A 121,896-nucleotide genomic window follows, 5' to 3' on the forward strand; every position below is an offset into this window, starting at 1 on the left:
GCATTGCTAAAGCTATGGTTGGGGCCATAGCCCTTAGAAGACATGCCTGGCTTCAGTCAGCGGGGTTAACTCCAGAAGCACAATCCCGGAGAGAGCACCTTCCATTTGATGGGGAAGGTCTCTTTAATGCTAATACTGATGAGGCTATGGATGCCATACAGAAGTAAAAAAAATACAGCAAAGAAGATGGGGATATCACAACAGAGTCAATACACTCTGTATCGACACAGAAGATGGTATTGACAGCAACCTTTTTACTAGCAGCATCAATATCAAGATCGACCTCCTCAATTTCAGACACAGAGATGACAGCAGTAGACAAATCGCTTTGGCCCCTCTCACCCTAAAGGGGACACCTCTTCTAAATGGAGGCTTTGATGTGGACTTACAATTAATTCATTACAGTCCCATGCATCCAATGTTTGGTTCAATCTTCTCATGCTACCTACCTGCTTGGTTAACAATAACATCCGATGCACGAGTCCTCGTCAATGTCCAGTTCGGATACCGCATAGAGTTCGAGGTCCTCCCTCCTCTCGTTATTGTGAACGTTACCACACCATCAAAGTTCCTATTGGAGGAGACAGAAACCCTTCTTGGAAAGGGTGCTATTCGAAGGGTTGTTCCATTCAGGACAACAGATGGGTTTTTTCCCCCGCATCTTCACAATGCTGAAGAGAGATGGAGGACTTCGACCCCTTTTGGATCTTTGAAATCTCAATCTATTCATCCTCACCACAAAGTCTGGAATGACCACGTTAGCCATAATAATGCCTGTTATGACTCAAGGCATCTGGTTCATGGTGGTGAATCTCAGAGACGCGTATTTCCATACTGCCATATGGAAAGATTACCAAAAATACCTCTATTTCATTATCGGGACAGAGATGTTCCAGTTCTCCCTTTCAGTGCTCCCTTTCAGTTTGGCAACGGCTCTGAGAGTTTTTACCAAAAGTGTGGCTGTCGTATGCGCTTATCTCCACCCCCTAGAGATAGAACTACCTGGATGATTGGCTAGTAGTGGCGTTATCTCAGAACCTTCTTTGTCGGGCTGTCTCCATGATCAGAAATCTGAATTCCCTGGGTCTCTTACTCAACAAAGACAAGTCGCACCTTGAACCCACTCAGAGAATCCCATTCATCAGGGAAATTTTAGACTCTATGACAGCAAGGGCTTGTCTTCCTCCCGACAGGCTGCATACCCTTGTAAACCTTGCCAAGAGGCTTTTTCGAGAGCATTTGACAGCAGCCTTCAATATTCAGAGGCTCCTTGGTCTGATGGCATCAACAGTGTATGTAGTTGCCTACACGAGGCTTCGGATGAGATGCCTACAGGGATGATTTCTAGGGGCGTTCAATCCAACTTGCAATTAGGGATGGCGGAGAATTCCGCCACGGATTCCAGTGAGGCCGAATGCACTGGCATTCGGCCCCCCGGAATCCATGGTGGAAAGGCCTCCTGCCCACCCCGCAGAACCCCACGGAACCCCACGGGACGGCACTTACCTGGGGCGGATGCACGGATGGGGTGGTGGCTTTGGCAGCATGTGCGGCGGCGGCGCTGGAAGGTGCACCAGCGGCGGGGGCAGCGGAAGGTGAGGCGGCGGAAGGTGAGGCAGGGGCGGCGGAAGGCACGGTGGAAGGCGCGGCGGCGGAAGGTGTGGCAGGGGCGGCAGCAGCAGGGGCGGCAGTGGCGGCAGTGGCAGGGGCGGCGGAAGGCGCGGTGGAAGGCGCGGTGGCGGAAGGTGTGGCAGGGGCGGCGGCAGCAGGTGTGGCAGTGGCGGCAGTGGCAGGGGTGGCGACAGTTGGTCTCCTGGCTGGGTGCAGCGTACGCAAATGGCGGCGGCTACAGCGGCCGCCATTTGCGTTTGCTATTTTTAGCCGTTCTAGCCTATGTAAATATTTCACTAGAACGGCGAAAAATAGCAAATGCAAATGGCGGCCGCTGTAGCCGCCGCCATTTGCATACGCATTTTTTTTTTTACTTTGTCATGATAGGCTACGTAAATATTTACGTAGCCTATCACGGTTAAGTACAGGGACGCAAACGGCAGCAGCTACGGCCACCACCATTTGCGTCCCTGCTGCCCAGCGGCTGGATGTCCGGCTGCAGGTGGAGCCGGCTGGCGGCTCTGCGGAATCCCTGCGGAGCGGAGCCGGCCAGGCAGGATTCCGGGGGGAGAGACGGAGTGCTTCCCCCCCCATCGAGGATTCTGGGGGGAGGGACGGAGCGCCTCCCCCCCACTGCGAAGCAGATCCGCGAAACGGTAAGTGACTTTCGTACATCCCTACTTGCAATGCTCGTCAGGTCAGAGTGAGAATCCCAAGAACGATGGCAGACAGTTTGTTGTGCTGGATGGACCTGCTCAATCTGATTCAAGAAATGCCTTTTTCACCACTGATACTTACACAGGTTTTGTTGACCAATGCCTCTCTCTTAGGGTGGGGTGCTCATTGCGGCCCTGTACAAACTCTGGGAGTTTGGCTCGATACTGAAAGATGTTTACACATCAGTGCCTTAGAGTTACTGGCTGTAAAGACAGCACTCCCATCGTTCAAGACACAACTCGTACACAGACATGTTCAAGTGCTAACAGACAATACGGCAGTCCTCTGGCACCTGAACAAGCAAGGTGGCACCTGATCGAGCACACTGGTGAGAATGACAGTAGAATTGTTAGACTGGATTCTTGCAAGGAACATCACCCTCACGGCCCTCCATATACCAGGCAGGGACAATCTCCTAGCAGACTGTCTAAGCTGAATTCCTCAAGTATTCCATGAGTGGCAGTTGGCAAGATCGTCCCTCAGGAGCATCTTTTGCAAACGGGGCACACCAGTTATAGACCTGTTTGCTACAGATTAAAATGCTATTTGTCGCAGATACTGCTCAAAAGTAGGACTGGGAAAGGATTCACTCGGGGACACCTTGCAACTTCAGTGGTTGAGGGGTCTGCTTTACTTATTCCCACCATTTCCTCTGATACCGTGTATCACCCCTGCAGTGGGCATTGAACTCTTAGGTTAGAAATGCCAAGATAGTGATAAATCAGGCTCAAAGGTTTACTTACAAGGAGTACTTTATTGGGTAACTTACAGCACACAGGCGTACCCAATGGCTGGACCAGACAGCTTCTCGGAACCCCGAACCACTGGGTACAATGGGTCTTATACTCTACAGGTCAGCAATAAGCAGCGTTCCAGCAGCACGCGCCCCTAGCGTTCATTCTCAGCATAAACTAACAGCACTTGGTTCTCAAGCACGGCTACCTGCAGCTTTAAGGTAAACAAACTCTGCTTCTCAGGCACATCAGTGATAAGACATTCTCATTAGCAAGAAATGTTATGAGAAGGCTGTTATCGGCCCTTTGAATCATCTTCACATGCTCAGAGGCTTACTAGCAAGGGAATCGCACCAATAATAAACTTAAGCAAGCATTATGGATCTCTAGGCCCCTCTAATACTACAAATGACTTGACTACACTCCTGGGGCCAATACACAGCAAGAGTTTTACAAGATCTGAAGGATCGCCTCCTCCCATATGTGTCTGCCCGGACCTTAAGATCATCTTCAGAGGCCCTTCTCCGTGAGCCCCTGCCAAAGGAAGTGAGGCGGGTGGCTACTAGGAGGAGGGCTTTTTCTGCTGTGGCACCCCGGCTGTGGAATGAGCTCCCTGGTGAGGTTCGCCTGGCACCTACACTGTATTCTTTCCAGCGCCAGGTGAAGACCTTTTTATTTTCCCAGGCATTTTAGCATTTTAGCTCTTTAGACTTTTAGCTTTGCTGTTTTAAATCTGTATTTTAAATTCCTGCACTGCTGCTAGGATTTATTCTGGTTTTATTCTGGTTGTATTGTTTACTGTGGTTTTAATGTTTTATATATTTTGTATTGTTTTATTGTGTGCTCTTTGGTTTTAATTTTTGTGAACCACCCAGAGAGCTTCGGCTACTGGGCAGCAGTGTAGAAATGAAATAAATACAATAAAATAAATGTTATATGTAGATTAAATACACAAAATAACAAAACAATGATAATAAAATAGCACATAATAAAACCAGCAGCAAGGGGTGAAAATAGTGCTGCATACAATAAAACCAAAGTAAAACCACATAGAGTGCAAACGTAATACAGTGCAAAGATCTAAAAGCAATAAAACAATTCTTAAAATGACAGGGAGAATATAAAGGTCTTCATCTGCCACCAAAAATATCCTAATGCAGGTACTAAGCAAGCGTCTCGGGGGACAGGGCATTCCATAGATAGGGCACCACCACTGAAAAGGCCCTCTCTCTTGTGGCCAACTGCCTTGCCTCATTTGGCAGGGGCACCTCAAGAAGAATTGCTTTCCAGATCTACTTCTTTGGTTCTGAGAATCAGGCTTTGGAGCTCCTCCTGGCTGAGAATGTCAATCACTACAAAATGGGGTGTGTGTGTGTGTGTGTGTGTGTGTGTGAGAGAGAGAGAGAGAGAGAGAGAGAGAGAGAGAAAGTGAAAGTGAATGTGAAGAGAGAATAGGGTGCGGGTGTATTCAATAAATGAGATAATCGGTTTACTTCTTTGAATGATTTCCTTTGTGTGGCTTTTGGCTTGGAATGGATACCCTGGTTGTCCTGCGACTGGACTTACCTGTCTGAATTATGCACTTTTAAAGTTCTTGCTTTATGAGGTACAACTGGAATTTGGATTGTGTTAGGTTGATCTGAAATTGCGTATCTTTTGGTCAGAGTGTTTATCACTGGTCTCTGCTCCTTTACTTGATTGTTTGCAGGCAGCAGTAGCACATAAGGAATCTCCAAGTGAGGATCTCTGGCCTTGGTCAAAAGGAAACTGACTGGAGTTAAACACCTACAAATTTTAACTTGTCATCCACTTACATTGACGTTTTTATCCATTTGTCAGGACTAGAGCCTGCAAAGATGCTTAAACTAGTGACTGCAGTCTAGGGTTGCCACTGAAAGAGCCCCCACATAAGAAGCACTTTGCGAGACCAAAAGAAAATGATTGTGTTACCTGTGTATGCAGTAGTTTATTGCAACCTTCCTCAACCCGGCACTCTCCAGGTGTTTTGGACTGCACCCCCAGCCAACATGGCCAATGATCAGGGATGTGTTGTAGTCCAAAACATCTCTCGGGTGCCATGTTGGGGAACACTGCTTGATTAGAAGAATACACTGTCCTTGTAATATATTAACTTGAAGACACTGCATTTTAATACCAAATAGGAACTGTTCCTTGAAATATGGAACAAGTGGCAAGCCTATCTCAGGCATTCAATCTGCATGTGTGTGCGCGCATACACGCACACAGATGCACACACACACACCTCTTGCCAGAAGGAGGCAAGTACAAAAGGAGGCAAATACAAAAGGAGGCTAGTCAACATCAGCCAAGAAAGCCTCTTTGCACCAGTAGGACAATAGGTCTGGTCATAGACCCTGAACCATATAAAAGATTCCAGGCCTGAGCAACCAGGAACCCTGTTTTCACTTCTTCCTTCCCTCTCATGGGCTTGATATGATCAAACAGTATATTTTAGTGCAAAAACTCTTGGCAGCAATGTGTCATTTATTGCTTTGTGATAACAGTTGTGGAAACAATTGGGGCACTCCCACAAACCAGCACAAAGGTCGAATCCGCAACAGTCATGTGTTTTTGGCAGGCCATATAAAATAAATCAGTGTTGTATTGTGCTGCTCAAGGTTCTCTGAGACGCAGTCCGTGGCCAGCCGGAACCATGAGGTTTTTGAAACTCTTTGGCTTGCTGTTCATCTTGATTCTCTGCCTTGGGGTCTTTTCAGCTGAAAGTTCAGGTAAGCGATCAGCTCCACAAGGCATACTTGCCAAAGCTTAATTTTCATTAAAGGCTGCCTTCCTGGATTGGATCAAAGGCCGGCCTGACCCAGCATTCTGTTTCCAACAGCGGACAGCCAACTGCCCCTGGGAAGCTCCCAAAGGTGGAATGTCACCCCAGCAACGTCTCTCGCATGCATGGGGATGCCATTTTAGGTTTCGGCAGGGAAGGGGGCTAGATTCATAACAGGGTTTTAAAGCCTGCTCTTTTGAGATACTCAAGATTTTAAAAAGCCTTTTTGTTGTTGCCATGAAGACTTTGATCAGTTTATGTGTGTTTTTATATGGCTGCTTTAGTTGTATTGAGATTTATTGATACTGTTATTAATATTTGTAATTTTTATACTATATTTTGAATCATTATATTTATGGGCAGGGCTGGCGTCAAGGGTAGGCATGGTTGGGCACTTGCCAAGGGCCCACACCTCATCAGGGGCCCACTGAAAAGTGTCCCCTGGAGTTGCTCTTCCTCTTCACCATTGTTCACTTGACTCTCATTCTAGCCCTGACAACAATGGTGGTGAGAAGGAGGAGCAGTAGATGCCACCCTCTGTTTGCTCGCTGTCTCTCTGCCTGTCAAGCAAGCAATGATGAGAAAAAGGATGAGGAACGATAGCAGCTAGTGACAGTGGTGATGAGAAGGTAGACACACTGCGGGAGGGGCAGCTTGCTTGAGGGCCCTCCAAAACCTGGACGTGTGTTGTTCATTTGATATATTGCAAGCCACTCGGGGCACAATCTTGTGGAAAAACAGCAAATGAATGTACCAATGAGTGAAATGAAATGGCAAAAAGCCGTGTATTTTAAGAGCATTTATCATGGACACTGTTGTATACCTCATAATAACTAGAGATATGAGAAGAATACTTGCACTCTAAAATATGAGGCAAAGGACCCCCCCCCCCCCAAGATAGAATCCCTGCTCAAGCTGCCAGTGGTGAATTCCATCAATGAATGTGTTAGAAAAACACAGGTCATAAATCAAAACTTGGTGGACTTCCTTTTAGCAGCCTTCAGAATGTGAACCCTTGCCTAGAACTTGAACTCTACCTCATCAACTTCTATTTGTTGGCTATCTGAATTCCACAAACAGGGCATGCAACAAAACATTATAATCTAACCTCACATCCTGCTCAGGGTTACAGCCAGCCAGCCAGCCAGCCATGCTGTCTTGCAGGAGACTCCATTCCACCCCCAACCCAGGTGCCTATTTCAACAGAAACCCAAAATTCCATGGCTACTGAGCAAGCTTATCCTCATTTGGCCGTTTGAGAGTTTGCCACCTTAGATTATTATTTAATTTTTCAGGTTTATTATACTTCTACAAACTGCAGTGTTACCCCAAGTGGTCCAACCCTGTTGGCACTCACTACTTCAGTTTGCTATTAGAGTGAGTGATGTTATGCTATTACTTTGACATCATTGATTAACCCCCTGTGTACATTATACAGTTTCATTATTCTTATCCATGGTGGTTTTATCCCTCTGTCCCTTGGTTCTTTGGGGCGAACCTCCTTTGCACCTGTGCATCTTTTTCATAGTTGGCTCGATGTTGCTGTTGTTTTTAAGTTTTCTTTCTGTGTTTATTGGCAGCCTTTTGTTTACTATTCCCTAGGTAAAAAATCTAGACGAATTTGCTGCTGCAAAATGAAGACGTCAAGCTTATCTATGGTGAAGAGAAGTATGGTTGCCTACTATTCTGATTATGATGAATGAATTGTTATCACTGCAGATGCGTGGCAGCCAGCTTTATAGCCAAGGGGGGATTTGAACTCAGGCCTCCCCAGTCCTAATCCGCCACTCTGACCCAGATTTCCCCAACCGGGTGACCCCAAGATGTTTCAAACTACAACTCCCAGCATCCCTGACCATTGGTCATACTGGCTAGAGCTGATAGGAATTGGAGTCCAAAAGACCTGGAGGGCACACCACTGGGTTGGGGAAGGCTGTCTGAAAGCGAATCATGTCACATGCCTATTGACAGGAACCAGAACTGAAACAATGGGCGCTTTTCGAAGGAGTGTTTTTGTGGGTGATTCGTGCCTTGAACTGGATAAATGGTCGTGCACAACCCACATGTCCCTATGCTTCTCTGTTGCTTGCCAGTCCATACAGCACAGGTGCACAACCCCCAGCCTGCAGGCCTAACCTGGCCTGGTGAGCTCCATGGTGCAGCCCGTGGAGCCTGCTTGGGTTCCTCCAGGGCTGGGGCTTGGAGGAATCCCTCCCGGGCATCCCTGCTGTTATCTCCCGCATGGGTGGCAGGGGCTCTGCTGTGGCGGGAGGAGCAGTTGCCGTCCCTGGCACCGGTGGTGTAGCTTTGCGAGGGGCCCAGCGGCCATGGCTGTGCAGCGCCAAGCCAGGGACCTGGCCCATGCTGGGAAGAGCAGCTGCTGCTCCTGATGCAGGCCGAGTCACTTTGTGCAGTGCTGGCTGGCCCTGTGTCCTCTTTTACAGAGGGTAGTCCTGCATTTGAAGGGCTGCCAGAGGACTGTCCTCCGTTATGAAGGTGACCTCTGTTCAAAGGGCTGTACAGTCCAAATCCAATTTAAAGGTAAAGAACCATAAGAAGGGAGAGTCCGGAGGCCTTGAAGTTGCCCATCCACAGCACCTAGACAGCAGACTGAGCAGGCAGGCACACAGGTCACCAGGTCACAGTCTTCCCCTCTAGGGTGAGATGTACTGTGTTTCTGTTTACATTGTTTTTTTTATTTATTAAATTTATTAATAAAATAATTTATTAATAAATTTAATACATAAATAAAAATGTTTACATTATAACAATTATTTCTACATTTGTATCTATACATCTAAATAAGAATAGGCACATTTTATGCAAATTTGTTTCCCCTTTTGTTCTCCTTCTTGGTGATGCATGTCCTCTCTTTTGGAGATTCACAAGTGGCCACCCTAGTGGCCCACAAAGTCCATGAGGTGCCACGCGCTGTGCAAAGCCAGGGCCTCAGCCAGTGGTGGAAAGGGTGGTTGCTCCACCTGGCACCGGCCAAGTCCACGTCTCCATGCCTCTCGCAGCATGGAGAGGTGGGGGGAGCAAAAGTGGGGTGATGACATCAGTTGGCGTGGCCATGCCGACTGATATCATCACCTGGGCCTGGTGGCTGGATTCCACACACACACACGCACGCACGCGCCTTTAAAAGGTTCTGCACCCCTGCCATATGTCCTAGTAGCATCAGGACGAATGGCACAGATAATATGCCAAAACCGTGATGGTAGCTGTAAATCTCTGTGATCACACGACATCATTTTTGAGGAACTTCCTGTCCCAGGAAATATTAGGGATGTACGAAAGTCACTTACCTTTCCGCGGATTATGTTGATGGGGGGGAGGCGTTCCGTTCCTCCCCCTGGAATCCTCGACGGGGGGGAGGCGATCCGTTCCTCCCCCCCCCCGGAATCCTCCACGGCCGGCTGTTCTCTGCGGCAGCTCCGCGGAGCAGCCAGCCAGGCCCAGCCAGGTCAGAGCCATCCACAGCCGGATTTCCGGCCGCAGAGGGCCCGGGGGGGGGGCAACCATGTACACAAATGGCAGCACCTACAGCCGCCGCCATTTGCGTTCCTTATTTTTGGCTTTCTTAATCTACTTGAATATTTACGTAGACTATGACGGCGAAAATAAAGGGGAACGCAAATAGCGTTGTTTTTTTAACCCAGCCATGATAGGCTACGTAAATCTTTACGTAGCCTATCACGTCAGTTTTTTTGTTTTGTTTTGTTTTGTTTTTACAAGACTGCAAATGGCGGCGGCAGCCGGTCGGAAGACCAGCCGCCGCTGCCCAGAAGATCCGCCCCAGGTAAGACTCATCCCAGGGGGGATCCGCGGGGGGGCGGGGGGGCAGGCTCTTCCGCCACAGAGTTCGGGGGGCCGAATGCACTGGCATTCGGCCTCACCGAGATCCATGGTGGAATTCTCTGCCATCCCTAGGAAATATTGTCCCTCAAAATTGATGTTTGAAAATGCCATCTGCCTGCAACTGTACAGATAATTACTTAGGAATAAATCCCTCTAGCAGTGGAACCTAACTGCAACCTGTGCTGATATTTCTGTGGATCCCAGAGTCAATTTGTTATTTATTTATTGAATAGATTTATATACTGCTGACCAGACATTTCAAACTATTTCTAAGCGGTTTACATGAAAGTTAAATACGTTAAAATACATTATGATGTCCATTAAAAATGCAATTAAAATATGTAATAAATTGCTAAAACATTGATATATAACATTAATAAAAGCATTAAAATCAATACAACACCGTCATTAATAAACTGGGCAGCACATTCACTCAGGGAAGGCCTGGGTGAAGAGATGGAGTTTTAGCAGGCGCCTCAACCATGTTACAGTTGGCACCTCCCAAACTGTGTGGAAATGACACCACTGCCAGAAGCCTTAGAAATTTCACCTGCTGTAGCTAAGCTTGTTACTTTCCTCAAAATTCCTTGGATATTTTGGCCAAGCAGAAACCTCACAACTTTGCTTTCAGTGAATTCACTGCGAATACTAGATGAGAGGGCTGTACGCAAGAGGGAATATGCAGGAATGTGTATTTTCAGAACCAGAGGGTTATATCTTAGGGTTGTGCAGGGGCTCCCCTATCCAACTCAGAAGCCGCCTCATGGCTTCAGAGGTGGGCCTGATTTGGCTCAGGTTGATTTGGGGGGGGGGGCGACTCATCCCCAACTCGTTCCCAAACCTGAAGCAGGATTCGGCCACCCGAATCTCACCTTAGCCCCCCTCTGGCACTCCTGCACAATCCCCCAGCTCCTTACCTGGGCCGCCGCATCCTCTGCTGCCGCCACCACTATAGCCTCGGCCATTGCCGCCGCCAGCTCCTGAGCCCTGGAGTGCGCTAGCTCTTGTTGCAGGGAGTTGCCATTTTAAAAATGGCGACTCCTGCCACAAAGAGCCGCCACGTGTCCAGGGCTCAGGAGCTGGCGGCGGCGAGTAGCAATAGCAAAGGTGGTGATCAGCAGTGATGGAGGCGAGATGGAAATAGCGATGGTGGCAACGGAGACGGCAGTGGCGGTGGTGGCAGTGACTCCTGTGAGTCACCATAGGTAAGGAGCTGGAGGCACCAGCATGGCTGGGCTGGGGTGCCGAAGCTCTGAAGCGCACCAGGCACTTCAGAGAGCCCTTGACCTGCTCCAGGTCACTTCATGCCCCCTCTGCTTCACCTCGGAAGGGGCCCGAAATGGCCCAGAGCAGCCTGCTTTGACTCGGGGTTCAGGCCTCGGGCCAAAGCAGTGCACAGCCCTATTATATGTTAATAGCCAAAATTGACAAGAAGAATGGAACACCAGTAAGAGTGGGGGTGGGGGTGGAATCAGGCTTTGAAAATAAAATTTTGAATCGACACAACATAGGAAACATGATAATTGGGTTTGCCAGGCCCAGACCTTCTTTCCAGATCCTAGGAGCTGAGGAAGGTGCACCCTGGCAGGCAATTTGCAGTGATACCTGCAGACACTTTTTCACCATGTCAGTTGTGGCTGCAGGCCCCCAAAAGTTTCCTACCTCTGCTCTAAGAGCATCCTTGAGAGGTACCAGTTGGTAAAATTGTATGTATGCTAAATTCTTTCAATTAAAGGTTCTCTCTCTTTTTCCCATTCACAGACATGACCAAACATTTAAACAGGAACTGCTGTAGGCCTTGTAACAGAAAAGGAAACAAGCCTCCACGTTATGAATTCCTTACTGGACCACTGCCTCAATACTAAAGAAAAAGATTCCAAGGCTCAGACAAATCTATTTCCCAAGTGCATGTGGTTTGGAGTGTCTCCTCCTGCCCCCAGACAATCTTCATTCCGTAATCCGTGTTCATTCATGATATATTCCTGATCTATATTGTCATTTGGCTTTCTAACAAGGGTTGCAAAATCTCCATTTCAACTGGTTGCTTGTTGGCATTAGCTTTCCACAGACATCCGTGGAACGCATATCCTCCCCTGTGGAGCTCTGCTACCCCATGTGCTGCACAACATAGCAAGTTGGGGATGGAAGGGTAGAGGGCAGGAGTCCCACGGTCCTGCAGCCTCACTAAATTTAAAGAGGGCTAGCCTACTGAAAGTGGAAACACTTTCTCACCTTGGATGTTTTGAGGTACCAAGTCTTGCCCAAGAAGATAGTGTGTGGGGGAGGGGGCGCAAAATCCTGGAAGAATTCCAGATAACTGCTTCTTGGCTTGGTACAATTATGTGCTCTCACATCATGCAATTGGCAAAGATGGTTTGACTTTCCATCAGTCCAGAGGAGCTCTTCTTAAGGGTCTAATCCCAAACATGTTTGCAGGAGATGCCAATATTTTACTGGTCAAACTAATAAAAATGTGTTCTAGATAAAAAATGCCAATACATATATGATTAAGAGTTCAGAGGGTTCCAGTCATGACGTGTTTTAAATGGAATGCGAGGGAGAATGAAAGTTCAGGGCAAACTGCAAACCTTACACACAAGTGACAATAATCTAATAAGTAAATTTATAAAATATGACAAAATGTGGCTTAAACTTGCATAACAAAAGGTGCAAGTAAAAAGTTGTAATGCAATCCATAAAACACTATAAAATATTTATAAGAAATTTAAAATGCCACTAAAATTATACAGCAAAAGGTGCAGATAAAAGTGAATTTTTGAACCAACTAAAAAAATATACAAGAGTTATAAGGTCAGACAAAACATCTCTCTATCCTATTACAAGTGTTACAGTGTCAAATTGCAAAAGCAATCTGTAGAGTTCAATGTTCTTATATGACAAAAGCGTTTCGCCTGGATATTCTTCTTCAGTGGCAGATTAAAGAAACTTCAAAAGTCTGCCGCAACATGGCTCCAAAGCATCCAATTTCAAAAATGATATCACTCAGGACATACGCTTTTTTTGTGGGGTAAAATAAGGAAATAATATTGGTTTTGTACCCCTGGTTGTGTACCCCTGTGGTAGAATGTCTTCCCCTACTTGTATCATAGCTTTGCCAGTTACCAAGTGGCTGCGGGTATAACCAAATGATAAACTATCTGCCTGTCTCATCCAATTAGCCCTAGTTGGATTGATGTGAGTGGGTGCAATCTAGAGACAGAATAAGCCCCATTCATATCACTGGGACTTAAGAAATTGGAGATGGTTGATATTTCCATTGGGTCTTTACAATCTCTCACAGACAGGGCTTTTACTGTGTTACAGCAGGTGCATCAGGTGAGGTATCCAGAGCAAAGCCTTGTCCAGTTTTCTCGGATGAGTTTCTTTTAGTACAGCTCAAGGACACTGACAAGATGCTTGGACAGGTTCATCCAACCACTCTCATACTGGATCCTTGTCCCCCTTGGGTTATAAAAACCAGCAGGGAAGGAACAGCCGGCTGGGCCAGGGAGGTGAATAACGCCTCCTTGTGAGAGGGAGTGGCCCTGGGCTGCCTGAAAGATGAGATGGTGAGACCACTTCTGAAGAAACCCTCCCTGGACCTGGAAAATCTTAATAATTTTGGGCTGGTGGCAAATGTTCCTTCCCTGTGTTCTTGAGTGGGTGGTTGTCAACTAGTTCCAGACACTCTGGGATACATCAATTATCTGGATCTATTTCAGTCAGGGTTCAGGCCAGGTTCTGCCACAGAAAGAGCCTTGGCCACCCTGTATGATGACCTATGTCAGGAGAGTCAGGGGGAGTATGACCTTGTTGATTCCCCTTGATCTCTCATCCGCTTTCGATACCATTGACCATGGTATCCTTTTGGGATGATTGTCTGAGTTGGGAGTGGGAGGCACTGCATTGCAGTGGTTCCATTCCTACTTGGATGGATGGCTCCAGAAGGTGGTGCTTGGGGAATATTGCTCAGCCCCCTGAATTCTCCAGTATGGAGTTCCAAATGTGTTGATTTTATCCCCCATGCTATTTAACATCTATATGAAACCATTGAGTGTAGTCATCCTACGTTTTGGAGTGTGTTGTCATCAGTATGCTGAGAACACACAGCTCTAATTCTCCTTAAACTGAAACTCAATCCAGACAAGACCAAGATGCTGTTAGTGGGTGGTTCTTCTGACTGGATGGAGGGTGCTCAACCTGATCTGGATGGGATTGCACCCCCCTTGAAGGAGCAGATTTGTAGCTTGGGGGTTCTCCTGGAGCTATCTTTGTCACTCAAGGGCACCAAGTGCCTTCTACCAACTTCAGTTGGTGGCCCAGCCATGCCCCTATCTGGATTGGGAAAACCTAGCTTCTGTTGTCCATGCTCTGATAACCTCCAGTTAGATTACTGCAATGCACTCTATGTGGGGCTGCCTTTGAAGACAGTTCAGAAGCTGCAGCTCGTGCAAAATGTGGCAGCCAGATTGATAACAGGGACAAGAATGTCTGAACACCAATTCTGGCCTGCTTGTACTGGCTGCCTGTATGTTTCCGAGCCTGATTTATGGTGCTGGTTTTGACCTATAAAGCCTTACAGGGCTCGGGACTGCAATACCTGATGGAAAACCTCTCCTGACATGGACCTACCTGTTTACTATGCTCATCATTTAAGGCCCTCCTCTGGCTGGCTGGGGAATGCTGGCTGTTACAGGACTTTTTTTCTGGCTGGCTGGAGAATGTTGGGAGTTGTAGGACTTTTTTCTGTCTAAACATGCATAGGATTGCACCCTCAATGACTTGGCATCATCTGTCTGGGTGCTTGTTACCTGCACACACACGCACACGCGCGCACACACACACACACCTGCTCTTGCTCAAAATGTATCTTTCTGACTTAACAGGGATGATAAAAAAATGCCCTAAGGCTGCAATCTGATGCCCCATACTTGGGAGTAAGTACCACTGAAGTCAGAGAGGTTTACTTCTGAGACGACAATGCATTAGAAAGGGCCCACACATTCCTACAGCTCTCTCCTTGCAAGGAAATAGGTGCTGTATACTGCCTTTAGAGGGAAGTGGAGGACGCATGCATGAAATGATTTTGCAATCGAACCACAGAGGTCTGTGTGACAAGGCTTATGCAGTTTCTCATGGGTTTTTAATACACTGGCAGATTTTTGAAAAGTCTTTAATAGACAGTCAGGTTTTTCAAAAATCTGGTCTTCAAATGGGTATATCCAGTCTGGAATTCAGCATGGCACTTGTGACTTACCACCTGGGAGTAAAGCTAAAACCTCTGTTATTACTGAGTCATACTGTGAACGTTGTGCCTTTCACATGCATGTGTGATAACATTTCCTGTCAATATATTCAGGTGTTGAAGATTTAGCATTCACAATTTCCATTTGAGTCATCTTCTGGCTGGAAGTGGATAAGAGCCTGGATTTGCTGGGTGATAATCCTCTCATAAGCATAATGCCATCTGTCCACCTCACTGAAGTGTAAATAGAGAAACCAGGTCACCCTGTGCCAGTACAAGCAAGCAGATCACACGAGCATTTAGACATTTTGATATCTCCGGTTGCAACAGACTGACTCAGAATCGCGCGCGCATGCATGTACGTACATGTGAACACCACTTCCTATGTTCCATCCCATCATACTCTGATGACCAGGCAGAGTATGGAACTTAGGCTTTAGGATAGGGTTGGGAGGAAATGGAGTCCTCCAGATGTTGGGCTCTAATTCACATCAGCCCCAGCCAGCATGGCTAATTCTCTGGAGTGATGGGAGTTGTAATCCAACAACATCAGGAGGGACAGAGGTTTCCTCACCTCTGCTTTAGGAGGCAGAAGCTGGATGATTTCTCAATAGCCCCCATTCAGTTCTACAGGGCAAATTTTCCCATATACATGAATAGCTGCCACTCATTCTTATGAGGAAAAGAAAAACACCACACTTAGGAACAACGTTGCAGAGGGGAAAAAACTTTTTCCACCAAGCCTAGTGGTGTCTAGGATGGCCACTTATGTGCCACCAAAAAAGAGGAAACCAATTTGCAGAACATTTGCGTGTGCAAATGTATATGTATAGGTGCAAATTTAGACATAATAATGATAATTTCTATAGGAATACCATATGTTGGAGAAGATTGACTGTGTGTGCCAGTCTGCTCTCCAGGCGCTACCTGTTGATGGGCAACTTCAAGGCCCAGAACGCTCTTCCTCCTCGAGGTTCTTGATCTGTATACTGCACTTGCATGGGACACCTCTTCAAATAGAGGAAGCATTCAAATAGAGGTTTGCCCTCTGTCAGCTTTGCAAAATAGAAGATGGTCATCTGCAAAGTAGGATATCCTAGTGGTGTCCCTATTGGTGGTCCAGTCATCCTCAACAAGGGCCCTTTCTTTCTTTTCTTTCTTTCTTGCATTATTTCTGAGTCACCTTTTGGACCAAAAAGGGCCCCCAAGGCAACTTACAATTTTAAACTTTACAAGCAGTTTAGGGCACAATCCTAGGCATGTTTAGACAGAAAAAGTCCTGTCTTTTAGTCTTGTCTTCTGTCGTTTAGACAGAAAAAGTCCCATAGCTGGCTGGGGAAAGCTGGGAGATTTAGGACTTTTTTTTCTGTCTAAACATGCACAGGATTGCACTCTTAGGATGCAATCCTATGGGGCTAGGCGGCCACCTCTGAACGCAGTGGCAACTTCCTATCCAGTGCAGGGCAGGAGAAGCACGGAGGGGATCATTCCCTCTGCACTTCTCTTGCCCTGCATTTGTAGCTAGACATCCAATTTCACCTGTCTAGCCACGGGAGGGCGGAGTGGGGGAGAAGGCTGCTGGATGACACATAGGATGTGTCATACCAGCATTTCGTCCTTCCCTGCCCCGGAACGCCCTGTTTTGGTTGCTCTGCACTCCTCTTCCAAGCACGGAGTGCAGGGCTGTGAGGCAGCATGGAACGGGGGGAAGGTAGGGATGGCGGAGAATTTCTGAGAATTTCTCCACGAATCTCGGTGAAGCCGAATGCCAACGCATTCGGCCCCCCGAAATTGGCTTTGAAATTCTCCGCCACCCCCCCCGCCACCCCCCCCGGGATGGGACTTACCTCCTGCGAATGTCCCTCTCGGCGGCGGGTCCCAGCTGCGGTTCGGCGGGGGCAGGGGCAGCGGCCGGTCTTCCGACCGGCTGCCGCCACCACCATTACAAAATAAAGTTAAAAAAAAAAAAAGTGATAGGCTACGTAACGATTAACGTAGCCTATCATGGCTAGATTTCCAAAGTCAGCCGTGATAGGCTACGTTAATCGTCATGTAGCCTATCACGGGTGACTTTGGGGGGGGGAAAGCGCATACGCAAATGGCAGCGGCCCATGGGTGCCGCCATTTGCGTTGCTTATTTTGGCACGTCTAGTCTATGTAAATATTTACATAGACTACGGCGAAAATAAGGGCAACGATATTTGCGTTGCCCTTATTTTCGCCCTAGTCTACGTAAATCTTTACGTAGACTACACGGGCCCAAATAAGGAACGCAAATGGCGGCACCCATGGGCCGCCGCCATTTGCGTACGCGCTTTTTCTTTTTTTTTCCCAAAGTCACCCATGATAGGCTATGTGACGATTAACGTAGCCTATCACAGCTGACTTTGGAAATCTAGCCGTGATAGGCTACGTTAATCATTACATAGCCTATCACGGGGTTTGGGGTTTTTTTTTTCACTTTTTGTTTCGCGGCCGGGGGGACGGGGTGCTTCTCCCTGGCCTGAATTTCGGCCAGGCAAGGCGGGACACCTCCCCCCCCTCGCCTGAACTTCGGGGGGAGAAGTGAATCGCCTCCCCCCCACCGCGAAAAAAGCTGCGGGACAAGGTAAGTCCCTTTCATACATCCCTAGAAGGTGGCTTCTCCAAGGAACCAACTTCAGAGCGCAGGCTCCAAGGTCAGTTCCCAGAAAACCACATATCCTATGGCCATCAAGCCACTGATTAGTGGCCACAGGATTGCTCCCTTAGAAATTTTAGTGAGGAAATTAGGCAATATATAGGTCTCACCTCCACACACTTCCTTCCCCCCACAGTGACACCCAATAATGATGATGATGATACCCACTAATTCTCTGCTTTGGACTAAAGGAAGGATAATGTGCAGCTAAGTCACACACCCTTTCCTATGGCCTGTTCGTCTCAGGGACAACCTATACAATCAGGAGGATCAAGTGGTAATAATGCTTATTCATAATGGAAAGTTCCACTATCAAGCCAGGGAGAGGTCTAGGCTGAAGCTTTCTCCCTGACATCTGAGTTTTATCTGTTAGGGAAGCATTTTCAAAGCCTTTAATGAAGATGCAGGCAGATGATGCTTGCTGTGAATGAGTGCTTGGAATATGTTCAGAGCACCTTTCTGTAATTTCCAAGAGTCCATAAATGTTTACTTCATTCATTCATTCATTCATTCACCTCACCTCTCCAGCAGCTCAAAGTAGGTTATAGCATTTTAAGGCTGACGGTTGTTTGTTTTTTCAATCCATTAAAATTAAGCCAATACCATTGTTATGAAACGGTGGTTCTAAAGCCCCTTAATCAAATGACAATAGATCTATAATCAGAAAGAGGGCATTATGAAAACTGCAATGTTCAAAGTGTCAGCCTGGTATCATATCCTTCTGAACACTTGTGTACCCAAATGGGTGTGGTAGTGACACAATTGCACACCAGTGTTTGCATATGTTGTTTTTAAGGAACACTTTACTTCCTAGGCTTGATATGTTTGTCCAGTTTTTGCTATGGCTGATAAAACTCATTAAAAAAAAAGGAATAAATGTGTTTTATGAGCAACAAGTATATAGAGACAGAGGAACAGGAATTAGAGCAATAAAGGAAGTGGGACCATTGCTGAGTGCCAATAGTTCACTGAGACGCTTACAGTACAATGTCTATTTAGAAGTAAGCCTCCCTGAGTTCAATGGGATTTACTCCCAGGTAAGTGTGTATAGGATTGCAGCCTACCAATGTAATGTTTACTCAGCAGTACCTCCCCACTGCATCTTCCAGAGTGTATTTGAAGTTGCATTCTGTGGCTCTTGTTACAACTACAGCCACCACAGATTGCTAGAACTGCTAGAATTCAAAACCTCCGCATTTCTTTTGCATCTGCCATGTAGGGTGGCCATGTGTCCTACTTTGGAGAGAACAGTTCTTTGAAGGTCTTATCTGCTCAAAGGGCTGTCCAGTTCAAATCTTGTTTAAAGATAAAGAACTATAAGAAGGCCTTAAAGCAGAGGTGGGCAACTTCGGGAGGTCCAGAGGCTATTTTCACCCCCCGGATACCCCCTATGGGCTGCAGTCTGCTGAGTGATCTGAAAACAAAGTTTAAAGAATAATGACAAAGAATGGTGTCCTGAGCACTACGGAGCACCAAAAAGGTCAAATTTTGCTTGTTTGCAATAATTGTTACAGAGCCCTTTTGGGCACTCCGTAGTGCTCCGGAGACCACCTTTTTCCAGAGATTTTTAAAAAACTTTTCTTCTGGCCTGGGAGGGGCAACAGAGGTGCATGCAGTCTGCAGGTCACATGTTGCCCGCCTTAAAGTTTCCCATCAACAGTTAGGACCTGGACAGCAAACTGAGCAGGCACACGCGTCACCTGGTCGTAGTCTTCTCCACTATGGGAACTTGTACTCTATTTCTATTTTTTTAGTGACAGAAATTCTTTCTAAATTTGCATCCATATATATACATTACCACATGCAATCTTACAGAAATCTATCCTCTTTTCTTCTCTATTTTTGGCATTATGTAAGTGGCCACTTACTACCGTGGGACCAAACCTGTCTGCCTGCAATGAGGCTTACTGGTCATTCTTTCCTATGTATTAATCCATTTCCCTTCCAGCCTCACTGGACAGCTGCTTATATAATGTGTTTTTATGGCTGACAGGGCAAGTAAATTAGGCTAGTGCTGACCCCCTCCATGCTCCATTCACTCCGCCATAGACTTAGCCAAGTGGACATCCATCATCTACTGGCAGAGCCCAAAGGCATCATAATTTTGAGCATGGAGACCCAAGTCATGCACTCCTGAGCCCAGATGTCACAGCCCAAGAGCCAAGAGGATCACTGTACACTGGCCATTGTAAGCATTTGCTTACCCCTTACAGAATGACAGATGAGGATCCAGAGGAAACTGAAAGGCAGAAATAAAAAAAATACAGTAAAATGGATGACACACAGGAAAGCATCCAGAGAAAGACCATAATCCAACTCTACTTTTTATGCTCTCTGATTTTCCTGCCAGTTAAAGCTGAATAGTGTGTGTGCACGTGTGCATGAGTGCATGTGTGTACCATTTAATGCACATGTTGCTTTAAAAGTGAGTGAACAAAGGATTACAATTCCAAGAGAAAAGACCTGGTGCAGTAATATCCTAACCCTCCCCACAACCTCCCCCTCAAATATTTTGCTATTCTATTCCATCCCATATTTGCAAAATTAATGTTCATGTGCGTGTGTGTGTGTGTGTGTATGTGTGTATACATACATACATACATACAAACATACAAAAGAGCTGTGCTGGAACAGACCAAAGGCCTGCCTAGTCCAGTATTCTGCTCTCACACTGGGCAATCAGATGGTTGTGGGAAGCCTACAAACCAGACATGAGCACAATAAATAACACCCCCCATCCTTCCCTCCGTCATGTTCCCTGTAACTGGCATACAGAGGCACACTGTATGTGATCCTGGAGTTAATATGTAGCCATCGTGACTAGTAACCATTGATAGCTTTATCTTCCATGAATTTGTCTTGTCCCAGGTTCAGAATTCAGGTTTCCTTCCACTGGTAGAATTTGTAATGATTTCAGTGAAGAGAGATGGGAAGGCAGGGTGAGCACAACATGTCACTCATTGCCCAGGTGCTTGATTCTCTATCTGTGTCCCTGTTGTTGTTGTTGTTGTTCAGTCATTCAGTCGTGTCCGACTCTTCGTGACCCCATGGACCATAGCACGCCAGGCCTTCCTGTCCTGCGCTCTCTCCCGGAGCGTGCTCAAGTTCATATTCATTGCATCCGTGATGCTATCTAGCCATCTCATCCTCTGCCGTCCCCTTCTCCTTTTGCCTTCAGTCTTTCCCAGCATCAGGGTCTTTTCCAGGGAGTTTTCTCTTCGCATTAGGTGGCCAAAATATTGGAGCTTCAGCTTCATTATCTGTCCTTCCAATGAGCACTCAGGGTTGATTTCCTTTAGGATGGACTGATTGGACCTCCTTGCAGTCCAGGGGACTCGTAAGAGTCTTCTCCAGCACCACAGTTCGAAAGCATCAATTCTTCGGCGCTCAGCCTTCCTTATAGTCCAGCTCTCACAGCCATACATTACTACTGGGAAAACCATAGCTTTGATTAGACGGACCTTTGTCGGCAAGGTGATGTCTCTGCTTCTTACTATGCTGTCTAGGTTGGCCATAGCTTTCCTCCCAAGGAGCAAGCGTCTTTTAATTTCATGGCTACAGTCACCGTCTGCGGTGATCTTGGAGCCCAAGAAAGTAAAATCTGTCACTGCTTCCATTTCTTCCCCTTCTATATGCCAGGAAGTGATGGGGCCAGATGCCATGATCTTAGTTTTTTTAATGTTGAGTTTCAAACCAGCTTTTGCACTCTCCTCTTTCACCCTCAACAAGAGGCTCTTGAGATCCTCTTCGCTTTCTGCCATTAGGGTGGTATCGTCTGCATATCGGAGGTTGTTGATAATTCTCCCAGCAATCTTAATTCCGACCTCTGATTCATCCAACCCGGCATTTCTCATGATGTACTCTGCATATAAGTTAAATAAGCAGGGTGACAATATGCAGCCTTGTCATACTCCTTTCCCAATTTTGAACCAATCGGTTGTTCCATGTCTGGTTCTTACTGTTGCTTCTTGACCCTCGTACAGGTTTCTCAGGAGACAGGTAAGGTGGTCTGGTACTCCCATCACTTTCAGAATTTGCCACAGTTTGTTGTGATCCACACAATCAAAGGCTTTAGCGTAGTCAATGAAGCAGAAATAGACGTTTTTCTGGAATTCTCTTGCTTTCTCCATGATGCAGCGAATGTTGGCGATTTGATCTCTAGTTCCTCTGCCTCTTCGAAACCCAGCTTGTACTTCCGGTAGTTCTCGGTTCGCATACTGCTGAAGCCTAGCTTGTAGGATTTTGAGCATCACCTTGCTGGCATGTGAAATGAGCTCAATTGTGCGGTAGTTTGAACACTCTTTGGCATTGCCCTTCTTTGGAATTGGAATGTAAACTGACCTTTTCCAGTCTTGCGGCCACTGTTGAGTGTTCCAGATTTGTTGGCATATTGAATGCAGCACTTTAACAGCATCATCTTTTAGGATTTTAAATAGCTCGGCTGGAATACTGTCATCTCCGCTAGCTTTGTTGTTACTAATGCTTCCTAAGGCCCACTTGACTTCACTCTCTAGGATGTCCAGCTCAAGTTCAGTGACCGCACTGTCATGGCTATCAGGGACATTCAGATCTTTCCTGTATAGTTCTTCTGTGTATTCTTGCCACCTCTTCTTAATCTCATCTGCTTCTGTTAGGTCCCTGCCTTCTTTGTCCTTTATCATGCCCGTCTTTGCACAAAACGTTCCCTTGAGATCTCCAATTTTCTTGAAGAGATCTCTAGTCTTTCCCATTCTGTTGTTTTCCTCGATTTCTCTGCATTGTTCATTTAAGAAGGCCTTCTTGTCTCTCCTTGCTATTCTCTGGAACTCTGCATTCAGTTGGGTATATCTTCCCCTTTCTCCCTTGCTTTTCGCTTCCCTTCTTTCGTGAGCTACTTGTAAAGCCTCATCAGACAGCCACTTTGCTTTCTTGCATTTCTTTTTCTTTGGGATGGATTTCGTTGCTGCCTCCTGAACAATGTTACGGACCTCCGTCCATAGTTCCTCAGGCACTCTGTCTATCAGGTCTAATCCCTTCAATCTATTCCTCACCTCCACTGTATATTCATCAGGGATATGATTTCGGTCATACCTGAACGGTTTAGTGGTTTTCCCGACGTTCTTCAATTTAAGCCGAAATTTTGCAAGAAGCAGCTCATGATCTGAGCCACAGTCAGCTCCAGGTCTTGTTTTTACTGACTGTATGGAGCTTCTCCATCTTTGGCTGCAAAGGAGATAATCAATCTGATTTCGATATTGACCATCTGGTGACGTCCATGTGTAGAGTCGCCTCTTGTGCTGTTGGAAAAGAGTGTTTGCTATGATCAGCATGTTCTCTTGGCAAAACTCTATTAGCTTTTGTCCTGCTTCATTTTGTACACCAAGGCCATGCCTGCCTGTTATCCCGGTGATTTCTTGACTTCCTACTTTAGCATTCCAATCCCCTATGATGAAGAGGACATCTTTTTTTGGTGTTAGTTCTAGAAGGTGTTGTAGGTCTTCATAGAACCGATCAACCTCAGCTTCTTCGGCCTCAGTGGTTGGGGCATAGACTTGAATTACTGTGATGTTGAATGGTTTGCCTTGGATTCGTACTGAGATCATTCTATCATTTTTAAGATTGTACCCCAGTACTGCTTTTCCCACCCTTTTGTTGACTATGAGTGCTACTCCATTTCTTCTAAGGGATTCTTGCCCACAATAGTAGATATGATGGTCACCTGAATTAAATTCGCCCACGCCTGTCCATTTGAGTTCGCTGATTCCCAAGATGTCGATGTTCAATCTTGCCATCTCATGTTTGACCACCTCCAGCTTACCTTGATTCATTGATCTTACATTCCAGGTTCCTAAACAATATTGTTCTTTACAGCATCGGATTTTCTTTTCACCACCAGACACATCCACAGCTGAGTGTCCTTTCGGGTTTGGCCCAGCCGCTTCACTCTTTCTGGCGCTACTTGGAAATACCCTCTGCTCTTCCCCAGTAGCATATTGGACACCTTCCGACCTGAGGGGCTCATCTTCCGGCGTCATATCTTTTAGCCTTGTGATACGTTCCATGGGGTTTTCTTGGCAAGAATACTGGAGTGGGTTGCCATTTCCTTCTCCAGTGGACCACATTTTGTCAGAACTCTCTGCCATGACCTGTCCGTCTTGGGTGGCCCTGCACGGCATAGCTTATGGCTTCACTGAGTTACGCAAGCCCCTTCGCCACAACAAGGCAGTGATCCATGAAGGGGATCTGTGTCCCTACATAGCAGCAAATTCTGGTTTTGCAACAAAATGTATTTGACAGGGAGCTTTGGCCATCTCTGGCTCACTCACAAGTGTACCAGCACAATACATGTTTTGGAAACAGTTGTTCCTCATTAAAATTTACGTCGGTCCTGACAGAGAGAGCCTAAGAATAGGATTGTGAGGAAGTGTGTTGGGAGTATGGAATCCCATTAGAAAGATGCCAAATTCTGCAGAGGAGGCATGTTTTTGAGCACTCCTTAATTTGAAAGCTTTATAATGGATGTACAATATGGAAGGGGGGGGTGCACAATATGGAATTTCATTTTATTTTTTTCACATACTGGAGAACAAAGATGAGGACCCATCATTTGGATGATGCCAGGTACGTAGAGGTAGATGTCCCAGTCCTGCTAGGAGGAGCTATATACATCTGAAAGCATCAGGACAGAATATCCCAAGCCACATGGGGAGTTGGGAATGCAAAGAGGTGCTGTGTATATGATTTCCCAGCCTGATTGGCAGCTGGGGCTGCAACTGTGTAGCACCGCAAGAGAGTAGTTGATAGTATGAGAGAGGCATCATTGCCTGCATTGACCAAAGTTTGTCCCCACTCATCCGTGATCAAACAGGTTTTGTATGTTCTTGCAATGCTTCAAAAACCTGTCAAACCTGTTTAACAAGAAATGACAGTGGGACAGAAGAAAAAAAAGCATGCAAACCATGAGTAATGATGGTTGCATCACACCACACCATCAGCTCAACTGATTGTTTAACTCATTATTAGCCCATTATTCAATATACAAACAATTGAACTGGGCTTGGATTGAGGGTTCACAATTGGGGGTTCACAATTGAACTTGTCAGTGCAGCTTGCCATGTCATGCGAACCTGGCTAGGGTGGCTTGTTGCCGTGGCTAACAAGCCACCCCAGAACCCTAAAACAGCCTGTAGGTTCTGGTTGGTTTGTTAACCATGGCAACAAGCCACCTTGCTGGATTTGTACAACACGGCAAGCTGCACAGTGAGGGTAATTATGCAAATCCCCCTGGCATATGACCGGTATGCACGGCAGGATATCAGCCACCGTGGCTTATTTCCTCCTCCATGATAGTGCGAACTGGGTTAATGGTTTGCTTCCTACCCAAGAGACTTGGCCATCCTTGTGTATGAATGCCTAAGGAATTGGTACAAGAAAGGGAAACACTGGAAATATATGGGGCGGGGGGGGGGAGAGAGAGAGAGAGTACAAGCACATGCACATGCACAAGCACCAGAGGGTGCTTCCAGACCTGGCTTTTATGGTGCAATTACCCTGCCTCTTTCATGGAATTTTACAGGGATGGGGGTCCATATTATGACATCTTCTAGTCATAACCATCCCATGTTTTCCCACCACTTTCCCCATCTTTTCTCTTACTGCAGAAAATCCATTAAGGAGAAAAAGATGGAGGAAAGGCACAATGCCTTTTAACTAGTAACGCAAGGAGCCCTCCATCTGGAAGCACCCCAAATGCCTTTAATACAGCTTTTCACATGGCTTCCTTCTGCTTTTTAAAAGTTTGGGAAGCTCCAGCACACTGTGTATATCCCTGGACCATGCCTAAGGTTTAACATTTTTACACACTACAAGTCAATTCAGTATTTTTTTTTTTTAAGCTAGAGAAGTTTAAAAAAATCAGACTGTGCTAGAAAATTTCCAAATTATCTGAAATAGTAGTAGGTGGGTCTTTGTTTGTTTGAGCACATTGGCTGTGCCTGTGACTGAGTGATGATTCGTTCTGGTGCTATGTGAATAGCATATGTTTTTACCTTTGTATCACTTTCTGTCAATAATTCCCAGTCCTATTTAAATCCATGGTGGTGTTAGCAGGTGATACGTTGTAAAATGGAGTTCACATCTCAGTATGGTGAGATGTTATGCTTCCTTCCTGTGCTTTTGCACCTTTTTCTGCAGGTGCAGAAACATTTGCATGCAGACTATTCTCTTTGAGTTGGTTGCTAGTCAGGTGCAGTACACAGTATTTCTGATTAAACAAAGTTCTTGTAAAGGAGACCAAATTCAGATGTTTTCTCCTGCATTTTTTTTCACTCTTGGCATTGATATGAAGGGCAAAGCAAATTTCTTCTCACTGTCAGTGATATTCATGTACCACGTCCTGTGTCACAATAACCACTTAAAAGTTTGTGCGTGTGCACAACCTAGCTTCACTGTGGAAGATCTGATCTACTTATGTGGCAGACTCATCCATGTGATTTTTCTACCTCTGTTGTTTGATTGGGAAAGTTTCATGCCTTTCTGCTGCAGGGAGCAGGGGAGTTATTAGTGTTGCTACTTCTCTTTGGGAACCTATAGGAACGTAGGAAGCTGCCTTCTACTGAGTCAGAGCATTGGTCCATCTAACCCAGTATTGTCGACACTGACTGGCAGCAGCTCTCCAGGGCTTCAGGCAGGGATTTTTCCAGCCCTACCTGGGGTGCGTCTATATGGCGCCGACTTGGTGCATCACTTCGTCGGAGCTGCGCAGTACCAGCGCTGCAGATCCCCAGATACCTGGATATACGGGGGTGAGTTACTGCGCAGGGGCGACTGCGTGAGGGGTTTCTTTGAAAAGCAAAGGCACGTCAGTTTCGGGGCGCAGGAGAGCGCTCCACCGGTGCGCGGGCTGCATCAGGGGAAGCTCTTCACCTATTCAGAGGAGTCGTGTGTGGGCACTGGGGGCAGGGGGCTTTCCTGAGAGTCTGTGCACTTTGGCGGCAGCAGCAGTATTTCCACCACCTTGCAGAACTGAGGGAAGAGATGGGGGGTGGGGGCGGGAAGGGGGGAATCCTCTTTTTCTCCTGAGGCGCTGGCTACATTCTGCATCAGGTCTGTGGGGAAGGAGAGCTGAGTGTGTAATAAAGTGTGTGAGACTGGCTGGCTCTAGGGAAGGGGAGAGAAAGCTGCGAGTTCAGTGGAGAAAATCAGCCCAAGAGTAGTGGGAGGCAGCAGCAGCAATTCACTTAGCTTTTTATGTCCTAATAAAATCAATTCCTTCCTTAGTTCTGTAGTGAATTCTTTCTCTTTCTGATCCCCCCCCCTTTCCTCCTTTTTGCGTTTGAAGAGAAAAGCAGTCTAGGGTTGCTGCCTTCTCTTTCTGCCCCTCCCGCACCCCTTTCAAAAGACCTCTTAGTTTTTCTTCGTGCCTCCGTAACTGCGCAGCTGCAAGGAAATAGGAAGGAGCAGGGAAGGGAAGGGAGGAGCGAGAAGGCATCACACATGATACCTGTAACACCGCCCACCTCACGCCCAACGCAAACTGTGGTGTCAGCCTGAGGCAGGGATATACAGCATGCAAACCCGCCCTGAACCTGCAGCAGCAGAAAACATCGGAGCAAAACACCTCCTCTGAAATCTGCATCTTCCGGGAGAAAGCCACGGATGGCTGCGAAGTCGCAACTATGTCATCTATCATGAGAGACCTCGACTCGCACCCGCCCCGGAGTAAAAGCCCGGTATAGATGGGGCCCTGGAGATGCAAGGGATCAGACCTGGGGCCTTCTGCATACAAAGCATGCGCTCCTACCACTGAGCCATGGCTCTTCCCCAAGCAGTTTTCACATCCCACTTGCACTACTCCCTCCCTTGTCCTCCTGCCACTGTACCTAACTGGGATTCAAGCTATAGCTCCACCCTTACAATTTTTGGATTGTCTTTTCCTTCTTTTCTCCCCCATTCAGCTTCAGTCATGCTGGCATCAATAATGTAGGGATGTTGGAGAATTCCGCCACGGATTCCAGGGAGGCCGAATTCCAGTGAATTCGGCCCCCCGGAATCCATGGCAGAACGAAGCAACCCCCCCTGCCACCCAGCAAAATGGGCCCAGAACGGAGCCTACCTGGTGTCAGCCGTCCGGTGCTCCGCAAATGGCGGCCGCGTCTGTGGCCGCCATTCGCCTTCCTTCGAATGGCCATGATAGGCTACGTAAGTATTTACGTAGCCTATCACAGCTAATGCAGGGACGCCATGTGCGTCCCTGCGGAGGCTGTGATAGGCTATGTAAATACTTACGTAGCCTATCATGGCAAAAGGCAGGGACACAAATGGCGGCCAGTACGCCATTTGCGTCTCCTGCTTTTTCTTTTGCTGTGATAGGCTACATATATATTTACGTAGCCTATCACGGCAAAAGACAGGGACACAAATGGCGTAGCCAAAGCAGAACGAAGCAACCCCCCCTGCCACCCCGCGAAATGGGCCCGGAACAGAGCCTACCTGGTGTCGGCCGTCCGGTGCTCCACGAATGGATGCAAATTTACGTAGCCTATCACAGCTCAGCGAAGGGACGCAAATGGCGGCCCCTATGCCAGCCGCCATTTGCAGCCACACACCTGCCGCAGCTGGATGCCTGGCTGTGGATGCACCTGGCCAAAGGCTCCGCGGAGTCGCCGCGGAGCGGAGCTGGCTGGGGAGGATTTTGGGGGGAGGGATGGAGCGCCTCCCCCCCCCCACAGATGACACTTACGAAACAGGTAAGTGGTTTCGTACATTCCTACAATAATGCTGGCTGCAAACATTGTGTAAAGCAGGGATGGGACAAGGATAGAACCTCTTTCTAGGTGAAAGAAAAAGTTGTGAGATTGAAGGGGTTTAACTAGGGATCCAATCCATTTTTGATACACTGCAGAAGGTGGTGGGGATGGAAGGGTACAGAGGTGGGTCAACTCTTATTCAAGTTGGGGTGTGGGATAGCTCCAGCTCCAGGAATTGCCAGTGAGGGGAGCATGATTGCAATAAGGGTACAGTTGGGGGGAGAAATGAATGTGGTCACCTAATTAATTTGGTTACCTAATTTCACACTTTCCAAACCAATATGCAAACTGAAACTCACTGATCCTTCAAAATTCACATGTCTCCGAATTTTGTGATGGAATTCTCCAATTGGAAAAAAGCATACAAACATATGTATATTAGGGGCATACACCCACAAAAAGCTGTATATTGGTGAAAATAACATTCAAAATGCATTACGTTAGGAAATTTGTTTGAAAAAAGTGTATTAGGCAAAATTGCAAATAAACATGTGTATATTAGAGAAATACATGCAAAAATATGAACCAATTTTTGGTGTGATTTTTTTTTAAAAAAATCAAAGTTTGGGGCAAACCAACTTAATACTGAAAAAAATGAGAAACACAGAGAAAATGAAAGTAACAGATTTGTCTATTCCTAAATAAGAGCTGACTTTCTTGGGCAAACCATGAGGGATTCTGTTCTGTAGATTTCAATAGATGCATCTTTGTTTTGCTGTGGGTCTTTCATATGTGTTTTACCTTGAGTACCTGAAAGATAAGAAATTATAATTCCAGCTCTTACATTCACTGGGAGCCAGCTTGGCAATATCATGGTGGGAGAGCACCCAAACCCCTTCCCTGCCACCACCACACAGATAATTTCCTGTGCAACCAAGGCAGGACTGCTGTGTGACTGGTCATTCAAGAAGAGGCCCTGGCTCTCACAGGATGTTGTTGGTGAAGTGGCCATTTAGCTACAGCTAATAGCCATTGATAATCCTCCATATAACAGAGTGATAAGTATTGCAGAGAAAATAGAGTCCAATGTAGCTGCTTTATGAAAGGCCAAAGGAACTGGGTAAATCCTTAGTAGGCAGCTTGAGTGGATGAAATCAAAGGTTGAAGATATGTGTAGGGATGGATGGATTTCCAGTCCATGTTAGTTTCTCATGTGTTAAATCATAAGTCTGTCCAGTCCCATTTCTGCATCAGTCTTTGGTTTTAGGAAGAAAACACACACACACCCCAATGCATTTATTTTCATATGCAATTTCCTCTAAAATATACATTATTGTATGCAATTTCCCCTAAAATACACATTATTTTGTGCAATTTTCCCTAAAATATTTTGTGTATGCATTTCTCCCAATACATAGATTGTTTGTGCATATCTGCTGAGAACTGCATCACAACATTTGGAGAAGTGCACAGTCCAAAAGATAACTGCATTCTGAACTGCTTATTAGTCCAGGGAACGTGCATTAGGTTGGTTTACTTTGAAATGTGGACCAAAGGGAATTCTCCTCTATGTGTGTGACTGAAACCTCTCTGAAAGGAAGTTTTGGATGGGTGGGTTTATTCTTCATGATGGAACAGTACTTTCTCTGTTCAGCCATACATCCTAGGAGTAATGCCACTTGCTGCAGACTGTGATGATGGTTCTAATAATGGGGCTTCTGACTCCAGTAGTTTGGAATGAGATCACCAGTTGCATCACTTCTCATCCTGGTTCTGATCCAATGTAAAATATCTGTCTTAGAAAACACACACAGAGAGAAATCAAGAAATATTCCTTTAGTCGTTGGTACATATGTTGCTGATTTAAGCGTTCTAGATAAATAGGTAAGGAGGCTTATCACAAATTCTCCTAAATGCATTTTGAAATTAATGCATTGTTGGGTTATCCTATTTTTCAAAATCTGGGGAAACCCATTTAGGCTGCGGTCGCCCCTTGAACTCAGTAGGACATACTTCCAAGCAAAAATTCACAGCGATAAGACTTATTCAATCATTTATACGGAACATTTTTATTTCAACCTTTAGGTACAAATTCTGATGGCAAGTGCTTTCTTGATCATTTTATCCCCTGATTTAGTAAATTATGTTATTCTAATTATTTCTATAAAAACATACATTAAAAAACCCAGTTTTAATTCTATAAAACCAAAACTGAAATGAGAAATAAAAGCCCCATTTAATTACTTGAGGGAGGGTTTTAGGTTTTTTGTTTTGTTTTTAATCAGCTACCTGTGCTGGTTATAAAACACGTTGACTTTTCAATGAAGCATTTTAAACTTCACGGAGAGTCAGTCTTGAAAGCATAATGAAACAGTCCTCTAGAATCTAGAGTCAATATGAACACTTGACTCTTCATTACATTTACTTCTAGATTTCCTGCACTGATTTCATGACTATAAAAATGTTACATCCTGCTGCTTATTCGGTAACTCGGCATGAAGTTGATTTAGTTTTGAGAATTTTCCGGGGAAGATAAAACTGAAAACAGTGACTTAGTAGTTACTAGCCCCTTCTTTTATTTCTGGGTTGAGGGTGCAGGAGAGAAAAGAGGAATTAGAAAAAGAAAAATGTTTTTCAAAATCCCTGATTTACCTTGCTTTTTTCCGGATCTGGAGAACATTTCGTGAGGCGATGTTAGTCTAGCACAAACAATAACAGCCCCAGCAGAGAGTGATGCTGGTTGCTGCAAAGTCTGTCTCGGAAATGAGTCCCCCAGCTCCTTGCAAAGTAATTGGTCTAATTAGGTGGAAGGAAGGAGCGCCTTTAAATTCCTCAGAAATTAAGTCGTGTGTCATCCACTTAACATCTTAACATCTGTTCCTGCCTCTCATGTAGCTTCCCACTGCACAGGTCCGAACGACGCTTATTGCTGGAGCTTTGGGGCCATATTCCACCCACTCACCCAACTAAGAAGAGACTGACCTTCACTTTGGTGAGATGAAGCAAGCATGGCACTTCCCCCCATCTTTATTTCTCAATTTGATATATGTTTGTCTGGGTAAGTACAGCAAACCCCTCAGCTGCTTCAGGAAGATTGAGACAGCAGCCTGTGTTGAAGCTTTGTAGTAATCCTCGTAATGTGGCCTTGCACCTGTTTCTCAAGAACTGTGCAAATATTGCCTCCCCCCCCCCCGCCGCCTGCTTTTCTCCCCTCCCTCTGGTTGCATATTTGTAGGTTCAAATGGGCTGTGTGTGGCTTTTTAAAAAATTCTTGATCTGTGATTAGAATGATAACTAATTTTATTTTATTTTTATTTTCTTTGACCTTTGCTGTTCTCTTGCAGCAAGTAAGTAATGATTTCCTCACAGCTTCTTGGTAGGCATCCCTGAAAATAAGCACTGTTTAGAATATTGTTTAGATTATTAGGGATTGCCTGGAGGTCAGAGATGTTCATCAAAACATACTGTGGTTGTGTACAGTCAGGGGACATTTTGTGAAGGTTAATTCAACAGGCAGAATACTTTGGAACCTAGAGTGGGTTCCTACCTAATTGCTTTCCTGTGCTTTATCTATGTGTATATATAATATTATGTTAACTCATTCATAGCCATTTGTATAGTTAATTGCAACATAGTACAGGATCTCTTTAACATACCCATAAACTTTCTGAAAAGGTAGATGAGATGCATTAGCATAATTGGATATGTTATGAACTGCAATTATTCCTATGGAGATGGATCTTTGCTTTGTACTCAGAAGCAGGGTAGGCAATTAATCTGGCTGCGATTTACAGAAGGCTTTTCTTCTGGTTTCTGGTTTCTTTTTTGGTTTGCAGCTCAAGCAAATTATGCTCCCTATTTCTTTGACAATGGAGCCAGCAGCACTAATGGGAACATGGCTCTCCTCAGCCTTTCTGAAGACACCGCTGTGGGTCAGTATTACAATATAGTGCATGCTTGTTTATTTATTTTAAAAGATGCTGACATTTGCTGCTATTTTTGTATTATAGGGATGGGTGAACATGCAATGTTCAAGTTTGCTGAGGTCCTCCGAATTCTTCCTCAGAGCTCGTTTCACCTCATTTGCATTCCTGAACGCGAGCATTATTTTTTCTGATGGTGAAAAATGTGCATTTTTAAAATTGCACAATTTTTCCCAATAGGCTAAAACATGAAAATGCAAATGGGGAGGGGGTGGTTGCCAAATGCACACATGTTCAAAATGAACACCTGTGCAAATGTGCATTTTTGGAAATGTGCCTAGGTGCAAGTGCACACTTCTGAACGCAAACACAACTTCAGGATAATTGTGAACGTTCCCTGAGAATTGCGTTCCTGCTCATATTCACAGTTGGGGTTGTGAATGGGACATGTTTGCATAATGGGGTTGTGTTCTCCAAATGTCATCTTGGCTCTGAATTCGATGCAGGGTTGTTGTTTTTAATAAACTAAATTTAATTAAATTGATTGTTTGTGTAATAATTATTTGTGGGAGGTGTAGCTGTGCTCAGCAAATGGTGCCACCCATCCAATTCAATGGGACCTGGCTAGATGTGCATTGCAATCAGTAAGCATCCTGTTGTGTGTTTGCATCTTCATTGGTTCTGCATGCATAAGCTTGTGTCTGGATCTTCCCTGCCAAAATGGGTCATCTATCTATCTATCTATCTATCTATCTATCTATCTATCTATCATCTGTCTGTCTGTCTGTCTGTCTGTCTGTCTTTTTATCCATGTATCTATCTGTCTGTCCTATCTCACACATATCACACACACAGCATGTACTATAGAGCAGGGATATCAAACTTAATTGGGTTGAAGGGTGAAACTCCCAGATGTCCAGAGGTCATACCTAGGATGGGAGAGAAATTTGTTCACATTTTAATGGAAACTTAACTAATGTCACACTTTCAAACCACTATGTGAACCTAAACTCAGTTATCCTTTGAAATTTGCACTTTTCCAAATGTTGCAATGGAGTTCTCCAATAAAAAAAATGTGAACAAAAATGCATATTTTAGCGAAAATAGTGTTCAAGTATGAATTATATATAGAAAACTGCTTGCAAAAAATGTGTATATTAGGCAAAAATGGATCTATTAAGAGAAATGAAAACAAAAATACCTATACCAAATAAGGAACTGAGAACTAGAAACTGTTCTAGAAATTGTTTTGGGCAGGCAGGATGTGTGTGGAAGGATAGGACATTGGGACTGAATGGCGAGGGAAATTTTTACAAATTAACCACAGATTCTCTGTAAAACTGGCAATGTTTGGTAAACAAAAACAGTTGGGTGTGGCTAGGGTTGGACAAATCTGTTCATTTTGATTTCTTATTTTTCCAGTCTAATTTGGGTCATCTTGAACTTTGAGGATTTAAAAAAAACTTTTAAAAGATCCTCAACAGTATTCTGTTTGAGGTGATAATAGGAAATTCAAAAGCTCTATCTGTGGTAGTGTTTGAAGTATGGTAGCTCATTCACACATGCAAGCCAGCTGGACAAAATGTGGCAGCTGGTTCAGATGTAAAGGCCTTCAAACTAGAGCTGAGCCAAAACATCCCCCCCACACACACACACTAACACAGCAGCTTTGTTCCTGGGCTATGAAGTGCAACTCCCCTTTCATTGATGCTTGAAAGGGGGGTACAGAAATGGGCCAAATGTTCACCCATTCCATGGGATCAGGGAGCACATCTCTGCATTGCTTAGGTAACTGAACAACTCCCCTCTTAGTCTCTTCCTGCACTATGCTGTGCCACTGTAGCACAGTACAAAAAACTAGGGAGAGTTTCCTGGCTGCGAGTGGAACACAAAGTCGATCATCCCATGCCAACTCGCAACTGAAGTGAGCACAATGTGTATTCCCAATTATTGTCTACATACCATCATCACTGGGAACACACAGTGTGCTCATTTCAATTGCAGGGTAGGTTGGGACAATCAAGGATCACATAGTGAGCAAGATGGTGTCACATTGTTACTGAGTGGCTACATACCATCATTACTGAGAAACAAACATTGCACTCACTTCAGTAGGGGGTGGGTTGGATGTAGGGATGGCGGAGAATTCCGCCACGGACTCCAATGAGGTCGGATTCTAAAGAATCTGGCCCCCCAGAGTCTGTGGTAGAACGGAGCACCCACTTCCACCTCCCCCCAGAATCCGTCTGGGTCGGATCCGTCTCAGTGTCGATCCTGCGGAGCTGACCGCCTGCTCCACATCTCTGCCGAATGTCGATACGGCCGGCAGCCATTGCCGTGCTGTGTCGCTGTAAGTAAGTCTCCGGATGCAAATGGCATAGCAGGCACCATTTGCATCCCTGTTCAGCCAATAGGCTATGCAAATATTTGTGTAGCCTATCACGTCAAAAAACAGGGACACAAATGGTGTAGTGGACACCATTTGCAGCTGTAAAGCTGGTAGATTAATCTAAATGCAGCCGTAAATGGCTGCATTTAGGCTAATCTACCAGCTTTACAGCCGCAAATGGCGCCCACTACACCATTTGCATCCAGAGACTGACTTACAGCGATACGGCACGGCAATGGCTGCTGGCCATATCCACATTCGGCAGTGATGCAGAGCAGGCGGCCAGCTCCGCAGGATCAACACGGAGTGGAGCCGGCCTGGACGTGGAATGACAAGTAGGGAATCCGCACATCCCTAATTGGATGATAGTCCTTGTGTAGCCAATCACCCTATGAAGATTGGCTACATAATAGTGTGACACCATCTTGCTCACTATGTGATCCTTGATCGGCTAGGATCATGCAGTGAGAGAGAGAATACAAAACGTTGCAGGGGGAGCAGCGAGGTGGATCATCATGGTTGTGAACAGCCACAGGAAAAGTGAAAAAAGTTATAATGGCGGCTTGGGGGTATTTTGTACCCCACAATACCCTTCTAGTTTGCCCCATACTTTTTGTGGGTAGTACATGGATCCATGCTAAACTCTGTCTTAGCAGAGACCTGCTGCATCTGATGATGTAGATGAGTACTTTAGCACATTGCCTTCTACAGTTGGGACCATTACTGGTTGTAATTCTGCTGTAGCTAGGGATGTCGGAGAAATCTGCAACAGAACCAAATGAGTTTGGATTTTTATGAATCTGACCCATGGATTCTGCAGCGGACTGGCTTTTCCTGTCAGTAGGATTCCACAGACTTGCAGACTGTTCTTCTAACCTTCCGGAATTTTGCGCAAATTTTGTCATAGAAAAATATGTAACATTAAAAAAAAACAGCCAAAAATGCACAGTTCCCCCATAGGCTAAAGCATGAATATGTGCATTTGGGGGGGATTTTCACATTTTGTGAGAATTTGCACATTTTTGCACATGTGAATTTGTGCACATTTGCATTTGCACAAATTCAGAAACTAAAAAAAACCCAAATCTGTCAATGGGCAGACGATGAAATGAAATGCGCCTGACAATGTGCGAAACACAGATGGAATGGATTTTACACAATTCCTACACCCGTTACTGCAGCAAAATATGCTTTCTTTTCAACACTACCAGTTTATACATCTCTTAAAAGCAGTGTTTGAGAAAGAGTAATAAATGAATGTTATATTTTATGGGGGAAGGGCTAGTAACATAATATCGCTATATTAGGGGGAGATTTACTCTTAGAATGTTGACTCTTAAACACAGTAATTCCCCAGTGCTTGATTCCTGAAGATAGTTATTGGGTTTTATTTCCTTTGGGATTAACACTAGACATACATTTCACTTTTATACCTTATATATATTTTCACTCAGTCAGCTCCTGGAGCAAATAGCAGGCACCATTCTTGCAACTGTGGGATTGCCCAGTTAATGTTGGTTCCTGGCATCCTGCACTCTCCTTTGCCATTATAAGCCTGGCCAAAATGGTCCCCCCAAATTTTTTTTGAGAGGGAGTGAAATTTGGAGGTACAAAATACCAGTGAAAGGAGCACTGCTTGCCCCAGCAAACAGTGGCTGATGGCCACAATACCCCCTCCCCCATACACAATATTCCCTCACAACATAACAATACATTATGATGTATCTATTTACTTATTTTATGTACAATACTTATTCTGCCTTTCTGCCTGACAACTGGCCCCCAAGGCAGCTGACAATAAATTGAGAATAAAAACCTTATGATACATCATAGGATTCTTTAAAAGGCTCTTGGGGCAGAGGGAAGATGGTGGAAAATGTCCACTGTCCAGGCCTTAGACGTAGCAATGCTCTGCAGGGGAATTGTGGGAAGAAAATTTCAGACTACGCCAAAATAAACACTGCTCCTGCTTCTGTCAGTAGGAAGAAGCGCAGCCACCACTACCACCGGATCAAAATACAGGTGGTGGCAAGAAAAATATGAAAGGGGAAAAGACTTTCAGCCCACTTTAGCCCCCCCCAAAGTGCCCCAAACTTTGGCCCAAACTTCTTATTGGTGGACCTTTGGACCAGCCCTACTTTTCAGGACTCAGGGATGCTCATTTGGTTTTACAGGCACTGTGGCGATGCTTCTGTGATTGCCCCTATGCCTATCAGCTGTAGAGCAGGCTGTGTCAGAGAATCCTATTGATTCTTTGGGGATGATACCACCACTGCTTGTATGAGAGTGGAGACCTATGCTGCAAAAGATCTTCTGCTCTGAAGGGCAGGGCTGACATCAAAGGTAGGCATAGTTGGACATCTGCCGAGGGCCCACAGACCAGCAGGGACCCACTAACAAAAGCCCCCTGGACTTTGTCCTCCTCCTCACCATTGCAACCTGCTTGCTCACCTGCCTCTCGCTCTGGCCCAGTGGTGGCAAGAAGGAGCAGCAGCAGATGCCGCTGCCTCCTTGCTCTCTGCCTATCTGCCTGTCAAGCAAGCAAGTGGGAGCAATGATGAGAAAGAGGAAGAGGAGCAATAGCAGTGAGAAAGTAGACATGCTGAGGGAGGGGCATCTTCCTCAAGGGCCCTCCAGAACCCAGAACCGGCACTGCTGAATAGCATAGAGTGGTGGATAGATCCAAGTGGGTAGATTACTTTTTCAAGGCACACTTCAGTCCCCTCACAACACCTGCAAATCACTGCTTTATCGTAGGCTCATCACAGGCTGGGAATCACCGTTTTAATCTCACTGGAAAATGCAGAGGACAGTGTATATAGACGGTATGTATTTTCTAAAAGCTCTCTGTGAACCGCCCAGAGAGCTTTGGTTATTGGGTGGTATAGAAATGGAATGAGAGAGAGAGAGAGAGAGAGAGAGAGAGAACGAACTGTGGTGAAACTGACACATGCCTGCAACTCCATACGCCCAAGAATTGTTGTGGTGACTCTGTAGTGAAGGAAAGGCAGCCTGTGCAGGCCTAGAAGACTTTTCTACTTTAGCCAACCAGCATATATTGACACCTCTCCTGAGCCTTTGGGACAGAATGGACTAACGTTTAAATTTGAATAAGTGTGTGCTGGGGATTAACACTTTTCATTAAAGCAAACTACATGCTAGTTAATAAGTAGGATTGCCTATGTGCTCCCCCCCCCCTCATTTTCTCTGCCTTCAACAGCTGCATAGTGTAGAGAGCTGGTGTGGTGGAATGACTATCAGTCTGAGCTAGATGTGGCATGGGAGGTCCAGGAACAGGAGGCACTGCTGTGGGGGTTTTAAATGTTAATAGCGGTCCTTGCTGTGTGCTGTCTTCCCAATTGAAATTGTCCACCCTAAAGCTGCTATTTGCCCTGGAATCACATCTAATTTGGCCCTTAAGCAAACACTCACACTTAGCCTTAGACCCCTGCACCCCCCCACCCCATTTGCAATATGGTTATAATAATGCTGGCCTGTTTTGCAGGTTTGTTGTAAGGCTTGTGACTAGATAATGTATGTGAAGTTCTTTGATTTATAAATCAGGAAGTCCCTGGGTTCAAATCTTGCCTCTGCCATAAATTTGTTAGCAGGGCCGGCCCTACCCTTAGGCAGTGAAATGCCGTCACCTCAGGCGGTAGATGCTGGGTGGTGTGGAGGGGCCAAGGTGGCAACCTTCTGTCCATTCCCCTCAGCTGCAGGTCAGAGCTGCATGTGCTAAACAGCCTGCCCTGCACCCCCTAAGTTAGCCTGCTGCTCTTATGTGCAGTGGAGGATTCTGTCCCATTAGTAGTGACAAAGTAAGACCCAACTGCCAGTCCAGTCAGTTTTTATAGATGGAATTGGGCTGGGGGGGGGGGGTGCCATCTTGTCCTTCACCTTGGGCAGAAAACTGTCTCAAGTGGCCCTGTTATTTATTTATTTATTTATTTACAATATTTATATGCCGCTCCACATCAAAAGATTTTGGAGTGGTGAACATAGCCTTAGGGTATATAGCCAAACTAGGTATATGAATTATATAGCCTTAGCTATATAGCCAAACTAGGTATATGAATTATATATCCTTAGGTATATAGCCAAACTAGATGTAGCATGGGACATCCATGAACTGGTGCTCCTGTGGGTTTTAAAAATGTTAATAGCAGTCACAGCAGATGGGGGGGGGGAGTTCTTGCCCTGTGCTGTTTTCCCCCCTCTGAAATGCCCCCTTTGAAGCTGCTATTTGCCCCTGGAATCACATATAATTTGGTCCTTAAGCAAGTCATACCCTCTAAACTGCAGACCCTTCATCTGCAATATTATAATAATGCTAGCCTACTTTGCAGGGTTGTTGTACGACAATGCATGTGAAATGCTTTCCGCACTCTAAAATAAGAATGGGAGATCTCCCCTCGCCGCATCCAGTTTGGTTCTCTCCTCAATTCTCAGCCCAAAACACAGGCAAATGGCTCTTTGAGCTTCCTTCTTTTCATGTCTATATGAACTCCAGGAAAGGCTTCATCAGAAATCTCTCCTCATGGACCTTGGCTCTTCCTCACTCCACTTTGCCTGTGGCTTGGCTCACACACAGGACTGAACAACTGAAATGCATAGTATTGGGATCTATCGGGCCAAACCGGGAGTCCCTGGGGCCAGCTTGAGCCCCCTATCCCTAATGTACTGCTTGGTTACCTTTCCCACCTGCCCCCAGTTTCTATCCTTTTCTTATGCATTTCCCCACAAAGCTTTACTGCTCCCAATGTAACTCTGAGACATTGAATGTGTAGGTGGATTGATGCCAGGGTTAAGTCTCAGCACAATTACACACTCGCTCATGGACCAGGGTTGGGGTGAGTGAATGTCAGAATGTCACAGCAGACAAAAATCACAGAATTTTGTCTGCTGTGTTTGCTTTTGTCTGCATTTGCTTGTGCCCATAAAGATAAGACTTTATTTTAATTCACTTCTCTTTTCAGCAAGAGGAGGCAGAAATGCCAAGGATAGATTTTTAATTGGTGTTAATTCTGTGCTAGGAAGTGTTCCCAGGGTGTTAATGATATGGAGAGTTTGTGCTGAGAAGGGTGTAAAAATTATCAGCCAGACATCGGAGCCCGATCTGGAAAAGAAGCCATAAAGCCTTCCAGTTTTAATGCTCTGTTAGCATTCTGACATTCACACAACCAGTGAAGTTGATATTCAGGATATCTGTTTGGCAGAAAGTAGGCAGGAAAGATCAGTAGATGCCATTGTTGCATGACTAGATTATGCCCTTGCTGTCCAAAAGGCCAGGAGGATTAATATTTCATGTTGTTCTTGCCCATTAGTCTCACTGCGTTGCTAAGAGAGTCCCTTGAATGTGATGATGGTAAGATCTTTCTTTTTCCATGGAAGACTTGTATGGAATTTGCAAATAAACTGCTGGAGTCTATATTATAGATATAATGACTTCCTAAGAAGGAGTTAAACAAATTAACTAGAGGCAGATTTGATTCCTAATCAGTCATATAGGGCACCTCTACACCAGCCTAAAAACCTGCATTTAAAATGGGGCTTTTTGCTTCTGTTTTAAATACAGGATCACAACCACTCCCTTTTTCACATGCTTTCTTTTCCCCCACCCCCTTCCCCCTCCTTCTCCCCGTATCTGAGTCTTCCATTATCTTTCATTGATCTCGCTCCTCTTCTTGCCGCTTTTCCTCTTTTCACGGAGGAAACTGAAGCGGAACACAAGGGGGTAATTTGATAGCTCATTATCTGCAATCTATTTTAAAATGGAACAAAGGGCATTCAGTGCAGGAGACTCCTTGAATGATCACAGTATCATGTAAAGAGCCCACAAACTTTTGTGAAGGAGCAATCTCAATCGCAGGATAAAAGCTCAGTGTGAAGGAACCCACCATGTATCCACATTCTTTCTTGATTGCCCCCCTAAAAGCTGGGACTGGGACTCACCAGTGTAACTGTCATAGGAAATCCTGCAAGCTCCTGGGAACTGTAGAGGGTACTGAGAATAATCAGTTCGAGAGCCTTAGTTCCACTCACAGCTACAGTTCCCACAGTTCTATGGGGGTAGGGAATGACTAATAAACCAGTTTAAGGCTTCACCAATCTTATGCACGTACTTGGGAGTACATGTTATTGAAGAGAGACTTACTTCCAAGTACACACTAATAGGATTGGGCTGTAAATGTGGTAGATATATTCCTTACACACACACACACACACACACACACACACCCTGTTGTATATTTCCAGGGACAGCAAAAGAGTTTGTCTGAACCTGGCTTGCATTTGAACCCAGGGGGTTCGGACGAGTCCAACCAGATGCGAGCCTTCCAACCTCTGAACTTTTTTTCTTCAGTGCTTAAAATCTGAGTGTTCGGGAAGGGAAATTCTACAGTGTTTTCCTTCCCCTCTAAAAGCCCAACCCCTGCTGAGAACCATGGGGGGGGGCTTCCTCCACCCCCAATTTTGCCCCTGAACTGGTTTTTCCTGCCTGGAGAAAGGAAACAGATGCTGGGGGGTGAAATCAGGAGAGGAGTCACAGCTGACCCCCCCCCATGAATTATCCGTTGGGGAATGGCTCCCCTGCCCCATTTTGCCTGTTTTCCCACCACCACTATAGGAATTATTGTCTGCATTAGTTCCTATGGATGAAGGAAACAGATGCTGTGGTGGCGAAATCCTGGGGGTAGTCTAAAAGCCACACCCCTTGGATAACCCCCAGGATTTGACTTTTGGCATCCACCCCTCCCCCCCCCCCATTTTTCTTCTGCAGCATTCTTCTCCACCCCCATAGCAAAAAATGGTCCCATTATTTCCTTTGGCAGCAGGGAAAGGGGCTCCTCGGGTAAGTGGGTTAGCTCAAAACAATTGCTCAGGTTCTTCCAATTTCTTCCCCAGAAGAGCCTGGGGTAAAGTCCAAGTTAATATGAGGAGAGCATTTGGAAGCTCATCCATCTCTATAGATTTCCCCTGATCTGAGTCTGGCTCAGTGTCTGGGCTTGTATAGTGCTCTGGATGCGTTCCCCTGGATGGGTCACTTCCCAAATTCTTCCCAAACTGGCATATTAGCTGTAAGTCTGAGAAAGAGGAAGCACTTTACACTTCCCTTCTCAGTGTTTTTTTGTCCTCAATTGGATAACAACGCTCGCATCTTTTTTTTCTACAGTATCTGGAACACATTTTCCAGCTGCTGTCTTCCATGTACAGCAAAGAGAACAAGAATCTCCTTTACATGGGGGAAGCTCTGTTTTAAGTATACATAGTGGTCTGGTCTACACATACAACAAAATGAGGTGGTAGAGTAGACCATACCACTTCAGACTGCAGGTGAGGGGTGCCATTTTCTTTTTTTAATGCTCACACGTATATAAAAAAAAATTTACAAATTAAAAAACAGACTTTACACCAGAGAGAAAGGTTCCAGCCCAGGCTCCTCCCTATTGTGCTAGTTTGTTACTCACAGGATTTTATTTTATTTTTATGAAGAGCATACAAATGTGATCCCTAACCTGTATACTGACATGAGACAGTCCATTCTACCGCCTGAGGACTCAGCCTCATTACTGCCTCTTTCTTCTGGCTGTGTAGATCAGGCCAATGAGATTATGAATCAGGTGGTTTTGGACCAACCAAAAGCATTTTGACTAGGGATAGACAAACCAGCCCATTTCTGGTCCATGTCAATTTTGTCCAATTTCCATGTCAATTTTTGTCCGTTCCTTCTAATTTCCGTAACAGTCTGTCAATTTTTTTAAAAAATGCACTTAAACTTACATTGATTTTCATATGCATCTCTCCCTACTATACACATTTTGAATGCAGCATTCCGCCTAATAACCATATTTTAATGCAATTTTTGAGCTGAGAATTGCATTGTGCAATCTGAAGGTTAACTGTGTTCTGATCCTCATATTAGTCCAGGAAGAACTTGGCCTAGTCAGCTGAAAACTGTGGACCAAACAAATTTTTCCCGCATCCCTACCAATTCAAATGGACCAAAATGTATTTTCTTTATTATTTATTAATAATATTTATTAAGGCTGCGCAGAGACCCCCCAATCCGACTTGGAAGCTGCTTTGCAGCTTCAGAGGCGGGCCCAATTCGGCTCAAGCTGATTCAGTGGGGCCCTGACCCGACTCGGCCCCGAACCCGAAGCAGGATTCGGATGCTGAACCCCGCTTCGGATCCCCCCTTCCCCCCCAACCCCCCAGCTCCTTACCTTGCCGCTGCCTTCTCCTCCTCTGATGCCTCCTCCTCCTCCACCATCACCTTCTCCGCCGCCGCCGCCTTCTCCTCGCCACTGCCGTCTCTGCTGCCACCACCACCACCACTGCCAGGTCCTGAGGCCTGGACCCGTATTGAGTCTTATTGCAGGGAGTCACCATTTTTAAAATGGCACCCTCCTGGAAGTTCCTGAAAGTTGCCATTTTTAAAATGGCAATTCCCTGAAATAAGAGTCAGCGCGTGTCCAGGCCTCAGGACCTGGCAGCAGTGGTGGCGATGATGGTGGTGGTGGTGGCGGAGGAGAAGGCAGTGGTGATGGAGGTGGCAGCGGAGGTGGAGGCAGTGGAGGCGGCGGCAGAGGTGGCAGCAGAGCAGGTGGGCGGCTCAGGTAAGGACCTGGAGGAGCCAGCGCAGCTGGGCCAGGGGTGCCAAACCTCTGAAGTGCACTGAGTGCTTCAGAGAGCTCCCGACCTGCTCCGGGTCACTTCGTGCCCCCTCTGCTTCACCTTGGAAGTGGCTCAAAGTGACCCAAAGCAGCCCGCTTTGACTCAGGGTTTGTGCCTTGGGCCAAAGCGGTACACAGCCCTAATATACCACCTTCCCACAAACGTCACCAAGGTAGTGTTTGTCACCCAAGTGTCACCAAAAAGCCTGTTGTCATGTTAGCTCAGTGACATAGGAGCCAGCTCCCCCATGATTACTTCCCACCCTACTCCAGTAATTCAAAAATGTCCTGGACCAGCCCTATTGAAACCCAGCACATTTTAGGAAAGTACAGTGATGATGGGTACTCATCATCATTGTACATGGGGGTCAGAGGGGAGCGATGTGGTGGATCCACTGCCACATACAAAGCCTTGCTAGCTTGCACTGACCAATGTAGAAGGGGTGGGATGGCTTTGCTAGGGTTTTCAGCCTGACAAATCTTTTATTTTTAATTCTTTCCCCTCCCCTCACTGAAAGCTTCGGTGGCTTGGATAAGGCCCCTCTTGGGGAATAGAGTGGCTTTTGATCCTCTAGAGCCAAAGCTGGTTCTTCCCCTAACCCCAGAACACCCTGTTCAGGGTCCTCAGGTTGCTACCACTGGCAGGAACTCCACCAGCCAGCTCCATCCTGGAGCTCTTCACAGGCACAGTGGGGGCCTCCCCAGCAGCGAAGCCCTCCCCTGCCTGCGGAAGCTAGCCAAGAGGCCCCTCTGCCAAATCCTAACCCACTCCAGCAGGCAACATCATCAGCCTAGGGTTGCTCTCTTAATTATCTGACTGCTACCTTCATACAAATATAGTGCCTATACTTACATTACCTACAATATGCTGATTTACAAATGAAGAATATAGTATTGCAAATTAATGGAGGCTTCCTCACAAATGATTCAGTAGTAAGGAGGCTCACTTGTTTTTAAAAAACGAATTGATATTAATATAACAACATCATATCAACTCTTAACATAACTCTATGACAAGGGAAATCTTCCAGAAATTTCTATGAGAAGGTGTCCACATTTCTCTCTTTCAGGCACACATGTATACACACTAAATGGAACTGATCCAGAAGGAGATCCGGTAACCTACGGCATGGCCTTTGAAGCTGGGTCAAGAAACTACTTTGCTATTGATGAGAATTACGGAAATGTTACACTGATTGAGGAGCTTGACCGAGAGGTACGGTGCAATAAAGTAGAACCTGTTTGTACCACAAGGTCCAATTTAAAAATTGCCTTCATGTGGAAGCTGTCTGTGGCCACCTACTGCTCATTGAGGTAGTAACTCCCTGTTTGGGCTGCACCACTCAAAACTTCAAGGGGATTCTCACATGACTGAATGTTACTCTCTCTATATATATATTCCTCTACATAGAAAACTAGGGAGAGGTCTGAGTTAGAACCATTCTCCTTGTGCAGGAATTATTATTATTGCCTTGTATGGAGGAACAGTCAATCATGTGATTTCCCCCAAGCTGTAGACTCGGTACAGCCCATGCATGGGTTTTATTGTCTCCCTCAGGCCATCTCTGTCAGTCATAAGATTACCGGTTATACTGACAATCCATGTAGTGGACAAAATGAGTTCATGGCAGTACATCCAGTATAAGAAGATTGTTTGTAGGTATGATAAACAGCTGTATCTTTTACCAATTGCTTTAGTTTTAGTTTATTTTTTGTGCAATTTGATTGATTGGTTTATTGCAAGCTGCCTAATATTTATAGAGAATAGTTGGGATTTAACACTCCACATAAATAAGGATACTAAAGTAAAATATTAGTAACCATAACCATGCCCATAAACATAAAACAATACAGAAACAGATGTTCTGAACAGTCCATGTACAGTCCTGTGCATGTGTATTCAGAAGTGACTACTGAATTCAAAGAGCTTTACCTCCAGGTAAGTGTGCACAGGCTGCAGTCCTATACACATGTACCTGAGAGTAAGCCCCATTGAACTCAAAAGGGCTTATTTTTGAGTAGACATCCATAGGATTGTGCTATTAATCTGTTTCCTGGAAAAGTGTTCTTCTGACAGAATTATCTGATTTTTTTTTAGCCACCTAAACTATATTCAATATAAAGCAAGCAAAAGTTTCAGAATGCACTATTTGTATGTTTTTTAAAAAGGTGAGCCTTAGGTTTCAACAGCCCAGCTACAACTAGTTCTTTTACTTTTTTTTAGAGAGAAGATGAGATTGAAGTTGTCATCAGCATTTCAGATGGCTTAAGCACCGTAAGTATTTCAACAGAAAAGACGCATTATGGTTTTCTACACAAGCCGTTTATCATGTGCTCCTCATTCCCTACTCACAGTTGTGTATGGGTTCTTTAGACATCATGACCTTCCAGTTTGGCTTCTGTGTCTAACAAGCACTTTCAGTGAGTTTTTTTAGAACAGGAAAAATGCAGCATTTAATTCTGAAAGCAAAAGAAACCACTTTTTTCACTTGTGTACTTGTGCTATTCCGCTCTACCACAGTGCCACCTAGAGGTTATGAAGCAGAAAAGCAGGAAACACTCTTCATGTAGTGCTCAGATCTCAATTCTGAGACAAAACCAAAAGTAGATACAGCAGATTAACAGTTGATTAACAGCCTCATCTAGAAAAGTTCTTTGTTATCAATGCCCATTCATATATATATATATATATATATATATACATATACATATACACACACACACACACACACATACACACACACAGGGGGGGGGGGTGTCAGATCCAGTCCTAGGAAAACATTTCCCTGAACATGAGCCCAGTGTTCTTCACTGCCCTCCATACCTGCCTCATCCAGGTCTTTGCAATTCATTCACTTGCTCACCCACTCAGACGTGGGAATGACGAATCCAAGAGTTTTTTGGCACATCTACAGTGACCAGATGCAAAACAGGACAGGTTTCCTACATATTAAATGTTCGTTTAGGAGAGGATATTTCAGCAGTGTAGCTTGTCATGCAAGCCACCCTACACCACTGTTTTGACTCATGAGTAGATATGGGTATTTATATTATTTTCTCATTAAGATTTTCTTAATGGGAATTACTCATAGAGATGGGAGAGTGGCTGATTTTCCCTTCCCATAGCAGCTGCTCAGGCTGAGGGGTTGGAGGGCCATGGGGATGGAGGACTGCTACTCGGAGGGAGATCTCTCAAAAGCTCCTCTGCTTGTGGTGCCTTGGATTCCAGCCTATACATTATCTGGGGAGAGACAGAGGACAGTGAGATATTTTCTTCCTCTCTTCTAACACTGGAAGTGCAGACCTCTCAGTGAAACCGAGGGACTGTAAATAAGGGCAAAAGAAAGCATTTCTCCATACAACAAATGATTTAGTTATTTATTATTTATTTATTACATTTCTGTACTGCCCAATAACCAAAGCTCTCTGGGGCGTTCACAAAAATTAAAACCCCAAGTACAGCATAAACAATATAAAATATAAAAGCATTAAAACTACAGTATAAAAGTGCAGCCACCATAAAACATAGCACCATTGCAGAGATTTAAAATACAGTAACAAATGTAAAACAGCAGAGCTAAAAGAGTAGAATGCTAAAATGCTAAAATTCCTGGGAAAACAAAAAGGTCTTTACCCGGTGCGGAAGGATGTGCATCATGGCTGCCAGGAGAACCTCTCCAGGGAGCTCCTTCTACAGCTGGGGTGCCACAGCAGAAAAGGCTCTCTTCCTGGTACTTTAAGACTTTAAGAATTCTCTTCCCCAGAGGTAGTGATGATGATCAGCCTAGATGCCTTAAAAAAACCCAGACAAATTCATGGAGGATATCATAGTCTATCAATGTTGGTAAGCCATAAAGCTTCCCCATTGAGAGGCAGTATATCTCTGAATCCCAGATGCTGGGGTACAAATAGGGAGGCCTATTGCCTTTGTGCCCCATGTATTTGTTTACTGGTGGCAGCTGGTTGGCTTCTTTTAGTAACAGGATGCTGGACCTTGTTCTCATCCAGCTCGTCTCTTCTTCCTTATGATCACCTTTGAACAAAAAGGACACTGTAAGAACAGCCTTGTGGTTTCAGCTACATAGGGAAATCGGAAGCTGCCTTATACTGAATCAGATCGTCAGTCCATCTTGTTCAGCCTTGTCTATCTTGCCTTTCAGCAACACTGACAATATAGGCAGGAATCTTTCCCTGAGAGATGGCAAGGAGTGACCAAGGGATGCCACGGGTTGAACCTTGGACCTTCTGCATGCACAAGTACAGCCCTTAGTATTGCCCTCTTGTCCTTTGAAAACACATTTTCAAAAATTAGAGCATAGTATTCATAGGTATTTCCCCATCTATTTCAGATCATATTTCATATTCTCTAATCAGGGTGTTAATATAGACCCAATGGCACTTTCAGAAAAGGTGCTCAGCTCTCCACCCTTGTTGCTTAGCTCTCCATAGTATTTTCTATTTTTATGGTTCTTAAAATTATTTCCCTTAGGCTATGATGCTACCGATAAGATGCAAGCAAGGAAGCCTGCATATGATCACCCCAAGGTTTTAATTCACTTTGCCTTGCTAAACTTTAATTATGTTCAACTTCAGGTGGCTGAGAAAGTCAGAATCCTTGTAACAGATGCGAACGACGAGAGCCCAGAATTTATCAACATACCTTACATAGTCCAAGTCCTGGAGGTTGGTGAAGCTTATTGAGTCTCCTGATTAACTGTGAATGGAAAGCAGATTGGGCAGGGATCCTCCATGATGGGTTTCAAGTAGGGTAACCAATTCCACTCCAAATATGGGTTTTGGTCCAACCAGAGCCCAAAATGGTTAAACCACCCATTGGAACTGGAAAATTTCCAGCAAAAATTGGCCTCCATCCCTGGGCTCAAACCTAGTCCCAAAAGCTTTGGAACAAGCTCCTCAGTCTTGGGGGACAGCCCCTCTTCCACAAGGCTGGGCAGCTTCCTGCAGTCATGCCTTTTTGGACTAGCTTTAGGAATGGTGCAGTCCCCTTGAGGCCAATGCAATCCCTCAGAAGCCATAAATTCCTTCTGAGTTACCACAGAAATCTGGCCCTGATGCTTGTGTGCATCATTCCACAGAACTCATTTTTTTTTAGTTATTATTTCTTTTATTTATAATATTTATATACCACTCCATATCTAGAACACATTTCAGAGTGGTGAACACAACAGGTAAAACAGTAAAAGGATAAAAAGATTAAAACACCAGATTAAAATTATGCTATTTTTAAAAACAGAATACCAATAACAACCGTGACTGGTCAATTAAGGAATGCCTCCTGGAACACTGCTGTTCTCAGGAGGCACGAGAAACAGCACACTGTTGGTGCCTCCCTGACCTCCAGGGGCAGGGAATTCCAAAGAAAGGGGGCCACCACACTGAAGGCTCTTCTCCTGGTGGACTCCAATTGGGCCATAAGTCCCTGTGAAACCACCAGGAGCTAGGCTTCCAATGACCTCAGTGACCGGGTAGGTTGGTAAGCAAGAAGGCGCTCTCTCAGGTATCCTGGTCCCAAGTTGTTTAGGGCTTTGCACACTAGTACTAAAACCTTAAAGCTGGCCCAGTAGTGATTGGGCAGCCTGTGCTGTTCCCTCAGCAAAGGAGTTACATGCTGAAAAGAGGCAGCTCCCGACAAGAACTGAGCTGCTGCATTCTGCACTAGCTCCAGCTTCCAGAGCAGCCTTAAGGGCAGCCCCACATAGAGTGCATTGCAGTAATCCAGTCTTGAGGTTACCAGCACTTGTACCACTGTGGCCAAGCTATACCTGTCCAGGAGAGGCCATAGTTGGTGAACCAGCCAAAGCTGGTAAAAGGCACTCCAAACTGCAGCGGCTACTTGGGCTTCCAGCGACAGTGATGGATCTAGGAGTACCCACAAACTACAGACCTGATCTTTCAGAGGGAGTGCAACCCCATCCAGAACAAGCTATGAGCCTATCTTCCAGACTCAGGAACCACTCACCCACAGGGCTTCCATTTTGCCAGGATTCAGCTTCAGATTACTGGCCCTCATCCAGCCCATTACTACATCTAGGCACTTATCCAGGACTTGCACAGCCTCTCCTGATTAAGATAGGGCTGTGTGTCATCATCCTAAAAGGATGGCACTTGGCTCCAAATCCCCTAATGACCACTCCCAGTCGCTTCATATAGACGTAAAATAACATTGGGGACAAGATGGTACCCTGCGAAACACCATAGCTCAATTGCCAAGGCGCTGAGGAATGGTCACCCAACGTAATTCTCTGAAATCTATCCCGCAAGTAGACCAGAACCACTGTAACACAGTGCCTCCAATACCCATCCCATGGAGTCGATCCAGGAGGATACCATGGTCGATGGTATCAAAAGCCGATGAGAGATTGAGCAGAATTAACAGGGTTGCACTCCCCCTGTCCCTCTCTCGATAAAGGTCATCCATCAGGGCGACCAAGGCTGATTCAGTCCCATAACCAGGATGAAACCCAGATTGAAAAGGGTCTAGATATCCTCCAAGAGTACCTGCAGTTGTTCTGCCACTACCCTCTTCAGAACCTTTCCTAGGAAAGGGGTATTTGCAACTGGGCGGTAGTTGTCTAATATCATTGGATCCAGAGTGGGCATCTTCTGGAGTGGTCACCCTACTGCCTCCTTAAGGGCAGCAGGGACCACCCCTTCCTAAAAGGAAGCATTCACCATACCCTGGACCCACCCAGTCATACCCCCGGGCTAGCTTTTATTAGGATTGAGAGGGCACATGGTCAGTCACATTGCTGCCAGTACCCTGTCTATGTCATCAGGCCGCAACAACTGAAACTGATATCACAAAATCGGGCAGATGGTGGTGTTTTTGTTTGATTGGCCTCTGGCTTCAAGGTAGACCAGGGAGAAAGGTATCTGATGGTAGATGTAATATTTAAAGAGAAATCACAGGAGGTTCTTCATCTGCATTTGAGCCCAGCTTCACAGTTTTCATGATAGTATGTAATCATCCTTTGACTTTTAAAAACAAAAACATTGGTTAAAAAAACCAAGCACAACTGAAAAACTGTAGTTGGGGTTGGGAGACAGCATTTTGGTAATATCATGGGCACTAGCCAATCCGCTACAGTTGCCCACAGTCAGCTTCTCCTGGAAACTGGCAAAAACATTTTTTCAGAGCTTAAAAAAGAAAGTGTAATTTTCTTTGGTATTTTGTAGGGCTTAGATAGATACTGTGAAAGGGAATCTAAGCTCTACAGATGTCACATCTATCAAATGTTATATCAGACTTTATCCTTGGGGGTGTCTCCATGACAATGGAAAGAGAAGTGAATGGTGACTTACCCAGATTTTTCAAGGAACTGGCTTGAGTGCACCTCACCATTCTAAGTTGCTTCACAGGAACATATTTCGGGGGGGGGGGGTTGGAGTGAACATCATCAGACTGGCAGGGGCTGCTCAACCAGTAAGAGAGGCTCCCCCTCCTCCAGGCTCTACCCCCTGTCTCCTTCCCCTGAAGCTCCTGTAATGCGAAGGTTTGAAGCTTCGCATTAATTACTTCCTTACAGCAACAAAGCAGACAGTAAAGAAACACAGCATTGATATTTTAGGGAACAAGCCTCATTGACCACAATGGGTGTTACTTCTGAGGAGATACCTGCTTCCCAACCTATGCCCAATTCTGCCAATTTTGTTTTTATTTCTTTCCCTCTCCTTTCTCACTATCACGCATTTGCCAGCAAGCCCTATAGCCCCTATCTCACCAACATGCAATTGTGCAATAGTGAGATAGGGGCTATAGGGCTTGCTGGCAAATGCAGGATAGTGAGATAGGGGGTGGGGGCACTGCAGACAAAATCGCTATTTCATTTTAATCTATTACTTTTTAAAAGAGGGTAGAGGCTGCTTGGAGCACACCTATACTTTGTGGGGGATGGCCACCAGAGTTTAGTGGTAGGCAAGGTGAGGTAAATGCCATGAGGTGGCTCAGAACTCTGACGGCCAGCCCTGAAATTGTGGAAACATCAGGGAAACAGAGGCAGGGAAAACATTGGGGAAACACCCCTTGACCAGGGTCAGTGAGGTCACAGCCAGTTGAAAGACACACCCCTGGGCAAGGCTGTCATGCCGGAGTAAATGCGGAGGGTGGCACACACCAAAACAGAAGTGTAGACAAGCCAAATTAAGGAAAACGATCAAACTAAAAGTAGTCGCAGAAGAAGTGAGGTTTTGGCGCAAAACTCTGGGGTGGCTTCAAGAAGGCCATGATGTCATGTGCCCCAAATGTAGCAACCTCGCAGTAAATTGCTCATGGAGACACCCCTCTGACCTGTCCTGGGACAGTTGGTAAGCTTTATATTGCACGCTTCCTTGCTCAATTAAGGGCAAATGCAGCAAAAATCTGGATATGTTCGTAGTCATTCTGTGTCTCTTGTTGTCATTTGGGGGGGGGGGTAAACTGTCTGCTCTTTCCCTTTCCATCTCTCACTCTTTCCCCCTCTCTCTTTTCACTCTAATGTTACCTTCCCATTGTAGTGTGTGTCACCTTACTCTTCCATCCCATCTCTCATCCTACATTGCCACTGTCATTTTTCCCCCTCTCAACCCTGATTCTACTCTCTGTTTGGATTCACAGAACACACCCTCAGGGAGCAGCATCTTCAAAATTGAAGCAGTTGACAGAGACACAGGTTCAGGGGGAAGCATTACTTACTTTCTACTGGTAAGCATTGACTGAAGGGCCCAAGTACCCGAGGAAAAAGAGAAAGGCCTGAGGCAGAGGGTGGACTCATAGGACTGGGAGGCACTTAAAATCTACCCTGTGATGCCTGCAGGTTTGTGGGAGTACCCATGCAGTTAAGCCCAAGATCACTAGAACTTCCATAATGATCTAAGGAGATGACCTAATTCAGGTATAGCATGAGCTAAACTGTACATTTTCTGAAATGATACTATTGTGACCTAGTGGCTAGATGGTTGGACTCCCCCAGTTTTCATGTTAGCTCACTGCTGCTCCTTGCCTCAATTTCTAATCCAGAAAATGAAAGCATTATTGGTCGACCTCAGTAATCATTGTAAGGATGGGTAAGGAAAGATAGTTACATGTCTTGAGCTGCCAGGATAAGTATTATTTATTATTATTTATGTATTATTAGATACTTCATAAATGAGTTCCCTAGATGCTATACAAATTGAAAATATGACCATAGTACAGTAAAAATAAAAAATGAAAACCCCAACAATAAGTTGGGTAAAACCCAAATATACACATCCCCGACACAATAAAATACAATACAAACCACAAGACCAAAAAACAGCCAGATAATACAGCAGCTAAAACTACAATTAATGCCACAGAAGTTAAAATAGGAATGCTTACGACAGCCTTCCCCAACCTGGTGCCCTCCAGATATTTCGGACTTCAATTCCCATCAGCCCTAGCCAACATGGCTAATGGTTAGGAATTCTGGGAGTTGCCCAAAATATCTGGCGGGTACCAAGTTGGGAAAGGCAGTCCTAGGAGAACAGAAAGGTCTTAGCCTGGTGCCACAATGTGGGTGCCAGGTGAGCTTCCCTAGGAAGTATGGTGCCATGATTATCTTGGCTCTGCTTCCTACAGTACCATAGAACCATAGAATAGTAGGGTTGGAAGGGGCCTACAAGGCCATCAAGTCCAACCTCCTGCTCAATGCAGGAATCCAAGTCAGAGCATCCCTGACAGATGGCTGTCCAGACTCGTCTTGAAGGCCTCCAGTGTGGGAGAGCCCACCACCTCCCTAGGTAATATTTATGTAAACCCATGTTTACTGTGGAGGACAGACGCATTCTGGGAAGGAGGCAAGCAGGCCTTACCTTAGGATAACTATATCACTTGCTAGCTAGCTATAACCAAGTCATGATTTGTTTAGGAATATGAACCTGCAATTGTGTAGCAGCAGTGAATGCAGGAAGAGGGCCAATATTTGAGTGGGAGCAGTTCAAGTTCTTTTAATACATGCTTTTCCTTATGAAGATAAAACTTCAATGCAAGAAAGTTGCCTGTTACCTGAACTAATAGAGCTTGCTATATATGTATAAAAAAAAACGCACAGCTGAGTAATTTTGATTTCCACCCAACTAGAGGGAAAAGAATCCATGTAAACCCATTTTTTTTGGTGTTTCCTTAGACGCAGGAGAGCTCACTAATCAAATAGCTGCTTTTGAAAGCACAAATATTTAAGGATAATTAAATCTAATCTTCTTAACAGGGGAAAAATGTGGAAAGGAAAGAAACCTTACACCAAACACTGTGAATAGCCAAGGAAGACAGAAAGGCAACCTTCCTTCTTTACTAAAATGAGACTTTTGCTCTTCTCTTGCCAAGCTGATTCAGATGTTTGGGGGGGGGGGTGTAGAAAAATACAGCCTCTCCAGAGAGTTGCATTACCGCAGGATGCACACAGGAAATTGCGAGTTTGAAGGCCTCCCTTTTAAGCTTTAGATGAGCTGCTATGACCCTTTTATTTCACCCAGCTTTTCATTTTATCCAGGTCCCTCTTTTTTGTCTCAGACTCTTAGTCCCGCTGATTGTGTTTGGGTTCATTTAAAAAACTCTGTTTTATTGTGTTTTGCTTTGTATGGTGAGCTGTTTAGGCAGCCCTTTTTAAGGCTGAAAAGCAGGATAGAAAAGCTTTTACAAGTAAGGGCGCAATCCTGTGCACGTTTAGACAGAAAGAAGTCCTACAACTCCCAGCGTGCATAGGATTGCATCCCAAATAAATGCAATAAAGCAGTGCCATGTCAAAAATTCCTTACATATGGAAAGCTACCTATGAGAGAGAGTGGGGTGGGAGCTTCTAACCAGCCTTCTCCCTGAAATGAGATTCTCCATCAGGGCTGAGCTGCAGTCCTATGCTACATTGGGTTGAAGCCAGACTTAAAGTTGCTCTAGATCTGCTAATGCTGGAGAAAGGTAGAGGAGATTTTGCTGATCCGTCCTTCCTACTGCAGCCCACTGTTCCCACTGAAAATCTGCTCTGAAAAATTGGGCGATCCTCCAGAACAACATGGGAGGTAGCACGGGAGACTGCAGGCGGATGGGGGAATAAATGAAAATTGTCTCCTTCTCCCTTCCTCCAGCAGGGAACATCCGCTGGATCTCAGTCTATTCCATTAACGGGAGGACCCCTTCTGTTTTCAGAATGGCTAGTCTGGATCCAACCCACTGTTGTGGAGATGGCCAGAGATTCAAAGGAAAATATGATTTGTCGTGTCAACACCATTCTTTCCCCTTCATAGAGTCTACTGCCCTCTGTTCCAGCTGTGCACATAGCTGAGAGATTACAATGGACTGAGCATTGGGAGCCCTTGTGGCTTGCAGTAAAATGTATGAGTGGGAGTCTCACATAAAAACAGCCAGTGTGGATGTATTCTGTGCTTGCTACGTTTTGTTTCATTCAGCTGACCTCATGGTGATAACCCTTGAAAAACGATTTGTGCATGGGAAAATCTCAATGTGCAGTGTGTACTTCATTTGCAGCCATTAGGGCTCCGTTTTGCTACATGTCTTGTTCTTTCAAAGCAAATAATATATAGTTGTAACAATTTACATATGGAACGTGTGAAATATAATTTCTAACCTATTTCTTAAAATCATACATAATCTCACCTTATTTCCCTGTTTTCGTTTTCTTTTCTTCCTTCTAGAATATCCGTACAAATAAGTTTACTATAGATCGTCACAGTGGTGTTCTTTGCATCAAAACAGGGATCACTCTTGACTATGAAAAATCAAGAACGTATTTTGTTACTGTGGTGGCAAAGGTATTATATATTCTCCTGACTACTTTCCCCAGATAAAGGAAAAATGGTACAAAGGCAAGATAGGGCATAGTTGCAGTTCTAACAGACCCAGAATAGCTTGTGTCATCTAATCTTTCCTCATCCCTGGATCTACAGTACTTCTGACAGTATATCAAAACAATTCTCAAGACATCTTGTGATTTCTCCTGGGGTTTACAGTGAAGGACTTGGCTTGAGTATCCTTCAGTGTTTGTTTGTTTGTTTGTTTGATTACATTTCTGTACCAGCCATTAGCTGATGTTCTCTGGGCAGTTTTCAAGACAAAGCTTAAAACCATAAAATATAACATAGTAAAACAGAATATAAAACTATAAGCTTCGAACGGAATAAAACCAAAGATAAAAGTCAGTGGCAGTGCAAAGATTTAAAAATGCACTAACAGCACTTTTAAAACTGAAGCCTGGGAAAATTACAAGGTCTTGGTGCTGGTGCTGAAAAGACTACAATGTAGGTGCCAAGCGAGCCTCTCTGGGAAGGTCATTCCACAACTGAGGTGCCACCACTGAAAATGCCCTCTTCTTAGTAGCCACCTGCCTCACCGCATTTGGAGGAGACACCCGGAGAAGGACCTCTGAGGATGTTCTTAGGGTCCATCCTAGGCAGGTATTTTTGCCAAAAAGTGCTGGTGAAATAGTTTGTGACAGCCAAATATAGTTAGCTTTTCCATAATAGAGTGATTTTTTTGTGGGGTGTGTCAATGTTTGTGTGCATTTTGAAAGAAGTAGTGATAATAAGTGTATTATTACTAGAGCAGGGGAGGGCGAAAGGCAGATCTCCAGATGTTTTGGATGTCAGCTCCCAGAATTCCTCATCATTGGCCATGCTGGCAGGGGCTTCTGGGAGCTGAAGTCCAAGCCATCTGGAGATCTACTTTCTGCCCACCTTTGACTAGAGTATAGATGACCAACTTCTGTTCATGTGAATATATGAAGCTGCCTTATACTGATTGAAACCAAATGGTCCATTTAGCCCAGTAATGTCTTCTCTGACTGGCAATAATTCTCTAAGATCTCAGGCAGACAACTTTCCCAGCCTTACTACTTCAGACCCTTTTAACTGGAGCTGCCAGGGATTAAACTGGGGGCCTTTTTCTGCATGCAAAGCATGTGCTTTACCACTGAGTGATGGGTTCTCCCTGCGCCTGAATATTTCGCCACACAGCTTGAACCCTTCGTGACGTTAGTGTGGCTCTACAAAGTTAGCAGCACCACTTAGCAGTAAATTCTGTCATTATGCATTTAGGCATGGATGGGGTATATATTGCACACAACCCCCACCCACCCAAAGAAAGATAACAATAGATAGATAGATAGATAGATAGATAGATAGATAGATAGATAGATAATTAAGATCCAAGATCAGCACAAAGAGGCAACATTCGCATATAGAACACCTCCATCCTTCACCACCTGTGAAAACACTTCTCTTTTCCCTGCAAGTGAAATTGTATGCAAAAGGTTTGAACCATGCCTTCATTAAAATTTGGCAAAGCTGCCCAGGACCAGGTTAAATTGCTCTTCAGGCTACCTTTGGCCTGCAGGCCACCAGTTGGTTCTCACTGCAGTAGGAATCCCAGTCCAGAAATCAAATGCATACCCGATGGGCTTGCAGAACTTACACTGTGCCATTTAGCTGGCATCCATCCATTCCACTACAGTCACAGATTTGATAAGCATGGTGCAGTCCCTTGTCTGTGTAATGTTGCAGGAGCAGAATCAGTGATGGCCTGCCCTGAAACACATAGGGTTGGATCCAGAGCTAGCCATACTTAGAGCAGACCCATTGAAATCAAGACTAAATTAAGTCCCATTGATTTCACTGAGTCTACTTTAAGTATGCTAAGTCTGGATCCAACTCATTGTTTCTGTTGAAGCCAAAGAGAACAATTCACCCAGCACCAAAGCATAGATTTGTATTGGCATGTGCACCGCTATCACTGAACATAAGCTCATTGCTTCTGTTAAAAACAGCCAGGCGTTTCTTTATTGTCAAAGCAAAAAGGCAGGACAGTTTTAACAATATGGTACAAATAAGAGCAGGCATTTGATTTACTGGTTAAATTTATACCTCGCTTTTCAGTCAGGATTATCTCCCAAAGTGGTTTATGATTAAAATCCATTGCAGAATACAATACGGGGTCCCAACCTTTTTGAGTAAGTGGGCACATTTGGAATTTTGAGAAAGTGTCATGGGTGCTCTCACAAAATGGCTGTCATGGCGGCCATGGCCAGTCACAAAGCACCCATTTTCCAGGAGATAAACTGGTGAGAGTGGAAGAAAAGTAACTTGCCCAAAACCCTAATTACAAGGCAGAGGTGGGATCTGAGCTCCAAAGCACAAAACCGTTCTTTTGAATGCAAGTAAAGATGGCACTGGGAGACAGCACTTTGTTTTGCAGCATATCAGCCCACAGTTTTTTTAAAAGTTTTAAAAAAACCTTAAGAAATAAAATAAAAATTAGAAGGGGCAGGAAGCCAGGTGGACTCCAAGAGAGGTGTCGAAAGGAAAATTGATGCCCATGGGCACCACACTGGGGACCCCAGCAAATATACATACTTGGATATGCAGGGAGAGTAGAAGAGGTGATGTTGGCAGTTCACTGTTCTAGTTGTACTATTTCTCCATCTTCTGTGGGTTGCAGGGGGTGGAGTATTGACTCAAGCTTCCATGCCGCAGTAAGTTCTGCTCTCAGGTCAGCACTTAGTAGAGATAGGCAGGTTGATAAACACCTTCCTTTTATTAGGAGCAACACATAGCTATCTTTCTGTTTTGCAGGAAGGCAGAGCAGCTCATACAGTTGTACCCTCCCTTGAACATGCACCAGGTAGCACAAATGGGAGACTAACCCAGTGGGCCTCAGGGTCAAACTATACTATACTAATTACATAGCATGCAGCTGACCCCTCTGTGTTAGTTACTACTATTCCCCACATACACATGGGAGTTTAAAAAGGGGGGGAGTCCCCCTTTTTTAATCCCTGCATGCACAGGGAAGGGGGTGGATTTCAGGAAGCAAATGGCTAATGGGGAAAGTATGGTGGTCTCAATTCAGATTGGGGCCACACATGCTTACTCTAGAGTAAAGTAACTCAGAGAGGGGTCAGCTGCTACATAATTAATGTAACACGCAGTTAGATCCTAAACCACACCAGCCAAGTATCAGAAGAGAAAGTGGTCTGTTCCATTACAGGCCCCTTAAAGATACTTTCAGTATATCACCCTAGCATTATGCATGTTTTTTTCTTTCTCACTTCCATTTTGAGTTTCTCGTGCTACAGTTTGCTTTGTTACTGTGTATTTTAAATTAATTAAATTAAATCCATTTGCTGAACCCTAAAAGACACACAGAGGGACACCAACAACCCCCAATAAGTATTCTGAGAGAGAGGGAGAGCACTCTATTTCTTCTACACCAAATATTGTTAGGACCTGGTGGAAAGTGAGAAGCTGGGGCTGCCAGTTGTTGTTGCAGATCAGGAAAAGCCTTTCTACATGAAGCTTTTATTGTGTGCTCATGAATCCTCACTCACAATAGTTTGTGGGTCCTTGACATGATGTCGTCATCCTCCAGAGCCTCTCCCATGCTTTGCAACCATTATCACGTGTGTGTTTTTTCCATAATGAGAAAATTCTGGTATTTTTCTGCTATAGAATCCTCATGTATTTGTGCAATTCCTCTATACCACAGCACCACCTAGTGCTTATGTAATGGAACATATAAAAAGGCAGAGAAAGACCACCACCACCCATGAAAAAAAAAAAAAAACACTTGTAAAGGAGCTGATCTTAATCTCGCAAAACATTTGGAAGCAGAAGCCTCGGTAAAGGTGTGGGTTAAAAGCCTCATGTAGAAAAGCCCTAAATCTTAGATGTTAGTAGTGGATTAACATCTAAGATTTAAGGCTTTTCTACATGAGGCTTTTAACCCACACCTCACCCCAACCTGCTGTTGGTTGCTAACTACTGGGCCTTATTGTGTTCCTGCCCAGTGATAAGGTCTTCCTTCCCAGGTGTGCTCTATCAAACAAACCACGCAGTGCAGATGACCTTGCTAGAGAGGGATCCAGTAGCTGTTAGGCTTGGCAGAACATTAAGAAGTGGGCATGGTAGCCCTATTCAGAATTCAACCTGAACATGTGCAGAGGAGGATGCTTATCTTCTTTGATCTGATGCAAAAAGAAAATGCATGAACCAAGCCTTCTGTGTAGATTTGTAATGCAGTTACTTTGTACATTCTAGCAGTGGCTACAGTATACATCACACAGATTTCCTGGCTCAGTGTACATTGTAACTGTAAGAACTGTAAGAGTCAATTCTCTTATGGTCCCAAGAGGCTGTTTGCATATGCTGCTGACTACTGCGCTTTTTGTTGCTATGTCTTTGGTTACATCATCACAAGGGAATCTCAGACTCTCGTTATGTGATTTTCCCTTAGAAACAACACTGCCAAAAGTTGAAGTCTGTATTTAAGGTTTCTGGGAAAATTGGACTCGGCTTCTAAGCTATAATCCTGTCTGAGAGCAGAACTTTCAAACTGAGTTGTTATTTGGCCAATGGACACTCAAATGTTTCAAACCTTTTAAAGCTTAAAAAAAAGGACTTCTGATTGATTTACATCTGGCTGCTTATTTCAAGCAGGGACAAAACAACTAGAAATAAAGGGGATATGCTAAATGTCAGAGCATTTTCCATCTTGCATGGCTTCCCTGCTTCTCCATTTTCCTAATGGGGAAAGAGACATTTAATCCTGTTAAGACTAAAATCTCTCTGCCTATTTGCCTTCTAGAAAAAGCATCTCTGGGGAGCTGTAAATCCATCATGTGACAGAACGACAGATATCAGTCCTCAGGCAGGCATATATAGGGAGAGGCGCTCCCTCAAATAGCGAGGTCCCAAGCCACTTAGGGCTTTAAATGTCATCACCAAAACCTTGAATTCTGACCGGAAGTGTATTGGCAGCCAGTGCAATTCCTTTAAAACTGGTGTTATATGATTTTTATGAAATGTTCCAGTCAGCAGTCTAGCTACTGCATTTTGCACTTGCTGCAACTTCCGAGTTGTCTTCAAGGGCAGCACAACGTAAAGTGCATTGTAGTAGTCTAATCGAGAAGTTACCAGCGCATGTACTACTGTGGCTAGGTTATCCCTGTCCAGGAAAGGCCATAGCTGGTGGATCAGCCAAAGCTGGCCCCAAGTATTCCAGGCCACAGAGTCCACCTGGGGCTCCAGTGACAGGGCTGGATCTAGGAGTACTCCCAAGCTACACACCTGCTCCTTCAGGGGAGTGCAACCCCATCCAGGACAGGTCACTTATCCAATTCCCAGACTCAGGAACCACCAATCCACAGAGCTTCTGTCTTGTCAGGATTTAGCTTCAGTTCATTGGCCCTCATCCAGCCCATTATAGCCTTGACAAACAGGTGGAGGCAAAAGTCACTTCATCAGTGTAGCTCAGGAAAAGAGGTGAGCTTGTCCGGTCAGCTCTGAGAAGCTGGGTTCCTACCCAAAGTTAGAATGACCCAGTGGACAAAGGTTTTCCCATGATCAAGTTACAGTACCAGTGGCTACCTTTGGGTGGTCTCTATGGAAATTGAGGCAATCTCTTTAGAGGCTTGGGAATGTTGGCCAGATGAGTCACAGCTCTTCAGAAATAGTCAGCAGAACAAAAATAAGACTAAGGCTTCCCTATTGTTCAATATGGAAATTCTAGCTATCTGTGCCAGCTAGATAGCACAGCTATCCTATTGCTGTCCATCCTAGTGCATGCATAATTTGTGTTAATGTGTAAAGTTTAATAATAAACCTTATACATTCCAAAATCCAGAGTCAGGCAATACTGTTATTAGGACCAACCAAAGATGCACAAAATGGTAGGCAAGCTTTTGAGATCTCCAGGTCTCTTCACTGGGTAAGGTGTTACTCAAAAAGGATGGGGCGAGATGGAAGAAGAGGGGGAAAGGCTGCTTGTTGCTGCAGTCATGAAGTCTGCATTGTCAGAGTCTTAAGATGGAGTGGAGGAGGACGTGCAGATGTACATGGATTAGTCTCTGCTAGGTGTCATGCAAGTTTGAGGTTATACCTAAGGCTGTTCGGACAGACAAACATGTAATGGCCCATCCCCCTTTTGGGAAATATAAAATCCAGCTGTTAGATTTGTTTCCGACCTTAGATGAAATACAGGTTCCTTGGTAGGCAGAGAACAAAAGTGCAGAGAAAAATAGCAGTTTTTATACTAGCAAAGATGGAGATCAATTCTGGGTAGTGCTTTAGGTAAAAAAAAAAAATGTCAATAGAAGGTGATTTGGGTAGTGTTGTGTAGTGGTTATAGGGAAGACAATCCTCAAAGAGTGAAATCCCATCTTGAGGTGGTAGATATTTATTTTCCTTCAGTAATTTATTTTCCTGCAGCCATGCTCCTGAACAGTTAAATAAGACATTTTCCAAGTTACACATAAAACAAAATAAGCCATGTTGGTCCAAAACAAAACTGGATCCGCAGTTGCGTCCGAAATTTTCCAACTTAATCCTGGGTGGCAAAATTGGGGAGGGCAGCTGAAATTTGCCAAATAGTCTTGAGGGAAGATGAGGTTGTTCAACAGAGGGAGTTCAAAATAAAACAGTTCAATGTCTCAGAAAATTGTTTTCTGTGGATTTTGGGCCCAGCTCAATTTCTACATAATGGTCTTGGAACTGTTCTGCGTCCTAGGATGGCGGTGGAAAGCTTCGTGGTAACAACAAGGTGTTTTCAGCCACAACCACTGTCACTATCAATGTGGAAGATGTTCAGGACACACCTCCGATGTTTGTTGGCACTCCCTACTATGGATATGTCTACGAGGACACTCTGGCGGTGAGTATTCCCAGGGTCATGTGTACCTAGTCAAGGGACTCAAAGTAGGTGCAAAGTGGTTTTGCGCATGTACAAGTGGTTGCTGATTTCTAGGGATGGATGGGTGTGCTATGTGCAATTCTGCAGACCTCTACCATTTTTTCACCATTGATTCGGTGATCTGCCAGTTTTTGTGTGGATTCTTCTTCTTTTTTTACATAAATCCATATGGACATTTTTGGCATACCTTTTAAGAAGTGTGCATTTTTGTGTGCATTTCTCAAATTGTACACATTTTTTGTATGTACCCACCCATTGGCTAAAGCATATTTAGGTGCATTTTGTGCATAATACATAAGAATATATGCATTTTTCTTTGTGCGTTTTTCAGAAGTGTGCATGTCATCAGGTGCATTCTTTTTGGTCCAGAGAATGCATCGCAAGTCCTTAAATATATGGATTTTCAGATGCAAAATGCTAGTTTCCAGGGGTTATAGATTGTAGAAATTTGTTAAATAAATAAATAAATCAGACCACCTTCCTCACACTTTCCTACAGGTTCCTTTTTCTGGCAGTCATAGAATCATAAAATAGTAGGGTTGGAAGGAGCCTATAAGACCATGCCTCACCCACTTTAACTATTGAGCTTGAGAGTGGAGACATTCAGCTACAAAGAAACACAGCTGCGGAACGCTGGATGCCTGTGGATTCGCAGCTGTGCAGTTGAGAAAGGGTCGGTGCCAGGGCGGATGGTTTTCATAAACATGTGCTCAGAAGCACTTCACTGAGCCTGTGTTTGTGTGGAGGGCGGGGCTGTTGATTGGACAGTTAAAAGACTACGTGCTGCTCGCTCTGTCCTCCTTCACAGCTCTGCACTCTCTGCTCTCAGCACTGGCTCAGTCTCCGGAGGCAGGGGCTGCCTGCTGGCTGCCAGCCGCAGAAATGCGTATGCAGAGTTTGTTATGAACATCTACTCACAAGCAAGTCCTACATGCTAATCGCGCACCCTCCTCCCAGTTCTGTGCTCTCTGCTTCTCCCACCTTGGGAAGCCCACTTTAACACTCCCATTTACCGCCCCAGTTGTTAATTCACAGCACTAATATTGCGCAGCTCCAATGGTATGAACAATGAAATGGGCGCCATGTAGATGCGGCCCAAGTCAAAGCATCCCTGACAGATGGCTGTCCAGCCTCATCTTGAATGCCTATGGTGTGGGAGACCCCACCACCTCCCTAGCTAATTTGCTCCATTGTCATATTGCTCTAACAATCAGGAAACTTTTCCTGATGTTCATCCGGAATCTGGCTTCCTGTAACTTGAGCCCATTATTCCAGGTCCTGCACTCTGGGATGGTGGAGAAGAGATCCTGGCCTTCCTCTCTGTGGCAACCTTTCAAGTACTTGAAGAGCGCTATCCTATCTCCCCTCAGTCTTCTCTTCTCAAGGCTAAACATGCCCAGTTCTTTCAGTCTCTCCTCATAGGGCTTTGTTTTCAGTCCCCTGATCATCTTTGTTGCCTGCATCTGAACCCTCTCCAGCATGTCTGCATCCTTCTTAAAGTGCAGTGCCCAGAACTGGACACAGTACTCAAGATGAGGCTAACCAGTGCTGAGTAGAGGGGAACTAGTACTTCACAGGATTTGGAAGCTATACTTCTATAAATGCAGCCCAAAATAGCATTTGCCTTTTTTTGCAGCCACATCACATTGTTGGCTCATATTCAGCTTGTGATCGACAACAATTCCAAGACCCTTTTCGCTTGTAGTATTGTTGAGCCAAATATCCCCCATCTTGTAACCGTGCATTTGGTTTCTTTTTCCTAGGTGCAGAACTTGGCATTTATCCCTATTACATTTCATTCTGTTGTTTTCTGCCCAGCACTCCAGTCTATCCAGGTCACTTTGAATTTTGTTTCTGTCTTCCAGGGTATTAGCTATCCTGCCCAATTTAGTGTCATCTGCAAATTTGATCAGTATTCCGTGCACCTCCTCCTCCAAGACATTAATAAAAATGTTGAAGAGCACTGGGCCCAGTACTGAGCCTTGCGGTACCCCTCTCGTTACCTCTCCCCAGTTTGAGAAGATCCCATTCATAAGCACTCTTTGAGTCCGATTCTGTAGCCAACTGTGGATCCATCTGATAGTTGTTTCATCTAGCCCACTTTGAGCTAGTTTGCTGATCAGGATTTCATGGGGCACTTTGTCGAAAGTTTTGCTGAAGTCAAGGTATATTATGTCCACAGCATTCCCACAGTCCACAAGGGAGGTTACCTGATCCAAAAATGAGATCAGATTAGTCTGGCAGGATTTGTTCTTGACAAATCCATGTCAGCTTCAAGTAATCACTGCATTGTTTTCAAGGTGCTTACAGACTGATTACTTTATAATCTGCTCCAGAATTTCCCAGGGATTGATGTCAGACTGACTCGTCTATAGTTCCCAGGTTCCTCCTTTTTACCCTTTTTGAAGATAGAGACAACGTTAGCCCTCCTCCAGTCATCTGGCACTTTACCCGTCCTCCATGATTTCTCAAATATAATAGACAGTGGTTCTGAGAGTTCTTCTGCCAGTTCCTTTATTACTCTAGGATGCAGTTCACCTGGCCCTGGAAATCTGAACTCATTCAAAGTAATTAGGCGTTCCTTGATCATATGCCTATCAATCTCAAACTGCAGTTCTGCCCCTTCAGCCTGTATTTCACCTTTGCCAGGGGGGTCATAGACCCTCTTTTGGGAGAAGACTGAGCCAAAGTAGGAATTGAGCACTTCTGCCTTTTCTTTGTCATCTGTTATCATTTTGCCATCCTTATTTAATAGCTGAGCCACTATTTCTTTCCTCTGTCTTTTACTATGCACGTAGCTGAAGAAAGCCTTTTTGTTGCTTTTAGCATCCCTTGCTAACCTCAGCTCGTTCTCAGCTTTAGCCTTCCTGATGCCATCCCTGCAATTCTGTGCTACCTGCCTGTACTCTTCCTTTGTAGCTTGGCCTTCCTTCCATTTCCTATATATGTGCTTTTTTGTTCTCAGGTCATCCCTAAGCTTTTTGTGAAGCCACATTGGTGTCTTCTGTTGTTGTCCACCCTTTTGTTGTTGTTGTTGGAATTGTTTGTAATTGTGCCTTTAGAATTTCCTTTTAAAAAAACTCCCACCCATCTTGGACTCCTTTTCTCATTGGAGTCACTTGCCATGGGACCTTACTTATCATTGTTCTGAGTTTATTAAAACTGGCTTTCCTAAAATCCAATCCAGGGTATGTGTTTGGCTACACTCAGCTTTTGCTTCCTTTAGAACCAAGAACTCAAGTATAATATGGTCACTTTCCCCCAGAATTCCTGTAATTGCTACTTTATCCACTAAGTCATCTCTTTTGGTTAGGATCAAGTCAAGGACAGCTGATACTCTAATTCCTTCCTCCACTTTCTGTAGGAGGATGTTATCAGAAACACAAGTCAGGAATTTCTTGGAGGGGCCATGTTTTGCAGAATTTGTCTCCCAACAAATATCAGGGAAATTGAAGACCCCCATTACTACTACGTTATGCTTCCTTGAAACATTGGCAATTTGCTTTTCAAAAGTTTAATACTCATCTTCTCCTTGATTTGGTGGCCAGTTCCTATTGACCACCATGTTCCTATTATTCTTTGCTCCATTTATTTTAACCCAGATGCTCTCAATGGGGCTACCAAGCTCATCCTCCTGTATTTTTGTGCAGAGATATGTATTTTTCACATACAGTGCAACCCCACCTCCCTTTCTGCTCCTCCTGTTCTTTTTGAGCAAGTTATATCCTTCAATTGCTGTATTCCAGTCATGGGAGTCATCCCACCAAGTTTCAGTTACACCTATCAAGTCATAATTTCCCTCCCGTATTTAGAGTTCAAGTTCGTTCTGTTTGTTTCCCATACTCTGGGCATTAGTATATAGACATCGAAGACCATGTGCTTCATAGTCTGGCTTTCTTCCTACATGTTTTTGAAGACTATTATTGGGCGCTATTAGAGCTGTTCTCTCTGTTGTGGTGCATGAGCCTTCATCCATTGTTACCCCCAACTTTATGTCTCCCTCCCCATAGGATTCAGTTTAAAGCCCTCCTGATGAAGTTCTTCATGCTGAGGCCAAACACATTCATGCTGTGGCCTCCTTGCTCCTCATATAATTCTGTCCTGAGGAAGGGGGTCTCCTGACCTTTAGGGGCAGCTTTACAGGGGGGCATGGGGATTGGGGAGCTTCTGCTAGAAGAGGAGACTGAAAAGTGCCCCACCCCCATTTTGATGCTCAAAATGAATCATGCTGAGTTAATTAAGACCTGATTATACTTCTACTGCATTAATATGAAATTCTCCAAGAATTTTGGAAGCATGGTAGGAGATATGTTGGGGAAGTGGAAAAACAAGAAAGGATGAGAAGACATCTGAAAGATGGTGTACAAAGGGGCAGGGAACAGGAACCATGAACAGCTGAATAGAAATATTACTCCAGAAGCCCTTGTCCCTCCACAATGAATGTATGGTACTCAAGTAGGAAATAGAGTTGTAGTAGCATGATTGTTATGCACGCACGTTCTCCAAAGCTCTTTCATTCTGCCAAATGGAAAGGCAAGCCAGCCTTGCTTAATATCCTAATCCAACTGCACAGTGCAGGTTTTAACCATGGCAGAGATCTGAGATCAACCTGCAGCAATGTATAAGGTTAATCCTGACTGAAGTTGTAGAGCTACAAATGGATATAAAATTGTCCAGAGATTAGGCCATCGCCATGGTTTAGCTCTGTGGCTCCAGAGCTTGCTTTTTAGCCCTTGTTTGCAGAGGCTTCCTCCTCCCACCCTTTTTGTCCTGTTTTGCAGTTACTGCAATATCCTGAGCTGGTGCCATATTTCACAGCATACATTGTTGTCGCCTGTCCAGTCTCAGAGGGCAGGAGAGAATGATTTCTGGGAACACTGGAGGCATGTTTCATGCACTTTGTAAACCCTGGCAATAAAAGGCTCTATAAAATTGTGAAACATAATAATTTACTGTGTGCTGCTATTAGCCAGTGATCTGGAAAACCACATAATTATTTTTTAAAAATTTATGGAACCCACTGAGGAAATCAGGGGTAGTTAAGCATTAATTGCCTCAACTCTGAGCCCTCTTATCAGAAATATTATCATATTATAATGATGGAAACATTCATATCTTTCCTAGTTTAAGCATTTCAGGAAACATCATGCAGTAAAATGCACTTTCCGGGTTTAGTATTATTTACAGATCCAGCGGGGTGTTTCCACAGATGATTTGCTGTGAGCTGGTTGCATTTGGAGGTTGTTCAGGGTGCATACAGGCTGCCATCCCACAACCACCCCAGAGCTTTTTGCAGAAAACCCAGATTTCCTGAGACTGCTTAAAGTCCACTTCTTTTCCTTAAGTCGGGTTCTTCCCAGCACAATCATATGTGTGTCTACTCAGAAGTAATTCCCACTGTGGTCAATGAGGCTTGTTCCTGAAATGTGCACTCCCAAAGTCACTGGGATTCCCATGAATCGAAATAATGCATTTAGGAGCCCTAAAGCTATGTCGAAACTGCATGCTTCACATGGTGAAGACAGAAAATTAATTGAGCAGTACTGCATTGATTTGGATGCAATATCTCCCTGTCCACCAAACGGGCCCTGGAATGAATGAGAGTTTTTAGCAAGGTGGTCTGTGGTTTTGCTGATCACTTCTGACACTGGTTTGTTCCTTTCTTTGGCTTTGGCATCTCTCCCACTGTCAAAGTTTGAATGGTAAGTTCCTCAGAAGAAGTGACCCACAGCCACCCACTGTTTTATTTTTTGCTCTGTGAAGTACCACGTACGTTGATGGCACTGTATAAATAACAATACTCCAAAAGGGGAGGTATACACTCTGGGAAAGGAAGTGCATGCACTTTCAGAAACTTCATACTGGGTTGAGCGTTCTCCTTCAAACAAGCCCAAACAAACTCAGTTCACCTTTTTCTCAGTCTCTCTAAATCAACTAAATGTTCCCTTCAGTCAGGAGGTAGGGGTGGTGGGGCCATTTCTCCTTGTTCAAATCAGATAATCATGCTTATGTCTATGGCTGGCTCTGGGAAGTAATTTGGGATGGTCAGCCTCCACCCCAAGCCAGCACTTGCAAAGCTGTTGCCATTCCTTACTCCCTCCAGCACTAATTTCTGAGTTCCTTGTCTTGTTTGCATCTAATTCAGCTCGGTCTTGTCCTGTTCTCCAATAAAGTATCTTTTTTTTTTTTTACAGAAAACTTATTCTGTGCATAGAACCACAGATTTATTACAGGACATTTAGAAAGCTTATTCATCCCTCTTCAACCATTCACCTTATCCATTCTAAGCTGAACCATTGTACTTAGGCTTGGTTAGCGACTTTTATACTTACGCTTTGTTGTGACTTTAACTGCTGTTGTGACTTTCACCAGCTGAAATGTAGCAGGTGAACATATTACTTCAGAAAAACTCTACCTACTAAATTTCTGCCTGTTGTGCAACTGTCAAAATTACGGAAACCTGACATGAATAAATTACAGAAACCTGACATGGTAGCAGCCATAGTAATACGATGCATAGGGATATCACTGGATACCAGAATGACAGGCAGAATTTGTGCTAGGTTGATAGGCTCCGGTTCAGGTGAAATTGACCCCAGAATGGGACCGGGGCTTACCAGAATCCATTGGCAGGTCCAGGAGGTTCTAGCAAGACCTGGAGCCACATGTACCGAGACCTCCAGTATGTCACATGATATAGAACTGTCATTCACTGTACCATCAAAAGTAAAAGGAACCATGTTGGCCCATAAGAAAAATGCCAAAATCCACATTCAGGCAATATTAGGACCAAGCAAAATGTCACAAAATTAATGAGCAAGCTTTTGAATTCTCCAAAGCAGTTCATCAGGCTAGCTATTCAGCAAAACAGAGGGTAGGAAAGAGAGAAAAATGCTGGATTGGTGTTGTAGCCACAATGTCTGTGCCAGAAGTACCTACATCACAGGTGGGAAACCTTTGGCCCTTCAGATATTGTCAGACTAAAACTCCATTGGTCATCCTTGCTGGGGCTGATGGAAGTAGGAGTCTAACAATGTCTGGAAGGCCACAGGTTGCCCACCCTTGATCTACACGATCATCCAAGCCATGGTCACCTCTGTTCCCATTTCCCTTCCCCACTCCACAGGCGGAGTTCACTTGAGTGCTGGGCTTTGTTTCACAGATGCAGGGTCCTCTTTGGGGGAGACAGTGATACTACCTGCTAAGTAAGGGAGATTTGTTAAGCTATGACCCAGTTCTTCCATATTCCTGGAATAGGATGCCCACATATACATGTCTCTGTCCTGGAATGGCTTAATGGATGGACTGGGAATTTGGGCTCTTATGGGATGTGTTGAGGGCTGTGTTCCCTGGCAAATAATCTCTTGGGTGTCACATGCTGGAGGTGGGTTGAAGCAAAAAGTGGTTGGAGCTAGTGGGCAAGACCATCCCATTTCCTCTCTTTCTACCATCCCTTTTTCTCTCCTCCTCCTCTCTGTCCTCTCTCCCCTTCTCTCTCTCTCTCCTCCCCTTTCTCCCTTTCTCTCTCCCAGCTGTGACCCACTCTCCAAAATCCTCCCTGCACAGGAATTTGGCTTAGAAAAAAGCTCCCATTGGTGCCAATGGATCCCCCCCCCCGCAAGCCTTATTGCTGCATTGCGGGGGAGGGGACAAGGCTGAGGAAGGGAGTCTGCAAGTAAAATCCAACTTGCAGAGTTGCAGATCAGTTCCTCATCCCTGCTATACAGTTTCCATGATTTAACCTGGCAAACTATAGATGGTCCACCCTTTCGTTCATGCCAGTGGGCAAAATTAGGAGATTAACAACATATTCTCACCACACTTTCTCAACGTGTCCCAAATCACATGCCACAAGAGAAAAGGGTGCTCTGCACAGACCGAAAGGTAATTTGCTTGAGCCTCCAGAATGTAGGTAAACAATATTGAGTGTCCCTATTAAAAAGTAGCATCTTGAAGACAAATGATCAAATACATTCCTTTGCAAAAGGCTGGCAAGAATTTTACTCTTTTCCTTCCACTGGTGTGGTGCCCATCTTATCCCTGGCTGTCTGGCTACATGTGAGGAAGTTACTGCATTAGGTTGGCTTGGATTAACATTCTGAAGCAGTTTTACCCCACTGTGTTCCCTGTACAGAGACTTTTTCCCCCTTTTCTCTCCAGGATTCTGAGGTAATAACAGTCGTTGCTATTGATGGAGACCGAGGGAAACCTAATGACATTCATTACTGTCTTATGAATGGTAAGTGGATGGGGTTGGTGTGAAATCCTAAAGCAATAGTCAGACACTGAATTAACAGATAGTTTGGTTATGGTATAATATATCTAAGGGACCTGGTTAGGTATAAAAGAGGTACTTCACATTGTTTTGCTCTGCTGTATAGCTTATCTATGGTCAGTGTGAGGTAGGCAGTGTGAGACACAAGCTTCTCCCTTACTACTAGTTAGTGTGTGTCTGTGTCTGTGTGGGTGTGTGTATGCTGACTAGATCAGGAGGACTGCCTGCCTGCTCCTTCCCTTTCAATGCACTATAATTGGCTATGAAGATCATCTTGGCTGAATCCATGCCTCTGAGCTAGGTCATCAAGTCTCCTAGGCCCAGACTCTGACATGCAGGGGTGAAGCTTGAGACCTGAGAGGTGAAGCCTGATAAATCAGGGGGTGGAGCCTGGTGGGATCCAGCAGTGTCTGGTGGGCAAGGCCAGTATCAAGGGTAGGCATGGTCGGGCTCCTACTGAGGGCCCAAACCTCAGCAGGGGGTCCACTGACATTACTGCCCTGGGGTGGCTCCCCCTCTTCACCACTGCTACCTGCTTCTTCACCCACCTCTCACTCTGGCCCAGACAATGGTGTGGTGAGAAGGAGCAGCAACAGATGCTGCTGCCTTCTTGCTCACTGCTCTCTGCCTATCAAGCAAACTAGTGGGAGCAATGATGAGAAAGAGGAGGAGGAGCCATCGCAGCTGGTGACAGTGGTGGTAAGAAGAACTTACTGAGGGAGGGGCCCATTGAGGGTGTCTTGCCCAAGGGCCCACAAAAAACTGGAGCCACCACTGCTGGTGAGGCAGGGGGAAGAAGATGGTCCACGGCCAGACACGAGAATTGCCTGGCGCCTCAGAGTGGAGCCTGATGGACATTGTGGGGGTAGGGTGAAGTGGGGTGTGGAGTGAATGGCAGAAGCTTTCAAGCCCCAAAGAACTAGCCTGGAGATGTCTGAAAAACAGCAGAGGTACAAAGGAGGGGAATTCTAGTCTCTCAAGCCTTCTCTGGCTCACATTGAACTTAGAAAGCTGTGAGAGATCATGCTGCTCAGAGGGAGGAAGCCCCCTCTCTGAAAAGCAGCCCAACCTCTTGCTGCTTTCAAAGATCCACAGCCTGAGATGACTCTGGAGAAAGTGTGCGTCTCTGTGTTGTGGGGAGCCTCAGTTCTGAACCTCTCGGTGCTGTTCTCCAAACCTCTCCGACTGAGTGCAGCAGGAAGCCCCAGTGCTTGTTTTGAAGCAACAAAGAAATTACTGCTTTCAATGGCAATTTTCCCCCTGTGGTACCAGAAATGGGCAGGAAGAAAGCTGCAGTTCAAAGCAGCTGAACACAACAAGGTAAGGAGGAAGGGGCCACCATAAAAAGTAGAAGCATCCTTACTTTACAGACATTATTTGTTTTAAAAAAATAAAACAGTAGAGTCACTCTGATCAAGACCCTGCAAGTGCACTAGGGAGGAGGAAGAGTTGGAGTTCTTTCCCTGCCTGCACAGCTATGTCCCATTCCACTGGCATGAACGGAATGTAGCAGGATGTATGCATTAAAAAGTGCCATGGCCCTCAGTGTGGGGAAAGTCCATTGCCATTCTGCTTGTAGCTTACAGAAGAAAAGCAGTAGCATGAGGAGCACTCTCAGGCTCAAATTAAAAGTGATGGCAGCAGCCTGCTTGTTTAAACTTAGGTCTGTTCCAATTGTGTACACATTTTTAAAGGGGGGGGGTCAAAGATAAAAGGAGCATACAGGTGAGGGGAGCTGAACTTTATCCATTTCCATGGTTTACATCTTCCCTGCTGTTCCCCCAAGCAGTTTTCTACCCTGATATATTTATTTCCACTATCAGAACCCAGCTGTGGGGAAAGGGAGGTGTGCAATAGCAGCAGGAGGGTTCTGTTTCTTTCATCTCCATCCCCATTGCTCTTACCCCCCCCCTTTATATCAGATTGCGCCGTATCCAATTTAAACCAATGGATTTTCTACTGTCCCATGCAATTTGACCTTAAGTGGCTTCCTAACATATCTACCAAAGCCCTCCCTGCCCCAAATCATGCCTCCTGAGTCCTGTGACACATTAGGATATGGAGAGCGTCATCCAGCCAAAGTTAATCAATTTTCTGTCCCATTGAATTCAATGGAAGAGATTTAAACCCATGCTAAACTCTTCTACTGCAATCAATGGTGCTGAAGTGAAATGATTAATATTGACTATATCATGTCCTATATACATTTTTAGATGAATTTCTGCCTCACATTACAAATATGTATCATTTATTTGATGATGGTATAATTATCATCGTCAACAGCAGCAGCTATTACTACCCTGCATTTCAATATAAATCTTCCCATGCTCACAACATTCTTTAAAAGAACTAACATAAGACAACCATAAATGCAATATATACAAGAGAACCATTGATTATTGTTTAGTCATTTGTTATTGCAACAGAGATTGCAAGACATGATGGGGGGGTTGCCCCCCACCCACCCACCCAGTTTAAAAAGTGAGCACCGTACTTGTTCTTCCTTGAGCTTTTTGTACCATCTCCATTTGATGTGATGTTTCATGTGTGTTAGCTAGTGGTGCTCTAGAAAGGTGGTTTTTAAAAAATATTATTTAAAGGAATTATATCCTAAGCACAGGCAAATCCTCCAAAAAGTGCTTTGTTATAAAAACAAGCACACGATGGACCACGTTCTGAATTACCAACTTCTACATACCAATTAGGCAATATCATGATGTATGAGCACTTGAAACTGCTATTGACTTCATTTCCGTTGTAGTCAAGATTTACTTTTCTGGCCTATGAATCTTGATAATGCTCCTCCACATAAGTCAATATGTGTTCAATGTGGAGTCTAATGCCCCCTAATGAAGTCACAGTTATTGCAGATATTAGCAAAATTGGACATTATTGGATAGGTTTGTTTTTGTTTTTTAAAGGGCATTGCCTTCAAATTAGAAAGAGGGAAACAGAGAGAGAATAATGACTATGCTGTTTCCTTGAACTGACTTTCCTTCACTTATAGTTTCAAACAAGGCTTGGGCAGAGCCCCAGAACCTGTTTCAGCCCTGGTGTATGGAAACGCCTCCTGAAGCACATGCACCCTTATTACACTGGATATGCTGTGTGTGCATATAGCAGCCAGGACTACATGCCCTGTAGCCTGGTCAGATAATTGTCTTGATTCCTCCTTCAACTGTTGAAGTGTGTGTGGTAGTCTGGCTCATATGCCCCTAGCTAGATTGGACTAATGTGTGGTAGAAGAGGCAGGAACCATAGCTATTTGGTCATTGCTCTTAGAGATATGGTTTGAAGAGTTTTTATCCTACACGCTACCCTTAGCATTTCATGTATGGCACAAATGGAGTTCTGTGTAACTGATGAATACATCCAACCTGTTCTTCAGCATCTTTCTATCTTTTCTACCTGTCTTTGATGGGAAGAAAGTGTGCTCAGTGAGCAAATGGCAACCATTTATCTAGGAAATATCTGAATATTATTCTTATTTATACATTACCAATGTTTATATGTCACGTTTTGGCCACATGTGACTCAGCAAGGTGAATGTAGTCAATTGTCTGGGTATGGTGGTCCATTACGTTGCATCAGTCTGGTGGGGTGTGTTAGTCTTGGTGAGTCACAAGCTCTGCAACCCAGCTCAAGAACATATTAGAGCAATACAGCTGCAGTCATCAGGAAAACCTGACTTGCTGTATATTCCTTCACAAGTTTTTTTTTTTAAAGATGAAGTTGAGCATTTAATACCCAATATATGATGGTTTGTTGTTGTGTAAGTGTGTGGGTCCCCCCTGCAGAAATGTGTGCAGCAAAAGGAATCTGCAAAAATTAAACTTCTCACGTATCTGAGATATGTGAGAGATGTTCTCACTGTTGGAGGACATAATTACGCACCTGCTAATTAAAACAAAAGTGTTCTCTTTTTTGCTTTAGCTTATGCTTCACACATCCATGTAATTGGGCATTCAAAAGATGGGGACTAGGTCAGGAAGGCCATTTAGGGAGGACAGGAGGCTGGTTCTCCCACCTTGTTTCAGGCCACATATGATTATTCCTCTGGTCATCTTACTGGTTCTGCTCCCTTAGGGACTTATCTATCCCTATGCTAATGAAGCCACTCACACATCAAAGGAGCAGTACAGAAATGCACACAAGTAACTTGTACCAGAAGAGATGGAAGAGTGGAACAGGATATGAGAGGTCTGCACAGACCTTTCATTCCCAACAGTGGCACAGCATGCTGTAGAGTGGGCTCACCAAAGAAACGGAGATGCGCAAGGTCCTATTGAGCCCTACACTGATCCCCCTGTGTGTGGCTGTCTCTACCCACATAGGGATGGGTCATCATGCCCCAGGTTGTGATAAGAATCACCAGTTAAACAGGCCTATGTCCTGTATATGCACGCCAATGGTTCAAACGTCTTGTTTCAAAATGGAAGGAATGTTTTTAAAACATTTTGTCCAGTGTTTATAATATGGGGGGGGGGGTATAATCTTCCACCTACAGAAAGCACAGGTACTTTGACAGTGTTTCCACCAGGACATTGCAAAAAAAAAAAATACATAAATTTCTCAGTTGTCAAACAGAAGAGATGAAATATATAAATTCCCATTTCAACTCAATGGACTGGAGCTAGATTTAGACTCATGCTTGACTTAAGTCTCATTGATTTTAGTGGGTCTACTCTAACTATAAGTCTGGATCCAACCTAAGATTTCTAACAAGATAATAGGCTGTTTCATAGGATTGCTTTCATGCCCACCCTCTGTGTCCAGGTGAAGCCCACCTGGGCTGCCTGCTACATCTTCATCATTGCTGGATGGCCATGTATCAGGTGCTTTAGTGGTGGGTTTCCTGCATTGGCAGGGGGTTGGACTAGTTGACTTTTCAGTTCTATGGTTCTATGGTTGCTGGGAAGGCATTTTCAGTCCACATAACTACTCACTGTTCTATGTATATCCCCCATCCAGGGCCACTAGTTGCTATGAACAATATTTCTGTCTGACTACAACTGGACTAGGGACCTCCTTCTTTTTTGTAGGGAGATGGAAGATCTGAAAGACATAACCATGTGTGTCTCTGTTTTGTGACAGGAAGTGAAGGGTCATTTGAAATAAATAATGTGACAGGAGCCATTTCTGTTATTAAAAGCCCAAGTCATCTGAAGAAAGAAGTATATGAACTGAAAATTCAGGTATTTGTCTTCTACTATCACCATAAAAATTTAGCCTTATCATGATTGAGTCACTTCTGATAGACTTATACTCTGCATATAACTACTGTAAATGTAGTGCACTCTTATACTGGAGAATGGATGCATATTGACTTCATCAGCTATGAGGCTATTTTTAAATAGTTTTTCAGTCAGTGCCATCTCTACCGAAGGTTTCTGGTGTGCTTGAAATTTGATTAGGAATACATTATGCATGATAGGCAAATCTGTGCACATGTATCTAGGGTAGGGCACAGAAGTGCCAGGGTTGAGCCAGAGAGTCTGAGCCAAGCAACCAGGCCAGGAGCCAAAAAGCTGAGGAATGCACAGAAATACACCAGAGCTAGAAAGGCTTTGTTGCTCAGATGAGGTCCCCTCCCAAACAAGAAGCCCTTTATACCCATTCCTGCCTGGGTGAGCAGGGCCAGTCCAGAGCCTGAGAATACTTCACTGCCAGGAAATTTTCCCAAGCAGTAGTTCTGATAGCCTACACGGGACAGTTGCACACAGTGCCAAAGATTCCTGGTTGTAGCCCTAGTAGCTGTTAACACAATGCCAGGTTGGAACTGTGGGCAACCAAATGTAGACTTTCCAGTCCAGGTCATTCCTGAGGTCAGTAGCTTGAGCTGGAAGCAGAAGCCTTAACGACAACAAGCAGAAGGTACTGCTCTGTTGACCAGGCAAAGAAGGGGCCATGCTTATAGAGTTTATGCCAGGCTTAGTCAATCCAGAGGCTTCATTTTGCCTGTCAGTTATAGAAGCTGATACTGCACATCCCTCTTCTACCTCTAAAAACGGCTCTGAATACCCAGTCCTTGGTAGTTCATTAGGCTAGGACCCAGCCTCAGCCCCTGAGGTTCCTCCTTCAACTCCTTGTTACTATGGCTAGGCAAAGCATCACCTTCCCAACCTGGCACCTTCCAGATGTGTTGGACTATACCTCCATCATCCACAGCTATGCTGGCTGGGGATGGTAGGGATTGTAATCCAACACATCTAGAGGGTGCCAGGTTGGGGAAAGCTGGGTTATTGCATGGATGTAAGTGGTTACCTCCAGGCGAACTGTAGATCAGACATCGCTTACAGTTCAAAGGTCTGGGGCCCACAAAGATGGTTCACCATGAGTCCTCCAGGTCCTTTATTCAGCCATGAGCAAGGCATACTCTATTTGCAATTGTGCTGATTTTAAGAGAACTAATTATCCCCAAACATACTATCTGTGGGTATATCAAGGGCACACTGTCAGTATTCAGAGCCATGGGCCAGAGCCAATTCCAGAAGCAAAAGTCCTGGGTACAGAAGCCCAAGTCAAATCACATGTGCAAGAGCTGCCAAGCACATTGGGCAGAATCATGTCCCAGGTACTCCAAGCAAAGTAAAGATTGAAAGGAAAGGAAGTCAGCCAGGTATGGTTCTAGCTCTGCAGGACAGGCAGACTAGCACATGGAGCTGGTTAATCAGGACAGGCAGAGGGGATTCCAGGGGACAGGCAAGGATAGAGAGCCAGACTAACAGAGACCTGAATCAGTACTTCTGTTGTGAAAGCAATTTGGCATCTCAGTGCAGGGCCTGTCTGAATTTCCCAGGAGGCTTGTTCAATAGACAATTAGGCAGCAGATGGTCAACGAGCAAAAGGTTGGCCAGAAATGGCACGGTACAAGAGATGGCACCATAAATGTCCAGTACAGTGATTTGATCCTACAGGAACACATTCAGAACATCTTCTTCATTCTGAATACCATTTTCCTTCCATGATGCAAGATTTACAAGAGGAGTAGAGTTAAAATGGGTATTTCAGGCTATTTAGCATGTGCCCAAAGTGTCACGCTTGCCATAGAGATCCCTTTTATTCCCGTATCAGTGCCATTTGTCTAGATATAATGACTGGGCTAATAAAACTGGGAATCACAGTTACTTTCCAGCTCAGTGTCATAGCTACTTTACATGAATGCCTGCTATATATTTCTGAAATGTATTGACTGCTTTTCCTTTAAAAAGCCCATAAAAACATACAAAAGCCCATTTAAACGACTGCAACAGCCTAGAAATACAGCACAAAATCACTACATCTATCCAGTTTCAGAAAACAGTGTCAGGTTTTTGCTGTAAATAATAATGCCTAGACTAGGAGATATTTTGTTGTTAAATCCATAACTCCTACAGTGGATTATTACCAAATCTATAACTATTGGTTCAGTCACCATGATCAAATGGTACTGAATGCTGAAGAAGTGCGATAAGGATTTATGTGTACTGTATGTACCAGATTCCTACCGCTATACCTTTGGATGAGTTACTAAAGGGAAAGAGGATGTGGACACTGTTCAGCATGTCAGCATTCTGATATTTCCACTAACATGAGATCTTTCTCTTTATTAGCCTTGTAAATTCATAAGATGTCATCCTGTGTGCCTCCAAGGTCAACGTCCCTTCCTGCTTGTTGTCACTGAAGGCTTGGGCTTTGACAAAAATAGATGTCAAATTAAGACAGCACTTGATCCTCCTAAATCTTGATGAAACATCACACACTAACTTAATAAGACTTTTCGATAAAGGCCTCAAACAAAAATCTGTAGGTGATATGGAAGGAACCAGAAATTATGGTAAACTAAGCCTGTAAAGTTAGGGTTGGACATTTCACCTGAGATATTATGTGAATGGCAGTCTGTGAAATTCATACACCTTATTTTATAATGTCACATGATTGCTTGAGCAAAGAATCCTGGCCCTTAAGAACTACAGTGCTGGCTGGATGCTTTCTTTTTCTCAGTAGGGGTTGTTTGCCCCAACTCCAACAAACATTCAGCAATAAAAGCACCTCTTTCTTTTTTTTTTTTTCCAAGCCATGTCTCTTGACTGGTCTCAGCAGCAGAAGACAGCGTTATTCCTTTTCGTAATTATAGCCATCTCTTGTGAGTCTAAAGCACAGTGGTTCTAACAGAGAGGAAAGTACCAGCAATACAAAAACACATGACACATGTAAACCATCAGCCAATTTCACACTTCATTCACACTCTCAGGTCCTAACTAAATGTTACATCCAAATGTGTGTAATGAGACTGAGAGGGCTGCTTTTTTTAGAGAGACAGAAGGTGCTTCATGAAGGGGCAATATCAAGTAAAGAAAGAAAAGGGGAGGGGAAACCTCCTTTGTTTCATTGTTCTAAATGTCCTTCTCCCAAAGCAGTTTTTCTCTAATCCATGTGACATGCTTTAGCACATCATGTTAGGCCCTCACACAGAAAACATTTCACAAAAAAGATATTATTACATTCAGCAAAAAATATTAATTATTATAATGGGTTCCTTTTCAAGTTAATAACTTTTGTAGACCAAACATATCTGTGGCAGTATTTTGGATTGTTGTTGTTTAGTTGTTCAGTCACTTCCGACTCTTCGTGACTTCATGGACCAGCCCATGCCAGAGCTTCCTGTCGGCCGTTGCCACCCCCAGCTCCCCCAGGGTCGAGTCCGTCACCTCCAGAATATCATCCATCCATCTTGCCCTTGGTCAGCCCCTCTGCCTTTTGCCTTCCACTTTCCCTAGCATCAGCATCTTCTCCAGGGTATCCTGTCTTCTCATGATGTGGCCAAAGTACTTCAGTTTTGCCTTTAATATCATTCCCTCAAGTGAGCAGTCTGGCTTTATTTCCTGGAGTATGGACTGGTTTGATCTTCTTGCAGTCCAAGGCACTCTCAGAATTTTCCTCCAACACCACAGTTCAAAAGCATCTATCTTCCTTCACTCAGCCTTCCTTATGGTCCAGCTCTCGCATCCATAGGATACTACGGGGAATACCATTGCTTTAACTATGCAGACCTTTGCTGTCAGTGTGATGTCTCTGCTCTTAACTATTTTATCAAGATTTGTCATTGCTCTCCTCCCAAGAAGTAAACGTCTTCTGATTTCCTGGCTGCAGTCAGCATCTGCAGTATTCTTTGCACCTAGAAATACAAAGTCTGTCACTGCTTCCACGTTTTCTCCCTCTATTTGCCAGTTATCACTCAAGCTGGTTGCCATAATCTTGGGTTTTTTTTAAGTTTAACTGCAACCCAGCTTTTGCACTTTCTTCTTTCACCTTCATCATAAGGTTCCTCAGCTCCTCCTCACTTTCAGCCATCAAAGTGGTATCATCTGCATATCTGAGATTGTTAACGTTTCTTCCAGCGATTTTAACTCCAGCCTTGGCTTCATCAAGCCCAGCACGTCGCATGATGTGTTCTACGTACAGGTTGAATAGGTAGGATGAGAGTATACAACCCTGCCGTACTCCTTTGCCAATCTTAAACCAGTCCGTTGTTCCGTGGTCTGTTCTTACCGTTGCTATTTGGTCGTTATACAGATTCCTCAGGAGGCAGACAAGATGACTTGGTATCCCCATCCCACCAAGAACTTGCCACCATTTGTTATGATCCACACAGTCAAAGGCTTTAGAATAGTCAATAAAACAGAAATAGATGTTTTTCTGAAACTCCCTGGCTTTCTCCATTATCCAGTGGATATTGGCAATTTAGTCTCTAGTTCCTCTGCCTTTTCTAAATCCAGCTTGTACATCTGGCAATTCTCGTTCCATGAATTGCTGGAGTCTACCTTGCAAGATCTTGAGCATTACCTTACTGGCATGTGAAATAAGTGCCACTGTTCAATAGTTTGAACATTCTTTAGTGTTTCCCTTTTTTGGTATGGGAATATAAGTTGATTTTTTTCCAATCTGTTGGCCATTCTTGTGTTTTCCAGATTTGCTGGCATATGGCATGCATCACCTTGACAGCATCATCTTACAAGATTTTAAACAGTTCAGCTGGGATACCATCATCTCCTGCTGCCTTGTTATTAGCAATGCTTAAGGCCCATTCAACCTCACTCTTCAGGATGTCTGGCTCTAACTCACTGACCACACCATCAAATCTATCCCCGATATTATTATCCATCCTATACAGATCTTCCATATACTCTTGCCACCTTTTCTTGATCTCTTCTGCTTCTGTTAGGTCCTTGCCATCTTTGTTTTTGATCATACCCATTTTTGCCTGGAATTTACCTCCAATGTTTCTAATTTTCTGGAAGAGGTCTCTTGTCCTTCCTATTCTATTATCTTCTTCCACTTCCGCTCATTGCTTGTTTAAAAATAATTCCTTATCTCTTCTGGCTATCTTCTGGAATTTTGCATTTAATTGGGCATATTTCCCCCTATCACTGTTGCCTTTTGCTTTCCTTCTTTCTTGGGCTACTTCCAGTGTCTCAGCAGACAGCCATCTTGCCTTCTTGGTTTTCTTTTTGTTTGGGATATTTTGTGTTGCCACCTCCTGAACAATGTTGCGAACTTCTGACCATAGTTCTTCTGGGACCCTATCTACTAAATCTAGTCCCTTAAATCTATTCTTCACCTCCACTGCATATTCATTAGGAATATTAGTGAGCTCATATCTCACTGATCTGTGGGTCTTCCCTATTCTCTTTAGCCTGATTCTAAATTGTGCAATAAGAAGTTCGTGATCTGAACTACAATCAGCTCCAGGTCTTCTTTTACCGACTGTATAGATGTCTGCCACCTTTGGCGACAAAGTATGTAGTCAGTCTGATTTCGGTGTCGATCATCTGGTGAAGTCCATGTATAAAGTCATCTTTCAGGTTGTTGGAAGAGAGTGTTTGTTATGCACAGTGAGTTGTCTTGGCAAAATTCTATCAGCCTATGTCCCACTTCATTTTGTTCTCCCACACCATGCTTGCCTGTAATGCCAGGTGTCATTTGACTACCCACCTTAGCATTCCAGTCTCCTGTAATGAAAATAACATCTTTGTTTGGCGTATTATCCAGTAGGTGCTGCAGATCCTCATAGAACTGATCTACTTCTGCTTCTTCAGCATCTGTGGTTGGGGCATATATTTGGATCACTGTGACGTTAAATGGCTTACCCTGAATTCAAATTGAGATAATTCTATCATTTTTTGGATTGTATCCAAGCACTGCTTTAGCCACTTTATTATTAATTATGAAGGCTACTCCATTTCTTCTGTGGTCCTCTTGTCCACAGTAGTAGATCTGGTGGTCATCTGATGTGAAGTGGCCCATTCCAGTCCATTTCAGTTCACTGACACCCAGAATGTCTATATTTAATCTTGACATCTCCCCAATAACCACGTCCAATTTGCCCTGGCTCATAGATCTTACATTCCAGGTCCCTATGGTGTGTTGATCTTTAGAACATCAAATTCATCGTTCACCACCAGCACCATCAGCCGCTAGCCGTCCTTTCGGCTTTGAGCTAGCTGCGTCATCACATCTGGGGCTAGTTGAACTTATCCTCTATTCCTCCCCAGCAGCATTTTGACCATCTTCCGACATGGGAGTCCCATCTTCTGATGGTATACCGACATATTTCTGGTTGTACTGATCCATTAAGTTTTCACAGCAAGAATACTGGGGTGGGTTGCCATTACCTTCCCCAGGGATTGTATTTAGTCTGACCACTCTGCCATGACCTTCCCGTCTTGGGTGTCCCTTCACGGTTTAGCTCATGGCATCATTGAGGTGCTCAAGCTCCAGCATTACAACAAGGTAACACTCTCCTTTTCTGGAGAGTATTTTGGATAATACAGAATAAAAACCAGGAAATAATGCTACAAATGCAGTATATGGAATGTGTAATGTACCCCAGACATCACTTACTCATACGCCTAGCGATTATTAGGGATTTGTTTTTGTTAAGTCAATTTCAGTCTATTAGAATCAGTGATTTGAAAGTCTTCAAACTCTGACTTCAAATTCAAATGTGAAGTCTTCACATTAGTCATAGCTTGTTTTCTGATATAGCTGCGGATTGTGCTTTATTGGCTCTATATTGAATTTATTTTTTATCTATTTTTTGTCTTATAAGAAATATATGTTTTGGAATTAAGCATACTTCATACCAAGTGCTAATATTGTTTTGTATTAGGAAGGAATCTCTTCCTTACTGTATATGAAAATGTAAATATATCGTTCGTACCTGGATTTTTTTTTTCTTTCTTCCTTGGCTCTTTTGGGCACAACTGACCAGGAATTTCTACTACTCGGGCTCCACTGAAACAAATAGAGGTGATGCAATAAAACAGTAGTCGGTCTCATTCATTCCACTAAGGATGATGGTGGATGTATTGAGCCCTCTGTTCATTGTTCATTAAGGGAGCAATCCTGCAGCTGCTAGTCAGCAGCTAGACGGCCATAGGATATGTGATTTTCCAGGAACCGACCTCAGAGCTCGTGCTCTGAGGTTTGTTCCCAGACAACTGACCTTCTCCCCCTTCCATGATGCAGCCCCACACTCTACACTCAGAAGAGGAGAGCGGAGCGGCCAAAACGAGGTGTTCTGGGGGGCTTTCCAGCGGGGAAGGCAGAAATGCCAGTACGACACATCCTATGTGGCATCCAGCAGCCTCCTCCCCCATCCCGCCTTCCCATGGCTAGACAGCCAAAATCAGCTGTCTAGCCACTAATGCAGGGCAGGAGAAGCACGGAGGGAACGATCCCCTCCATGCTTCTCCTCCTCTGCATTGGATAGGTGGTCGCCTCCAAGTTCGGAGGCAGCGGCCTATCCCCATAGGATTGATGGGTGTGTTTTTACTTTTTAAAAACATACACACATCAATAATACATTTAAAAATACACCATGTATTTATTTGTTTAGGAATTTATTCACTCTCCCCCAACTTCACCATGCTGCTGACTTTCCTCTCACAGGAGAGTTCATGGCAGTTTTGAAGAAGTAAGAGCATTATCAAACTGTAAAATAACAAACATAATAAAATATAGAGATAGAGGGGAGGATGGGGACTGAGAACAGCCCATACAGTTTTGTCTCTTGTTCACTACAGGCCTCAGAAATCAGCCCAGATGGTGTTCTGACTGCACATGCCTTTGCCACAGTTACCATTAGGGTTGTTGACCTAAACAATCACCCACCAACATTCTATGGAGAAAATGGACCACAGAACAGATTTGAGCTCTCAATGTATGAGCATCCACCAGAGGGCGAGATCCTGAGGGGACTCAAAATTACAGTAAATGATTCAGATCAGGTCAGTGTGTTATTATTATCTGTCCACCATCCGTCATTTTATTTATTTATTTATTTTATATGCCTCCTTCCTGCCACCCACCCACCCAAAAAAAAAAACAAAGGCAGAAGTAGCACTGAAAAACAGATGCTGGTGTAAATAGTTTAAGGCCATTGTCTTCATGCCCTGCTTGCTTCCCAGGGCTTCATCACACAAGGCTAAAAATCCTGCAATTTACCAGGACTTCTGCTTCCAGAATCTTTGTGGGATTAGATTAGGTCTTTTCCACATGGCTTTAAAAAAAAAACTAAACTTCTCGATAAGGTATATTTGTTTAACTACAAAGCCACTAGGTGGGGCTGTTGTTTAATTTGCAATAAAGCAACTTTAAACAGTATACTCTTATTTACATCGACTTCATGGTGGGAGGAGGGAATATGCTGGACTTTTGTCATCATGGAAAACAATGCAATAGAGCTCACAAAGAGCAGGAGGTGCCCTGGAGTAGGACTGTGTCATGTACAGGACCTGCAAACTTCTGTGAGTAAGCAATCTCCATAGCAGGATAAGAGCCCCATGTGAAGGAGCCCCCAGAGATCTAGCTGGGTGTTCTTAAAACAAAATGATGGGCTAGATCAGCCTTCCCCAATCTGGTGCCCTCCAGATGTGTTACACTACAAGTTCCATCATCCCCAGCCAACATGGCCAACACATCTGGAGGCCACCATGTTGAGGGAGGCGGGATTAGACAGATGCTTGATCTGATCCAACAACCCTTGTGTTCTAAGTTTGGCTGGATTGTGCCCTTCCTTTGTAGCATTAGTGATGATTTTCTCCATTGACTGATGAAAAGAATATGCTTGAGCTTCCCTGCTTCATTTCCATCTCTGGATCTTCTGATCTGGATCTTTCTGGGGCTTTGTTAAAGCCAAACTACTGGAACATCATTTTGAAACATAATCATTCTATGCCACAAGCCCTGTTTTGTTTAGCCAGAGGAGCAGGATTCTTTTAGGTTTACAGAAGATCTTCCAGTACAATATAATTTTTGTGGGAACTATGACAAAGGTTGCTATAGAAACCGTGGTAATAGCTTCCACCTGAGCTAACCTGACAGGGAAAGTTGAGACCTGAAGGTTTAATACACATGAAAGGGCTGCAATTATTAAAAAGAAAACCCAGCCCATCAACATGTAGCATATACTCAGTGTTGTGCTAACATGGCTGCATTCTGTGCTCTATAAAAGTCAGCTGCTTCCCTGCCAGCCTGCTGCAAAGGGATAAATAACTACGTTTGAGGCAGCCAGCCTCATAATTACTGCTACTGCAGGCACAGAAGGCAGCAAAATTAAAATTTAAGTGCTTAGTAATAGTATGAAACAAGCGGAGACCTGCAAAAAAATTTCACGGTTGGTGTAATTTGCTTCTACCGAGGGGGGGGGGGGTTACATTCTTTCCACCTTTTTTATTGCTATAAAAGAGTACAACTGGCTTTTGATGTAAACTTTTGCTTTTCCATTTGTATTTATATTTTCACTCATTATTTGATATTGGTCTCCAGTTCATTCTGTATCTCTTCTTTCTCTCACAAAGTCTACTGGAGTTGTGGATGGTTACCACTGCCATTTTGTTTCGTGTTTGCTCGCATTTTGTGTAGTCTTTCTTTACCCCTAATGTACATTGATGATGACTGGATGAATGCTTCCTTCCTTGGACTGTGTCACCATGACAACAGAAGGAGAAGTGAATGGAGGAGTACTAGATTTTTTTTAAAGGAATCAGCTTTGCTGCGCTTTGGTCCATGCAGGGCTCCACAAGCATGTGCTCCACACCAGTAAAAATCGCTTGACAGAACATACTTCCTGGTGGGGGTTGGAGTGAATGTCATATGACTGGCAGGAGCTGCTCAACCAATAAGAGAGGCTCCCCCCCCCCGTTTCTCCCCTGCATTCAGGTGCACCTGCATTTCAGGAGCAAGCCATATGCTTGTGCTGGTGAAGGGGGGGGACAGGGATGGGAAACCAGCCCCCTTTCTAACCACAGGAACTCTATAACGAAGGTATGACTTCCTAAGGCAATAATTCAAACAACGGAGAACCAGAGCCTGGAGATCGTGCTTTTCAGCCTTTAGGGACTTTGGGCTTTAAACCATTCCATTTCAACTGAGGGGGATATCTGTAAGTTCTGATGTGGGCATTCAGGGGAGAAGCCTCATTGAGCACAATGGGAGTTACTTCTGAGTAGACATAATTGGTTTGTGCAGGGCAACACACAGGAAACAGCTCTTGACCGGGGTCACGGTGAAAGGCACACCCCTGGCTAGCATACCCAAGGTAAATGCGGGGATTGGGGCATGCAGCACCTATACTGAGGAGAATCCGACTGAAGGAAAAGAATTGGACTTTAAGCAGTCTCAGGAAATCCAGTTTTTCCCTGATAAGCTCCAGGGTGGCCACGAAGTCATATATCCCTAATGACTTCCGAACGCAGCCTGCTCAGAGTAAATCACTCATGGAGACACCCCCTAGTATTCTGCTCAGTCTTCCCCCCCCCCAATGTATATGAGGTTGATTGGATTGCTCACTTCATGCTCACCATTCCTTCCTGACATATTTTGAGGGTGAGCATTGGTTCATGCACATTTCAGTGAGCCTTTTTCTCCCCCCATCCCACCACCCTGCCAATTATTTTATGGCTGATTGGAATGCATGCTTCACTTGCATTTCACTCAGACATTGTCCCATCACCACTGGCTGTGTTCCTTTCCCTCTCCTTGAACCCATGCATAGCATTCATCTGCTATTGCTCATTCTCACAATCCTCCAAATGGATATGCATAGTTGGCTTCTTTTTTTAACAATGTGGCTCTTCCCACCTCACACACATTCACAATCTTGATTTTGGAGACCTCAGTTTCCCCTTCCCCATCACCACAGGTTTAATCCTTCCTTCCCCCTATATTTCTTTTCTTCCCCAGTACATCAACACACATGACTCACTGGTTCAAAATAGGGGATTTGATTGTGTAGGGCTAATATATTGCCACCCCTGAGAAAGGCATGTGATGGTAAGGATCCATTAGTGAAAGGAACTGGAACTGGCAGCTCCAGGACCAAATATTTATTTTTATTTATATACATTTATATCCTGCCTTTCTTCCATTGTGGAATATACTCATATACTGCCCTGAAAGGATATAGGGTGCCTTCACACTGAGCTTTTATCCTGCGATTGAGATTGCTCTTTCAAGGAAGTTTGCTGGCTCTTTACATGATGCCATGACCCTGCTGTGACCCCCCAGGGCGTCTGGTATCTGAGCTATCAAATTACCCCATTGTTTTCCGCTTCAGTTTCTTCCGTGAAAAGAGTTAAAGCAGCAAGAAGAAGAGAGAGATCAATGAAAGATAATGGAAGAGATACGGGGGGGGGGGGAGGAAGCAGGTGAAAGGGGGAGTTGTTGTGATCCTGCATTTAAAATGGAAGCAGAAAGCCCTGTTTTAAATGCAGTATCTTAGGCTGGTGTAGAGATGCCCATAGTGTGCTCTTCTGTTGCTAAGCCAGAAACAAAAGTCTTTACAACTAGAGAAAACTGCTTGTGTGCCTGGAACTTGCCAGTTACTGTCTTTTCACGGAATCATCTGGGATTCTGGTCATCACCCACTTTAAAGTACAAAGTCCCTAAAGGCTGTAAAGCACTATCTCGAGGCTCCAATTCTCCGTTGTTTGGTTTATTGCCTTAGGAAGTAACTACTTCACACCTTTGTTACAGAGATCCTGCACAGCATCGGGCTAGAAAGGGGACTGGTTTCCCATCCCTTTGTCCCCCCACCCCTTTCCCAGCACAAGTATATGTGTGTCTACTCGGAAGTAACTCCCATTGTGCGCAATGAGGCTTGCTCCTGAAATGCAGGTACATCTGGAGCTTCAAGAGAAAGGGGGGAGAAGGGGGAAGCCTCTCTTATTGGTTGTGCAGCCCCTGCCAGTCAGATGACCTTCACTCCAACCCCACCCAGAAGTATGTTCTGTGAAGCAATTTTTACTGGTGCACAGAACCTGCTCATGGAGCCCTGCATGGACCAAAGCACAGCAAAGCTGATTCCTTTTAAAGAATCTGGTACTCCTCCATTCGCTTTTCCTTCCGTTATCATGGAAACACCCCCAGTGTCTTCTCAGAGGTAGCCATGTGGGCCTCTTGTTGACTCTTCACATCTTATGTTTTCACTTATGGGGTGGCTGTTGGGCCAAGAACATGTCTGTAAAGAGATTACTTAAGAAAGCCTCTTAGTCCTCTCTCAATCAATAGCTGCAAAACAGAAGTTTCTATGCAGTCCTTCTAGCTCTCTTTTTATCCTTCCCTCTACAGCCACTGGCCCCATCCTCTAATCTCTGTGCCTTGAACTGAATGTTGAAACAGGCCTATGGGCAACTGGGAATCATGGCTACAGCAGGTTTCCTGATTCTGAGAGCATCTCTAAACCAGCCTAAAATCCTGCATTTAAGATGGGGCTTTCTGCTTCCATTTTAAATGCAGAATCACGACAACTCCCTTTTTCACGTGCTTCCTTTTCCCCCACCCCTCCACCCCTCCTTCTCCCCTATAGCTGAGTCTTCCATTATCTTTCATTGATCTCACTTCTCTTCTTGCCACTAACTCTTTTCAGGGAGGGCACTCAAGCAGAACACAATGGGGTAATTTGATAGCTCATTATCTGCGATCTATTTAAAAACAGAACAAAGGGCATTTAGTGCAGGAGATGCCTGAGATTATCACTGCGTCATGTAAAGAGCCCGCAAACTTCCGTAAGTAAAGGATCAACCTCAATCACAGGATAAAAGCCTGGTGTGAAGGAGCCCTGAGCACAGGCCCTATGCATGTTCAGTTGCATGCAGATAAGGCCCATTCTTATGCCCAGGGATGGGAGTGGGCAGAGCTGGTGGACACATGGAGGTCAAGGGTGGGGCCAGCTAGTGTGATCCTGCTCCCTCTACATATTGACTAAATATGTGGAGGGGGGGAAGGGGGGTGTTCTTTCACAGAAGCACACAAATACATGCATACACACACACAAAGTCACACACACTCACACACATACATACATACACACATACTATATATATATATATATATACACACACACACACATATACTAGAGTATATACTATACTATACTATACTATACTGTGTATGTACTTATGCTGTTCAGTAAGAAATGCAGCAATACTATTACACACTATCATGAATGAGTCTCTAAACTGTTTTCATACCAATGCTTTCTTCACAGGGAGCAAATGCTAAATTCAACCTTCGCCTTGTCGGGCCTGGTGGCATTTTCCGGGTTGTTCCTCAGACTGTTCTAAATGAAGCACAAGTCACAATAATTGTTGAAAACTCTGCTGCCATAGATTATGAAAAGTTCCAAGTTTTAACCTTCAAGGTATTATAACTACTTCTGCCTCCTTTAGTTAGAGCTTTGTTAGAAAAAAAGAGGGTGGGAGTTGAATTTTCATATCAGCTGGCTTGAGCCTGACAAACCACTGTAAGGGCTTTGTGGGCTGATACATACACTGCAAACCCATGCTAGGGGCTGGACTGCAGCCTCTGTAGCCCTTCTTTTGGAGCTGAGAAGTACCCACATGGAGCAGTGGGGCTGCTGTGGGTCTCCCTAGACTTGGCTTCACAAAGCCAAGTCTAGAGACAGCCACCATCACAGCAAACCTGCTTGAACTGGGCACACCCTGGATCAAGAATAAGACACCTTGAAGCTGAGAGTCTCCCTGAAGCCAAGCCCAGGGAGACCCCCTGAAGCCCTCTCCTCCTGATTCAAGTTGGGTGCTGCCGAGTGGCTGCCCCCAGAGCTGACTGTATGGAGCCGTGAACCATAGGTGGATTGTGAGGAGAGACATTTCTCCCATTGTGCCTTTTTCCCTCTTTTGCCCACTGTGCAAAACTTTTTTGCAGGTCCCCACTTATTCCTTCTGTTCCCAGTTTGCACAAATGACTTGTCATATAACTGTTCCTTGTGATGTTCTTCAATGCTGCATCACTTTCCATTTTACCTGAGTGTAAAATACACCTGCACTCCATCGGTCATGAAAGGTGCTTTTCTGTGTCAGCTACATGACCCATTAAACTATTTGAAAGCAATGGCCTGATCCCTTTCTGGTCATTGCTTCCAACAGTTTTATAAGGTTACATGAATACATTCCTCACAATGACACAACACCATGCATTTTAAAATCAGGTAGGCACCAGTAACCAAGTACAAAAGGTCAAGCATGAATTGGACCTCAGATATCCTTTGAAACTTCTCCACTGTGCTGACGTTTTGTGTGTGTTCACCAAAGGGTACTAGATTGGCATAGAATCCAGTCTTGCAAACAGATTTAACATGCAGCAGCATTAACCCCTACCACTCACCCGACAGGGCTCAAGAAACAGTCATATAGGACACTTGAAAGAGGAAGACACTTGATGTGATTTAGTGTGGGAGAATAAATTATAGGGATGACATAGAAATTTCACTAATTTTGAAACAAATTTGGAGGTTCCTTCTCAGACAAACTATCTGAGAAATTTAAAGGATAAATTAAGAGTTTTGATGAGTCCAGTGAACTTTCTCATGTGGATTGCACATATCCCTAAAATGATAGATCCCCTCCTTCCCAGGTCAGATCGCCTAGTGACCTGGGCTCAGGGAGAGCTGTCACCCTCTGTAGTGTGTTCCTTGGCTCACGTGCTGGAGTCACCTGAACCTACCTGTTTTGTAGATACCTTCCTATGTTTTTCTTCTTTTTTGACCAGCTCTCTGATTATGGCACACGGTATTCTGGATTCTGTGGGTTAATCTGTAATACACATAGATATTTCTGTCTAGATGGAGAAGGCTGGATCTAATGTTCTTCTTCTCCTTTTGATCACTGTCATGGCCCTTGCTTACTGGTTTCACAGGGTTTAGATTATGCAGGTGCAACTGGAACGCAACATATAATTATTCCTACTAAAACTAGAAGATTCACAGAAGGTTATGAAGCATTGCCCAAGTATGCATGGTACAGAAATTACATGCTGTGGCCTCATGAATACTAACAGAATTCAGCATGATTAACAGTACTGCTGTAAATGCCAAAGGAAGTAATTAAAAGAGAAAAGAGTGTGTTTCTTTTTACTTAAGAGGTTGCACACTTTGTCTTGGGCAAAACTGTTATTACTATTATTATTAGTGATAGAATATAAACTGTAAAGGGCTTTGCTAGGAAATATAGAGCCCCTTTCTAGATTCCAAATTTGTTGGAGAGAAAGTCAGACACAGATTCACCATTTCATGGATGTTAGTAGTGAAATCCCAACTGACTTTATTGGACTGAATGAGGCCAATACATTGAGCTCTATCCACACAAGACAAAAATACTGTTCATCTGTCTGGCTCAGTGCTATTTACCCTGTTCTGGAGGAAGTTGCACTCCCCCTAAAGGATCGGGTCTGGTGGGTGCTCTTGAGTCCCTAATCATCGTTAGAGGCACAGGCAGCCTCTGTGGCTTGGAGCATCAGCTGAACGATCCTACCTGGCCAGAGCTTGCCTTTCAAGCAACCGTTAGTCATGCTCTGGGAAGTTCTCATTTGAACTGTTACAATGTTTTATATGTGGGGCTGCATTTGAAAACTGTCTGGAAATTTCAGCTCGTCCAGGGTGGCTAGTTGGTTAATGGGAAGTATCAATATGATCACATTATGTCAGTAAGTGCTATCTGCACTAGCTGCCAGTCTGTTTCCAGGGTCCAGTTCAAAGGTTTTCACCTTTAAAGCCCTACATGGCTTAGGGCCAGATTAGCTGAAGGAGATATAACATGATCATATCAACAGTTCCCATTAACAATCTAGCCACCCCGTTTCAGATTAGCTGAAGTTTCCAGACCATTTTCAAAGGCAGCCCCACATATAAAACATTGCATTCATCCAAATGAGAGCTTACCTACCTAGATCTGAAGGTCATAATCTGAGGCCATTCTCCAGATACCCCTGCTAATGAGGCAGGACAGGGGCTACAAGAGACAGGGCCTTTCCAGTAGTAGCACCCCATCTGTGGAATGCCCTCCCCAGAGAAGCTCACTTGGCACCTACATTCTGCTCTTTCTATGCCAGTTGAAGACCTTTTTGTTTTCCCTGGCATTTTAGAAACTTTTTTGTAGTGCTTTTAGATCTTCTCAATGTTTTATCCCTATTAGTTGTACTTCTGGTTTTATTATGAGCTGCTGCTAGTTTTATCTTGTTTTTATCTGATTTGTTTTATTACTGATTTTATTGCTATTTTGCATTTTACGTTTTTAACTTGTACACCATCCAAAGAACTTCAGGTATTGGGCAGTTTTAAAATGTAATAAATACATACATACATACATTTTGGTGGAGGAATGGTGACTTCTGCACACCCTGTCTCTCTGCTGTCTCTGGCCCCAGTCCCAGATTGTATGCATAGCCTGAAGCCACAGGCCTGGTCCTGGACTATGTGTGTGCACAGTATGAAGCCCACTGCTGCTCATCTTCTTCTTATTATCCCTGTGATCACCTCCTTGGCTTTTGCCTCCACTTACCATTACACCCTATTACATGTAGTGCATGCAAGAGGTGACACATGGAAAAACAGTGGGATCAACATGGCCACGGGCATCAGGAAGCATTCTATGGAGCAGTGATTAGTACAAAATGTGGTATTTGGTGTGAAATTCAGCCCCCTGAGAGTCTCAGCTTTCATTGCTGTTAAAGCAAATTTCCAGCTCTTGTGGCTGAAAAAAAAATATTCTTGATAGTATGTGAATAATGGCTGCTAAAATCTCAGGGCAGTACCCAACAGTGACATTGCAAACTCAAATAGCGGCAGCAGAGCTCCGCTGACTCTTTCCATTGCACAAGCAGTTGCCCATTATGCTTGCCCAGCTGGTTCTGCAACCCGTTGCACAATGGGTGCAAGCAGTTGCATAACCAGTTACACATCAGAATGCACAACCGGTTTCACAGCGTGTACAGCAGTTGCGCAACAGGTTGCACAGACCATTGCACAATGGGATGCAGAATGCATTGCACAACACATTGCACAACACATTGCACAAGAGTTATGCAAAACCACTTGTGAAGTCACGCTTGTGCAAACATAACTTTAGTTGGATTCTTCTCTTGTGCATAGTTCTGAACCTAGTGTCTGCTAGCACAACATCATTTGCACTAGCGGAATGAGACAGTTGGATACTTCCCTCAGAAATCAAAGGGAGGAGCCTAAATATGATTTCCAGGACCAGGGTGATGGAGCGGGGGGTGGGGGGGTGGAATTTGTCCCCAAGGAACTCAGCTTGTCCCAAGGAACACTAAGAGGTTGTTGAATCCCCACTTGAGATCCCCTATAGATTCAGGATGTGTTGGAAGCTTGAGTTTGCAGCACATAGCACAGAAACATTAAGGAGTTTATACCCAGATTTTAGCAGCCATTTGAGAATTAACTTTTTATTATTTATCAGAAGGGTAAACTCAACCTTTTGAAGTTGTTGTTCCTTTACTTTGGTTCTGTGTATGTTCAGTTGATGTGATTCTGTTTTATTATCAGTTATACTGTTTATTAAAAATACCCCTGCTCTATAAAATCACTTTACAGTACAATTTTGTATGTCTTTTAAAGACTTGAAATGATAATTCCTCAATTACTTCCTTAGCTTCTTGCAATAGAAGTTAACACTCCTGAGAAGTTTAGTTCAACAGCTGATATTGTAATCAGTCTCTTGGATACCAATGATAATATCCCAAAGTTTTCATCTGATTACTACATCGCTAGGATTCCAGAGAATTCCCCTGGTGGTTCCAATGTAGTGGCTGTAACAGTAAGTTGTACTCATTCCTTTAGAGTCATGCTCTGTTTCACTAACTGATTTCCTAATATACAATAATTCTCTCAGTGTCTGTAATTATTGCCTAGATTGCTATATTATTTATCCCAACTGGTGCCTTTAAAAAGCCTAGGTATTCAGATACTGACAGCAAAATCTGTCATAAATCTAAGTACAAAATCAAGCTAAAAAGAACACTGAAAATTAAATTTGAATTCACCAAAGCCTGTCACTGTGCATGAAACAATTCTGGAACTTTCTGTGCCAATCAGAAATGTATTTGTTAAACTATAATGTTGTTGTTCTCCTCCCACCCTATATATTTGATCTCAAAGTTATCATGGAGTACCAGAAAAGATGTAGTGCAACCATTTTAAACTGAGCAGGCTATTTAAATTTGAAATTTCCTCCAACAATTTCCACCATGTCCTGAAATGGGAAAAATGGGAAAGGACCCCAGCACAGAGAAACCAGTAGATATTTTCTCTGCATGGAATGCTCCCCAAATAATTATCTCAAAGTGGAAACTCTTTTATTGATAAGGCCTGATGTCACAGCATACTCAGTATGACAGTTTAGCTGTGTTGACACCGAGCTGACACTGTCCACAGCACAGACTCTCCAAATTTATTATATTAGTATTGAAAGCATAAAGTGTTCAGTGCCATAGAACCCAAAGGGAAATATTACCAAGAGCATATCCACATATACATTCCTAAATGGTATCTTTTGAACTGTATTTTTGTGGTTGGGAGTTGCTACAGATCTCTAATTAAGACAAAAAAAAGTATCAGTAGCTCACCAAACTACAGTTCCCAGAATTCTTCAGAGGAAGATATGCCAGGTGAGCTGATATGAAATGTAAGTTTTCAGTGTAGATATGTGTTTGGAGAAGACTGGGATTTTCTGCAGTGCCTTCTCCATCTCATATGTTATTTAGTCTAACTAAATAAGTGTTATTTAGTCTAACTAGAATATCTGAGGAGAAGAAAAAACATGGCAGATGCAAACAGCAAGATGGTGGATTTTCAGTCATCTCCCGTATTTTCTAAGTGCCCAATCGCCATAATGCTTAGGCATTTTGTTAGCATAAAAATATAAATGTTATGAGCAACATTTCCTATTTTTCTAGCCTCAGAACCTAATGGTAGTATGTATCTCAAGTGTGCAGAGCCACCCAGTGGCCACACTAGGTTATGCTGCTAGTTGAAAGAGTTTTGGTGGAGAGTTTCATCCTTTCTTTGTGTATTCTTCTCCTTGAATCCAAATTAACGGATTTGGATTTGGTGAGAGCCTTCTGACCCAGGAGTAATAAAGGTGTCTCATCTCTGAGGTTTGCCAGATGAGAGACAGCAGTACCAGGCCATCAGAAATAGATAAATTGGCACCCTTTACTGATGAGAAAGGAATCCAGATAAGGAGGTGCCAATGTTAAATTTTGGGTTATGACTTTCACTTAGCAGATTTAAAGGGGGGACCATGAAACAAGTAGCTACATAATGAGGCCAGATAGGTCATCAGATAAGTTACTAAAAAGTTGTTTCATTCCAGATCATGAAAATAATGAAATATGTATAAGATAACGAGCTTACAAGAAGGTTGATATCAAGGAAATATGTTTGTGTCAAAAACATGCCTGTAACATGTCAAAGAAAGCTAAAATGTTTGTATAACTATGTTATTATGAGCATTAATCATGATAAGAAGCTTCAAAATATGATCATCTTATTTAGGGAGCAATGCTATGGCCCCTAGTCAGTGGCTAGACGGCCATAGGATATGTGGTTTTCCAGGAACTGGCCCCATGGTCCGCACTCAAAAGAGGAACGCAGAGTGGCCAAAATGGGGCATTCTGGGGCAGGGAAGGTGGAAATGCCAGTACAACACATCCTATGTGTCATCCGGCAGCCTCCTGCCCCGCTTCGCCATCCCACGGCTAGACAGCTGATTTCGGCTGTCTAGCCGCAAATGCAGGGCAGGAGAAGCGCAGAGGGAATGATTCCCTCCGTGTTTCTCCTGCTCTGCATTGGATAGGCTGTCGCCTCTGAGTTCGGAGGCGGCCACCTATCCCCATAGGATTGCACCCTTAAACAATATACAGATTTAAAGTAGAAATGCTATCTTTGGAATTCTTAGAAAGAAATATAATTTGTAGTAAAAAAATAGTTTGGACTAGGGCTGTGCATGGACCCCCCAATCTGACTCGGAGGCTGCTTCAGGGCTTCCAAGGCAGGCCTGATTCAGTTCAGGCTGATTCGGGGGGGGGGGGGCTCACTTTGGCCTACAAAGCCAAAGTGGGATTTGGACATCCAAATCCCACTTCGCTCCCCTAAAAAGGCTGCCCAGACCCCAGCTCCTTACCTGGGCCTTTAGGCTTGTTCTGTTGGGGGAGCTGCCACCAGCACTGCCAGGGGAGCTGGCGCCAGTGCCAGGGGAGCTGCCGCCGGTGCCAGGGGAGCTGCCACTGCCACCAGTGCCACCGGGGGAGCCGCTGCTGCCACCAGCTCTAGGTCCTCTGGACATGTGCCAGCAGCTGCCTTGTTGTTCTGGGGGATGGGGGGAGCCATTTCTAAAATGGCAACTCCCTGTATTTTCAGAAATACAAGGAGTCGCCATTTTAAAATGGCTCCCCCCCCCCAGAACAACAGGACAGCTGCTGGTGCACATCCATAGGACCTAGGTAAGGAGCTGGAGGCTGGCCAGCAGCAGTGGCTGCGGCATGGCGGCTGGCCTTCCAGATCACACTGAAGTGCATCAAAGCACTTTGGAATGCCCCGATTTGCTTCAGCTGCTTCAGGCCCCATCTGCCTCACCTTGGAGGCGGCCAGAAGCACCCCACTTCTGACTTGGAGCTTGGGCTTCATGCCAAAGTGGTGCACAGCCCTAGTTTGAACATATTTTATAGCATCCAAGAAGTATATAATGGGCTCTCCCACACTGGAGGCATTCAAGGTGAGGCTGGACAGCCATCTGGCGGGAATGCTCTGACTTGGATTCCTGCATTGAGCAGGGGTTGGACTTGATGGCCTTGTAGGCCCCTACTATTCTATGATTCTATGCTATCCTTTAGGATCAGCTTTCCCTAACATGTTGCCTGTAGAATTAACCTGGTAAGCTTGATATTCATTATCACTGAAAAATGGCAAATGTGCTTGACTCTGCTTAGAAGCCTTGTTTAGAATGATGTTAGATGCTTCATGTGTTCGAATTCATGCATGCATAAGCCCTTATATTTAGTACTTTTTTGTAGTAAAAAGACATATCTTGTCTGAGAGGGTGTTTCTTAAGAAATAGAATTCAGTATTATCCATATCAAGAGTGCAGTACTGAGCTGGCTGTAGATGGGATCTGGTTTTTAAGAGAAATCTGACTGTATACACAGTAGACTGGTGATCAGTAGTTGCCAACGTAGTAACAATATAGTTTGAGAGAATCTCTGAACCAGGGCATATGCCACACTATGGCCACTTCTCCACTGCAAATCCCTCTCCCAAAGCTGTTTTTCCCTAGGAAATGTAGCCACCTGATTTTTGTTACACACATGCATGTAAATTGTAGTTCCGCCCTCAATGGGACCAGTTCTACATGCTATGAAAGTTGGCTTCATTTTCATTTTAATCAACTGGAACCTCTTTCCATTCTCTTTTTAAGGCAACAGACCCAGATTCAGGCCTTTGGGGTGAAATGAAATACTCCATATATGGAACTGGAGCAGATCTGTAAGTTTGATAGATACACATATATTTGTTTTCAGATGTGTGTGTGAGTTTAAGAATATGTTTGAATAATTTTAACATGACTGGCTAATAAACAAGAGTAAAGACAATGTTCTGGTACATCAAACTCGAACATAATGAAATTAATTTCTAAGGTGAATATTGGCATGGCCCCAGGTGTCCTGCCACCACCAGAGTTGTCCTCAGAGGAGGAGCCAGAACCATCAGAGCCAGTTGGCCCCTCAGGAGACCCTGGCACTAGCCAGGACAGTCCAGGACCCTCAGGGTTAATGCCTGTGAATCTGCCTCCTACAGAGGTGGAGAGTTCAGCTTCTGAGGCAGAGGAAGATTCTGAGCTGCCTCCTAGCCCCCAAGAATGCCAGCACCTTTAGGTCCATGATTGAATGGTTACCAGGCAAAGGAGTGCTCACTTACGGAAGAGGACTACTCATGAGTTGGGCCCTTCTCATGAGGAAGACATCTGACAAGCTGAGCACTGGGTGAGGTTCTAGTAGCTTTAGCTATATCAGCTCTCACTGATAGCTTGAGACCTGCTGGAAATAATGCTATGTCCAGTATCTGCTACCTTGTGTCTTGTCTTGTGATGGATGCTCCTTGCTACTGACACTGAATTGTTTCTTGGCCCTGCTTCTGAACTCAGTAACATACCTAACTCTAACTGATTTAGTGTGTTTGACCTCTTGCCTGTTACCCTGACCACTCCTGCTGTTGTCTGATCCTTGTTGCCTGCCTGCCTTCTGACTTCTGCTTGGATTTTGACTATCCTATTGCAGTGCTCCCTGTGATTGCTTGCAAAGAGCCAAGGCTCAGTTTAGAGCAGGACAAATGTATATCTGTTGCAGGCTGTATCCCAACAACAGTGCTCCATTTCAAGCAAAGTAACAAGCAAAGAGCCAAATCTGCCAGGTTCTCCTCTCCTGTACACATCAAATATTAAAGCATAAATGAATAACAGACAATGGAAAGGATTTTGATATCTTATATTTTAATGTTCACAGTTTTAGGTTTCAATGCTATATTCACTTACATAGGCATAAGCCCCATTAAACTCAGTGGGATTTGCTTCTGAGTAGACATGTATAGGATTATGCTGTTAGTGTTGATTTTATGGAACTGTGTAAAATTGATGCAAGCTGTCTTGAGCACTTGTGGAAAAGCAGTTTTCATCTGGGGAGTCCCCTGCACGTAGATGGTTTGAGGAGCAGAGTTCAATTGCCATTAAGGATCAGAGAGCCAAATAAAGCCTTTCTTGTTTTAAATGGGATCTGTTAAATGGTTCAACAAAACTAACAAACTGCCAAATGTTGCATGCATCATGCTTTTATTTGGGGCATGACTCAATATATTTGTTCTTACAAACTGCATAAATGTGCAATTCTCTCTTATTTCAACTCAGAAATTGCATTTGGGGGGAAATCCATTGCACCATGCCGTTCACAAATATGAAAACTGTTAACAAGGAATATAAGCAAAATGGATTGTAAAATATGAAACTTGAAATGCCAGACAATGCATCCCTCACTCTAATTTTTTGCCAAACAAAGAGGCCCTAGAGAGCTTGTATAATACTTAGCTTTGCATCTAAATGCATCAGTGTTACCCTGGAGTAGCACTGTTCTCTATTGACTGTTGTAGATTTGGATTTAAGACTGTTCTTTGCTTTTAAGACTTATACATACTCATACAAGCATCAAGGTGAGATGGTCACAGGGTTGGAAAGGGGAGAGTCAGCCCTTCCCTCTCCATCAGCCACACCGCCCAAAAATGCCCCCCGCACTCCATCGGCACCAATGGAGATTTTTTAAAGCCTGATTTCAGTGGGGGAGGGTGATTTTTTGAGGGGAGGTTGCCATTTGGGGGAGGGTTAGCCCTCCCCAGCAGCCACCCCATCCTAAAAACGCACCCCCCCACACCACCCTCATGGTGCAATTGGACTTTTTTAAAGCCTCAATGCAGCATGGGCAGGGAGCAGGGAAACTGTTTTATCTCTGATAAGATAGGCAGGGAAGCTGGTGGGCTGGATGGGGACCTGCCTTAACCAAGTGATAATCAGTCTGTAGATGAACCTACCTTTTTCATAGTGGTATGGGAGTGGTATGATAGAAAGCTGCTATTCTCATGTGTGAGTCTCCAGCCTGAGCTCTACTTGGAGCTGTCCAAGGTCTTGTTGGAACATAATCTTCCGCTGACACCATCATCTGGCTGTGACCAACACTTGGGGGTGTTTCCATCAGCAATTTACTCCGAGCTGGCTGTGTGTTGAAGTTGTGAGGGGTACATGATGTCGTGGCCATCCAGCAGCCACCCTGGAGCTTATCATGGAAAAACCAGATTTCCTGAGACTGCTTAAAGTCTGATTCTTTTCCTTAAGTCGGATTCTCCCTGGTATAGTTGCTGTGTGCTCCAACCCCTGCATTTAGCTCAGGTATGCCAGCCCTGCCCAGAGGTGTGCCTTTCACCATGACCCTGGTCAAGGGGTGTTTCCTTCCATTGTGCTGAATGAGACTTGCCCTTTCAACAACCACAGAAATAACAGAGAAACCCCTCAATTGACACAGCACATTTTAAAGCCCAATTCCTTAAGTGCGATTTAGCGCGATCTTGAGGCTCTGATTCATTGCCAGAAGTAAGTACTTCACAGCTTCCTTATAGAGATCCTGTGGGTTACAATAGGGGCTGGTTTCTGTCTTTGTGTTCTCCCTGCCCCACTTTCTCAGCACAAGCATATGTGTATCTACTTGGAAGTAACTCTCATTGTGCTCATTGAGGCTTGCTCCTGAAATGCAGGCACATCTGGGCTTTCAGGGGAAAGGAGAAAGGGAGGAGGGGGGAAGCTTATCTTATTGATTGAGGAGCCCCTGCCAGTCAGGTGACATTCATTCCAACCCCCACCAGGAAGTATGTTCTGTGAAGCAATTTTTACTGGTCCTGAGAACCTGCTCATGGAACCCTGCTCACAGCAAAGCTGATTCCTTTTTAAAAAAAAATCCAGTACTTCTCTATTAGCTTCTCCTTCTGTTGTCATGGAAACACGGTCCTGGAGAAGAACCTCAGAGTTGCAATCCCACTATCTGCCTCCTGGCAGAAGACATCCACTAGGGCAACCAAGGCCATTTCTGTCTCCCAAATGGGCTGAAAGCCGGACTCAGAAGAACTTACATAATCAGTTTCATCCAGGGAACTCTAGAGCTGAATCACCACAAAATGTCTGAGCATTTTGCCTAAGAATGGAATATTTGAAACTGGTTTCAAATCAAATCAGAGGTGTCCAAAGATGTTATGGTATGGGTTTGTTTTTTCTTCTAATAAAGAGTATCACTTCCTTCTTTAGATCATTGGAACATGACCCTTTCTCCGTGAGGCATTAATAACCTTTGCTGTCCACACATGTAGCCCCATCTTAGACAACTTAATCAGCCAGGACAGGCAGGAGTCAGGCATATCAGAGTTGGCTGCAGCTCTCAAACAACGTTATCCAATTACCTGGTTCACACAGTTACCACAGCCCACCATGGTTTATTTAAACCATGATGACTTGCAGCACACATGGCCACCAGGCTGTCTATTTGAATAGATAGACAAGCCTATCTTGTCTGGTTGTGGCTTGTCATGCCATCCAAGCCCAGATGGCAGTGGTTGTTTAAGGGTTAAACAACCTTCAAATAACCCATGGTCTGTTGTAGTGTTATTTGAGGGTTGTTTAACACCCAAACAACTTCTGCCACCAGGTTCAGACAACATGACAAACGATGGCAACCCCCAGCTAGGGGTTGAATATTCAAAGTGGCCATCCACAGCATGGCTTAAATTACCTATGGTGGGCTGCAGTGATTGTGAAAACCAGCCCATCAAGAATTATCCATAGAAACCTGGATTTGCCAAGAGAACATTAGCCTCAGTTTTAAGGCATTTTATTGGCTACTTATTTGTTTCTGGAGCCATTTTGTTGTGCTGGTGTTACTTACTTTTAAAGCCCTGCAAAGCCTGTATCGTGCATACCTTAGGAAGCACATTCTCCCATATGTGTCTTGCCTTCCCTTCAGATCAGCAGCTGAGGCCTACCCTCCTTTATTGAAGTTGGAAGTATGAGGTCACAGAGCAAGCAAGCCTTTCAGCTCTGTCAGGTTCTCCACTCAATAAGGAATGAGGCTGGAGGTCAAGGTTGAGTTAACACAAATCCTTTGTTCATGCATGAAGGTTGGCTGCCAACAAAGGGGAAAACAACAACCCTCCTTCCAGAACAACACATTCATATACCTGAGGAAAAACTGGCCCGAGGACCAATCACAGTATACCACCATATATGGCATCTAATATCTGTTATTCACAGCAGTTTCTTAATCATATGATTATTCTAAACTAGGACTGCTTTACTGCAAAGCTTTTACAGACTCAACAATTAGCAAAGTTAGAAAGCAACAGTTGGCAAAATGAGCGAATATGTTCCAGGAAACATCTGGCACATTATGGAAGCATTCCAAGTTTCTTTTCTTAGGTTCCTCTTTTCTTAAGGCCCATTGATAGAGTGCATCTGACCCTTTCTCTTAGTTACAGCAGACAAGCTAAAAATGATCCTTTAGCAAAATAAAAATGATTCTTATCAATTGCCTTTTTGATGTTTCTATACTAAAGGAAGCATCACACTTCTATCTGGCCTAGCCTATTTGCTTCTTCTTCAATTAAGATATTACTTCCATCTCCCTCTGCCCCTTCAACAACATGCTTTCTTCATATTTAACTTGTAATTCTTCATAGTCAAGTTCTTTTTCTATAGCTACCATACTGAGGTATTCGCATTGAGGGGTTATCTGCATCTTTTTTGCTTTCTGGCAGAGACTTTCTACACTAGGATTGCCAAGACAATCAACAGAGTAATTCTTAGTATACCCAACCCATTAAGATTTTGGCTAGCAGACGTTTCAGTGCTATTCTAATATTTGAGAGAAGGTCATTTAGCCAATCGAACCATCCTCTCACTTGGTCAGTATTTACTTGGTGTAAAACATGTACAGCCTCTTTTATTTTTGCTAAATCTGTTTCTATTTTACTGTCATGATTGACATAGAAACAGCAAGATTAGTTAATTACAGCACACCTTGCTGAGCCAACATCATGTCTAGAGCCATTCTATTTTGTAGGACCACATCACTTAATTATTTTATTTCAACTTTCAGCTCTCTAATAACATCCGTTTTTATTTCTATGGATACATTCAGAAAGGCTTGTTCTAAATAGAGAGCTTCGGCTATTGGGCGGTATAGAAATGAAATGAAATAAATAAATAAATCATATATTCTCTAAGCCGGAAAGAACATACGTGCAAAGGTGTAAAACCTTGATTTTCATTTTAACAGAGGATTTTCTATTGTGGCAGTATCTCGTGTACCTCGGACCTTATGGGCAAAGCTTCCTAAATTAGTAATGCCTTTGGAAGTCAATTGTTTATGTACTGCCTGCAAAATGAGGCATTACATAAGCAAGGGTACACCTTCCCCACCAATTAGGAGGAAGGGCTTTGTACACTTTTGTCCCACATTGAAAATAAAGGCCTTTCTTATTCAGTATAAGTGTCAAAGCATTTCCTTTTGCCCAAAACTTACCACCATTTGGATGTTTACTGGTTTCTTGAGTATCTCATGTGTAATAGTGATCATCATACCTTCTTGCAAACTGAAGAACTACCTTCTTCTAATTTTTAGTAGATGTAACCCAGTTTTTCTGTGTGTGTTTTTATACCCACACAAAATAGATGTGTGTACTTGCTGGGTAACAGACCAGTCTACTAAATCCTCAATGTCTGGACACCATGAGGCATTAAAGTTTGGTTTTTGTACAGCACTATTTGCATATAGGAAGTATAAGGAGCGGTTATAGAGGCAAGAAGCATCCTCTTTTCAACTAGGGTACAAAAAATTTAGAAAATCTCAAACCACATCAGGCAGCTCTTAAGGAGGAAGTCTTGGGAAACTCAGAACTGTGTCTCGAGCACAGTGGCTTTTTTTACCCCACATCTAATTAAAAATTATCTATTTCCTATCTTCAGAGTCAAACCAGAGAATGTGAGCACATTGGTTTTCTGGAACCCACCCTAATTCCTTTCTTGATCCATGGCAGTGTTCTAAGCATATTGGAAATATAACTGTAGAAGGTTCTACTTCAACAAAAGGAATACCCTTGGCTAGAGCATGATCATACTATACCCTTTTCAAGTGCTCCTCTCTTGGACTGACTTGGCTAGGTCCCCACCTTGTGAATATATGTTCTCACCTCTACTCATCTTGTTAGGGGAGCTGGAATACCCATCAGTGGGGGGTTCTTTTTGCGCCACCACTTCTCACATATCCAACAGTTTTTCAACCCTGCTCCTTCTGCTAATACTTCCAGGGACTTCTGATGAGGGTGTGTATGCCAGGTCTTGACAACTGGACTTATCCAACTCAACCCCACCAGAATATAGACCCACATTTTCTGTGGTCAGATTACTGTCAACACAGAATAAAATTAATATGCAAAAGAAAAGAATTGCTAAGCAAAATGTATAATCTAAAATCTTGAGATTTGCTACTGCTATTAAACTGATTGGTGTTAATATTATCAAAAAGACAATAGACACCACTGCAGTATTTGTTAGTTCTGACATACACAAAAGATATATAACAGTAAGTGTTAAGTGAAATACAGACACAAGAAGAAGACTATAAAACAACTCAAAAATATCTAGAAGTTGAATCTTCTAACATCTAGGGGTTTGGCTTTTGGCTTTTTTCCCCCTTTTAGCTATTGGGGACCACTTTAATTTCTAAAAGGTAGCATTTCTGGGCATTCAAGTTCAAAAATATTTATTATTCAGCTAGATATTCTTCGAGACTATGTTGTCAAGACTTCACTCAGCAGGTGTACTTCAAGAAATTTTCAGTTTCAGGTCTCCTCCTGGAATTGGCTCTGCTTTCTACTGGCTGGAGGAATCCTTCTTTACATGGGAAGAGTGTATCCATGTAGGCCTCTGTATGTGAAGTGGCCAAGACTTGGCATGGACCTTCCCACTGGGGCTGGAAACACATCTTTCATCTGTGGCTCTTCATCCATACCTAGTCACCAGCATGAATCTCATGGCACGGGTCTTCAGGTGGCTCACCCCACAACTTCTGGGTCTGTGGGTAGAAGCTTGAAAATGTTTTAGTGAGAGCTTTTACGTATCCCACCTGCAGGTCCATTAGGTTCCTCAGTGCTGGGGCTGCTTAGCACATGTAACCCTATTGGCATGGGCCTGCCAAAGAAAATTTCAAAAGGGATGAGACTTTTTCAATGATTTGGAGTGTTTCTAACCTCTCTTAAGGCCAGAGGCAATGCTTGGGGCCATTTTAGGCCTGTGGACTGTCCAGTTTTTGCCAAGGTATTTTTCAGAGTGTTATTCATGTGTTCTACCATATCTGAGGACTGTGGATGATATGGAGTGTGAAATTTTAACTCAATGGACAGTATTTTACACAATACCTTTATCCTGTTAGCGGTGAAGTGAGTGCCCTGATCAGATTCCAAATTTCAGGCAGGCTAAATCTCGGGATAATTGCGTTCAACAGGATTTTCTTTACTGTGGTGGCATCTGCCCTTTGACTGGGAAAGGCTTCTGCCCACCTTGAGAACATGCACACTAGTACCAAACAGTACTTCTTCCTTTCTGCTGGGAGCAACTCCATATAATCCATTCGCCATGCCATTCTTGGCATTTCAGGTCGGTGTGCAATTTCAGCTTGCCAGCTGAAGCAGGAAGGGATAGATCAGGAAGAGAGAGAGAGAGAGAGAGGGAGGGGGATAGTGCACCCAGTGAACAGGATGAAAAATCAGGGGGAGAAACTTCCAAGGTTGAACTGACAGAGTGAGCAAGAGGAGATGTGTGGCGGGGGGTGGGGGTCGTGTGAGCTTTTCTTATAATAACTTGCTCTACTTGAGAAGGTACAGGAGGAGGAGGAACAGAAGAATAAGCAGAAGGAGACCACAGATCAAAGAGATATTCTTCAGGCTGAAAGGGACAACTAGGCAGAGAGGGATACTGAGGAACATATGGGGGAACAGGCTCTTTGTTTGGTGGCATTTCTGGACTATTCCTTTTTGAAAACTTTCAGTCATGTCTTTCACCTGTTGTTCTAACTTCTTTACTTTTTCAGACTGATTGGTGATGTGGCTGTCTAATTTTTGTTTGTCAGCAACATCTCTCCACAAATACCAATAATCTATCTGCCTAGGCTTGGGGTCCTCTAAGAACCCTTTTAAATAATTTAATTTTGCTAAATCAAAAGAACCTACTTCAGGCCATTGCAATGCTGGCTATTCATATGTAAACCCATTCCAAACATGGCAGAGAAAAACCATTTGTTTTATGGACTGTCCGGCTGGCAATTTTCTTGGCTGACTATAAATCTTTATAATTTGTGCCAGCGGAGAACCGGGTGGCCATCTCTTTGACTGCAAAGCCCCCATGGTGGAGTTCCAGCCAAGTTCTCCACAGCTGACAACTCAACTGAGCAATCAGGCTAGGACTGTCAAAGAGAAGAATACCCACCCACCTGGCTTTCGCACAAACAAACACACCATACCACTCCACTGGTTTAGGAGCCTGTTCTCGAAGGGAACTGCTTCCTGGGTCAGTCTCTTTCAACCTGGGCATCAGCCCACACACCTCAGGCAGGTCACAGCCTTGTGGGGCTCGCCACGGCAGTGTTTCGTATTCCAGGCACACACGCACAGTAATTCACACACATGCTTGAAAGCCAAAAACCAGACAACAATATAGTCAACCCGAGATCCTGAATGTGTATAACTCAACCATTTCCCAAATATTATTTTAAGGGGAAATGACTCTTACAGGAGATTTTCTAAGGGGGATCTCTTACCTCTAGATGACATGTGTGCTGTCTGATGTTCAAAATCCCCACTTACAGGCTACCCAGGAGTGCCAGCCATCCCACTTCTAAAACCAAATTGTCAGGTTCTCTGCTCAATAAGGAATGAGGCTGGAGGTCAAGGTTGAGTTAAAACAAATCCTTTGTTCATGCATGAAGGTTGGCTGCCAACAAAGGGGAAAACAACAACCCTTCTTCCAGAACAATACATTCATATACCTGAGGAAAAACTGGCCCGAGGGCCAATCACAGTATATCACTATATATGGCATCTAATATCCATTATTCACAGCAGTTTTTTAATCATATGATTATTCTAAATTAGGACTGCTTTACTGCAAAGCTTTTACAGACTCAACAATTAGCAAAGTTAGAAAGCAACAGTTGGCAAAGTGAGTGAATATGTTCCAGGAAACGTCTGGCACATTATTGAAGCATTCCAAGTTTCTTTTCTTAGGTTCCCCTTTTCTTAAGGCCCTTTGCTAGGGTGCATCTGACCCTTACTCTTAGTTATAGCAGACAAGCTAAAAATGATCTTTTAGCAAAATAAAAATGATTCCTATCAGCATTCTCCCTATGGAACTCACTACCCTAAAAAATTATACCAGACTCCATCCTCGCACACTTTGTACTGCCAGTTAATGCTTTTTTTAGAAAATCCAGGCTGGCTTTTGAAAATGTTGGATGGCTGAGCTTTATTTGAAAGGGGTATTTTATTGCTATTGTTATTCAGTGTTTTTAATAGATGCATTGTGTTCATTGTTTTGTTTTACTGTTTGCTACTTTGAGTATTTTACGGAGAAGTGGCTAATATCAATTAACACATAAATTCCAGCTATTCACTCATAATTGGAACTAGAGCCACTGTAGCAGTAAGGGGAAATCACATTGAAAACGGTACATCTTAACAAAAAATGGCCTGTCTTTTCCTCTGCTCTGTTCCCTGTAGTTGATACACATGATCCTTGCCATTTTGTTTTACAGATTTTTGATCCACCCATCCACTGGGATCATCTATACTCAGCCATGGGCTACTTTAGATGCAGAAGTCACCTCCAAGTACAACTTCTATGTGAAGGCAGAAGATACAGAGGGGAAGTATAGCTTGGCTGAAGTGTTCATTACTGTACTTGATGTCAATGACCACTCCCCAGAGTTCAATGAGAACATCCAAGAAAAAACCATGCTAATTGGATCTCCAGTGAAAGTGGAGGTAAGTCATGATATACTTATTTGTATGTTTGATTTTATGTACTGGTTGTTGTTGTTGTTGTTGTTGTTGCTGCTGCTGCTGTTATACCTCTCACAAAAAGCTCAGGGTGTAATCCTGTTGAAGTGGATTCTGTTACCGTCCCTAATAGTTAACTGAATTCCTCTGCTCGGGAACTTTAAAACATTCAATAAAAGTTTCTTTTCCATCATTCCTTCCCTCCCTCCACCCTAAAAAACAGGCAACAGACCAAGATGCTGAAGAGCCCAATAACATAGTTGACTACTCTATTATGCAAGCGGATCCAGCCAATGTGTTTGATATAGACCAAAGCACTGGGGAAATAAAGTTGAAATCCTACATAAGCTCCCTGGACATCATTCACAACATCACCAATAACAAAGATTGCATATGGTCGGTGGTGGTCCAAGCCAAAGATCGGGGCTCTCCTTCATTTAGTACTACAGCTGTCCTGAAGATTGATATCACAGAAGAGGTAAGAGGATAGGATACCAGAGAGAAATGCCAGACTGGGTGATCAAGCTCAGTGGCTGAATAACAAAGAGTGATTTGTAATGTGTACCATTGCAAAAGCTCCATTACTAAATATGTTGAGGTTGGGTTGAAAAGAATAAGGGAGCGCTGTCAGCTGGACATTTCATTCCTTCAGTGATGCAACTGCTGGACCTATTTCAGCTGGCATTCTGAACTAGTTCTGGGACGGAGACTGCCTTGGTCACTCTGGCTCATGATCTGCACCAGGAACTTGACAGAGGGAGTGCATCTATGTTGGGACTTCTGGACCCCTTAGTGGCTTTAAATACTTATTGATTGTGGTATCTTTCTGAATCAGCTGGGTGGGTTGGACTTGGGTGACACTGTTCTGACCCTGTTTCTGGAAGCTAGATTCCAGAAGGTGGTGCTGGAAGACTACTGTTTTCGCTCTTTAATGTCCACATGAAACCACTGATAGAGGTTATCTGTAGGTTGGGAGTGTACTGTCACCAATATGCAGGTGACATACAACTCTAGCTCTTAAAAAAAAAAAAAATTAAAGCAAAGGTAGCTCGTTGGCCAAAAGAAAAACAGTCCAAAATCCATTCTAATGTAATACCTTTATTTGAGTTGGCCTAATAAAGGTATTACCCCAATATGGATTTTGGAATTTCTCTTTTTCAACCGACTCCAGGGTGGCAATGGAGATTCCACGTCTGTGTTTGTGGCCCATAATGGAATAAATGTGGCCTAACAAGCTGAGACTTAATCCAAACAAGATGGGGGTCTTGTTGGTTAGTAGAAAAACGGCTCTGGAAATTGCTGCCTGCTTGGATGGAGTACACTCCCTCTCAAGAACCAGGTTCACAGCTTGGAGGTGCTTCTGGACCCAGCTCTGCTCTTGGACAGGCAAGTGGTGGCTGTAGCTAGGATGGAGCATCTTTGCTCAGCTTGGGCTAATGCACCATTTGCACCCATTATTCAAGAAGGCAGATCTGGCAACTGTCCAGTTTAGATACTGCAATGTGGTGTATGTGGCACTCCCTCTAAAAAGTGTTTGGACACTGCAGCTGGTACAGAATGCTGCTTCGAAGCTGCCAGTGGGGACCTGTTAATCTGAGCATGCAACTCCACTCCATTCATTCTGCATTGGCTCCCAGTGTTTCCAAGCCCAATTCAAAGTGCTGGTTATTATTACTTTTATTATTATTTAAAATTATTTTAAAAATATATTATTTATTATCTTTAAAATTATTTATTTAAATTTATATAAATAAAAATATTTATATATTTATATAAATATAAAAATTTATTATTTAAAATTATTTATTATCTTTATTATTTAAAATTATTTAAAAAATATTATTTATTGTCTTTAAAACCCTAAATGGTTTAGGCAAAAGGTACTTAAATGGTTGCCTGCTCCAACATGACCCTGCCCATCTATTGAAATCACACCGAAGAGGCCCTGCTCTGCATTCCGGCACCATCTGAAATATGATTGATGGCTGTGTGGAACAGGGCTATCAGTAGGGTCACCCAGAGGGTCACCCTGTCATGGAAGCCCCATCTATTGCCTCTGCTCCTCTGGTATAGCTCTGGGGTGAAGGCTGGCCACACTCCAAGGGTGAGGCTGGAAGTTGGTTATGGGCTTACTTCCGGGGTGGCGTTATCTGTCTCTTTATCCAGCAGCAGGCAGTTTGTGTGGGATGGGAGAAGCGGAGCATTTTCCAGAGGCTAGTGCAGACCACCTTATTTAGGCAGTCGATCAATGTGGACAACAAAAACAGGCTCTTGATCTTTTTTATTTTTAAAACTTTATGCAATTGGGTGGGGGGCTTTCAGCAAAAAGCAAGTTATAAATCTTATGAACAATCAAACAAACTAGTATGAAGGGATGAGAAATCTGCTCTGGGCACAATCTGGGGAAGAATGCAAGATGGAGATCAAACGGGCCTATAATGTATTAGCAGTTATTAAAATACCTCTAAATTATGTCATACTTCCTTTTCAGTATGGAATAACTAGGCATGACTTCATAATGCTTGGTGAAAAGCCAACTACCCACTTGCTCAGACACTTCATGAGGGCAGCAGGCCAGGCAGAGCGCCACCTTGGCAAGGTTCTCATCGGCTCTGAGCCTGAAGCTTAACACAGTAGAGCACATTTCAGCAACTAAATACTGAAGGTGGAGAAGGAGAAAACATGGAGGCCACACAGCAGTGGGCTTAAAAGTCCACACCCATTCTTAACTCACCCTTGATTTAACCAGTCATGCTCCATATAGCTCTCATTGTAGGAGTAACTCCTCTTTTTATATGTTTAACTTCTTTACTATTACATTTAATTTCCCAGAATTTTTCTTTTAAAATGTGTGTGGTAGTAGACCTACTGCTGGGGTGGTATGGTGGTGGTGCATACCTGTAGCTGGGGGGACGAGGGACGGGCAGGTTGCCCCTCCTAAATTTTCTCTGACCCCCTAAAATTTTTACAAACAAATGATTACATTTATTACAGAAATGTCAAAAACCAACAGGAAAGCCTTTGTTTTTCTTCTTAAGGATACAGATGCTATTATTTGGGGGTAATGCTGCGGTGGAATCTGCCCACATAGTCCTAATAGTACATGCAGTTGAGGCTGTACCTCAGATGAAGGAATATTTTGACTCATGTGAACAGTTGTATATATTTTTTCAAGAAGGAGCATGTTGCTCAGATTTATAAAGGCAGTTCTTTACAACGCCTGTAGGTTCACTTGGACTGGATGCTTGGATTCAGTTACAGTTATACATTCAGACAAAGAATTCATTCTTTCCATAGTCAAATTACTCAGAGCATCCTCCCCTTGTGAAAAATGGGGATTGGACTCGACAGTCTTATAGGCCCCTTCCAACCCTAGTATTCTATTCTATGAAAATTTTGTCATCTGAAAACTGAAGCTATTGGATTGCTCAAGTAGTCTTTCTTTTCCCTTTCTTACTAAGTAAGAAAAAGCACTGGGTAAAGGCACTGGGTAAAAGCACTGGGATGACTTAAATCTGTAACATCGCTGCTGCAGAATTCCTATTCTTTATTTTTTTAAAAGCTTTTTTGTTAATTGGTAGCAAGAACCATAACAACTGTTGAAGTTGCTTAGTGAATATTTTTGAATGCACATAAATTGCAATATGGCTGCAAAAATAAGGATTAAATAAAAACAGTTTACAGGGTTTTTTTCTTAAGAAGACCTGCTGACCAGATAAATTGCCCCCTACTTTTTTTTTTGGCACACCCCACCCCTGAACATTTAGGCTGGCTGCAGGTCTGTGGTGGTGGGAGGATAGAAATGGCAACCTGTCTCTGATGTACAGCTTGGGGATGGAACCTCTTGTATCTTAGCTGTTGCCCAGGGAATAGGTGGAATATGAGTGGACAACTTATGCAAGCAATGGTTTACTTTTGTTTAGTTTGGGTAACAGAGAGCTAAGCTATACAAACAGTAGTCTCACAAAATATATCTGTGACTGGGCTGTGCCATGTCAAGCTGCAGGTGGGAAATCAAATGTTTTTGAATACCTCTCTCCCCATGAAAATCTCCCTCAGCATAGAAAATTAGTATGTCCGGGTGGACTAGGCTAGAACCCAGCTTTTCTTCTTTGCTCTGCATGGTGATATGTGGGAAGTCAAGAGATGCTCCTTCACATGTGTCCACAATGCATATGTGTGATGATGGTTCACATGTAAGTCATTCCATGGGCTCTTCTTTCATATATTAGGATTCCCTTCTGCCCATTAACTTTGTTATGACCCAGTTCACAGAAGGTGGTCTCATGTCAATTCATGTCAACAGCAAGGTACCTGTTTTAGAATATCATTTTCCGTTCAATAAACATTGGAAATGAGTGCTGATGAAGTTTGAAACAGCCTCCATTAATCCCATTTCAAGCTTTATTATCGCCAAAGCGTGTAATCTTCATGGGTATACCTGAGGCTTAGGTCTGCTAGTCTTTGCTATGCTGCCTGTAATTTCCTCAGCAATATGGCTTCTAAAGCTTCATTCCCTTGTCTTTCTGTTGTGGATCCTATCTCATTTTGGCCTGTTTCTGCCTTCATTGCAACTGCACTTACCACTGTATAATCATGGTGCATGAATCCATCTGTGGATTCTCTCTTTAAGGTTGAGTTACATTTCTCAGGAGGAAAAAGATCAGCATATGCCACATTTCCGGTGGAAATAGCATGATCAAACCAACAGCATGTGAACGAGGCACCCCCTTTGAATTATGCACTCAGGCTGTAGTTGAATGCATCTGTTCCTCTTTCACTGTCTCCGCCCCACCCCTCTGCTTCCTGCAGGTTGGTGTCCTGTTTTCCTTTTTGAAGGAAAAGCTTCTTTGACAACATACCTAGAGGTGTCCAGCAGTGTTAATCACATTGAGTAATTAAGCAGGCCTATTTTTGATTAACATTTACCATTCCAATTAGCACAAGGCTGCTCCCTTCAAGATGGATGCCTGGTGGCTAGGTCTGGTGGTCTCATGCATCAAAAGATCTTTTCCTCTTGGAACAATGCAGGGATTTTAAAAAAAAAAAATTCCCAAGGCTATTTCATTTAAACTGATTCTATTTTTAAGGGATGTGGTATCAATTACAAACCCACTGAAAAATGTGCTGAAAAGCATATGTTATTTACTGCCCCCCTGTCCTTGATTACGGATATTTTTATGAGATAATTTGAAAGCCCAGATTTCTGTGGCCTGGAATCAGAAGGTTGGTCCTTGCAATGCCAGTGTGTGCTGAGCAGTTTGCTAGGGTTTGTCCATAGTCAGTAAGATTCTTATCTTGTAGAAACACAGGGTTACAAGGGGTGACAATCCATCAGAGTAACTCTCTGTCCCAAATGTAAGAATTGTCTTGCTGGATCAGAACAAGTTCTAGTCAGAGCTGGGCTACACACCACACTTAAATAGGATTGGAAAGCAGCCTGGCTGTGCTTGCTTATCTCCTTGAAACATTCCTAAACAGCCCCTCCCCACAGGCCAAGAAAGGTGGAGGGACTTGGAGAGCTTATGCTCTTCCCCCTTCCAGATGTTAGGGAAGATTAGCCTCATGAGAGTTAAGAATGGAAGGAAGCCCAGCTTAGTGGCTCCATGTTCCATACAAGTATGAGCCTGGTTTCTCTCTCTTCTTCTAGAGCACAGGGAAAGTCAGATGAGGTTTTCTTGCCTGTAGGGAGGGATCCTTTAGGAAGCCTTCTGAGTTCTGAGAACTAGGGGGATTTCATCATGAAGAATATAACGTGCAGCCTGCCTGGCTCTCACAGTACTGCACTCTGTTTGCAACAGCAGCCTGGCAGATACCTCTGGAAGCTCAAACATAGGGCATGAAGGTGAAGGCCATCCAATGGTGTTTGTCTTCAGGATGTAGTAATAATTGCTTCTGTAATGGATGCTCCATTTAACTGTCATGGCTAATAACCACTGATAAGCCTATCCTCCATGCATTCCTCTATTTATTCATTCATTGAATACCACCCTTCAGTAAGAATTTTGAGGGTGGTTCATACACACTCACACATGGATATAAAACAATAAACACATAATAAAATATCATCAATAAAAGAGCAAACTCAAAAACACACACACGCAGTGGCATAGAATCATAGGATCATAGAATAGTAGGGTATACAAGGCCATCAAGTCCAACCCCCTGCTCAATGCAGGAATCCAAGTCAAAGCATCCCTGACAGATGGCCGTCTTGAATGCCTCCAGTGTGGGAGAGCCCACCACCTCCCTAGGTAATTGGCTCCATTGTCACATTGCTCTAACAGTCAGGAAGTTTTTTCTATGTTCAGCTGGAATCTGGCTTCCTGTAACTTGAGCCCATTATTCTGTGTCCTGCTCTCTGGGATAACTGAGAAGAGATCCTGGCCTTCCTCGCTGTAGCGACCTCTCTGTGGCAACCTTTCAAGTACTTGAAGAGCGCTATCCTATCTCCCCTCAGTCTTCTCTTCTCAAGGCTAAACATGCCCAGTTCTTTCAGTCTCTCCTCACAGGGCTTTGTTTCCAGTCCACTGATCGTCTTCATTGCCCTCCTCTGAACGCTCTCCAGTTTGTCTGCATCCTTCTTAAAGTGTGGTGCCCAGAACGGGAGACAGTACTCAAGATGAGGCCTAACAAGTGCTGAGTAGAGGGGAACTAGTACTTCATGGGATTTGGAAGTTATACTTCTATTAATGCAGCCCAAAATAGTATTTGCCTTCTTTGCAGCCACGTCACATTGTTGGCTCATATTCAGCTTGTGATCGACAACAATTCCACGATTCTTCTCACTTGTAGTATTGTTGAGTATTGTTGAGCCAGGTATCCCCCATCTTGTAACTGTGCATTTGGTTTCTTTTTCCTAGGTGCAGAACTTGGCAATTATCCCTATTACATTTCATTCTGTTGTTTTCAGCCCAGCACTCCAGCCTATCAAGATCACTTTGAATTTTGTTTCTGTCTTCCAGGGTATTATCTATCCTACCCAATTTTCTGTCATCTATAAATTTGATAAGCATTCGCTGCACCTCCTCATCCAAGTCATTAATAAAAATGTTGAAGAGCATTGGGCCCAGGACTGTGCCCTGTGGTATCCTGCTCGCTACCTCTCTCCAGTTTGAGAAGATCCCACTGATAGGCACGCTTTGAGTCCTGTTCTGTAGCCAACTGTGGATCCACCTGATAATTGTTTGATCTAGCCCACTTTGAGCTAGTTTGCTCATCAGGATATCATGGGGCACTTTGTCGAAAGCTTTGCTGAAGTCAAGATATATTATGTCCACGGCATTCCCACAGTCCACAAGGGAGGTTACCTGATCCAAAAATGAGATCCAATTAGTCTGGCAGGATTTGTTCTTGACAAATCCATGTTGGCTTTGAGTAATCACTGCATTGTTTTCAAGGTGCCTACGGATTGCTTTATAAAATATCTCATCTAGTTTAAAGGGCTAAGAAAACAGAAAACCCTTCGCCATTAACATAGCTATTAGGTGACCCTCTCTGGGGAGAGAATTATATACATGGGGTCCCACAATCAGCCCCCTCCCCACTTTCCATCTACTTCACATCAGTCGATGAGGGCTTCCAAAGATGATCCCAGTGCATGGGCATGCTGATGTGGGAGTAGATAGTCCTTCAAGTACCCTGGTCCCAAGCAGTCACATCCTGCATTATAAGTAAGGGGGTTTCTCCACGACAGTGGAACGAGAAGCAAATTACCTAGATTTTTTCAAGGGATTGGCTTTGGTGTGCTTGTGTCTGCGCAAATCTCCATGAGCGAGTGCACGACACCAGTATAAGTTGCTTCACAGAAGATACTTCGTGGGGGGTGAACATCATCTGACTGGCATGGGCTGCTCAACCAATCAGAGAGGCTCCCCACTCCAGACTCTCCCCCCCTTTCTCCTTTGATAAAATCCTGGGAGGTTTCTTCCAGTGTCTTGCCAAAAATCACTCTCTCCCCCGCCCACATTAAACCCCGCCCTTCCTTAAACCAACAATCATCACAGGAACACAGCGTTCCCCCAGACTTGAAGCTGTGAACAATTTCCTTCTCTCTCTCCTCCCGCCCTGGCATTACTTCCTTCCTTAAATAAACAATAATTACAGGAACACAGTGTTCTCGCTGCCCTGCTGCAATCAATCAAAGCTTTGAAGATTGGATATTAAGGCTCTCGAAATGTGTTATTTGAATTCATGGGAATCTCAGTAACTTCGGGAGTGCACATTTCAGGAACAAGCCTCATTGGTCACAATGGGAGTTACTTCTGAGTAGACACACATATGTTCATGCTGGGAAGGACAGGGAGGGGGAACAAAGGGATAGGAAACCAGCCCCTTTTCCAACCTGATGCTGCTCAGGAATGAAGGTCTGAATTAGTTATTTCCAAAGGCAATAAACTAAACAACAGAGCATCAGAGCCTTGAGATCATGCTTTACAGCCTTTAGGGAGGTAGTGCTTTAAAATGCGCTATTTCAGTTGAGGGGGATCTATGTAAATTCTGATGCAGGCATTTGAGGGACAAGCCTCATTGAGCACAATGGGGGTTACTTCTGAGTAGACACTAATTGGTTTGTGCAGGGATGCAAAACACACAAGAAACACCCCTTAACTGGAGTTATGGTGAAAGGCACACCCCTGGGCAGGCTAGCATACCCAAGGTCAATGCGGGGGTTGGGGCACACAGCAACTATACCACATAGAACCCAACTTAAGGAAAAAAAATAGGACTTTAATAGGACTCAGGAAATCCAGTTTTTACTTGTTAAGCTCTGGGTAGCTGCTGGATTGCCATAATCTCATGTATCCCTAATGCCCTTGAAACTCAACCCGCTCAGAGGAAATCACTGCTGTAGACACTCTCTAAGACACTTTGAACGGTGCTCATATATGGACCAGCTCTTTAAGCCAATGGCTCTTTAAGCACTAGTGAAATATGTTCCCAATTATCGGTCCCAGTTAGTAGTATAGCAGCTGTATGTATCTGGGACTAACAGCAGTTCTGGGCACTCGTCAAATGCAGCCCCACATCCATCACATGGCAGTAGTCTAACAGGGAGCTTACCAGAGCACAGATGACTATAGCCAGAATATCTCTGTCCAAAAAAGGCCACAGTTTGTGCCCCACCACATTTATGTAGATTTTTAAAAGCTTGGGGATGGAACCCTTTGGGACCCCTTTGGGACCCCTAAGTAAATGCATGGGGCTAAGCAGCTCCCAAAATCACCTTCTGAAATCACCTTCCACGTAGGATGGAAACCACCATTGCCTCCATTTCCCAACCCAGACAACCTATCTGAAAGAATACCATTGTCGATAGTATCTAGGGCTGGTGCCACACTTCTGGGTGCCCTCAGGCATGGTGCCACCGAAGACCCCCTCCTTGCTTTCACTGCTACTCACCTTCCCTACCACTGCTGCTCCCTCCCCTCTCCACTCACCTTCCCCCTGCCACTCCCTCCACCCTTCACTTATCTTCTCCCACCACCACTGCTTGGCCCTCCCCCTCCCCCCTCCACTTTCTACTCACCTGTGCCATCGTCCACTGCCTCCTCTGAACCCATCATCTCACTGCGGCCCCACCAAATGCCTGACTCTGATGTGGTCCTTCCTCAGAGCCAGTCACTGCAGAGACTAGAGATGTCTCAAGCAATCTCCTGAGACACCTCTCCTCCAGAGTAGCCAGCCATCCTCTGTTAGCTCTGGCTAAACAGAGGACAGGCAGCTGCTCCTGAAGAGATGATCCCTGGGAGATCACCCCTGGGACAGACCATCTCCTGGGACACATTTTCAGTCACCACAGTGCCTGGCTCTGAGGAAGGACCCCATCAGAATCAGGCATTTGGGCCTGGCTGACTCTCTGAAGAGCTGCACTGGCCACTTTCTCCTGCCGATGCAGCTCTCCAGGCAGCAGGTTGTGGCAGTGGTGGTAAGTGGAGGGTCTTAGGAATCAGCAGGGATGGGCCCTTCTCAGCCTGTGGGCCCTCAGCAGCTGCCCAGCCTTTCCGAGCCCTGCCACGAGGCCTGATGGTGTCAAAAGCCACTGAGAGTTCCAGGAGAATTAGCAGGGTCACACTGGCCCTGTCCTTCTCCCAGTGTAGGTAAGGTAACCAAGACAAGGTGTTTAAGAAAACAAACACCCAAGCTAGGGGGCATCACTATATCTTGTGGTAATGAAGCAGGAGAACTTACGAGCAAAGGGCTGGATGTGCCTGATCTCGTCTGATCTCAGAAGCTAAGCAGGGTCAGCCCTGGTTAGTATGTGGATGGGAGACCACCTGGGAATCAGGCTTCCTGCATTGAGCAGGGGGTTGGACTCGATGGTCTTGTAGGCCCCTTCCAACCCTATGATTCTATGATATTCCTACTGCTCCAAGGCAGGGATGCATGGCTACCATCCTCACTATGTACTCCAGGCCATTTACGTACAGTGTTACCATGGCAATGGGCTGTAATCTGGGTGAACAGCTGCTGGTGTCCCAATGTCATGGGTGGATTGCACAACGCATGCAGTGAAAGGCTTTTAAATGAGATGGCAGCTGCGTCGAAACACATGCCTGAGTAGCTGTTTTACACACAGCTCTTCTCATTGACATTGGACATAAAAATACTTACAATGTATCATGAACACACAGTGGTGTTGAAGAAACAGACCTCATTGTGTGTCTAATCATGAATGCTATTTTCTCTGCGCAGACCCATTTGCATGCATAGTGCCTTATAAAGGTTCTCAAGGATAATCTTATTCAGAGAGCTGAAGAGCATACATGGATTGCAGTCTCCCCCAGAAATCCTAGGAAGGCTTGATTCCGTACCAATCAAATTAGTGGAAGAATGTTCCCATTGACCTGGGCTGGAACATAGAGTTAATCTCTAAGGTTGTGATCTTCCTTATGGTTTCCACTGTGAATCTACTTCCTGCTGGTCCCGCCATTATGACAGCTGGCAGGTAGCAAGAGAGGAAGCAGAAAGTACTTGGTACCATGTTGGAAAGGAATGGTGTGTGAGGGTGTTTCTGATTATTGTCTGGCTCCCCTTGCAAACTGGTGCTACATGAGGGATCACAGAAGGCTGTCTTGGTAGCCCCTGTGATTAGCAGGGATTCTGGATCTGAAAACTCTGGATTCTAATGTAAGTAATGGGAGACTGTCTTTCTACCTGTTCTGGGGGGATTGCACACCCCCCCCCCGAAAGATCAGGTGCACAGCTTGGGGTGCTTCTGGATCCAACATTGTCATTTGAGGCACAGGTGGCCTCAGTGTCTAGGAGTGCCTTTTTTCAGCTTAGGCTGATATAACAGCTGGGATCCTATCTGGTCAGAGTTATCTGCACACTGGTGGCAACCTCCCAGTTGGATTACCACAATGTGTTGTACATGGGGCCACCTTTGAAGATGTCTCAGAAACTTCAGTTACTTCACAATAGTGCTGCTAGGCTAGTAAATGGGATTGGTCAATGTGATCATCTGATGCCAGAGCTTTGTCAGCTGCACTGTCTTCCAGTCTGTTTCCAAGCCCAATTCAAAGTGTTGGTTTTTACCTTTAAAGAACTGAATGGCTTGGGGCCAGAATATCCAAAGGAGCATCTCCTCCTGTGTATACCTGCTCAGACCCTTAGATCATCTGTGGAGGCCCTCCTCCAGGTGCCCCAACCAAAGGAAATTCAGTGGGCAGCTACAAGAGAGAGGGTCTTCTCAGTTGTTATGTTCTGTTTATGGAATGCCCTCCCCAAAGAGGTTCACCTGGGTCCTACATTGTTGTCTTTTCAGCATCAGGTGATGATCTTTCTTTTCTCCCAGGCATTTAGAAATTTGGAGTTTAGATTTTATGGCTGTTTTTGATATTTACTCCTGTGCTTTTTGTTGTTTTGTTTTGTATTTTTTAATAATTTTATAGATAAAATTAATGAATCCATTTCCAGTTGAAGAGAGTAATACCTTCTGCTCGTTGTAGTTCAGGCTCTAGCTTCTCTAGCCTCTAGTTCAGCCTTCCACATGTTTCAGAATTCAATTTCCATCCACCCAAGTCAGCATGACCAATGGTCAGGAAAGCTGGGAGTTGCAGTCCAAAACATATGGAGGGTGCCAGGTTGGGGGAGGCTGCTGCAGCCACAGCCGCTGGTTTCCGAGACCCTGAGCTAAAGAACACAGGCTTCATATTTAGACCTAGGCACAACCACCTCAGTCTTGCCCTGACAGTATTCTTACATTCACATAAGTGAGGGCAGGAGTGACATAATAATGACTATGAACACTGTCTGTGACTCCATGTTTTCATTCTCCAATCTTCTAGTCTTATTCTTTATCTTATTACTATGTATAACTAATAAGATTCTTACTACTATATGTAACTCCAGGCACTCATTCATCCTTATTTCCTGGGTGGTCTTTTAGTTTATTTAAATCATGCTTACACCCCACCATCACTTTTCTTGTTAATGTCCTGGTACATCAAGTGCCACCTCAACACCAAGTTTACATTTAAAGTGTGCATGGGAATCATTATTTTCTTTTATGACAGTAGTTTGTGGATTGATCAATGTTCTTATTTTTGACATTTTCAGATCAAATCAAGGGTAAAATCCTATCTTTTAGGTCTCAAGAAACATCCCTGGACAATATTTAGGATTTGCATGAGTGGCGTCCTTTCCACCATTTCTTTAACCATGGTGATCTCCACCATCATGTACTGGAAAAGTGTGAAAAGATCCAGGCTCCATCCTCAGGGGAAAATCCGGAAAATTATACGAGGACCACCACGGCACTCTGTGTGCTAAATGCTTAATGACCTGTTCATTCATTTGCCCTTAATATGCCATATAGAGAGACTACTTATTTCACTTTTGGAATTTTTAAAGGGAAAAAAACCCAGCCTATTCAACTCAGATTCATTGCCTCAAAGTATTTGGGTGTTTTGTTTTGTTTTGTTTTTGTAATGTCTGTAAAAGAGTACTAGAAAACAGAACATGCTCAGTTTCTGCCATTTAAATACTGATTCAACATTCTGAAAATTCTTTAAACTGGAGATTCAGCAACAGGCTGAGAAAATCCCATTACTAATATTCACTCTGAAAAAAATTGTTCCGCTTTTCAGGGATTCTGAAATACAACTTGAACCATAATGAACACCTTCAAAATATGCCTAAACTCTGAAATTATCACAGTGTGATACCATCTTAACTGTGATAGCCTCCCCCAAAGATTCCTGGGAATTGTAGTTTGTGGCTGTTGAGAATTCTCTGTTAGAGATCTCTGTTAGAGACCCATCCTCACAAAACTACAATCCCCAGGATTCCTTTGGGAAGAATGGAATAATGCAAAAGTAGTAGAAATATGCCCTTGGCCTCACATTCCAAGGCTTCCAGTGGTTTTGCTTCCACATGCAATGAATAGAGGATTTCAAAGAAATGGTCCGAAACTCTATAGTAACATCTTGGGTGAAAAGCTCCACTATGTAATAACTACAGTACAACACTGTAAGGATTGCCTTTAGCCTTCATGGCATTAAATCTGAATTTGAGATGCCAAATTGGGGATGGTTTGGGGATGTTGGTCAATCCTGGTTATCACATATTTTGGACAAATGAAAGTTCAGTCTGTCTGTGCCCCAAAGTCACATGTTCTCTTTGTACTCTTTTACAGACTCTTCACAAAGGGCCTATGGCTGCCTTTCTGATGCAAACAAAAGATAACCCCATGAAAGCCCTAGGAGTGCTAGCTGGTGTCATGGGAGTGATGGTGGTGATCACCATCCTGATCTCTACTGCTATGTTCTGGCGCAATAAAAGATCCAACAAAATCATGCCAGTGCGACGGATCATTAAAAAAGGACAGAACTATCAACCCAGGGGGGTCAGGATGGAGTGGCTGAAATTCCAGAGATCCAGCAATGCCGCAGAGAAGTTTACAGTTGAAGAGGACACCAAGAGTCTACAAAATGAGAACAGCAATAACAACTTCCAGGTGTCGCCTCTGCCACCACCCATTGCTCCAGCCCTTCCTCCAGCCCCATCATTCAAGACTAATGCCCCTAAATGGAGAGTGCCCACAGTATCAGGATCTCTGAGTCCCAAGATTATGAGGAAGCAGGAGAAGAAAAAGGGCACTGTTTGCACATCCCACACTGCCCTGGTGTCAGAGCTCAAGCAGAGGTTTGAAATGAGAAATGCAGCAGTCAGTCACCCTCACATTTAGTGCATCCCCAAAAGCTGAATGTGGAGTGTGTGTGTGTGTGTGATTCCAGAGACATGGTGTGATTCATTATTTTGCATTTTGCACCATTCCCTATCTCCCCACAAGCTACAAGCTCTCATTATTTCATATCGGTATTTCACATCCATTTGCTTGAATTGCATGCCAGGGCATATCCTATTTCCTTGTGGAATTGTTTCACCTATAGCATTGTGATAATGTTTGATGCAGATTTGTTACCATTCTTATCCAGTTTACTCATGCAAAGTTTGTTTTCTGTGCTGCAACAAGATGCCAATTTGTTTTGATTCTGGCCAATACTTTTAGGAATTTCCAATGGGTTTTTTTAAGCCCAGCTTGAAATATTTAAAAAC

General features: G+C 44.2%; 1 protein-coding gene and 1 long non-coding RNA gene across 2 annotated transcripts; both read left to right on the forward strand.

Annotated features, from left to right (window-relative positions):
• The first annotated feature begins 5,694 nt into the window (after positions 1 to 5,694).
• LOC146350612 (uncharacterized) lies at positions 5,695 to 12,900 on the forward strand. Its single transcript, XR_014789330.1, has 3 exons — positions 5,695 to 5,812; positions 7,468 to 7,533; positions 11,488 to 12,900. It is a non-coding gene; the product is annotated as an uncharacterized LOC146350612 (long non-coding RNA).
• Positions 12,901 to 31,355: 18,455 nt separating this feature from the next.
• Positions 31,356 to 121,525, forward strand: CDHR1 (cadherin related family member 1). Its single transcript, XM_084841866.1, has 17 exons — positions 31,356 to 31,436; positions 32,215 to 32,310; positions 44,436 to 44,581; positions 45,590 to 45,640; positions 47,959 to 48,048; positions 51,980 to 52,066; positions 55,030 to 55,146; positions 61,892 to 62,035; positions 70,235 to 70,313; positions 75,444 to 75,544; positions 83,417 to 83,620; positions 88,882 to 89,034; positions 93,299 to 93,463; positions 97,121 to 97,188; positions 107,091 to 107,319; positions 107,558 to 107,812; positions 120,974 to 121,525. The coding sequence occupies exons 1-17, from the start codon at positions 31,376 to 31,378 to the stop codon at positions 121,523 to 121,525; spliced, it is 2,598 nt and encodes an 865-aa protein (XP_084697992.1). The 5' UTR covers positions 31,356 to 31,375.
• Positions 121,526 to 121,896: the final 371 nt, after the last annotated feature.

This window comes from Heloderma suspectum, chromosome 3 (genome assembly GCF_057233095.1).
Source record: "Heloderma suspectum isolate Gila_16-S chromosome 3, 16-S_ref, whole genome shotgun sequence".
Classification (NCBI taxonomy): Eukaryota; Metazoa; Chordata; class Lepidosauria; order Squamata; family Helodermatidae; genus Heloderma; species Heloderma suspectum.

What these genes read in the sequence shown, in the direction of transcription:
- CDHR1 (XM_084841866.1), top strand. Translation starts at nt 31,376, where the DNA reads ATGAAGCAAGCATGGCACTTCCCCCCATCTTTATTTCTCAATTTGATA. An exon ending in TTGTTACTGTGGTGGCAAAG is followed by an intron (nt 55,147 to 61,891) that starts GTATTATATATT and finishes TCTGCGTCCTAG; the next exon opens with GATGGCGGTGGAAAGCTTCG. An exon ending in TCCAAGTTTTAACCTTCAAG is followed by an intron (nt 89,035 to 93,298) that starts GTATTATAACTA and finishes TTACTTCCTTAG; the next exon opens with CTTCTTGCAATAGAAGTTAA.